Source organism: Dromiciops gliroides, chromosome 6, assembly GCF_019393635.1.
Source record: "Dromiciops gliroides isolate mDroGli1 chromosome 6, mDroGli1.pri, whole genome shotgun sequence".
Lineage (NCBI taxonomy): Eukaryota > Metazoa > Chordata > Mammalia > Microbiotheria > Microbiotheriidae > Dromiciops > Dromiciops gliroides.
The window spans coordinates 7,376,327-7,514,893 of NC_057866.1; the positions used below are offsets into that span (position 1 = coordinate 7,376,327).

Sequence of the window (138,567 nt, forward strand, 5' to 3'; positions counted from 1 at the left end):
GGTCACATGACAATGTCCTTGGTTGGTCCACTTAGTTCAACCTTTTTTATCATTAACTTGAAGGTATGATTGGCAGAGCAAGTCACATGAAAAAGACTGAGGATCTTGGTTGGCTGCAAGGTTGTCATTCCATTCCATTCCTGTGCATCTGTGAATTACCTTGCACAGGGCATTGAACTAAGCACTGGAGATGAGTCAGGAGGGGGATGAGGATGCCAAAAAGCCTAATGAGCTCATCCGCTGCAGTAGCAGAGGTATTGCCAAGAGCTAAGGAGGCTCTCCAGGGTGACCCCGGGCCCTGCAAGCAGCGGAAGAGAGCAGTGAGGGCCCCAGTCATTCACTTAGTGTCCCAGGATGATCAGAAGGAAGTGAGCAGTTGAACCCTTTGGCTTGAGTGTTTTGGAAAGCCCCTCGGGGCTTTGCTATTTAATGGTTGCCCACGTGGTCATGAAAGCACAGCCCTGGTGAATCTGCCCATAGGTATACATTTGTTAGTTTCCTTTCTCAATTTCCATCAAAGTGCAAGGGATGGGGCAGCTAGGTGGCCCAGTGGATAGAGCATCCGCCCTGGATTCAGAAGGACCCGAGTTCAAATCCGGCCTCAGACACTTAATAATTATTAGCTGTGTGACTCTGGGCAAGTCACTTAACCCCAATTACCGCACCCCCCCCCCCAAAAAAAGAGCAAGGGATGAGCTTTTCTATGAAAGACAGAGGACAGTGGGTACAGTGCAGTGTTAGGTATGGAGGGCTGCATCTTCCTGGTCCCCCAGGCTCCCAACCTGGTGTCATGCTGGACTCTTCACCCTCTCTCACCTCTGGATTTCACCTCTGCACCATCTCCCCTGATAGGGCCTGCTGGTGGGTCTGCCTCCTTCAAGTCTGTCCCTGGTCCACTCCATTCTCTATCCAGATATCCAAGTGATCTTCCTAAAGCACAGGTCTGAGTCATTTGCCTGTTCAATCAACTCCAGTGGCTCCCTATCATCTCCAGGATCTAATAGAAAATCTACTGCTTGGTTTTGAAAGCCTTTCATAACCTCCCCTTTCCTTCAACCCAATGAAGTCATCCAGCCATGACCCTTTATTTTAGGCATGAGGACAGCGAGGCCCAGAGAATCAACTGGTTTGCTCAGGGGCACAGAACTAGAAAATGATAGATCCAGTATTTGAACCTGGGTCCTGATTCACAAACCATCTCTCCTCTAACTCAGTTTCCTTCTCCATAAAATAAGGCTAACAATATTTGCACTACCTTCCTCTTAGGGCTGTGGTCATTAAGTGAAATCATAGACTCACATACACCCACACAGTGTTTTGTGAACCTTGAAGCATAATATAATTGTAAATACTTATTGTTATTGTTTTTACCAAGGTTAGTGTGCATTTCCTGCTGAATGGGGACTAGGAGGAGGAAGGAGTGGAAAAATATTAGTGGGAAGGGGTCAAGGAGAGGGGAACAGGGAACAAATTAGAACTTTGCTGGTTGCCAAATGACAGAACAAAATATGCTTTTAAAATCATATCTGGATTCAATTATCCTGGCATTTTGTGTTATAGCTGTCTTCTAGCATGAAAAAAACAAGGGTCGGAGAGGTGGTGAGTGGCCCAAGGTCACACACACAGCTTGAGCCAAGCCAGGCCTCAGAGCCAGCAGGGACAGTCACATATAAGGCCTGATTTTTTGCTACAAATTTGAATTTTTTCCTCCCCCCCACCAAAGAGAACTAAACCACATTCCCCCAGTCTCAAAGAGGATGAACTGAAAAACCCTCAATTAAGAAATCAAAGCTCAAAGCAGTGCCCAGTAACTTGGGGAAAGACCCCCAGGGAGTAAATCAATCAGTGCCCCGGCTGGGGGTGGGGGGAGGCTCCCTTGGCTGGCAGCAACATGGTCGCCCTGGGCCGATCTCCAACAGCTAGCTCTTTGCAGGGTCGGAGCTCCTGAGAATTTCTCTAATATCCTTAATGAGGCAACTTCTCTGCGTCCCAGGGGGGCAGCAGTCCCACAAAAGCTACCCTGGCTTTTCACAGCTCAGCTGGGCAGGAATCAGAAAAGAAAGGAGTTATTTCACTGTGCAGTCCGCCCCCCCCCCCCCCCACGGTTTCCCTCTTCTCCTTGGGAGATTTCCAGCATTCCTCCCAGATTAACCAGCCTCATGTCATTGGTTAGTAGGACAAAGGGGACCGTCACCTGGAAGGACATGGGCAACCAGCCCCACCTCACAACCACGGCCTTCTCAGAAATGGCCGATCTGCCCCAGAGACCTTGGGCTTCTGCCATCTCCCTCCCTAACTCCCACCCTGGGGGAAATGATCTCCCCTTGCGGGCCTGCCTCTAACCCCGCCTCCAGCTATGGAGTAGTGTGGAATGGGGGGTAGTCCTAGCCTAGGTCCATCGGGCCGCGCGGTCCAGCTTGCTGGAGGAGACCGCCAGGCATCTCTGTAACATGACACCTTTTTGGTATCCTTGGAATCTGGGGGAGGGGGAGAAGGCCCAGGTTTTCCAGGGCCTGGTTCAGCAGGCGGGAGGCCTGAGGTCTAAAAGCCGCCTTTGCTGACACAGTGTGGCAGAGGAGACCCAGATTAGGCCAGGGAGGGCACAGCCTCAACCTGGGTTCAGGGCGGGGGGGGGGGGGGGGGGGGAGAGAGCTCTGCAAACATCACCTTCGGCCTGGATCACAGATCATCTGAAAAGCAGGTCTATGGACGCAGGCCTGCCTAGGGGGAGGGCTGTGTGTGTGCGGTGGCAGTCTAGGCTTCCCCAGGCCGCTGGGTACCGACGGGGCCAACAAAGGGTCTGTGGCCACCCGCCTGGAGACTGCCCGACGCTTTGGCAGGGAGTCAGCACCCTGCGAGAGTGAACAGCGGTAGCTCCCCAAGCCTTGGCTCGTCTTCCCAGGGGTGCAGGGCCCCGCCCCACCCCGAAATCTCAGGAAAGCTCTGAGACGCAGCCCGGCTAGTGTCTTATGCTTCAAGGACCTCAGATGCCTCCCCTGGCCAGCCGAGGCCAGGCGGCTGAGGCAAAGTCTGAGCCACGCGTCCATCTCACAGACTGGTTAACGGGGCCTGGGCAGCGAGGAAAACCCAGCACCCTTTCCCAAGGTCATCCTGAACTCCTGCATGAGCAAGCCTCCTGTTCCCCCCACCCCCCACTCTAGCTGATGTCACTGGATTTTCGATGGCCCTAAAACAAGTGTTCAAATACAATCCTGTGGCCAGTGGGTCCCCTGACCTCTCCGCGGAAGTCTCCTCTGCCTGCCTTCCTGGCGGAGCCTTCTGGGAGCCCAGCGGGCCAGGAAGGGGGCAGGGAGCAAAGCCCCCACGCCCTTGCCCCCTCCCCTCCATCTTCTTCCTTTCTCCTCCATGCACCTTCTTCCCTCCCTTTGGTCTCACTCCTTTGTTCCTTTCTCCCCCTTCCAGTCCCTAGTCCAACTCTTTAACTCCTGCCCTTGCTCTCCTCTCCCCTTCGGTCTCCCTTTTTCACCTGTTTCCCCCTTCTCTTCCGGGCCCTTCCCCTCGCTCCCCTCCCCGTTCTCCTCCCCCCAGCGAAGCCTCTCCCCCTCCCGTCTCAGCCTTCTCTCCTCTAACCTTCCCTTCCGCTAACCCTTCCCCTCCCAGCCCCTCCTTTCAGTTTCCTCCTCCACCTGTTCCCCTCTTCTGGCCTAGCCCCACCCACTCCGTTTTCCCCTCCACCTGTTCCTTCCTTTCCCTTTCCCCTCTCCGCCCCACCCCCCCATTCCGTTCTGCTCTCCCCTCCCCTCTCCTCCCCCCCCCTGTCCTCCGGCTCGGCCCGGCCCCGCCCCCTGTCTTCCCCTCCCCGCCAGGCTGCGGAGCCAGAGGCGCCGGGGGACGGTGCTCGCGCTCTCCCCGCCCCCTCGTCGGCGCCGGCCGGTCGTTGGTTGCGAGGTGGGCCTCGGGGCGGGGCCTGTCTCGCGGCCACCAATGGGCGCGGGCGGGCTGTGACGCCGCGGGCGGCGGGGGCTCCTCGTGCCGCGCGCCGGGAGGTGTAGGCAGCGCCGAGCCCGCGACCGCCTCAGACGCGCCGACCGCCGCCGCCCGCGCTGCTGCTTCTGCTCTCGCTCCCGCCGCCACCCGTCGCCGCCACCCGTCCCCGCCGAGCCTGAGCCTGAGCCCGAGGCTGCGGCCGAGGCGCCCCACGCCCCTCCTGCAGGCCGGCCGGCCTCCCCGCGCTGCGCTGCGGCCCCTTTGTGCCGAGCCCCCGGCCCCGAGCCCCCGGCCCGGCCCCTCAGCCCCCGCCCCACTGTCCCCGGCCCGGCCCCGCAGCCCCCGGCCCGCCCGGCCCGGCCCGGCCCGCTCCGGCGGCATGAAGACCAAGTTCTGTAACGGCGGCGAAGCGGAGCCGTCGCCCCTGGGGCTGCTGCTGAGCTGCGGGGGGGGAGGGGGCGGCGGCGCCCCCTCGCCCGGCGGGGGGCCCGCGCAGCAGCGCGACGCGGAGGCCGTGCTGGAGGCCGAGGAGCGCGGCGGGGGCGAGGGAGGGGGAGGCCGCTGCTGCCCGCCGCCGCCCCTGCCGGCGCCCGAGCCGGACGAGGACCCCGAGGACGCGGCCGAGGACCCCGAGGACGCGGCCGAGGACGAGGCCCCCGAGCCCCGCACCCGCCGCAAGGCCTATCTCTGGTGCAAGGAGTTCCTGCCCGGAGCCTGGAGGGCGCTGCCCGAGGAGCAGTTCCAGATCAGCGTCGTCAGGTCAGGGCCGGGGCGGGGGGGGGCATCCGCCCTACGGAGGGGGAAACTGAGGCCCCGACCCTGCGGGGGCCAGGAAGAGCATCCCGCCCGCCGAAGAGGAAACGGGGCTGTCGCCCCGGGCGGGAGCGGGGAGGGACAGAGCACCCAGCCTACGGAAGGGGAAACTGAGGCTCCGCCCCGGGGGACTTTTCCCGATCCCTTCCCTTCCGAGATCCCCCCGGAGGCCGGGAGGCCCGCGGCGGGCACCGTTAGTCCAGCCTCCTCCGCCCATTCAGGAGGCCCAGGGATGGGGGGCGGGGCCCTCGATGACTTGGAGCCTCTTAGGACCAGAGAGACCCGTAGAGCAGGAAGGGGCCCGAGGCATTCTCCAGCCTGGACCCAACGTGGCCCAAACAGGAACTGGGCTGGGGGTCCCCGAAGCGGGGACTGAAGGGGCTCGAACCTTAAGCCAGTCCTTGTGTGTTTCAGGGGACGCGGGAGGGGGAGGGGCAGCAGGGCTCTCTGGTAGCTTGGGTGTGGAGGCAAACGGGGTTACGGAACCTTCCTCTTCTGGGCAGCTGGTACGCCAGGAGAGCCCCCTTGGGGGGGAACGTGTGGCAGGAATGGGGAAGATTGGTGGTGGAACCTTTTGTTTGAGAAGTCTGAGACTGCCCGCAGAAAGGGATCTTTGCCTTATCTGGTGACCTAAGTCACTTCCCAAGGCCATTGCCTCTGGGGAGGCCTGCCCCCCCCCCGCTGGGAAATTCTCAGAATTCTAACACCCCTATTTGTGATCTTTAGAACTTAGGTCCGAACCCCCCTCCCCGCTTAGATTTCAGAGCCAGAAGGTGCCCGGAATTCAACCCCTTAATTTTATGGAAAGGGAAATTGAGGCTCAACGGAGAAGGAACCGGGCCCAAAGTCACTCAGGTTATTAGAAGTAATCTCAGATCCAGCTCTTTTTCCTTATGTGGAGAGGTGTCACTAGGCGTTGGCTCTCAAAAGTACTTTTTAAAAACCTTTATGAATGTTTACCTCTTTAGAGACAAGGGCATGTTTAAAGGGAAAAGGATTTTCTTAGACTAGTCACATTTACTGTAAAATCATGAAACAAACAGAAAGCTGTTTGTTGTCTTGCGCTTGTTTATCCGTGGAAGAAGGCATGTCCTCAGTATTGGTTGTTTTGGCTTAGAATCTGTAGCTTTTATTTAAAATCTTGAGGGTGGTTTGTCTTGTTAGGGGATCCCTGAATTCTTGTATGGTTAGGCGGTGAGTGTGTACGCTTTTCCCTTAAGAACACGTCAGCCTCTCAAGCTCCCACCCAGGTAGGCAGCCCAGTGGGCAGAGTGTGGAGGGAGACAGATAGAGAAAGCATCAAACCCTCTTGAGGGTGGGGGTAGCTGACACCCACGCAGAATCCCCAGGCCCACATTTAGTCGTTTCAGTTTCTGTGCCCAGAAGACCTTTTTACAAGAAAACTGAGAATGGAACACACGCAACTATCTGGCCTTCACTTCCTCTTTGTACCCCAAGCCGCTGAGGCCTTGCAGAATCTCCTCTGACAAGTATTGGCTAGTACTGAGTTTCGTTGCCCACCAGCTGGATTTTCTTACTTGTGCTGTTAGTAAACCTCCCTGGGCTAGGAAGTACATGGGAACAGAAAATCCCGGAGGGTGTCTGATCAATGGGAATACATTTCCCACCAGCCCCTAGCTTCCATTCACAGAGCAGGCCAAAGGGGCAAAAATGGATGGTCTAAATGATGGCAGTGATGGCTATTACTCCTGAAGAGGGGGCCTCCAGATTGGGGGGGGGGGGCAGATATCAGGCGTTTTCAGATGCCTGTGAGTCTGTCCTCACCTCTGATTTGAGGCCTTGTGGTGGCTACCTTGTACCTTTACATGAGAGGAAGAATGGATGATGGTATACCATCAGTCCATCATTGTAGAGTGAGGAGTTGGAAGGTCTTGGTGTACATTTATTAATTGCTTGTCACATCCCAGGCACTGTGCTAAGTGCTAAGGATCCAAAAAGAAGCCGGGCCCTACCACAAATTCAGTCTAACCAGGGAGATAAGAAGCAAACAAGTCTATAAAAATCAAGCTATGTGCAAGATGAATAGGGAATCGTTAACTGGAAAGGCTTCTTGGAGGAGTTAAAGGAAGCCAGGAGGTGGATTTGAGGAGGGAGAACACGCAGAGCTGAGAGACAGGAGGGCTTGTCCATGGAAAAGCCTGGAGCCAGGCGTCGTTGGGTGGAAGAGGTCACATGGGGGACAGGTGGGGGGGAGGTGATGAAGGGCCTTGAATGCCAAACAGAATTTTGTGTTTGATTCTGGAGGTCGTTGGATTGGGGAGGAGGGTGTGATGTGGTTGGGCCTGAATTTTAGGAAAATCACTTGGGTGACTGAATGGAGGCTAGACTGGAGTGGAGAGAGGATTGAGGCAGGCAGAACCCCAGCAACTATTGCGATAATCCAGGCTGGAGGTGACCTTGGGAGGGTCTGAGGGGGAGAGAGAGTGAAGAGTCTGGGGGGGGGGGCATTGCACCTGTGGGTTAAGGGGAAAGACGATGAATTCCGTTGTGGACATGTTGAGTTTAAAGATGTCTGGTGGGTATTTAGAACAAGATGTCCGAAAGGCAGGTGGGAGAGGTCAGCAGACTGGGGAAGGAAAGATCGATTCAAGAATCCTCAGCACAGAGATGGTAATTAAATCAAATCTGTGGGAGCTGAGGAGATCCCCAAGTGAAAGTATGGGGGGGGGGAGAGTATACAGGGAGAAGATGGAGGAGCCTGGGGAACATAGAGGGGACTCCCCCCTCTCTGGTTAGAGGGCATGGATCAAGCAAAGAAGACAGAAAAGGGGCTGGGGGTGACCAATGTCAGCGGCTGCGGACGGGTCAAGCAGAAGGAAGGGGGAACAAAAAATCGTTAGTAACTTTGGAAAGAGCAGTACTGATGTAATGATGAGGTCAGAAGCTGGATTGTAAGGGCTTTGGAGGGAGAGGAGAGACAGCCAGAGTGGGACAATACCATGATAGTTTTTGAAGTGATACTTCACAGTCTAATCTCATTAAGAAAATAGTAGGGGCAGCTAGGTGGTGCAGTGGATAGAGCACCTGCCCGGGAGTCAGGAGGACCTGAGTTCAAATCCGACCTCAGACACTTATCACTTACTAGCGGTGTGACCCTGGGCAAGTCACTTAACCCCAACTGCCTCACTAAAAAAAAAAAAGAAAAGAAAAGAAAATAGTAAGCTCCTATTGCCTGCAAAGTCCTGGGGATATAAAGATTGACAACATTCTTGTCCTCGAGGATTTTCTAGTCTAATTTGCTTCATGTCACACCATAGACTTATTTGGAGAAGATGAGATTATTGTTGTTCTTTTTTTTTTCAACTACATGTAAAGATAGTTTTCAGCATTCTTTTTGTTTGTTTTAAGGCAATTGGGGTTAAGTGACTTGCCCAGGGTCCCACAGCTAGTAAGTGTCTGAAATGAGATTGGAACTCAGGTCTTTTTGACTCCAAGGCTAGTGCTTAATCCACTGAGCCCCACCTAGCTGCCCCGTTTGTTGTTATTCTAGCTGTTTGGCTAAGAGGACCATGACTTCAGGAGGCTATGTCACAAATTGCACTGAATTGGATTGAAGTGAGGGAGTGCTGTGCAAGGTCACCAACCTCACTGTCACTTCCAGAGCCATCAGGATGACGGGAGGTGGCCCCAGATGTTTCTTTAGGCAGTTGGGAGTTGAGTAACTTGCCCCCAGGGTTACGGAGCTAGTAAGTGTCTGAGGTGAGATTGGAACTCCGAGTCTTCTTGACTCCAAGGCCCGTGCTCTGTAGGTGATAAAGGGGAGAAAGAGACAAAATAGTAGGAAGAATGAGATTTCCCCTGTTCCCTCAGGGATGAATAAGGGTTCTTTTTGTTGATTTTTGGTTTGAGGTTTTTTGGAAGTTCAGCTAGGCTGTGGTGATTGTATTGTGGTAGTTGGCTTTCTCTTTCTCTTGAAATTACTTTTTATTTTATCTGGGTTTTGTATTTCATCTCCTTGAGGATAGAGACTTTTCTTTTTGTCACATCTCACCAGCGCCGGGCTCAGAACCAGCACTTAAATGCGTTTGGAGTTGGTTAGAAACGGCAGGTTTGTGTGAGTTGGCAGGACTTCTTCCTTCTTGGTAAAGAAGATTATTAAGATGACCCTTCTGTGATAAGGATGGGTCTTTTGTTCTGGCGGTGCTAACAAAAGGAACATGGACTTAATTAGGATGTTTGGTAGAGTGCAGAAATCCTTGCAAACCCCAGGATTTCTCCATCATCTGACATAGTTCATGCTTCCTAATTGGATTGCATATCAGGAGCACGGATCCCTAAGTGCCAACTGGGCTGGTACGATGCTACCGCCATCTGAGCTTGACAAGAGATCGGTGGCTAGCCCTGTTTCGATCCAGAGTGTGTGACCTTTTGCGGTTGGTTAATAGGAAAGTGGTCTTTATAACCTGGTGATATTCACTGATTCCAGGTGCTGTTTTGTTTACATTTTTCATAGTAATCTTGGCCAGTATTGGTTCTGTTTATGGAGAGGCTTTACTTGTAGAACGTTCATTTCTTCTCCTTGGTATCAGTCCTGAGAGGTGGCAATCTTTGTTGCGTTTGAGACTTTTCAGTTGTGTCCAGCCCTTTGGGACCCCATTGGAGGTTTTCTTGGCAAAGATACTGGAATGGTTTGCCATTGCCTTCTCCAGCTCATTTTGTTTGCAAGGGTCACACAGCTAGTGTCTGAGGCCGGATTTGAACTCAGGTTTTCCTGATTCCAGGGCCCAGCACTCTTTATCCACTGGGCCACCTAGATGTTAATTAATAATATTAACCTCGTGCTTCTGTTTTCAAATGAGGTGTGTGGCTAGTTGTCACAGTAGCCACAAATTTGGGGCCTCGTGGAGTTTTAAGTGGCCATTGTAAGGGTAGTATTGCAGCTGGGTGGTGCAGCAGACAGGGCACCAGCCCTGGATTCAGGAGGACCTGAGTTCAAATCCAGCTCAGACACTTGACATGTACTAGCTGTGTGACCCTGGGCAAGTCACTTAACCCCAATTGCCTCACCCTCCCCCCCCCCCCCCAAATGTAGGAGGAATAGGCAGGAGACTAGAACAAGAGCAAAGCTTACAAGGGCAATGGAAAGCCTTCTGAGGAGCTTGAGGGAGCCCCTCTGCTGCTCCAGTGCAGAATGTTGTTTGGTCAGGGAGGAGCACGACTCATCGGAACTCCTGGGATGCACTGGACCCCGCTTGCCCCCTCTGGGAGGAGAGACAAGGAGAAATGCAGCAGGAAAGCCTGATGGATACTCAGCAGAGATTCTGGCCAGGGCCTTGGGTCTCTTTAGGGACACTTGAGATCCCCCTGCAGTCATGAGTAAAGAGGGCTCAGGGAAGAGTTCTGATTGGAAAGCTTTGGTCCGAAGGGTCCAGCATGTAGAAACCAGCTTACAGATTAGTTAACTAGTAAATCGGATCACACTTATCATCCAGTTACTTGTAATGGAGGCAGAGAGAGACAGAGAAAAGAGAACTTTACTATCTCCATCTTAACCTTTTTCTGAAAGAATAAAAATTTTAAAGCCATTTGTGAACTCTGGGGGAAGAAGCAAGAAGGAGACTTCAGAGTCAGCCTGGTCCATCCCCGTGTTGCGCAGCCCTGGCTGGAAGCCCCCAGGGGAGGGGAGAGGAGGGGGATGGGACGCTAGGAGCGAAATACTGCTTCCTGAGACTCCTGAGACGGGCCTTTCCACATGGGCATGACTCTCATTGTTTGAAAGTTGGACCTTGCCGCAGCAAGCAGGCCTCCAGCTGCCTTTCTCCCATTTCCTGCCCTCTGGGGCCAAACCAAATAAGCTTTTACATCCTTGAAAAGGATTATGGAAGGTTTTTGTTTTATGCCCCAAAGAGAAGAGAAGACAATCTGGGAAAGCTTTGAAAGTGACTGGCTGTCTTATATGTTGTACTTTGATGCACAATCATGGGGATTTGAGCTTCCTGCTCACTCTTCTGTTTTACTTTGTTCATGGAGAACACATCTCCAGGCCATGTGGAAGGAACCTTAGAGATGTAGTTTAGTTCTTTCATTTTACAGATAAGGAGACTGAGACCCAGAGAAGTTCCTTCTCCCAAATCAAATAGGAAATAAGGGGTAGAGCTGGGATGTGATCTTCCGATTCCAAATTCAGCTCTTGACACTTTGCTGTCCTTCCTCAACAGATTGTCCATGTAAGTACCCAGAGCATTTTGGTGTCTGCCACAATGGCACGCTGAAGATCAGGGCCCCACTACCTTTCTCAGACAGACTGCCGGCCAGCTATGTTTTCTCTAGCTTCTACTTGAAAATTTGTTTTTTGGTAATAATAATATTCTCACACAAGCCTGTGTAACACAAAAGATGCTAGTCACATTAAGTGAAATAGATAGTACGATACTTGACCCAGCATTCCCAGTCTGTCACCTCCTGTGTTTGCTATCCCACCTAATTGGTCCTATCCAGGTCGTGCTGTGAGCATGAGCCTTGCTGACACTAAAAGTATGGCAAAGTCCTGTTGTAAAAACGCTGGGTTTTGATTTTCTTTATGAACATGCCTTTTAAAATTCTCAAGGTGGTGAGTGAGTACCTCATGTTTCTACAGAAGTCTCCGCAGCTGCCCCCTTTTCTTTCTCACCAAATGAAACGGCCTCAATTTCATTAAGAGCCCTTTTCATCCCGTCTGGGCTGGCTCCCTCCATAGAGTACATTTACATCCTAGGGGCCTTTCCTTTCTCTCAACTCTTGGGAACCTGCCCTCCTTAGATCCCAGAGTCCTGCTAGACTCTGGCAGCCTGGGGTTCAGATCCCGATTATTGAATCTGCCTTCATCAGTTCATCCCCCTTTCAGGCAAGCCAGAACAATTAGCTGTTCCACTTCCGGCACAGTGAGTACTCAGGTGGATGTCCCCCTCTATGATTATGCCATGCTTGCATGAGCTCCACTTATCTCTTCCTTCTGCCCAGGTGGTCTGTAGTATACTCCAGAGGCAGTAGGGCTTCTTACTTTCTTCTTATTTAAAGTTTTGAGTTCCAAATTATGTGCTTCCTTGCCTCCCTCCTTCCTCTGCTCCCTCAGGCTGTAAGCAATCAGATATGGATTATGCAGGTGCAATTTTGTGAAACATTGCCATATTAGTCATTTTGTATAAGAAAACTTGGATAAAAGAAAAAAAATGAAAGAAAATGAACAACAGCATGCTTCAGTCTGTGTTCAGTCACAATCAGTTCTTTCTTTGGAGGTGGATAGTATGTTTCATCAATAGTCCTTTGGAACCGTCTTAGATCATTGTATTGCCCAAAATAGCCAAGTCATTCACAGTTCTTCATCGAACAATATTGTTACTGTGCACGATGTTCTCCTGGTTCTGTTCACTTCACTATATATCAGTTTATACAAGTTTTTCCAGGCCTTTCTGAAATCATCCTGCTTGTCATTTCTTATAGAAAACAATATTCCATTACAATCATATACCACAGCTTGTTTAGCCATTCCCCAATTGATGGGCATCCCTTTGATTTCCAGTTCTTAGCTACCCCCAAAAAGAGCTGTTATCAATATTTTTGTACAAATAGGTCTTTTTCTCTTTTTGAGGATGTCTTTGGGATATAAACCTAGCAGTGGTATTGCTGGATCAAAGAGTATGCACAGTTCTATAGCCCTTTGGACAGAGTTCCAAATTGCTCTCCAGAATGGTTGGATCATCTCACAGCTCCACCAACAGTGGATTAGCATCCCAGTTTTCCCACATCCCCTCCAACATCCAATGTTTTCTTTTTTTATTATAGTTTACATTCTGATAGGTGTGAGGTGGCACCTCAGAGTTGGGTTGGTTTGGGTTTTTTTGTTTGTTTTTGTGGGGCAATGGGGGTTAAGTGACTTGCCCAAGGTCCCACAGCTAGTGAGTGCCAAGTGTCTGAGGCCGGATTTGAACTCAGGTCCTCCTGAATCCAGGGCCAGTGCTTTATCCACTGTGCCACCTAGCTGCCCCCTCAGAGTTGTTTTAATATTTCTCTCATCAATAGTGATCTAGAGCTTTTTTCATATGATTATAGATAGGTTTGATTTCTTATTCTGAAAACGGCCTGTTCATATCCTTTGACCATTTTTCAATTGGGCAATGACTTGTATTTTTATACATTTGACTCAGTTCTCTGTATATTTGAGAAATGAGGCCATTATCAAAGATACTTGTTTCAAAAATTCTTTCCCAGTTTTCTGCTTCCCTTATAATCTTGGTTATATTAGTTTTGTTTGTGCAAAATCCTTTCAATTTTATGTAATCAAAATGATCTATTTTATATTTTGTATTGCTCTTTCTGTCTTCTTTGGTCCTCAGTTCTCTCTGTTCATAAATCTGACAGACTGTCCCATGCTCTCTTGATTTGCTTATGGTATCACCCTTTATGCATAAATCATGTACACATTTTGACCTCATTTTAGTATACAGTGTGAGATGTTAGTCTAGACCCAGTTTCTGTCATTAGGGTTTCTACCTCTGCTGCTCTTCCCCAATCTCATTCCTGAATACCCTCACAGGTCTAAACATCTCTGACCACCTCTTTTTATTTGGGAATCAGAGATACTGATTTCAAAGCCACATTTTAGTCACAAGTTCTCCTCCTCCAAGTCTCTGTGCTATACCTAGGAGGTCAGATGTTCCTGACGTGGTAGGATCTCTCGTTTCTTCTGTAGCATTCATACTTGGTGTGTTCGATGTGAGCAGCCACAGCTGTAGAGTTTATTGCTACTCTTCTCTTGAATTTTATCCCCTGTGAATTGTTGGGATTTTCGATGGTTCTCCTTACACTGTAGCTACCCGCTTTGCTATGGTTTGTTTCTCCCTCCCTTTTTCTTTTGAATCAGGTAAAACCATTTTGATTCAGTTAGCAAGACTCCTTGCTCTGTTTACCATCCCTTGTTAGGTATGCTCCATCCCTGGCCAAGAATATGTTGTTATTATCTTAAACTATATCCCAGCAATCTAAAGTCTTTTCTCAGACACCAAATTTTTAACTAGCCCTTCCCAAATCTCCTTTCTTTCCTGAAGCCTTTGCCTTCAATGGGCAACAGTGAGAAAAACATCAGCTGTCCCCTATAAAAATGGATATAGCACTTTCCCCATCTGGATTGTTTGAGTTGAGCGGGATCGGATAAACCCTTACTATAGAAAATTTTAAAATGGGACAGCTCATTTTGGAGCTTTTTGTTATTCAGTCATGTCTGGCTCTTTGTAACCACATGAACCATACTGTCCATGGGGCTGTCCAGTATCCTTGGCAAGGATATTGGAGTGGTTTGCCATTTCCTTCTCCAGTGCATTAAAGCAAAGAGAGGTTAAGTGACTTGCCCAGGGTCACACAGCTAGTAAGTGTCAAGTGTTTGAGGCCGGATTTTGAACTCAGGTACTCCTGACTCCAGGGCCAGTGCTCTATCCACTGTGCCACCTAGCTGCTCCCTTTTCTCACTTGTATAAATATATTTGGGGGGAGTTTGCCTATTTCCAAATTACTGTGTTAACATTGTTTTCACTTGTTGGTTCTCTTAAGTGAGAGGGGCTTTCTCAACTGAAAGTAAATAGATTTATTCACAAGAGACTTTCTAAAGTAGAGCTTAATAAGAACCTCTCAGATTCACTTGATTCCTTTAGGGTTTTGTAGACTTTTGTTACCTGGTGATAGGAATTTTCCTTCTGGCTGCTGAGGAGTGCCCAGGCTTTCCCACGGAATGTATTTCTACTTCCACATTCCTGTGATGTGGAATTTGAGCCAGTTGTTGCATGATAGGAGCCCCGTGGGTAAGCACACAGCCGGATTCGGAAATGGTGACGTGCCCTTTGTTGACTAGAAGAGCCTGCTGCTTCCACTGACCAGGAGAAACGGCTTGTTCCCTCAGACTTCCTGCTGACCAGGAGGCTGACTGTGAAACTCAAAATCTTTGTTTTGATTCTGTACTTTTATCAGTTGGATATCTTAGGGGCTTTGACCTACAAGATCATGGCGTAGTTCCTAAATTCAGGGTTTAGTGCCCAAATATTAGGCCAGAGGCTGCTCCTGAACTCTCGCCCCCATCTCTGTCACGGTGCCCTCCTATTCTGTCCCCTCTTTAGTTCCCAGGCGTATCATTTGAGTGTCTTTTGGAGCTGGCTGTTCTAACCTCAGCGTCATTGGCCCTTCCTTACTATTGAGTGCTTCAGCTATCATTAAAAAGTCATTGACACTTTCCTTCCGGGAGCCAAAGCCTATTGGGCAACAGTTCCAAAGGAGTCACTGTGTTCAGGCTCATTCAGAAAAGACAGTTCCCAGGTTGTCAGGAGTCTTGGTTTAAGCCAAGTTGGCCGGCCTGCCCGCTCAGGAATACAGGGATCAACTGTGAATTCAGTAATCCAGTTGAGAAACAGTGGTTGATCTGTTTGCTCAAGCTTTTAGCTGCACTTGTAACAATGTGACAGGAAGGGGACGGAGGCTCCCTTGGATGTGGTGCCAGTCTTGTTGCTTGGTAACCAGAAGCCCATCTGGGTCATGTCTGGTGCTACAATAGAATTCGGTCTAGGTTGTACCAATGGAGCCGGGACAAAAATCTAAGAACTCTAAATGGGTTTTTAGGTGAAAATGTTACCTGCCGTCCCAAGAGCTTGGTTCCCGGGGATGTGATTCCTCCCCACTCACCCACCCAAACTCTTCCTCTGTGTGGATTAGAGGGTGAGCAGCTTAGTCCTTTCTCTCCTGGTCCCAGAAGTCCAATAGGCAGGTCCTTCTTTACCATCCTATTTGTTTGGCTTCCTCTTCGCCCCAGATGACTCTGGGACTGTGGGTGTGTCTCCCTGCCACTGCTCACTCCCCCACCTTGCCACTAGGTCCAGCAGTTATTTAGGCAGTGAAAAGTGGGCAAGGGAACTCAGCTCGGCTTCCTTCCTCTTTCACTCTGTCCTTGATTTACTAAAATCACTTAATGAGAGACAATAGTTTGCTGGCAGATAGGAGGCTGCCATTCTGTTCTTGCTATAGCCTTGGACAGAATCGCTTCTTTGGGCCTCTTCTTTATAGCCAAGCAAGTTGGATGTTCCCCCCAGCTTTGTCAGGAAACACTGTCCCAAAGTTGGAGCTTGAGTTCCGAGTAATCAGCATTACAGTCACTGTGACCGGGAGGCCGCTTGTCAAGAAGAATGGTCCTCTGAGGCCAGTTGCTTTACTTTACCATTAAAAATGGGAACTATAGGGGCAGCTAGGTGGCGCAGTGGATAGAGCACCGGCCCTGGAGTCAGGAGGACCTGAGTTCAAATCTGGCCTCAGACACTTTACACACTTACTAGCTGTGTGACCCTGGGCAAGTCACTTAACCCCAATTGCCTCACTAAAAAAAAAAAAGGGAACTATACAACTTGGTGGAATTTTCTGTTCTGTTGTTACACCTATGCAAAAAATCTTATAGCTGTTGTTTTCTGGGTCTTCACAAGATTCAATAAACTAGTGAGTATTGATTACACAAATGTTGCACCTAATTGTGACCCACAACTTAATCCAAAGACAGCAAATGGGACAGGGAATTTAGACAAAGGAAGTTCATCTTGCTAGGCTCCTCCCCTCAAATGAGAATGACTGTAATTGGGGTGGGAGGTAGATTGAAAAGCCAAGTGATGAGGGAGCCGTCCCCCTGACCCCACACAAGGAATGCTCCTGCCTGTTCCCTCTGTACTAATTCTCCTGGTGGAGTCCTGTCCTTGGCCGGCTGGCCTCCCGTGTATAAGGAAAACCAGGGAGGCCGGACAATCAGGCCTTTAAGAAACGACTCTCAGACGGTGACTGAATTCAGATGCTCTTCTACATTGTATTTATCTGTTGGCAAGTTTCTCTCCTTTTTTCATCTTTGTTTTGATTGGTTGGACCTCTGTGGGGGCAGAAGAAAGACAGGGCTCAGCTGAGGAAACACTTGCAGAGACGCTGCTGCTGTCAGCTGGAATAAACTCTGGAAGATACCAATGTGGACATGATGGTTGGGGGGGGGGGGCAGGAACACTCCTAGTGTGTATTGGCTAGCCAGCCCAGGGAGCGCCGTGTTGTGAGGCTCAGGCTTCTTCCCTTGCTTTGGGCTGCTAGACTCGGCTCCCTCGCTTCCATCCGAAGAGTCTAGGCCTTCAAGGTCATCAAAGGTGAATCTTTACAAGTAAAGGACTGAGGTCCCTAACAGGGACGCATTGTGAGCCAAGGTCACGTGAGGAGCCTCCAGCTCCTTTGCCACATGTGTGCCTCCTGCTTACCCAGAGTTAGCTCTCAATGAATTCCATAGGTATCCCCGTGGGGCTTTTTATCTTGGCTTGCTTTTGAGTACATTGGTTTCTTTGAAATAGGGTGTGCTTTCATTTTGACCAGTCCTCCTATAGGGAGCGACTGTGTCCCCAGGATTTGTGCTCCACCCACATACGGAGGGCATTGAAATGCTGACCTTACAAAAAGGCCGGAGCGCGTGCTTTTTGGCGCATTACTGGAGGTCAGCAATTTCCTTAGTCCTGAACATCCTTGCTCTGGAAGTAGGGGCGTGGGCTGACCACATTGACTTTGTGACTCCTGCCAGACAATCACATTGAGAAGCATCGAGGTCAGTGGCGGTGTCTGGTTTAGTTAGATTTATGTTGTCACATGCAGACACCTGCTCAGCCCGAAGGGGCTGTCGCACTCTCTTGGTCCTTTTGCTTTTGGTAACCTTTGTTAGGTCGTTTGAAATCTTTCAGACTTCTCTGCCTTTCTGAGTCCCCGTGTATATAATAGGGTGGTGGTGCTGCAGTGTAAAGCTGATATCTGCATCAGTGATTGGTTCCTGGAGAGAAGAAAGGCCACCTTGACCACACTTGCTGAGTTGTGAATGTCTGAGAAGTGATAGCAACAGAGGATCCCCTTGGGGGAGGCTGGCAGGGGCCTAACAGAGCTGCACAGCCACAAACCTCATGTGCCACGTGGGCACTGATGGGGAAGGCCTTGTCTGGGTTCAGTTGGTACTCGGACCTCACTGTCACGAGTATGACCTTGTTGTCCACTTTGCCCACACATCCATCTCTCCTGGCTCAGAGAAATAAACACCTTCCTATTGTTATTGCGTGGAAGGGATTTCAAAGATGGACTAACTTCATGTGCTTCATATTCACAGCCTCCCCCCCCCCCATTCTTACAACTGTACTCGTACTGATAGCATCGCTGGCTAACAGTTATGTTGTGGTTTAAAGTTGGTAAAGCCCCTTATTTTACAGATGAGCAAGGTGACAGTTAAGAGATTTTGACTTATTTTGTCATATTTGTAATAATGATCCAAGGTGGGGTTTGAACTCAAGTCTTCCGATCTTCATGTCTCATGTTCTCTCCTTTGTGAAAACACATCATCTCTTTCTTCTATGGCTTATTAGACAGCTTAGGGGCTCGGGCAGTGATGGTGAGGGCGAGAGGCTCTCCTAACAGCCAGCACTGCAAGTCACTAGAAAGTTTGCCCATGCAACCAAGATTGAGGCCGGCTCACGATTAAGAAGATTGTCATCCGTAATGGGTGAATCCTTGGAACGTCCGCAGAAGGGAAACATTGGCCTCCTTTTTTTGCACTTAGCAAGCTGTGGAGGGAAATGCTTAAAGAGTGCCCTGTGAGTAGCCGTGAGAAGTTCTGGAAATCTCTCTGAAGCTGATTGAGAGATGGGCCATGGGGATGGGAGGGAGCTTTGCAGTGTTTCCATGTTATCGTGGGTCAGCAGCCCTTGGGTACCGCTGACTCAGTATTCCAAGAGCTGTATATGGAGGGAGGAAATGAGCATCGGTCCACAGCTGGTCAAGACGACCCTGTTGTCTCTTCTCCCCAACAGAGGCGGCCTCAGCAACATGCTCTTCCTCTGCTCCCTCCCTGACTGTGTCCAGTCGATCTCCGACGAGCCGCGGAAAGTGCTTCTGCGCCTGTACGGTGCCATTCTACAGATGGTGAGTTGATTCTTTGGGAGTGGGGGAGGAGGACACTGGCCTCATCTGGCACTGTTGAGATGTAGTCATTTGGAGTCTGGTGAGAAGGTACCTGTATTTCTTGCTCTGCCCTTTCTCATTCCATTCCTATTGTGATTTGGTGTTCCCCTGGTGTGGGCCTCCCGCCAAGCCAGACCCTGCTGTCCACCAGGGCTGCAGGGCTGGGCGAGGCAGAAATCAAAGCCCAGGAGAATGTTCTCTTCAGAGCCTCCACAGCCTGAGAGGGACTCTTGCAGAAGAGTCCTTTTGCCTGGCACGGCTGGCAAATTGGAAAGCATTCCTACCATTAAAACTTGTAAGAGGAAACAGGTTCCATGCCCCCTCAGAGGTTTGAGGCAAGAGCTTTGAATTAGGGACAGTCATCATCTCTCATTTCTAGATTACCTAAAAATTCAGTCTCATTCATTGTTTGAAAGCCCACTATTTGCTGAATTAATTGCCTTCATTCTAGTGGTTTTAACTTGCAAATGTGAAATCCTAAATATGTTCTCCAGAATATTTAAGTATGTAATAAACATTTTAATGACCATCCAAAGAAATGTTTGTAACTATGAACTTTGTGTATCAGCATACTTGATGATGACATGAACTTGCTTTTGGAAGGGTCCATTCACAGCACGACCCAATTGGCATTTTAACTCAAAGAGGGAAAGCCTCTTTACCATTCCTGTCCTTCATAGTCCCTGTCCCTAGACGGGTCCAGAGCCCTTCTTGGAGAAGAGTGTGCGTATCAGGTCTGGCTGTGCTCTCCACTGGCCCCATGTTCTTTCTGTGTCTCAGGGCCACAGTCACCGCCCCTGAGCAGGCTTACTGGACACTGGTGCCCTGGCGTCTTTGCCAGAGTGAAAAATGCTCCCTGTGATCTGGAGGGAGAAACTTCTGTGTGAATAGACCCTTTCATTATGCAATTGACCCTTGATTGTGTCACGACATGAAGAAGATCATGATGTGACAATGCTGGGAGCAGTGTCCTGTGTGGGGACTTTCAGATCCTTCCCTCCCTCCAACACAGAGGCGTTTTACAAAGCCCATCTCGGGGCCTTGGTTCCTCTGGGCGCACGGCTTCACTCCTGACTCCTGAACGTCCACATTAGGAACAGAGAGAATGAAGGCATGTCCCGCCTGGGCCAGTGGCAGGGTTGAGATGGTCCTGGAAGGTTAGCGGTAGTGGAAAGAGGCCATCCAGGTCTTTGGGCACCTTGAACGAGCAGGGTTCAGGCCTCAAAGCCAACAGGGAGGAAGTGGCAGCCCGTCTGCAGCACTTGGGGCTCCTGTTTTATGAAGCCCATTTGTTTTCTTGTGCCTTTTTGAAATCATGAATGACCCCATTGGCTGCTGAGCCTTGAACAATAGCCTGGCATTCCTGGCCCAGTCCTGACTTTGTTACCAAGAGCTTGGCTCTCCTCAACTGCAGCTTAGCTTATATTCTGTTATAACCCACCCTGAATTCATTCTTGAACAAGTAAGGGCCCCAAGCCAGGGTTGGGTGAGGGGTGAGGTTGGGGTCAGGCCCCTCTCACCCCAGTGCCCCAGAACTAGCCGAAAACTGCATTTCTGCTTTGCTTGAGATGGGCATAGTGACATCCTGGACATGGGGAATGCTTTGGAGATACTAAGTAAAAAGAGCTGCTATCCCCATACACTACAGAACACCCACCCTCATTGGCTGCTTCCTTAGCCAATGGGAGATTCTGTGAGCTTCCATTATCGAGGACAGCAGCCCAGGTGAGGTAGGACAGTCTGCCTAAAGCCACAAATGTGGAGAAAGGGAGGAGCTTTGGGTGACCTCTGCCCAGGGTGATTGAGACGGACCCTCTGGGCTCCTCCTTCTTGGGGGAATGAGGTAAATGAGCATCACACAGCAGACTTTGATTTCTATTTTAAGAATATAGATAATAGTATTTTATTTTTTTCCAGTTACATGTAAAGATAGTTTTCTACTAAGATTGGGGAAAAAAAAGAACACAGCTAGTAACTTTTTAAAGCAGATCTGTTTGATAGCATCCTGAATCTATACAATTTGGATTTTTAAGACACTACTATATTTTCTAGGACCTGAAGCCTTAAATTTAAGACTTCTTCCCATGATGTATGAGAATGGCATTTGCCCTGAAAAGACCCTAGGCTGACTCTCTTAAACACTTGTAGGGAAACCCCAGGCGAAATGAGGGGCATCCTGGGCTCAGAATGTGAATTGAGAGGAAGAAATAAATTGCCCTTGGTCTGAGGCTACAGCTGCCACGGTCCTGAGTGAGGGGTTCCCCTCACGAGGTCCAAATGACCGATTCTGGGATGGAGTCACCAGTTTACAACATTTTTAATAATTACCTTCCTGAAATGGCTTTCCAGAAAGAACAGATTCTATTCAAATGTAGCTTTTGTCAACTGCTCACGGGCCTTGCTGTGTAAACACAGAGCCCTCTCAAGGAGGGTCCTCACCTGGGGAGGGGGGGCGGACCAGCATTCCCCAGCCTGTAGTCTTGCCCCATGCTGGTCGTTCAGGCCAGCCCCTTTGAAGTGGGTCAATGTTCTGACCGGGGCCACGCTCAGCAGTGTCAGTGGTTAAGTGTGTGGATGGTTGAGGGGTGGCTGGTGAGTGGGGGGCGGGACCGAGAACGGGTCTCCTCCGTGTGTTGAGATGTCTAATCTCTTTATTTCCGTAGTGGCAATGAAATGACACTCAGGGTTAAGTAGCAGAGTCAAGGCAAAACTGAGGCTGCCCTGAGGGGCGTCTGTCTCTTCAGCAGCTATTTCTACGTAAGATAAAACTGAAGTAACCTAACTGTTGTCCTGGAGACTTCTTTGGGGCTGGATCTGTGAACATTTAGGTGGCATGTGCACACAGAGGGGGTGGGGAGGGGCTAGAGCCAACTTGCTCCTTTTTTGGAACATAGCATAAACAAGATCAACAAGACATTCATGCACTGTCTTTTAGGCTTCACTTTGTTTCAAAAAGCTAAACGTTTACAGCATCCCTAGATACATTCTGGGATCCAATCAGAATACTGAACAGAAATGCAACTATTTCAAATTGACGCCTGATCATTCTTAATAGGGTCGATGCAGAAGGAAGGCCCCCATCTTAACAAACAAGACCAACTGGGAAGAGGGAGCTGGGCCAGCAAAAGCCCCTCAAGTAAAGCAGGGCAGTTTGTTTGTGTTCTAAGCAATAGAAGTGCCGAGGGCAGGGATGGTTTGCCACTCAGGAAGGGCACCCCCTGGTTGGTCAAAATCGCCTGTAAAAGGCATGGCTCCCTCTGAGTGTAGCCGCTATTGGGAAGGAAGAGGAGCAGCCCCTTTGGCCAGCTTGCAAACCATCCATCACCAGTTTTGGAAGACACAAACAGTCCGTCCTTATTGCTACTAGATGGAGCCTCTGTCGATTGGCTACATTTGCCTCAGAGGAACGAACACTTTGTCCCTTCCTCAGGCAGAGTTTTGATTCTCTGTTTCAACCAATTCCTGTGCATGAATGGGAAGACTTGGCCTTGCCGTTATGGGCAGTCCCCTTGGCATGAATGTCCGTATCCATACACATTGAGGGCCTCTCGAGTCTGGATTTGAGTTGGGCTTTTTTTTTTTTTAACAGTAGAATGCTAATATTAGTGCTTGTTTGAGTACTAACCATAATGAAGTTCAAAGGTTCAAGGCCCAAGGCAGATATGCTTTAATAATTCAAAAAACAGATACTTGGGAGACAACATGGTTTTTTCTTTTTACCTTTCCAGCTGGTTTCCCAGGAAACCGATCTCCTTCCCTTCTTCCCTCCTTTCTAATTGAATATAAATATTTACTTATAGCAGCCTATGAACCATTAACTGTAAAGCACTATACCCTTTGAAGCAAAGAGACTTCTATTATTTTCCTCCCTTTTGAAACCAGAGCCCCTTGGTTTGGGATCTCACAAGTTTAATAACTATCGGTCTCATCCCACTATTGATGGTTGTTCTACAGAATACTTTTGGCTTTGTTCATTCCCTTGAGTCCATGAAAAACTGGTTTCCTTTGCTTGATGAACACATTATAACAATATGTTGCCACAAACTAGAAATGACTTTGAACTCAATTTGTTTTCATTGCTAATAGGATCACTGACTCAGTGACATTTACTTTTGTTCAGTTGCTTTTAAAAAACCAAAACCCAACCACCCAGCCCGCACAGTGCCCTTTGGCTTGGATGAGAGCCAGGCCACAGCCACTTTGATCATCTCGGCCCAAATCGACTCTCCTCAAAATTCAGAGTTCCTAGTGCTATCTGTGCCCATTAAGGGTCAGCATCCTTGAGCTGATCCCTGAGCTGGAGTGGCAGCCAAATCACTGCCCAGAGTCCTCCCATACCTGCTTTGGTGCCTCCTTGGGGCAGCTCTAGGAGCTCCCAACCATTGTCTAATCTCGACAGTCAGAGTCTCTTTGTGTTGCTGGTCGGTCTTAAATGTGTGGGGGTTTGTCGCATGACGCAAACACAGATGCCTGGTGCCTGGCCGAGCACCTCGGATGGGGGCGTGGCAGTGCTGGGTGGCGCGAAGGGGTTTGGAGGGTAATGTACCACTTTAGCTGTATGTGCATGTGTTCTCTGCTGCAGGCTTGCCCATGCGATCGTGCCTAGAGCACTCTGGTTTCCAGGTGACAGACACGATTCACGGTATAGTATATGAGACCTCTGAAGTGGGAGCATTCTCTACAGCTCTCATTTCTTTCTTTTAGTTCTTGGTTTCAAGAAATGCTTTTTAAAAAGAAAGTCGTAATACTTGTTTAAGTAGCACCAGCTACATAAGTCTGGGCTGGGTTTGCAGAGCTCCACAGCAGCTGCCAATCCAGAAGGGGTGGGGGGGGATGCCTGGTCCTCGGGCCGAGGCAAACCAGACTCTTGGTTTCTGTTTCCTCAGTAAAGAATGATGCTTCATCTCCCATCCCCGATAGGGATCTAGGTGAAGTGTTGGACGCTTCCTTCCTCCCTCCACACCAATTCCAACATGTAGTAAACCCTGTCTGCCCACGTGCATGCGAGGTAGAGACTTGACTCACATCAGCCCTGCCCCCAAGATCTTAGCACACGCCACGTTCAATGTTGTTGGGTTTTGGAGCAAGAGAAATGAATTAGAAATGACTTTCCTTCATTGGAGACATTCTGGGACATCACAAACACTAGTCTGGTGTTTTTCCTCTGTCATTGCTCCATGTACCACATCTTCTGGCACTTTAAAACCCACTGGCATCTTATCAGATGAGCCTTAGTAGCTAGAAGCTTGGAACCCAGCGCACAGCTAATAGTCATCAGAAGAACAACACGATTCCCCTGTGCTTGGAGGGTCCGGGATTCAGTGATAGCCTAACATGGAAATGATTGGGGGTTTTGCAGATGGACGTATTAAGAAATAAGGGCTGAGTGTCACCCCCACCTGGAGCCCCACCCAGGCTTGGAGCCCTCTCCTCTCTGCTCCCTGTTGTAGCCACATGCCATTCTCCTGCTTTGGCTGTTTCCCATACTTGGGTAAAGCCAAGGAGAGAGACACGTTATTTTCCCTACTACACAAGTTCCTTTGTTCCTGGAGCTCAGGCTGCATGTGCGCGCGTGCGCACACACAAACACACACACACACACACACACACACACCTCCCTCTCTTCCCAGGTCTTTCCTGGGTTTCCTCTTCTGTGAAATGAGGAAGTTAGATGACTGCTGAGTTCCCTATAGTCCTGTCCCCAGGGGTCTGGCTGTGACAGCGTAGGTGCTGTCTGTCTCCCACAAGCTACCTTCGAAGGCAGTCCTGGCTCCTGTGCTCCTTCCCTTTTGCTCAGCATGCATACGGTATCAGTGGAAACCTCCAGCCCCTGCTCCGCTGTTAACCTTGCATCTCTGTAGCCACTATAGTACGACACAACAGCTACTTCCCCACAGATGCTCAGATGGATTCCTCTTTGAACAAGCTTGCCCTTTTTTCTGGCCCATAAGCACCTGAGATCTGATTGGGTGCTGTTATTAAAGACAGTTTTTAGCAACAAACCCAAGGTCTGTCAATCAAACATTGACCCATCTTAGAAATTCACTTGTGTCCCTTGGGTAAAGTTTCAAGGATCCTCCCAGTTCTTTACCTCTTGTGGGGGAAGAACTGGTGCCATTCACTAACTTGGGGGGTGCTTCTCCGTCCTCACCCCAGGAGAGTTCCACCTATCTTTTCTCAGCTCAGGATCTGGTTCTTGCTTGTCCTCTTGCATTTCCCTGCCATGATTCAGAGAAGCCTCATCTTCTGTACTGAGGAAACGGACCAAGGCTGGGTCACCTTCCTGGTGGTGCTGCTCTTTCAGACCATCTCCCATTTGGGGGAGGGCGGGGGGAGGGAGAGAAGGGAGGATCTAGATTCCTTTGTCAAGGAGCTAACTGTAAAAAGGGGTGACGGCCTTAACAGAGAGCAATGGTGAGGCCTTGCAGGCCTCGAGACAACGACGCAGTTTGTAACTTTGGATGGAATGACTTTCTTTCAGGAGCACCATTAGGTAAGGCAAAGGGGCTTCTTCCATTGGCAGAGTAACCTTTTAACTGTGTCACCCCCGAGAAGATACAACTCTTGTTATAACAGTGAGGTAATGACCACAGCTCTCTTTAGAATTCGTGTGCAGGTCAGATCTCTCCTTACAACACATTGGAGCTAGATAGGCAAATAGCTCTTGGTTTAGCTCTCCTCAAGGAGTTTGCTTAGCACTGGAGGTTGGAGGGGGAGGTGGTGTGGGCCAGAAAGGAGGAGGGGGGAGGGGAAGGGGGAGGTTTCCTGCATCTAGCCGGGCACACGCCTGACCCCTGTGTGCCCTTAGGGAGCATTTGAGGGTCACTGGACTCTAAAGAGTTCGGAGCAGTCGGCCGGCTCCTCGGCATTGACTCGGAAACACCCCCCACCCCTGCACCTTCCCCTGCCTCCCCTCCCCTACTGGGGTGCCCAGCACCAGGCTTCAATAGCAGGGGAAGGTTCAGTCCTTGCCCTTGAAAAACATAATCCAGTTGGGCAGGAGAGAGTTCTTCACGGGCCATTGGAGTCCAGCCTAAGGGAGCAGATGGTGGCTAACGTCTATATCTCTTTAAGGCTCTAACTTGGCCCTCACAACAGCCCCGTGAGGCAGGTGCTGTTTGTAACCTCATTTTACAGGTGAGAAAACTCATTCCAAGAGAGGTTAATTGACTTGCCCAGGGTCTAAAGTGGGATTCAAACTCGGGTCTTCCTGACGCCCAAGTCTAGCATTTTGTCCACTGCACCATGCTGCCTCCCAACGAAGGAGTTAGCGCTTTATAGGACAGAACTGGAGTATTTATCACTGAATTCACAGAGCAGAATTTCTTCAGGATGAGGTCAAGGCCTAGAAATAGGTTTTCCCAAACTTTGAGTTGTGCTGGCTCTCCTTGTAACGGGATTTGACCTATAGCACCTTTGCTCGAAGGGAGTGAGAATTTCATGAACTAGCCCCCACTTGCCCTGTTGTCCAGCCGGCCAACTGGGCTTCACTCGGTGCTTAGGAAGGGATGAGTGAGTCTGTGTAGTCAGGCCTTAGGGACACCTTCCTCATGAAGGGGAAGTGGCAGGAGCTTTCTTTTAGTTTCCTTGCATCTTGGGTCAAGTGAGCGGGCACCCTTAGCTCCGTGTGCTGTTCCCCAAGGAGCTGGAGAGGCTTCTCTGGCCTTCATTTTTCCCAGCCGCACTTCTGCCTTGTGCACAGGTGTTTTTGATAAAGCTGTGGGACCAGGAAGGATGCTGCTCACTAGAGGCTCCAAAACATGGTGCCTGCTTTGACATTTAGAAGAAAGAGGCTTCCCTTATGGGCTTCTTTCTGTTTGTTCTCCAGCAGCGTAGAACAAGCTGGATGTGGGAGGCGCTGTCTGAAGGTCAAGGCTGCTACTGTGAGGAGGACCTTGTTGGCTTCCTTCTTCCTCATCCCCTTATTAACGACAGCAGAGCCTGGGGGTGGACGGAGCAGGGGGTGGTGGGCATTTAGAAAGCTCCTCTAGGGCTTTTAATGAAGTGGCAGGCGTAGCATTTATTCCCGATTGACCAGTTTAGAGTTTCATTGAGGAAGGTGATAGAAAATGATCTCCCGATCAGGAGAGCACCTACCCAATTGGGAGATTTCACTTAAACTCTCACAACCCTGCTTGTGATGAGGAAAAAGGAGGTGATTAGGTAGGTAACTGCTTTGAAAAGTCAGTGACCAGATAGAGAAGCAAGAAGTGTTCCCACCTGTGCACGGGAGAACTCGCTTGGGCCTGGCCCGGGCAGGCGCCTGCCTTGGCAGCACATTTCAGCTCCAGCTTGGTCTGGCTTAGGGCTGACCCCAAGCACGTGTCCAGCTTAGCTGTCCTTGGAGGAGGGAAGCCTGGCCCGCAGTGTCCTGTTGAAGAGTAGACTGGACAATGGCTTTTTGATGCCTCACTCCTCTACCCCTTAGAAAGGCCGGTGGGAAGATGGAAGGGTTCCAGTTACTTTCCTCCAACAGTGAAATTGGTCATAGGTGCCAGGGTGGCTATTGAAAGGTGAAGATGCTATTTGGACTCATGGCTCAGTCTATTTTCTTAGGAAGATATTTGGAGCCGTGCTTATTTTTACTGGATTCTGGTGATGTAGTTTAGGCTGATGCTGGTCAGATCTGACCTGTACAAAGGCTAGTCTTCTAGTTCTGTGATTCGCTTTTGTCTAGTTGTGATGGCTGCAAGTTAGAGTCTACGTTCACTTTCGCCACCTCACTGGAAGTGTATTCTTTTTCTCATCCATAGAGGTCCTGTCATAAAGAAGGAGCCGGACAAGCGCAGAATGAGGAAGCGTGCCAAGTGAGTGGTCATGGGAGATGGGGGGAGTGAGGTGAGGCTTCAGATGCTGTCACCTTCTGCTCTGGGGGCAGCCTGAGTGCCCTTCCTCTCCACCTCTGTGACCTTGAGTCAGAGTCGAGTGTGGCAGATGCTGGGAGGAGCTGGGCTGCCCAACGCAGTCATGGGGAGGGTTTGACTTGACTGAAGGATGGGGCATGTCCCAGCTCAAGCCAGATGAGAAGATGAGGCACGTTCAAGTAGAGTCTTGGACTAAGTATGACAGCATGAACTTGAGTGTAGGGGTGAATTTAAAACTTTGAATTGGGTACCCCCAAATCAGCCTTACCCAGGAGGCATCAGGATGGAAAGCATTTAGCGTGACTATCTACGTCAGCTGTGGAATGGGGCAGCCAAGAGAACTCGGGGGTTGTGGGTGGGAGGAGAGGGCACAGCCTCCAGGCTGGAGGGTCTACAGGTGGGGAGCCAGCTTCAGGAAGAGCCCCGAGTGCATCATCTGAGATGGCCGGCTTCAAGTATTGTTGGACTGTTGGGGAGGAGCCCCAGCGACTGTGGGTATCCCTCCACTCCTGGCCCCTACCATCCAAGGCTGGTGTCCATTCAAGGCCAGCCCCTTACTCTTTCCCTCTGAGTACCGCCTTCTGGCTTGAGAATTCCCATTGGAAAGAAAAACAGATGTTGTTGTTCTGGGGGGGGGGGGGCAGTAGTTAGAAAGGAACTCGGAGGCACCCGTCTGGTCCAACCTCCTACAAGACCTCCAAGCAGAGGCGAAGCTTTTGTCGGAGTTCTCCAGTGGGCTGGACTAGACTGGGGAGGGCTAAGAGGGAAGGCAGCCTCCAGCACAGCTCCAAGCAGTCGGGGAAGAGTTTGGGCCTGACCCTTGAGCCGCCTTCCATCCAAAGGAGAAGTTTTGGGGGTCAGAAGTACATGATCCATAATAACCCCCCTCCCATGGAGGGGGGGCCGGCCGGCGGGTTCTGAAGCTCCAGGGGAACAGGGAGAGGTGACAGTTCTCTCCTCTTCGTTTGTGTTGTTGTAGGGCACTGAGGCCATGGTGCTGGAAAGCGTTATGTTCGCCATTCTTGCCGAGAGGTCACTTGGTCCGAAACTGTATGGAATCTTTCCACAAGGCCGCCTCGAACAGTTCATCCCCGTAAGATGCCTTCCTTTTCTGTTTGTGCTTCTGCAGGAGGAGCAGTCTCCCAGCTCCTCGTATTTTGTGTTGAGCTAGATTCAGAAAGGCCTGCTGATGAGGTCACTTTGTGAAAGATAGCTGTTGAGAAGGAATTACACAGGGGGCAGCTAGATGGCGCAGTGGATAGAGCACCAGCCCTGGAGTCAGGAGGACCTGAGTTCAAATCTGGCCTCAGACACTTAACACTTACTAGCTGTGTGACCCTGGGCAAGTCACTCAACCCTCATTGCCTTACTAAAAAAAAAAGAGAGAGAGAAGGAATTACACACATACACCTGGTTCCCTAAATCCAGTGAGGATTCTGTTTCTTAACTGGGCATTAAAGAAAGTTCTAAACTGCAGCAGCGGCGGCGGCAGCAGTCACTGGGCATTTTCTTTGTCTGAGGGAGGCTAAGGAGATGAGAGTTGGCCACGAGGGTGATCGCAGCTGCTCTGGCTGGCCCCAGAGGATGGGTGGGGACCAGTAAGACATGGTGTGGGCATAGCAGCCCCTCCAGAAGCAGAGGCTCCCCCTCAGCAGGGGCCACAGAGGGGCCTGTACTGACTTGGAGGAGAAGGGCTGGGCCATTCCCAGAGGGAGTGTCTTCTGCTTTGCAAGGGACCGGAGGGAGATGTGACCATGTTTTCTTGTTCTCTTTCCAGAGCCGCCGGCTCAACACTGAGGAGTTAAGTTTGCCAGACATCTCTGCAGAAATAGCTGAGAAAATGGCCACGTTTCATGGGATGAAGATGCCGTTCAATAAAGAACCCAAATGGCTTTTTGGAACCATGGAAAAGTAAGTGGTCAGACCGGCCTGGCCGGTGTCTCGTCGTCCACGAGTGACGCCTGAGTTTGTCTGCCTTTCCTTCAAGTGGGCAGTGGTGGCCTTGTCGTTCGATAAGTCACGCCTCTTCACACAGGAGATGTGGCCGGGCCCGGTCCTGCCCTCTCTGAGCTTCTGTCTGCTCATCTGTACAATGAAGGGCCCAACCCCTTCCACTTCTAAGTTCTCAGAGATGCTGTTGGCCAGGTTTCTGGCCGGTTCCCCAGTCATCCCTGGCTCAGGTTGGATGGTGGAGGGCACAGAGGATGGGATTTAGGAGCTTAATTAGGTTCATCAGACTGTAGAAAGACAAACACAAAGGGGTCAAGTCCATTGTCTAAGCTTCCTTTTTCTTTTTTTCACAAAGATATTTAAACCAAGTTCTGAGAATTAAATTTACCAGAGAATCCAGAGTTAAAAAACTCAACAAGCTCCTCAGTTATAATCTGCCTTGGGAAATGGGAAATCTAAGGTGAGTTTTCCTTTTGTTTTTTGACCCTATGAATTACTCCCTCTAAAAGGCTGTTTTCTCACTGTCACCTCCGACATGGCGAGACTGTAAGATCCCATTGTTTACTTTGGAGGAGGCCTTGGGCTCCGTCAGGAGAGACCCAGGCTGCCTCGGGGCCTCTTTCAGGGTCAAGAGCCCTGTTGCTTGGCCTCTGATCTTGCGGCCCCGCAGCCTCCCAAAAGCCCTTCGACCCTCGCCACACACCTGGATGGATGCTCTTGAGAGCTTGTCTGGCAGAGAGCTGGGCTCCAGACTGGTTGAACAAGGAAGATGAGGCGGGCTGGATTGTGTGACAGGAAGACGAGGAGGTGGCCCCTTGTCAAGAGGGAAGCCAGAGGGCTCCCCCCGGGTCCAGCGCCATCGCCCTGTCAGAGACAGGGAGGAGGGCGTCTGCCCCATAGCCAGCTTAGGGGAGGGCCTCGGCGGATTCTCTACACCATTGGATGGAACTCGTGCTTGAAGGAGATCCCAGATCCTCGTGGCCATGCTGGCCAGCCAGAGTCCACAGAATGTTAGGGAGCAGGGGAACACCAAGGGAGGTGTCCCCAGAGTCTTCTGGGGCTGATGCCTGTAAAGTAAGGGTGCCCGGGGACGGCTGTCAGAGTCCCATCTCCAGCCATGACGCGACGCCTTTTCTCTGAGCCGTCCGTCCATGAAGGTGTCGGTGCTTTCTAGAAGATGGCGATTTTAGGAGTCGGTCAAAGGATGGAAGAGACTTTGTGTTTGGGCAGCCTGTGGGCGGGTGAAGCCAGGGAAGCTGCTAGAGACATTGAGGCGAGCTCAAGGGCCTCCCACGGGACCTTCCCGCTTTCGTCCCTTGCCGGCCCAGGCCCAGGCCTTGGTGGGGCTTGCTGGAGGGGGAGGGGGCAGCGTCCAGAGGCCATCTTTTCCTCGCACTTCTGAGGATGGGAAGCACGTGTTGGAGGTTTATTAGCTGGGGGGGGGGGGTGATATACTGAAAACCATGTCCTTTTCTAGGTCTTTGCTGGAATCAACTGCATCTCCAGTGGTGTTTTGCCATAATGACTGCCAAGAAGGTAGGAGACTTAGGCTGTGGGCACCAGTCCCTGCCCCTCCCCCTCCACAAATGGCCCTGTTCCGTCACTGTTTCCCTCCCACCCCGTACTTAACAGAAAACCACTCAAAGTCCTGTAAAACTGAAGGAACTCGTGAATCACACCCAGATAGACAGTAAAGGCGAGTGGGGAGTGCCACAGAGCACCAGGCTTGGAGTCAGGAACACCCAGCTTCAAATCCAGCCTCAGCACTCACTAGCTCTGTGACCTTGGGCAAGTCACTTCACCTGTCTGCCTCGGTTTCCTCAACTGTGAAATGGGGATAAGATCAGCTCCTGCCTAGATCACATGAGACTATATATGTAGAGTGCTTAGCACATAGTAGGTACTTAAATGTCTGATCCTTTCTTCCCCCAATAACCCTGCTACAGAACGTGTTGGTTTCACGGTCCCATCCTCATTCCCGTGAGTGCCCTGTGTCTTACAGCCATCAATGCCAAACCATGGTCAGTAGGACCTTTAGTCGAGTAGCCTTCAGTTGGTTACTGGGCGGGGTCTGGTTTGGGACTCCCAGCCTTTTCTATCCAAGGGTCCCAGAGGGTCTCAAGAGTGAAGCCAGCTGGGGTCAAGATGTTGCAATCAAGTTAGGATAGAGGATTGCCGGTGGTTGCCCCTGGCATCCAGGGGAGTGTCCTCGGGTGAGGCGTTAGTGCCCCTGAGGAGGGGGAAGGGGGGAAGGGGAGGGAGAAGACTGCACCACCTAGAGTGTGCTGGCGAGGTTACACTTTCACCTGGGGTCAGGACTGCTCAGTAAAAAGGGGCCAACTCTCTTGTAGGTAATGTCCTTTTGCTGGAAGGCAGGGAGAACTGGGAAAAACAGAAGCTGATGCTCATCGACTTTGAATACAGTAGTTACAATTACAGGTAAGGCTGACATTCCAGGTGGGCCTTCTGGGGCCTGCTGCGGCGCTGTTCTGAATTCCTATTGGGTGAGAGCTGCCTTCTGGCTAAGTTGCCCAGGGAGCCTGGTGAAGGAGGACAGGCAGACAGAGAAGCTTGTTGGGGTTGACCATCCTCTGTTTTCATGACATTAAAAGTAGTTTGTTTGCAGTGGCTAGAGCACCGGCCCTGGATTCAGGAATACCTGAGTTCAAATCCGGCCTCAGACACTTAACACTTACTAGCTGTGTGACCCTGGGCAAGTCACTTAACCCCAATTACCTCACTTTAAAAAAAAAGTAGTTTATTGGGGGGTTTTTTGTCTTTTTTTTAATTTAGAATATTTCCCCCCCAATTACATGTAAAAACAATTTTTAACATCCATTTAAAAAATTTTATGTTCCAAATTCTCTTCCTCCCTCTCCCCCAAGAACTCAAGCAAGTCAATATAAGTTACACATGTGTAGTCATGCAAAACATGTCCATATTAGGTTGTCAAAGAAAACAGACCAAAAAAAAAAAAAAGAAGCCATCCTGGGTTAAAGCAGGAGAGCTAGAAAAAGTGACCCTGTTTCTACCCCCAAGGATGCTAATGGAGGATACGTTTACAGCTCTATTAGATGGTGGGCTGCCGAGTGTATAATTCATCACCACTATTGATCCTTGTTGTTTGTTCAGTCGTGTCCAATTCTTTGTGACTCTATTTGGGGTTATCTTGGCAAAGATACTGGAGTGACTTGTTATTTCCTTCTCCAGCTCATTTTACAGGTGAGGAAACTGAGGAAAGCAGGGTGAAGTGACTTGCCCCAGGGTCACACAGCTAGGAGCTGTCTGAGGCTGGATCTGAACTCAGGTCTGCCTGACTTCAGACCTGGCACTCTTTCCATTGCACCACCAAATAGAAAACTAGTGTCTGATAAAAGGTTTGAGGGTTTTTGTAGTCCACATTCCCCCCTAGCCCTTATCTTGGTGTCCCGTCTCACCTCTGGTTGACCTTAGGCTAGTCAGTGCTTATCCCTGGGCCTCGGTTTTCTTGTCTGGCCCTCCAGGGTCTTGTGACCCCAATGAGCTCTCTGTGAATGAACAGAATGACAGGGTTCCCAAGCGTGACGATTGATTTTCTCATTGCAGAGGTTTTGACATTGGCAATCACTTCTGTGAGTGGATGTATGACTACACTTATGAAAAGTACCCCTTTTTCAGAGCCAACATCCTGAAGTACCCTACCGCAAAACAGCAGGTGAGTGCAGACCTTCGGTAGCTGTGCGTGGTCGGAGGCCTGGCTTTGGCCGGTTGGGGTCGGTCACCTCAGCTTTAAGCCAACAGACACATTTCCCTGCAGCGTCCTGTGTGAGGCAGTTCTGGGAGGGGCCGCATCCCACTCTGGCACACTGCTAGGGGCTTTTGGAGAGAGCCTGACTTTTCTGTGGTTAGGAGAGAAATCAGATTCTTGGTCATCAGGAGAGAAGCGGCGCGTCATGCAAAGCCCCCAAGAGGGGTTTTCTCTTTATCCCATACATTCTGTGCCTGCCAGGGCTGTGGGGGCTGGCAGGATTTCTTTCCTTGGCCTCTTGATCATGGAGCAAGAATGGACTGGACAGGTCAGAGGCACAGGGATACCTAACGGGCATTGGAGGAATGTCAGATTGAGAAACTAGACCCAGGGGAGCCAGCGGGCCAGAAACTGTCACCCTTGGGTTATTTGAAGAGAAGTCAAATAAGTGACAGCAGCCCTGCACATAAAGGAGGGTGAGCTTCTCCACTCCCTTGGGGTCATCCCTCACTCCCTCCTCCTCTGCCCCAGACTCAGATGAAGTGACCCCTCTCCTCACCAAGAGCAGCCATTGGCTGTGCTCTGGACCTCACACCAGCCTGTCTTCTGCAAGTTGCCCCGAGTGCTCCTCTCCCTACAGACTCAGCTGCAGTCCCCCGATCCTGAAAGACCTGAAGGTGCCAGCCCCAGAGTGTGTGCGTGTGCGTGTGCGTGTGTGTGCGCGCGTGTGTGTGTGTGCGCGCGCGCATGCGCATGCATGCGTATCCATCTGTCCATCCATACCAGAAGCAGCGACTGCCTCCGGCCTCCGCCTGTGCTCGCCCTCCTCTCTCCTCCCCCTCTCGTCCACTGGCTTCCAGACAAGCACAGGCATCTTGGGAGCACTTTGGTCACTCTGTCATGTGCTCACCCCATCAGTCCCAGTAGCTCCATCTTCCTTTCTGTGCAGATGATACCCGGGCTCGAGCCCTGAATCTTACCCTCCTTCCTTCTCTGTCCCCCCCACCCCCAAGCCCCCTGTGGGGAGGGCGAGGGCGAGGGCTGACAGACAGCGCCAGGAGAAGGGCCTCCCACACTCTGAATGGGCGCCCCTGATGAACTGAGGGCAGAATGGGGACAAGGAGGCAGACCTTATGTGTTGGTACCCTCAGGGTTAGCGTGGAGGCTGGTGTGTGGTAGGCCCTTAAATCAGTGCTCATTGCTTGACTGATTCATCCCAAAGCACTCTCAGAGATGGGAGGGAGAAGGGTGGGTGGGGGAGGCAAATGCTCCACATGAGAGAGAGTGACTTTGGGGGTCCATCAGTCCCCCCAAACCAGCACCTGGCGTGTCAGGCATTGCCCTGCCCGGTGACCGTAGGGCGAAGGACGCACTCTGGGTGTGTGTCCCCCCCCCCCCCCAGGGCTAGGAAGGAAGAGGGTGTGTACTCAGGCCCTGAAGGCGTGGTCCAGCTGTTTCTGTGTGCCAGTCAGAGGGCAGAGGGAGGGGCAGTGAAGTTGGGGATGAAGTGCTGGTGTCAGGGTCCTGCTCCATGCTGCCCTCTCGTGGGCTGCCCCTGAAGCCGCCCCCCCCCCCCAATAGGGTGGCTAGAAAACCCTCTGGGAGGGCGTTAAGTCCCTTGTGACCCTTCTCCTGTTGGGTGTTTGGACGGGATCTTTCTGAGGGTGAGCGGCGACATTGAGCATCCAAGCTGCCTGAAGAGAGGGGAGTGGGATGGGCGAGCCCTTGGGGGACAGGAGGTGAGATGGGCGTGTCCTTGGTGGGCAGCCTGGAGGGGGGTGGGCACAGTGTTCAGGAAAGAGGAGGGGTGTGGCCAACGATGGCCCAGAAGAGCGTGAAGGCACCTGAATCCAGGGGGGCTCTTCCTTCCTACCGCCTGCTCTAGGGAGCCCTGGCGCCCACTGGGGTGTGTGCACTGGTGCGGCTTTGGAATTCATCCGCCCTATCAGGCGCTATTTCTGGGTTTGCCACCGTGCCTCGATGGCCCTGGGCCTGGTGCCCGCCTCCTGACTGGACTTGTGGAGTGGCCGAGCCCAGACATGCTGACCAGTTCTGCTGGACCTGCTCCCTTCACAAAGACTCTTTGGCCAGTTTAATTTTAGTAGTTTCTTGTTGTCGTTCAGTTGTGTCTGACTCTTTGTGACCCCATGGACCACAACACAACAGGCCCTTCTGTGCTCCACTGTCTTTCCCAGTCTGTCCCAGCTCATGCTCCTTGCCATCTTGTCTTCTGCCATCCCTTTCTCACTACGTGGCCATAGTGTTTCAGCTTCAGCCTGGTTAGCTGAACTTCCTGTGGACAGCCTGAATGACTTTCTTTAAGTATTGACCAGTGTGATGTCCTTGTTGTCCAAGGGACTCTCTGAAGTCTTCTCCAGCACCATAATTCAAAAGTGTAGATTATGGGCACCTCTACACTACTGGGAAAAACAGAGGTTTGGCTCTACGAGCCTTTGTCAGCAGGGCGATGTCCAAGCTTGCCAGGGCCTTCCTTCTGAGGAGCCAGTGTCTTCGTTTCTTGGCTGCAGTCTCCATCTGCAGCAGTCTTTGAACCCAAGAATATAAAATCTGACACTGCTTCCAGTTCTTCTCCACCTATTTACCAGGAAGTGATGGCACTTATCAGTAATATTGTGTCAGAGATATGAAAAATGGTGGGGGTTGGCTCCCTAGGTCCCTTGGAACTTGGAACGGGTAACCTGGTATGTGCTTGTGTTAGAATTGTGGTGGGAGCCAGGTCCTAATAGAGGGGCTGTGTGTGGTCATTAATCAGCTCGCTTCTGAGACATCCCTTTGGTTAACCTGCCCTGTTTGGGTTCTTGGTTTCTCTCCTAAGTTGTCCAGCCTGCCCACCGTCCTGAGGCGGCTTCAGGAGGCTGGCTCCTGGCACTCGCTGGGTTTCCAGCCGCTTGGCATTCTGGACAGTGCCGTCTCTTAGGGGGCGCTTTTGCTTTTCCCATGGTGGGAAGGCTAGCGCAGCTTGTAGTAATGAGTTTTCTAGCGTAGTCTCCTTATCAACCATTTTCTTCATTTCACATTCTTGACATTTCCAGGTTTTCCTGAATTTCTCTGAATGTGTCATTCATTTGAGGACATGTCACAGAACACCCGGTACGGTTTCTGTGTTCTGCCTCCATTGTTCTGGGTACTTTGCACTGATTGATTGTTGTATCATGTTTAATCGTATCCACACTCAGCTTTGACACCTACTATGTGCTAAGCACTAGGGAACCAGACAGGGATTGGAGGTAACAGCCTTAGAGGGCTTTCCCTAGGGGTGTTCTAGTTCTCTTTCTTGCTTTGTTTTGGGGAGTGCTTTTAAGACTTGTTTCTTCAGTCCTCTCATGCAGATTTCTTGGATCAGTCTCTCTCTCCTGATAATAATTGAAAGTTACAGTGACCTTGTCGCGGGCTGCCCTGTTAAATGAGAGAAGTCACACACACACAGTCACTTGTCCTATTTTTTTTTTCAGCTTCATTTTATTTCTAACTACTTGGCTGCCTTCCAAAATGGATTCGAAAACCTCAGCCATGAAGAGAAGGCCAAAATGGAGGAAGACATGCTGGTAGAGATCAACAGGTGACTCTTGTTTTTTGTTGTCTTCGTCGTTCTCGGTGGGTTATGGGGCTCTCTGAGGTTTGCATGAGTGCAGGGGATTGGCCGCGTTGACCCTGCAGCCGAGGCAAGGCACTAGACAGTGTTTTCTAATGACAGAGCCCAGCTGCTGGCAGACCTGAATAACGGCTTGGCTGTCTCTTAGGTCTCAGGTAAGTTTGTCTTTTTAGAAAACCTTAAGAATCCCACTGGACGTCTTCTGGCACAAGAATCTGTTCTAGAATGTTCCCTGAAGGTGGGGCCTTCAGGGAACCCTAAACAGCCCCCATCTGCTGGGAACCGGCAGTGGCAGCTCAGTTAGGAGCAGCCCTGCTAGGTTAGGTCAACAGAGAGGGACCGAATGGGGGCCTCCGATTTGATGTCTGGGACCCCCCCTCTGACCTAGCTCCAGCATTGCCGCATCTCAGCCTCTTTCCCCAAATCGAAGAACTAGCAGCTTGGTTGGAATAGGGAATAGGCATAGAATAGGAAGGGGGAGGCGGGGGCAGAAGCCAGAGGGAGGGAGGCTTAGGAGCAGAGGTACCATGGTAGGTGGCGGGGAAGAATCAATGGATCTGGGGAGGCTCTATTGTGGGCTGAAGGTATTCTTGAGAGAAATGGGTTGGGAAAATGTTCTGACCAACTTGTTTGTATTACAAATAAACTCACCCTGAATAATAACCATACAAACTGAGAGCAAAGGCTCCACCTCACTGCCCTGGGCACAGGAGGTGTTCTTGTGCCGTGAGCCCTTCCAGGCCCGCTCAGACTCCCACCAGCCTGGGTTCTGTCCCTCTTGGCTGAAGCCGACCCGTGGGCTCCTCTTCCAGTTCCAAGTTGAGAGAGGATGAGAAAACTGGTCATCTGCTCTCCTCGAGGTGTGCGGCTGCCCCCTTCACAGAGTGTGGCAGGGTCATCTCGAGCCTTGGAAGTGCTGAGCTTTTATCTTGTGTTGAAGTGGCAAAACAGAGTTAAACCCACCACCGCCATGAAGGAAGGAGCAGTGATTACTGAGCGAGGGGAGCAGATGCCCCAGGCTCTGGCTCCAGCCCTAGCCCTTAGAGACAAGACCCTTGGTCCCGAGGTCACTGACCTGCCTGGTTGGCTGGCCGGCTGGTTTTCCTGACCTTCTGTCCTTGATGGGAGGCTTTGGTTAGACTGGTTTCACCTGGCACGCTGACCCCAGAGTCTTATGCCCACAAACAGATGTGGCTCCCCAAGACTGGGCAGAAGCGAACCTTCTCTGGGCATTGCCCCTAGCTAGGGTAAGGAGACAGCTTGCCTTGTTTACTTCTCTGTGTGTCCCTTTGTCCCAGCGCCTGCCCCACCCCTTTCTGTGGACCTGCAGGTAGCCTTCGGGAAACCCTGCAGGGCTGGGGGCGGGGTGGGGATTGGGAGGGCGAATGCCCCACCAGCTGCTTTAGTCTTCTGGGGTCCAAATCACAGTTCTGCAAACATGGGCGTGTTTCTGGTGGGGATTTGCCATTCTGGAAAGGAGATATATGGAAAACCCAAGCTGACCTTTGGATGTGGATGGTGGCTGACCCCCTGTTCTAGAAGGTGCCACTCACAATATTTTCTTGCTTCTGCTCTACGGTTCTAGGTTTGCCTTGGCGTCCCATTTCTTCTGGGGACTCTGGTCAATCATACAAGCCAAGATTTCATCTATTGAGTTTGGGTACATGGTACGTTTTGTAGCTTTTTCTCCTCGACTCTCACCTTCCCTTCACCCCCAGAGAAGTTGTGAAGGGAGTGGTGGGGCTTTGGATGGCAGTGCCTGGCAAGGTGGCCCAGAGGAGGCTGCCCCGTGCCAAGGCCACTTTGACTCTGGGCCTGACAGCACAGGCCGCATCCCTTGGCCCCTTCCTCATGGGGAAGCTGTAGGGGCCTCTTCCTTGGGGGTGACGAGGTCATGGCTGCGTGCTCTGGCGGCCGCCTCTCACAAAGCCTTCTCTCGCCCTCAGGACTACGCGCTCGCCAGGTTTGACGCCTATTTCGACCAGAAGAGGAAACTGGGCGTGTGAACCTTGTAGCCGCTTGAAGCAGGGGGTCCCTGCACTGTTTGTGTGAAGAGAGCAGCTGGGCAGGGCTTCCCCTCGGCTTGACTCCTGCACCTGCAGCCCAGGAGGCTTGGCCCGTCTCCCTGGGGGGCACCCATGTGTGTGAGACTACAGAGACTATATTAAAGCTGAGTGACGTTGACTTCCCATCTCGTTGACGACTTCCCTAGGAGTCTTTGACATGAGATCGGGAAGCAAACTAGATTGCGTGAGTTGAGTGTCTCATCATCCTCTACTCCCCCTTCTGGCAGGTGGGGAGCTTATCCCACACACACCAAGAGCAGCCCTCCGGGGTGGGGGCTGGTTCTTATTGTTTCATGGTTATGTATTTTTTTAAACGTGCCGGTAAAGGTTGTGGCCAGGACGGCTGGCACTGGCCATGCATTGTAGACACTACTAGCTTGCAGAAGGAAACGGGAGTTGCCCAGAGCATCACCGCTTGCAGGGCGTGCCGTCTGCCCCTGTGGCTCCAGGACACTACTGTGCCAACCAACCCTTGGGTCCAAATGGCCAATGCTCAAGAAAGCATATCCACAGAGCTCACAAGGTAGCTTCTTGTGACTGGTGTACATGCTTTATTCTCCAGAGGTGTCTCACTGTAACTGGAAAGAACCCTTCCCCCGGCCGCCCGGCTGCCAGTGGAGGGGGCCGCTATGGCTCTCCTGCAGTGCCTCTGCCCTGGGCCTCCCCCTAGCCTAGGCCCTCCTGTGGGGTGGGAAGGGAATCCTTGTGAAGGTGGAGGAGCCCCAGTCGAAACGTCTTGGGCAACTGCTTCCACAGCTCCCCCCTGTCCCTCATGTTTCCCCACCCCTGCACTAGTACCATGGTTGGGGTGGCCAGTGGACTGCTGGGAAATGGGGGAGAAAGACGAATGGCTGTGAAACGTCCATAGGTATTAAGTGACCCCTTGGGGGTAAACCTTGAGCTCTTTTGTACTCAGAACTTTGATTTGGGTTGTTCGTGCAAACATTTCTGAACCTCACAGACTGTACTCTACTCAAAATAAAAGTTGTCAAATCAGACCTAGCTTGGTGGTGGTGATGTTGAGTTTTCACTGGGCTGGACAGTGGCATTAACCAGGGTCGGGGGAGTTTGTTGGTGTGGATTTTGATTGTCATTTTATTGTGAGAGAGAGCTCTCAGGGAAGGGGAGGGAGAAGACTGGGAAAATACAGGTGATGCAGAGAACAAAAGACTCACACCCCTTTTTAAAAGAAGGGTCCTAGGGGCAGCTAAATGGCTCAGTGGATAAAGCACCGGCCCTGGATTCAGGAGGATCTGAGTTCAAATCCGGATTCAGACACTTAACATTTACTAGCTGTGTGACCCTGGGCAAGTCACTTAACCCCAATTGCCTCACCAAAAAAAAAAAAAAAAAAGATAAAAGAAGGGTCCTGAACTAGAGCCTGCCTCTCTTCTCTGGAGGGTGGTCTGCCTTCTGGGCTACAAATGCTCAAGTCTTATATCACCTATGTGGCCCACCACATGGCCAGTCCCTTGGGATGCATGAGTCTGCCTTTGGCCACCCTTGGCCATTTCCTGCTGGTGGTGGTCCCGGAATCTGTTGGGGCCTTGGTCCCTCGGTGAGCTAAGTCATCAAAGGCTAGAAATAAGCAGTTTTCAAAAGAGGAAATGCAAACTAGACTACTATATGAAAAACACTTCAACTCCCTTATAATAAAAAAGAGAATCAGATTGGCCACAGTGTCACTATTGAGGGGGAAGAGGCAGCGGGTGGAGCACAGGTGGTCACACTAATGGCCTGTGGGAGATCTACATTCACCTAGCCATGCTGAAAAACAATTTGGAATTATCCAAGAAAAGTGGGTGGTGTTTGTAGGCAGCATATACTGCAGGGAAAGGTCCCGGAGCTAAGATGTGTCTAGCAGAGCTTGGGGGTTGGGGGTTACAAAAACCACATGCCCATTGGGGGATAGCTGGACAGATTGTGCCACATGAAGGAATGGAATGAAATATTATAGCCCTAAGAGCCTCCTGAAGGGAGGAAGATGAAGACCCCTGAGGGCGTCACATAGACCAATAAAATCTGCTGGGGAGCCGGAACAATTCGCACAAGGAAATAGACACCCACCCATCCACCCATCCATCCATCCATCCATCCACACTGACCAGTGCAGGGACCAATCCCCGCCCCTGAGAGAAGAATGAGGGTGAGCATGGTCATCGGGCTGGGGCTTTTGCTGTTTGCTGTAGGGGCACAGCCTACGTGACCTGCACCCCCAGCCCGGGCTGGCATGGAGAAAGGCTGATTCAGAGGGCATGATTTCAGCATTTGGTTTTGTCACATGATAGCTGTGTGATCTTGGACTGGTTCCTTCTGCTTTCAGGGACTGTTTCCCCATCCATAAAATAAAGGATTCACAGAATTAGACCATTTTAAAGTTTGAAAGGGAACTTTGTGGGCCGCTAACCCAGCCCTTCCCTGCAAGTGAGCCCCTTTAACAATCTGGGCAGACCCCCCCCCCAGCCTGGGTGCTTTCCTTTGGACCATCTCCAAACTCCCATCCTTATTCTTGGAAGCTCCTTCCCTCCCAAGATCTCATTTGCTTTCTTGGCCGGCACATCAGATTCCTGATGCACATTCTGCCTGCGGCCCACCGAAACCCCGGGATTTCTTCCAAACGGCTGCTTGCTTGCCCACCTTCTTTCATCTCAAATTCATGAAGTTGACTGTGCCCAAGTGCGGGGTGGCACTGTTCTCTAGTGAATTTAATCTTAGATTGGGCCGAGTCACATTCAAACTGCTGAGCTCTCTTTTAGATTCTGACTCATGCAAGGCCCCCAGCGTGGGGTCGCCAATGCACCCAAAGGTTTGCGCAGGGCGGAGCTCCAGAAGCTCCATGGAGAGCTCTGTGGGCGGGGAGCCTTGGGTAGTGACAATGAGATTCTTTAAGGAGCATCAATAAAGCATTCAGACCAGAGGTTTCTCAGGCTGCAGCTTGGCCAGAGAGCTCATCTGCTTCAGGCAAAAATCCTCTTGTGTGCTCTTTGCCCAAGCGTAGAACACTGGGCCAGCCCAGCAGGCTGAAGGCCTGCCAGAGCCAGGACCAAGGCCAAGTCTGCACTGCAGCCCAGAGGCCGGGCCACAAAAGGGGCTTTGTCCCCACCCCCAGTCAAGTCAAGAAGGATCCTTTGCAGCTTGGACACTGGGTGAGAAAGTGCCTCCTCCCCCCACCCACGAAGGATGATATACACAGGGGAGGAGCCAGCCAGAAAGCTGCTGGATTCTCTGTTGTCCCGACTGAATCCAATGCCCCCCTCCCCACTCTGGGGTATCCAAGAACTCCCATTTCTACGATGCTTTTCCCTAGTAAAAGGCTTCCTCTCAAAACCCTGTAAGGCATATTCTACAAGCATCATTAAGCCCATTTTTACAAAGCAGGAAACAGGCTTGGAGGGAAGGTTAGACTTGTTCAAGGGCTCATAGCTCATAAAGTATCAGGCAGGGTTGGCATCCCATCTCAGGATCAGGGATAATGCCTTTAGTAACCGAGCCCCTTGCAAATATTTTCTTTTCTTTTTTTTGTTTTGGTTGTGTGTGTGTGTGTGTGTGTGTGGTAATGGGGGGTTAAGTGACTTGCCCAGAGTCACACAGCTAGTAAGTGTCAAGTGTCTGAAGCCAGATTTGAACTCAGGTTCTCCTGACTCCACAGCCGGTGCTTTATCCACTGAGCCACCTAGCTGCCCCCCACCCCTTGCAAATATTAAAAGTTCTGGCTCAATGTTGGTCCTCTCTCCTGGCCAAGGTGTAAGAGGGGAATTAATACACACTCAGCGTTTTTCCCTTATGCTCTGATCCTTCTTTCACAAGATGACTAATGTAGAAGTGTTTGACGTGATTGTGCATATACAACCTATATCAGACTGCTTTCCGTCTTGGGGAGGAGGGGGCGGGGGAGAAAAGAAAAATTTGGAACTAAAAATCCAGTGAAAACAAATGTTGAAAACTATCCTTATATGTAAAATGTAACTGGAAAACAATTAAATTAAATAAAAAAAAAAGACATTCAGCAACAACTTTGGTGAGCACTGAGGGTCAAGGGGAGTGTTGTGACTGCCAGCAGAAGGCATCCAAGAATGGGGGAGAGGGGCTATTCGACTGGCCACACCCTCCCCTCCTGGCAGGGGGACCAGTGGGTGAGTCCTGGCCATGGCACATTCCAAGGGCCCAAAGCCACTCATTGGCAGCAGCTCCCCACATTAGACTGCGAGCTGCTTGAGGGCAGGGACCATCTGGGCTCTTTGTTTCTCTAGCACTTGGCACATAGTAGGTGCCTAATTGATGTCTATGGTGAACTTTCACACCCCAGCCCTCTGCAGAGGGGTGCAAGCACAACCCTTTTATAGGGGAGCAAATTGCTCAGAGAGGGCACCTCCTGCTGTGGGCCACATAGCTAGGGTTCAGCATCCTCATGTTCCATGAGACATCTGATGGCAGACACGCGGGACCCCTCCTGCCCCCCCACCAACTGAGCAAAACAAGGCGGGCTGCTTCTTTCCATTCTTTTATTCCTGTTTGGTAACCCTGGGGGCAGGGGGAAGGGAGAGCAGCATGGGCTGAGAGTCTACAGGATGCTGTCCTCTACCACAAAGGTAAACGGGCTCAGCTTGTAGCCGGTGCCAGCATAAAACTTGTTCTGGAACTCGACCCTGTGGGCCAAGCCGGGACGTTAGAGGATCTGTGGGCTTCTCCCCACCCCACCCGTGCCACCATTAGCAACCCCTCCTGCCCCCCACTTACCAGTGCAGACGCAGGGCATGCAGGAAGGCAGACAGCCCCTCCATCACCAGCAGGATGGCCACAGTGAGTACGGCAAAGGCAGCAAAAATGGGGACCAGCGCCAAGCTGGCTATGCCTATCTCCTGGTCTATGGCCAGGCCACTGTGCATCACCATGGTCCACAGCACTTCTGAGAGCTCTGCGGGGAACACAGGGGCCCGGGGGCGTTTGGGGGCCCACTTTGCAGAGGAGGAAAGTGAGCACCTACACACACATCCCCACCCCCATCCTAACTCAGTCCTCCCACTGGTAAAATGAGGGGGTGGGCCCAAGGGATCCCCCTGTCTTCCACAAAGCCTCCTCTGCCCAGCCCCGCCCAGCCCAGGTGGGGACCCAGGCCTGCACTTCCCCTCCCAGCCTCTCCTGGCTTGGAAGCCAGACATGCACAGGGCTTGTCTCTCTCCCAATCACCCTGAACAGCCCGGAAACTCCAGCATCTGCTGACCCGCGGCCTTGCCCCAGAGCACACAGAGCGGAGCAGCCTGTGGCAGGGCCAGGGGCCAGCCAGTGATCCCCAGATGCTGGGGGAGGGGAGGGGAGGAGAAGAGGGGCATCCCCTTCTGCTGCTGAGCCCCCTCCCTTGGGCACTCACGGGCGTGGGCCAGGCTCAGGGCCCAGAGGCGAAGGTAGGAGGCAGTGTTGGAGATGCAGCCCAGACAGTACTCGATGGTGTGAATGGCCTGGTGCATGAAGATGTCCGAGAATTCAAACTACAAGGGGAGGGAACGGTGAGGAGGGGGTGAGGCTCGAGGAGCCAAGAGGAAGAGGGAAAATGGCAGGGCGCCCGTTGGGGCATCACCTCAAGGCCGGCCAAGCCAATCCTCACAAACCCAGGAGGTGAGCGTCCATTTGACAGATGGGAAAACGGAGGCTCAGGAAAATGAAGTGACTCGCCAAGGATTACGCCCAATGAATTTTCCCTGGCTCCATCCCCAGCTCTGTGAAGCCCAGAATCAGGCTGGCTGGAAAGCTAGTGAGGCCCCTCCCAACAGGGCGCTGAACTGGGCTCTCATGAGAAGAGGAGACCAAGGTTCAGAATGGAGATCATTCTGGCCACACCCCATCAGCCCTGGGAGCCCAAGAGGGAGGGGAATAGGCGGGGCTGGAGAGGAATGCCGGAAGCCTGGCTCACTTTGTGCTCCTCCTCCTCCACCAGTCTCGCTTTCTCCTCATCATCCTCGTCCCTCAGGCCATTCAGGGAGGATTCACCTGCCTCCCCCAGGAGGTGGGTTTTCTCTGAGCTCTGGTGTCAGGGAGGAAGGTTAGGCTATGTCAGGTGGGCAGGAGGCCACTTCCCCCACCCATCTATCCCCCAGCCCAGTGCCCGCTCCCAGCTCCATACCTGCAGCTGGCGGCCCTGCCGTCTCCTCCGACGGTGCTGGGAGCACAGATATAGGGGTGTCCCCAGCAGGAGGACAGGCACTGAGGCCACAGCCAGGATCACCAGAAACATCTGCACGGGCTCCTGTGGACCAGAGTGTGAGAAGAGAGTCAGGCCCCCAGCCACACCCCCCCAAGTCATCCGTGAGGTCGCTCCAGCCAATGACCAGAGGAACTGCCCAAGCTCCCTGCCTAGCCTGGGGATCTGTCTGAGGCCCCTGCCAACTCGCAGTGGTCCGAGATTCTTGTGCCAACAAAAATTGGGATTAAAAAGGGAAACGTGCCTGGGATCATGGGGTCAGAGCTGGAGGGAGCCTTCGAGAGGTGCCCGCCCAAGCTGAGGTAAAGTGACTTGTGCCCAGAGGGAAACTCGAACCTGGCTCTCCTAACTCCCCACCCCGTGCTCCCCCCATTGCCTTCTGCTGCTGCCAGTGGAGGGGAAGCTTCCTGGGGGCAGGGGCTGCTCAGCTTTTGTCTCTGTATCTCCAGCACCTGGAACACCATGCCCCTGAAGAGCAGGAGAGGCCAGGTGTGGGATGGAGGGGAGGCCAGGCGTGGGATGGAGGGGAGGCCAGGCGTGGGATGGAGGGGAGGCCAGGCGTGGGATGGAGGGGAGGCCGGGCGTGGGATGGAGGGGAGGCCAGGCGTGGGATGGGGGGGAGGCCAAGTGTGGGATGGAGGGGAGGCCAGGTGTGGGATGGGGGAGCAGCCAGGTGTAGGCCCCCTCCATGCTCACCTGGTGGAGGTAAAGGGGCTTCTTGTTGGGACTCTGAGAAAAGAGGAACATGTTGATGAAGTAGATAAGGATGCTGGGTGCCTGGGATGAGTTGGCAGCTGAGAAGCACAGCCACTTGTAGGCGATCATGAACACCAGGTAGCCAAAGAGGCCCAGGAGGAAGAGCATCTCTGGCAGGAACTCGAGCACCAGCCGGTGGGGCTCCCGGAAGTGTCTGCAGGTGGGTGAAGGCAAGAAGCTGCTGCAGGGGCCTGGCCCCCGCTCCTGCTCCTGCCCCTCCCTGCCTGAGCCCCCAGGCTGCCCCTCCCTGCCCCAGCCCCCAGGCTGCCCCTGCCCCAGTCCTCACAGGTGGTTAAAGACGCCCAGGACGACCCCAAAGGTCATGTGCAGGACGCCCAGGATCACAGACATCTTCATCTTGAAAGAGTTGAGAAAGCTCAGATGGTTGATGGCCAAGCTCCAGATCTAACCAGGATGGGAAGGGACAGTCAGAGGCTCCAGGTCCCATCCCAATACACCCAACTCTCAGCAACCCTGACTCCTTTCAACAAGCACCAATTAACCCCCAACTGTATGCCAAACTCCCTGCTCTCATGGAGGTCACAGTGTAGGAGATAATTAGCAACAGAGCAGCCCACGATTAGCATGGGAGTGAGGCTGGGCAGGTCTGTGGGGCGCAGAGGTCCCCCCACATGCCCCCCAAACTATGGCCCCCCGAGAGGCCCAGCTTAACTGCCATCGTAGCCAGGAGGCCTGCCCGATCATCCTAGTTGAAGTGAGGTTCCCTCTTCAACTCCCGTTTCTCCTTCCTTCCCCTCTCTGGCCTCAGTTTCTCCACCTTAAAAAATAAGTTGGTGGGGCAGCTAGGTGGCACAGTGGATAGAGCACTGGCCCTGGATTCAGGAAGACCTGAGTTCAAATGTGACCTCAGACTCTTAACACTTACTAGCTGTATGACCCTGGGCAAGTCACTTAACCCCAATTGCCTCACCAAAAAAAAAAAAAAGAAGTTGGTGAGTCCCCTCCCACTCTGCAGCTGATACTCTGTGTTCTAGGACACATTCCAGCTCTGACGGTCCCCTTTGAAGCCCCCCAGGTCCCAGGGCAGTCTGATCTCTCATGTCCTTCCAGGCCCTGAGGTTCCCAGCACCTCCATCAGTCTGGGACTCACCGGATCGATCCCGAAGGGGTAGGGTCCCAGGAAGACACCAGTGACATTGGGATCCAAGGTGAGGGTCGGGTGACTGGCTAGAAAGGTTGAGCTGTAAGACGCAAGCGTGTCAGGGGGTGTCAGGAGGTGGGGACGGAGAGGCGGGGTGGGGGAGAGATGGGGGGCAGCATCACCTCCAATTGGACTGGTTCGCCATGGCCCTGATGCTCCAGCCAGAGGGGAAGATTGTCGTGGCTCGGCTGAAGCATTCATTGTAGATGAAGCCGGTGTAGACAGAGAAGGCTCCCATAAGGAGAAGCAGGTACCGACCTCCGAAGAAAGTCCTCCAGATCTGGGGGGAAGGGGGCTGTTGGGGGGGGGCAGGAAACCCACTGCCCCATCCCCCGGACTTGAGCAGGGCCACAGCATCACAATTTCAGGGGCTGTATGGCCGGGAAGTGACAGAGCTCGGCATCCAACCCGTGTCTCCCGACTCTCAGAGCAGGACTCCGCCCCCAGGACCCTGCGCCCCTCACCTCATTCTGCGAGGCCTTCATGCTGGGCCGATTCTCTCCAAGCACCATGGCCAGGGCAAAGAGGAACATGAGCAGCCCGTGCCCCACGTCCCCAAACATGACGGCAAAGAGGAAGGGGAACGTGATGATGGTGTAGGGGGCTGTAGGAGGCGGGAGGCGGGGGGGACACGTCAGCCCGAGGCTGCTGCCCCTCCCAGACCCACATAAGGAAGAGTGACCACCTCGTTCAACCCTAGCATGTGACAGATAAGGAAACTGAGGCAGAGTCGTGGCGAGCCAGTGGCAGAGCCAGGACACAAAGCCAGGGTTCCAGCCCCTCACCCAAAGCTCCTTCCCTCTAATGCTAGGCTGGGTAGAGAGAGAGAGACCACCCCCTGGCACCCCCCCAGGGCACCCCCACTTCTTAGCGCTTCACTCTGCCCTAACTGCACACAGCTGGTCCCAAGGGGGGTGAAGGGAAGTGCTCCCCAGGGTAAGCCAGAATGGTGCTCCCCAGGTCTCTGGCCCGAGTCCCCCAGAACTGAAAGCTGAGAATAAAGGGGATTCTGGGAAGCCACAAAGGACCTTGGAGGTCATCTAGGGCACCCCCACATTTTACAGAGGACACCAAGGGCCAGGGAACATGGGCGACTTGCTGCAAGTCCCACAGTTGGTGAGGTTGGTTAGGAGTGAGTGTGTGTGTGTGTGTGTGTGTGTGTGTGTGTGTGTGTGTGTGTGTGTGTGTGTGTGTGTGTGTGTGTGTATCTAGGCTGGAGACTCGAGGAGGCTTAAGGAGACTGAGAATGGCCCTGGCTGGCCCCTCAGAGAGAGACAGAGAGAGGGAGGGAGACAAACAGAGAAGCGTCAGTAGGTCCTGCAGCTGGAGGAGAGCAGGCTGGAGTAGCCATGATTGGTGGCTCCCTTGGCTGCCGGGGGGGGCTGTGCCCTGGAGGAGGGCTTAGCCTCAGCCCACTTGGCCCCAGGGAGGGAAGTGGAAGAAATGGAGGTGCAGCATGGGGTGGTCGGGGAAGCAGGGATGCCCTTCCTCATAAAGCCTCCGGCATAGGCTGGACTGAGCTGGGCTGATTTTTTTCTTTTTTCTTTTTTTTTTTTTTTTTGCGGGGCAATGAGGGTTAAGTGACTTGCCCAGGGTCACACAGCTAGTAAGTGTCAAGTGTCTGAGGCTGGATTTGAACTCAGGTCCTCCTGAATCCAGGGCCAGTGCTTTATCCACTGCGCCACCTGGCTGCCCCTAAGCTGGGCTGATTTTAACCTTCAAGACTGAATCACTGCCCTGGGCCCACTTAGGCCTGGCTGGCCCAACACTAGAGGCTAGGAAGGAGACTCCTTTGCAGGTCCGAGGGCCTACCTAATCCCCAATGCAAACCCAATCAGTGAGCACAAGACACAGGACGCTGGGATCAGAGGGCCAGAGATCTTCCGAGGTCATGGAGTCCAACCCCCTCATCTTATAGATAAGGAAACTGAGGCACCGCCTGCCTGGGGTCGCACAGATAATAAAGGTGGAGCCCAGGTGCTCCTGCCAGTGCCCATCATGCCATCACTACGATAGCCGGCCACCTGGACATCACCACCCAGCACTAGAAGGAGCATCTGGCTTCTCCCAAACTCTCCCTCTTCCCCCATCAGTCAACCTCCCGGCCTGAGCTTGACCTCGCCTGAACACTCCCCCTGACCTGGGCTGAGTGCTCACCTGGGTTCACCTCCTGGTAGCGCCCCACGCCGTAGGCATCCACGATGCCTTGGAAGCTGGCGGTAAAGCGGTTGGTCCGGACGAGTGTTGGGGGCGAGTCTCTGGAGGGGATTCGATGTACCACAGTCCCTACGCCTGCCCCGCTTCGAAGCTGGCAGGAGAGGAGAGAACAGGGCAACGGACGATTTGATGACGTCACAATGCTAAGTGTTTGTGGCCACTGTGCTAGGCACCAGGGGCTGAAGACAAAAATATCCCTCCCCGCAAGGAGCTTACATCCTGTTGGGGGATATAACAAAGGGTATCCAAACAAAAAAATACAAACTGGCACCACGGTGCTGGGCCTGGAGTCAGGAGGAACTTACTAGCCACTCACTCCCCCTATTCCTGCCTCCTGGGAGGCACAAGAAGTATGGCACCAGCCCTGGTGGCACATGCTGGGCCAGCCCAGGCTGCACTTCAGTGGGGGTGGGTGTTAGAGACCATGCCCCAACATGCTGGGCACATTTTCCTGAACTTCCGACTTGAAGATTGTGCTTAGAGGGGACTAGTGTTGTAATCGACTTCAGAGCTGCTGTTTTTGTTGTTGTTGTTGTTGTTTTTGCAGGGCAATGAGGGTTAGTTAAGTGACTTGCCCAGGGTCACACAGCTAGTGTTAAGGGTCAAGTGTCTGAGGCCGGATTTGAACTCATGTACTTCTGAATCCAGGGCCGGTGCTTTATCCACTGCGCCACCTAGCTGCCCCAGAGCTGCTGTTTTGATGCTGATTTCTTTTAATATTTTAATTAGCCAAGTGGTTTGACTTGTGTTTTGTGGTCCACAGCATTTTAACCTTCAAGCTTGAATCACTGCACTGGCCTAACTTAGGCCTGGCTGGTCTACAACATCTAGGAGTGAGTTACAAGGGAAGGTGGTCTTTTCTTTTCTTTTTTTCTCTTTCTTCCTTTCTTTCTTTCCTCCCTCTCTCTCTCTCTCTCTCCCCAAATGACCTCCTATTTCCATTCATTTTTTGTTTTCGTTTTTGCGGGGCAATGGGGGTTAAGTGACTTGCCCAGGGTCACACAGCTAGTAAGTGTCAAGTGTCTGAGGTCAGATTTGAACTCAGGTACTCCTGAATCCAGGGCCAGTGCTTTACCCACTGTGCCACCTAGCTGCCCCCTATTTCCATTCATTTTTAAGTGAGGGAAGGGTATTGTGAAAGAAAGGGAGCTGTGTCTGATGGGAAGGCCAAAGCCCTTTTCATGAGATAAGGCAAAAATGCTGCTCACCCCAAGGGTGTGGCCCTCTCAAGTCTGAAGAAAGAGAGTAAAAACATGCCCTGACTGTTCCAGACATCTCTTAGAAAAGCTGGATGGCCAAAGCAAGGACAATGGAGCACAAAACCAAATAGCCCTTGCTTATTAAACAATGTAGGGCCACTAGGTGTCACCACAGTGGATAAAACACCAGGTCTGAAGGCAAGAAGATTCATCTTCATGAGTTCAAATCCAGCCGCAGACACTTACTGTGTCTCAGCTGTGTGACCCTGGGCAAGTCATTTAAATGTGTCTACCTCAGTTTCCTCATCTGTAAATAGGAAATGGCAAACCACGCCAATATCTTTGCCAAGAAAGCTCCACATGCGTTCCCGAGTAGGGACAAGGCTAAAACGGATTGAGCAACATTAAACAATTTGTGGCAAAAGGAAGCTTTTGATCTTTCAAAATCATGAAGGCAACAGATCTGTTAATTACCCAGATGAACAGAGGTTACCGACTCTAGGAAGAATGATCTCTGACCCAGTTTTCCCTGGAGACTGTGTTGAGCCCTGACAAAATTAGGGTCATAAGGGAGGAGACTAGAAGCAGGAGTGGAGATGGCTGAGCATCTGTGCAGGTGATAAGGAAGCCTTGGGCTCAGCCTGTTACTACTCACTGCCAGGACCTGACTTTCTTCACGGGGAAGGGGAGGTTGGCTGGCTTTTGCTGCCAAGATACAACTACAAGGAACTAGAGGCTGCTTAGAGCATGTGTGGGGGGGGGGGGCGGGGAGGGTACAGAGGATCTGCCCCTGAATCCAGAAGGGATTATCCTTCATTCCTTTTTTTTTGTGGCAGTCGGGGTTAAGTGACTTGCCTAGGGTCACACAGCTAGTAAGTGTTAAGTGTTTGAGGTCGGATTTGAACTCAGGTCCTCCTGACTCCAGGGCTGGTGCTCTATCCACTGCGCCACCTAACTGTACCCTTCATTCCTTTTCAAGCGGATAAAATGGGGAGTTCTGCCCATTTGGCTTCATAGAGAAGAATTTCCACCACTGCTAGTTCTCCAGAGGACAGGAGAGGGGGTGAAATTTGGGTAAGAGATGGGTTTGGCAGATCAGATTTGGGCACAGCCAAACACAGCTGCTACCACATTGGGCAAAGGTACGGAAATGTCTATAAGGACATTTATCAGGCCAGTTCGATCGGAAAGGTGAGTGAGTGAGTGATGGGCTATGGAGCTGAGAGGAGGGAGAGATCGATCCCCCTGGTCTGGGCAGAATCTTCGTCCTGCAGAACAATCAGACTCATTCAGGGAGAGATGAAAGGACAGAGGGCACTGACTGTGTATGTGGACAAAGCACATACAAAGCTCAGAGGAAGGAGAGTATGGGATGTGTTTGATGGATTGTGAAGATACCAGTCTTCCTGGAGCACGGGACCATGAGAAAATCATGTGAGGTGCAATAGTAATACCAGGAAATAAGGGGTTAGAACAATGGGACTCAGATCAGAAAGGCCCGAGTTCAAATTTTGCCTCAGACTCTTACTTAGCCTGTGTGACTTTGGCAAGTCACTGAAATCCTCTGAGCCTCAATTTCCTCACCTGTGAAATGGGAATAATAATGCCCACAGGGCGGACTTCACAGGGTTGTTGGGAGGTTTGAATGAGATAATATCTATAAAGTTCTTTTGAAACCTTAAATCTTTATAATTGTCATTATTAGCATTAAACTCATAGTCGTAATTATTCATTTATAGTAATAAACAGTATTATTACTGTTGGCAAGAAGGAGCCAAGGGGAGTGTCACCTAGAGAGGAGAGTATATGAAAATGTTAACAGCTATAGTGGTACAAGCATTGTGGTGGGGGGAGGCTTTGGCCCTTAGTAGCCTTCTGGCTTTCCCCTTCTCTGAGCCTCAGTTTCCTCCCCTGTAAAATGGGATTCTAATCCCTGCATTCCTACCCATTGTTGTGAGTCAGCCCTTTGTCAGCCTCAAGAAATGGAAAGTGATGTTCTCTTTTCCAGACTCCATGCCCAGGCGCTTTCATTTAATCCTCACAACTCAGACCGCTGTAGGCAGAACAAGGGTAAGGGCTATGCTGCCCATTGGAAGGACGAAGAAACTGAGGCCCAGCAATGTTACGTGGAAGTTGGGGGGAGAATGGGGCCGTAGGTGGGGGACCTGCCCAGGCCGGGCACTCACCGAACTCTCGTTCAGGGTCTGCTGCAGGGTGAAGAGGTCGCGTGTGGGGCACCAGACCTCCGCAATAAGGCACTTGTCGGTGACGCTGAGGCTACACTGATTGAGCATGAGGTAGACGGCCTTCATCTTGCGGATCTGCACTTGCCATGGGGGCAGCAGGCCTTGTACCTTGTGGAGCACCTGCCCCAGGAACTGCTCTGTCTCCTGGAGCACCTGGAGAGGGGCAGAGCCAAGGGACGGTTACGGGTGAGTCAGGGCAGCTTCCCCCTCCCAGGTCCGCTTCTTTGTAAAGTGAGGAGGGTCGACTAGGGGCTCTCTTAGATCCTTCTTTTAGCCCTGCATCCCATTCCTATAACCTCGCCCAGGAGAAGGTAAGCTGGGGGAGGCAGGAGCTCTCGCTTCTGCCTCTGGATACGGCAGGAGTTGTCCGGGTTGGGTCCCGGGGCAGGACATGGGGCAATGGGGGGAGGGGCAGGCGGATGGAGGCTCGAAAATGTCCCCCGTGGAAGACGCTGCCCCCTTCCCGGCAGGTTTCAGGCAGAGGCTGCCAGGCAGGGTCGAGGATGCTGGAGAGAGGAGCCCTGCCTGGATGCAGGCTGGCTTCCCCAGGCCTTGCCCTTCAGCTGGGATTGGCACCTCCGATTTACCCAGGGTCGGGCCCTGCTCTCACCAAGCCCAGGTCCTGCTTCTGCTCCTGCAGGTGCTGCACGCTGGCCAGACGCTCCTCCTCACGATCCGGATACGGGAACACATTGCAGTGAAAACTGAAGGGACAAAGAGCTGGGGATGGGTGACACGGAAGGGACCCAGGGCAGGGGGGCCACAGTGGGGAGCAAGGGCAAGAGAGAAGAGCAGAGCCTGGGGAGGGAGTCACTCACCAGTCTGTGATCTTGTGAATTTTCTGTCCAATCTGCTCTCCCCAGTAAGAGATGAGGAAGATGACCCAGGACACGCTCTCGCCCTGCAGAAGCCACCATCAGACCCAGCCCATCCTCTCCCCTTCCCTCTCCTGGTCCTGCCCACTCCCGGGGCTCCCCCAGCCCCAGCGGGGGGCCTCAGGTGGTACTGGACCAAGCACACTTCCCCAACGGAGGGAAGCTACTAGAGGAAAGATTATTCCTGTGTTTTGGCCTTTCTTTGCGTAACCAACAGAGAGAAAGGCTTGCGGATGGACAGACTGTCAGATGTCGGTGTTTGTGAACCAGTTGTCCTGGTCAAATAGTTCATCTGGGTCTGGGGCCAGGGGGTCACTAAGTTAGTCAAGGACACAAGGCCAGAGTCAAGGTCAGTCAGTGGTTAGGGCCAGCGGCCAACAAGGGTCAAGGGGTCCTGGAGCTCGGCCTCATTGGCACCAGCCTGTGACCATTGGACTCTACAGCCTCAGGCAACTCCCTAAGGAGAAGGGCTGGTTCCTTGTGTGACTGACTGGAGGGTCAGCGAATGTGACTGGTCTAGGAGGGCATCCAAACAAGGGCAAATGTCTGGGCTCCCTGGGGCCTGTGCCAAGACCACGACCTCTCAGGCCGGGACAGTAGAAAGGGGAGGGCAACCCCTTACCGTGAGGGGGTCTTCAAGGGGCTCTTCCATGTCCATGAAGCTGGCAATTAGGTAGCCACGGCATGCCCGCCACAAGAGACGCTCCAGGGCACCGGCTCGCCACGGCTGGATGGCCCCTGCCACAAAACTAACAGATGACCCCATGAGAGTGGGAGGGTCCCCAGCAAGACAGCCTCGTCCTGTGTCCCTGCTCACTTGGGTGACAACTAGCCAAGTAGAGCTACAGATTCGTGCCCCCCCCCCACCCCCAAACCTGCTGTACTTTGGTGCCTTGTCCTGCAGTGGGAACTGCATGGGAGACTCCAGCTCCCCAGAAGCCAGGCTGGAGGTGGGAGGGCTTCCGGACATGGAACATGCAGAGACCATCAATGGCAAGGAGCAAGAGCCCTGACCTAGATCCTCATCCTGGCTCTGCCACTGACATGCCAGGGTCCGTGGGCATCGGCTGTTGGCTCTTCAGTCTCCTCTGCTCTCAGGGGAGGGGGGTGCACTAGATGATCTCTAAAGGCCCCCCCAGCCCTGACATCCCCTGTCCTAAGGCCCCCCCAGCCCTGACATCCCCTGTCCTAAGGCCCCCCCAGCCCTGACATCCCCTGTCCTAAGGCCCCCCCAGCCCTGACATCCCCTGTCCTAAGGCCCCCCCAGCCCTGACATCCCCTGTCCTAAGGGCCCCCAGCCCTGACATCCCCTGTCCTAAGGCCCCCCCAGCCCTGACATCCCCTGTCCTAAGGCCCCCCCAGCCCTGACATCTCCCATATCCCAGGTTCCCTTCAGGCCCACACCTGCCCTCCCAAGTACCTAATCCTGAGATCTCCTCGTGGCCCAGCCGGGGGGTCGAGTAAAGGAGTCTCTTCCAAGGGCTGGTTGGGTGGGGCATCTGGAAGCTATGGGACCCCAAGGAAGCCGGATTCAGATGTTGGGAGATCCCAACCCCTGAGCCCTGGGAACCCCGCCCCAATGGGTTGAGTTCACCCCCACCCTTCCTTCCCACCACGGAGCCCGGGGAGGCAGGGGGAGCGCTCACATGCTGGCCTCGGGTGTAGGGCCCCTGCTGCAGGACCGCAATGTGTTGCTGGAGCAGGTGCATCCGAGTGCGCATGGCCTGGTGGTTACCCCGCACTTCCCGCAGCTCCTGGGCCAGCCGCTGGGTCTCCTCCTGGATGCGCAGCAGGTCCTTGGGGGGCGGTGCCTCCGGGTTCCCCTGGGGCTCCGGGAGAGTGAGGCCGGCTCTTCTCACCTCCTCCTGCAGGAAGGCTGGGGACAAGAGCAGCTCTGGCCAGTTCATCTCGGCCCTGAGCCTCACTGCCCTTCAGGCTGAGAATCCAGTCACTCCCCTGCGCCCCTCGGCTAAGCTCCGGCATGCTCTGAGGCTGACAACTCTACCCAAAAGTAGCCAGGCCCTAGGCTGGGCTCTGCAGATACAGAGACTGGAAGACCCCCTAAAGGAGGTTTGATTCCCCAGAGGCAGAGGAGACTCACAGCCCTAGGCTGTCCCAGTGGCCCTGCCTCCCTGCCTCCAGCTGCCCACTCTCTGCCGGATGCTGCTGTTTCCCCTAACAAGCCCCTGCTCGCATTAGCTCGCAGAGCTAATTACAAAAAAGCTTCACAGCCCTTTTAAGGTCTGAGCAGTTCACATCACTAGACTGGTTCTGGACGATGCCACCCTGAGATCAGACCTCAGTTGAGCCTTTCTAAGTGCTGTGGATAATGGGAGATGAGAGCCCCAACAGACACATGCCCAGATAGCCCAAGTGCCTGCCTGCCTTTCTCCCCTCCCCCTCTCCCTCCCCAGCCCTGACGGACCATCAAAAACTGACAAAAGAGAACAGGGAATTGTGGGGGTTGAGCCTCAGCTCCCAGACGATGCTCAGGTGTTCTGTGCTACCTTCCTCCTTTCTTTTCCCTTCTACTCAGCCCCGGCTTCCATTCTCACAAACTTACAGAAGGTCTTTTCCAGGTCCTCGCAGCGTCGCACCTCCCCAACATAGCGCCGCTGAAAGCTGCTCACGGAGGCATTTAGCTACAGGAAAAAGGCAGGGTCAGTGATGGGGGCCAGAGAGGCGCCTGCAGGCTGTCCTTCCCCACCCCAGTGCCCGCCTGCCAGCCCCCAAAGCCCTTCACATGATCAGAATTCATCTGGGTGTCTATCAGCACTTCATAGACTTAATTAAGAGCTAGAAGAAACTCCTGGGGACGATTGAGTCCCAGCTCCTTATGTTACAAATGAGGAAACAACGCTGAAGAGGGAAAGTGATTTGTTCAAGGTCACACAGGCATTAAGCATCAGAGGCAGGATTTTAATCCAGATCCTCTGCCTTCCACAGCACTCTAATGACTCTTCTGAAGCTTGGGGTCAGTGATGCCGGCCAGGGCTGCAGCTGCTGACTCCCTTTTGGCCCATTTCTCTGTCCCCAACCCCCAGTGAGCCCAACCAAAAATCGGAGTAGTGAAGGAGCAAAGGGGAGGACTTCCTGGGAGCCAGAGGCCTCGATTCTAGTCCCGGCTCTGACCTAGCACAAGTCATTTCCCCTCCATGGGCCTTAGTTCTTTCCTCTGTGAACTGGGCATCACATAAATTATATAAATACTATTTATATAAATATAAACGTGTGTGAATATGTGTTAGCTATGACTCTAGCTGTGCTTTAAAAAAAAATAGGTGAGGGGGGCAGCTAGGTGGCACAGTGGATAAAGCACTGACCCTGCATTCGGGAGGACCTGAGTTCAAATCCGGCCTCAGACACTTGACATTTACTAGCCATGTGACCTTGGGCAAGTCACTTAACCTTCATTGCCTCACAAAAAACCAAAAACAAACAAAAAAAATAGATGCGACATGCTACCCCCTCCCATTCAGAGGTGATGGACTCAACATGAAGGGTAAGACGCATTTTTAGACATGACCGATGTGGGAATTTGTTTGGCTTGACTGTGTTTGTTATCAAAAAACAGCGCAAAGTAAAATAAAATAGACATCACAGAAACAAAGAACTTCGGAGCTGGAAGGGGCCTGGGGACCTAGCTCCAGGGGTTTGCAGAGGAGGAAATGGAAGCTCAGAGATGACCAAGGCCACACAGTTGATAAGTGGTGGATTCCTGAGTTGGAGTGCTGAGTTCTGCTCAGTAGTCACCATGAGACCTTGGGAAAGTCATTTCCCCCATGGCCCGGATGGAGCACATTTGGTCCAGATCTTTATAGACAGAGGTACCAAGGGTGTGCCTACCATTGGCTCCCCTGGCACCCGAGGAACTTCATGAGGCCCTCTCCCTCCTGGGGTCTGGAGAGCCCCTCCAGGGGCAGCCTCCCGCCTCCCAGCCCTGTCCAGGCTGCCTCACTCACATCTCGGAACTCCACCAGGCCCCGCTCTCCCAGGTCGCTCACACAGGTGTAGGCAGCGGCTGTGGGCAAGAAGAGCTGGGCCAAGGCCACCTCCTCACTCCTGAACATGGAGCCCATGATTCTGCGGGCACAGGGAAGTCGGGAATTAGCGGCGGCTCGCCAAAGGCCGTGCAGGCTCAAGTCAATTCTCCCTCCTGGAGGAGCCTCCCTTGAGTGTCCAGCCCAGAGTGACCCCCTAGGATCCCAGCCCGAGAGCCAGGAGGGGTCTCCAAGGCCATCAAGTCCAAGACGGTCATTTTACAGAAAAAGAAACTGAGGCAGGGGCAGCTAGGTGGTGCAGTGGATAGAGCACCGGCCCTGGAGTCAGGAGGACCTGAGTTCAAATCCAGCCTCAGACATTTAACACTTACTAGCTGGGCAAGTCACTTAACCCCAATTGCCTCACTTAAAAAAAAAAAAAAGAAACTGAGGCCCAGGGAGGAAAAGCCACTGCCAAGGTCACACAGGTGGTAAAGGTCAGAGGGGGGGATCTGAACACAGGTCCTTGAATTGCAGGGTACCAGCCAGAGCAATGGGCACGCAGAGGCCCATCCCCCAGGGCTTTGTTCTATACCATTTCATGATAGTCTCCAAATCTCTGCACTGGGAAGGGGCCGTGGGGCCCTCTCACCCACAAGAATCTCTACAGGAGGTCACTGCCACAGGGGGTGTCCTCTGGTGATTCCCCGCCCCCCCCCACCAGGCAGTTTGCAGCTTAGTGCATTCATCTATAGAAATGAAGAGGGGACCTCTGGGGTCTATTTCAGCTCTGATCCAAGGCCGTGCCTCCTTCTCTCCAGGCTGGACACACTGGAGCCGTCCCCTCTATTCGATGGTCCCCGGGGCCCTCATCATTGCAACCTCCCCACCCCCACGACAGCTTCTCAGAGTCCTCTCTGCCCTGTGTGTGACGCCCAGAACAGAGCACGAGAGCCCGGATGGGGCCTGACGGGGCAGAGACAGGACTGTGTGTGACCTCGGCCTCTGCCCATTGCTGCTCAAGGGGTGGGTCTCTGCTTCTTTGCCAGCTGACGGATCATTTGGAAACAGAAACCGCTCTTTCCCGCTCGCTGTCCCATGGGCTGGGCCTTCTTGCCAAACAGGTCAGTCAGAAGGTGGTGGACCTCAAGCAGTTTGTGGTGGAGCCGGTGACCAAGCCATGTGCCCAGCCCAGGGCTCGGGGGAGGGACTAGGGGAGGAGCAGGCCTGGTCCCAGGCTTCAGAGGACTCAGTAAGCTACTAAGGAGACCCTCCCACAGGCTGGGTCTCGTGCTAGGTGCTGGAGACTCGTGGACAAGATCCAAACAGCCCCTGACCTCAAGGAGCGGACATTTCACTGACAGGAGCCACTGGGCTCAGAGACAAGCCAACAACGAACAACACCAACAATACTAAGTAGCTGGTATATGCCCGGCACTTGCTACGAGCTAAGTCCCTCCCTGCCCCGCCACCCCCTCCCCCCCCCCCCCGCCCGCAGCTGGGAGTGGGGGAGTAGATCAGGAAGGGCTGGGGGCTCTAAGAGAGGCATCGTGTGTTGGCTTCAGGATCCGAGGACCTGGGTTCAAATTCAGACTGCCATTCCCTAGCTGTGTGATCCCGGGCAATCTCTCTGGTCTCAGGTCCAGTAAATTCAAGGAGGAGGTTGGCTGAGGCAGCCTTTTGGCTCTAGCGCCAAGGTCCTACCAAGAGGCAGAGGGGTGGAGGGAGCGCATTTCTGTCATGGGGCCCAGTCTGCGAAAGGCAGAGAGGATGGGGCTGGAGAAGCTCTCCTGAACTGGCGAAGAAGGCTTGCGGGGGCCCAACCTAGAGAGCGTCACACTGGGAGGGCCAGGCAAGGCTGCCCCGCCCCGCGCCCCTCAGCTAGAGGGGGGGCCTGAAAGCAGGACAGGAGGGGCAGGGGGTTGTTCTCCACAGGAACAGAAGCTGGAAGTCTGGGCGGGGGCGGGGGGGGGGGGGAGGGGGCAGCCCTAGCTTTCCCTCGAAGCAGCTACTTGGCTCCTACCCCAACCTCCCCCTCCCTCCAGAACACTCAGCCTTCCTAGTCTACGGGTCTCGAGCAGGTGGGGGTAACTAGAGAGACCCTGAAAAAAGACCCCCCCATCCTGGGCAGTGCCCTGCAGCCACCCTGCTGGTCAGCCACGTTCACCTCAGAATCCCCCCCCATCCCTCCCTCTCCCGTGGGCACTCACTCTCTCATCCGCCTCTCCACTCACAGGAATCCTGCTCCAGCTCAGGCCCTCGGCCGACTCTGCTGGACTGCGCTGTCCAGCAGCCTCCTCCCTACTCTCCCTGTCTCCAGGCTCGCTCCTCTGCACAGCTGCCCGGTCTGACCTTCCCCAAACTCCCAAAATCTGCACTGGCTCCCTATCGCCTCTAGGATAAGATACAAAATCCTTAGCCGCCATCAGTCTTAGGTCTGTGCAGTCTTATTTCATGCGCCTTCCCCGGTGAGCCCTCTGTGCTACACACAGACTGGCTACCGCTCTTATTTTACAGGACATTCCTTCTTCCACTCCGTGCCCTTGCCCAGGCTGTGCCTCCCTCCTCTCCTCCCCCCACCAAGGCTCTCATACCTGCTCTTGGCCCTCAGAATCCGCAAGATCTCTCCCAAGCACAGTTGAGGTGCGTCCTGCCTGCTCCCCACATCCCGCACCCTGCAACTTGGTATCTATTTGGCGTGTACTTTGTATCTATTTGTTGTTCCCCATCATAAATCTGCAAATTCTTTGAGGCTTGTCTCTGTAATCCCAGCATCTAGAACAGTGTCCGCCAAAAGGAGAGGCTGCCTTGTGGGCTTGAATCAACGTTCTACGGACTGAGATCCCTTCTCTTGTCTGACTTCCCGAGTTCTAAGGTCTCCTACATTCCATATCCTAAGGTGTTCCCCAGCTCTGACATTCTGCATTCCTGTTCTAAAGCAATGGAGCGAAGCCCACCCCACCTTTCCCCACAGTGAACCTCCAGCCTCTAGGTGGAGAAGTATTTGTAAGGGATCAGACAATGGTGCAATGCATGAAATAAACAAACACACCTTCTGCCTGGGATCAAAAGCCAGGAAAGATGATTGGAATAAAAAACCATCTCATTGAAAAGTGTTCCTGACTCCGAGGGGACTTTTTGCCATCCGGTCTTTTCTTACGTAAAGGCTACCAGTAAAGACACAACTACAGGCGTGGGGGGTGGGGAGGATTGCTCCCCAGGGCATCCCACCCTATTCAGTGAGGCCCCCCCCCCGCCCGGGGGAACTGATAGAAAGTGGGAAGAAGGGATGATACAGCCTGGGGCACTATTTAGAAGGGTGGGCACAGGAGGGAAGCTCAGTTTCCTTTCTCCCCTTCCTCCCCCACCAACCCCACCTGCCCCAGACTTTGGTCTCTTTTGAAAAGCAAACAGCAAACACACTCAGAGGTTTGTTTTCCCAGCCCCTGCCTTGCCTGGGCCTGCCCACAGCGACAGAGACTATGGAAGAAACCTACTGGGGTGAGGGATGAGCCCAGGGCAGCTGGGATGTGGGTGGCTGCCCCCCTCTCCCTTCCCAAACCACAGCAAGTGTGCTGTGCCTTCCAACGTGACAACCATCCAATCTGATGGACTCAGGTGGACTCAAGTAACCCCAAGCTTCCCCCTCCTCCCTAGCAACAAGGCCCACAGTGAATCAGACATTTTGGAGCTACTGCCCAATCTGCATGAACGACCCCCTCCGAAGAGGAGAAGGGGACTGCAGAAGGTGGGTGGAGAGATCTGGGCAGTCGGTGGGCTCTCCTAAAGGCTCCACTGATCCCCCTGGGCCCTGAGACTGGCCCATGCATCCGCAGACTTTCCTGACCCTCTTTTTCTTTAGGGCATCACCAAAGATGAACAAAGTTGATATGTTGCCTTCAGGGAGCTTACAATTGAGCAGGCTGCTGCTGGCCGAAGGCTGCTCTTCAAACGCACCCTAGCCCTGGGAAAACAGAAGTGGGGGGCTCTCCATGTGACTTGGGACAAATCACTTCCCCTGGGGGGAGGGTCACCTAGTGGGCCCATCTCTGAATGGGAGATGAATGGCCACCCAAAAGAGGATAGGAGAAACAGCATCACCAAAGCCCCAAGAAAGGGAGGAGCATGACTGGAAGTGGAAAACAGTGAACAGTAAGAGTCAAGACCACAATAACAGGTTCGTGAAGGGCTGGGGAAAGAGGAAGCTAAGGAGGAGTGAAGAAGTCAGTCTCGTCTCCCCCCAGAGCCCAGGGGGCTGGAGGGCTTGGGGGGCAGCCATAACCCAACCCCTCCCCCATGGCCAGGGGCCCCATCTGCCTCTGTGGAGCTTGTGGGCTCGTGGCCCCCCTTTCACTTTCAGTTCATCAAGGACTTCTTGCACACAATAAGCTGCGCTTGGAACTGGGCCCTGTGAGACAGAGATGCTCTAGACCTCACAGTCTAGAGGAGGTTCTCGTCTGAACAGCCTAGGCTGTCCCGAAGGCGGCTCCGACCTTCTGTCTTCTACAGTCTAAGATCCCTCCCAGTTCTGACAATCTACATTCCTTTTTTTTTTTCATCCTGATGTTTTTTTAAAAATTTATTAATTTAAGTTTTCAACCTTTGTTTAGATAAGATTTCCAATTTCAAATTTTTTCTCCCTGCCCCCCTCCCCTAGACAGCAGGTAATCTGATATATAACATTAAACATATTTCTGCATTAGTCATGTTATACAAGAAGAATCAGAGCAAGAAGGAAAAACCTCAAAAAAAAAAACAGCACCAACAACAAAAGAGATAGTATGGTCCAATCAGCGTCCATATTCCACAGTTTCAGACAGTCTGCATTCTAAGACCCTTCATTAGCTCTGATTTCCTATTAGCTGCCCCTCCAATTGCCAGCTCCCACCCCAAAATGGCCTGCAGCCAGGTGGCCCTCACTGTCCCCTCAATTCCCCAGGGCCCTTTCCCGTCTTCAGGCTTTGTCCTGGGAGGCCCCTTGCCTATCGCCCCCCCCCCACTCCAGCCACAGGGGACTGCCGGCTCTCCTCCCCTCCTCCCCTGCTCCCTCCCCAATTCCCTTTTTCTGTCTCCTCAACTCTCCCAGGTCAGCAGCCCTAAACCCTAACAGCAGCAGCAGACTAATCTGTGAGCCCCCTGAGGCCAAGCTTGGGAGCCATTCGTCACCTACATTTTTCTGCTAGTTTTTGCTTTGATGTCACCTACATTTTCCCTCACGTCCCTGAGTCATCCTCTACAGCAAAGAAGCAAAGAGGCAAAACCCCCAACAGCTCAGCCTAGGTACCCCCCACATCCCCCCAGGTTCACCTCCCCAGGAGGAGGCTCGGGGCCAAGCTCGCTCATAGTAATTAAACCGCCTTCAGTTTTGAAGGGTTTGCCCTTCTAGTTCTTTGTACAGTGCAGAGCCGAAGGGTGAGTCTCATGGTCTCAGGGTACAGTGGGAGGGACCGCAGGGGCCAGAAGCTCAGAGAGGGGACTAGCCCAAGGGGACCATAGTGGGGGAGGGGGAGAGGAGCCAAGTCTCCTGCCCCCCAGCCCGGCGCTGCCGTCTCTGTTCTGTCCCAATGGGGGAAGGCTGGAAAGTAACAATAAGGACACTTGCCTCGTCTGGGAAGGCTGGCCACGAAAAAGTCTTTGGGCAGCGGCTGACCTCCAGCAGCAGCAGCAGGTCAGCCTGTGACTCACCTGCCTTGGGTCTGCTTGAGTCCTAGGAGGAAAGAATGATTCTGAGAGAATCCAGGACCTTCCTCTGAGCTCAGGTGACTCTAATGGGCAGTGGCGGGGGAGGTGGGGGGAGAAGAGGAAGAACTTGTAACTTAGCGGGGCAGTGTGGGGCAGTGAGCGCCGACTGCACTGGGAGCCGGGGCCCCGGGTTCTAGGCCTGGGACACCCCTGAGAGCTGTAAGTTGGGAAAGTCCCATTTCCTCTACGCGCTTGGAGCAACTTCTGCAAAATGCCGAGAGCTAGCTATGTCATCTCCTGGCCAAGTGAGCAGCGGCTGGGAGATCTCCCAGGGCAGGAAGGGGCAGACGCACCTCGGAGGCCATCTGGTCCTCTGACATCCCCGGCAGAGACCATGGCGACCCCCCCCCCCCCCCCCGCCTGCTCTCTTCTCTCCCCGCCTCGCTCCCTTAACTCTAGCTCCGAGTCCCCCGGAGCTCCAGAGCCTCCAAAGCCCTGCGATTATTCTCCCCATTTTCGAACGAGGAAACTGAGGTTTGGTGGGGGCAGGAGGGGAAGACTTTGCCAGGGGCATCGAGGAGCTGAGCTTGGAATTGGACCCTGGTCTCCGAACTCTCACTCATCCCAGGGTCTTGGGGTGGGTCTGGGGAGGAGGAGGGGGAGGGCGGGAGGGGTGGGATGCGCATCCTGATCCCGTCCCGGCCCCACTTACCCAGCCCGCTCGCTGCTCCCACCGGCTCCGGCCCCGGCCCCGGCCCCAACCCCAACCTCGGCCCGTTCCGGCTTCTCCACTCCTCGGTGCGATCCGTGGCCACGGGAGGGAGGATCCAACTTCTGCCTGGCTGCGCGGCCAGTCTGCGGGTGGGGCAGGTCCCAGGGAGGGGAGCGAATGGGGAGGGACCGCCCCCAACACCGCTTCCTTCGGGGAAGCTCGGCCCCTCCCCCGGCTCCTCCTCCGGCTCCTGCCCCGCGCATTCGGTCAGGCCCAGAGGCCCTGAGTGCCGCAGCCACCAGCCTGAGAACGGGCTCCCTGGCCCGCCGGGACCCATGACTTAGGGCAGAGCTGGGAGGGCCCTTACGGACCATCCAGTCCAGAAGAGGAAACTGAGGCCCGGGGGTGGGAGGTGGGGAAATAGATGGCAGAGTCAGGGAGGGCTGTGGGGCCCTGAAGGACAGACACATCCTGAGCTGAGGGAGCTCAGAGAACATCTGGTTAACCGCACTCTCACCCAGCCCTATTCAAACCACCAAGGAGTATTTATTAGGCACCTACTGTGTGCCAGGCCTGGGGATACAGGGACCGAGCATGAAGGGGATAGGGAACTGCCCTTGTAATGGAGGAGTCAATGGAGGATATACATATCTCAGACACACACACACACACACACACACACACACACACACACACACACACACACACACACACACGATAGAACACCTGCCCAGAGTCAGGAAGACCTGAATTCAAATTCAGACACTACTAGCTGTGTGACCCTGAGCAAGTTGCTTATTGTTCACCTCAGTTTCCTCATCTGTAAAATGAGCTGAAGAAGGAGATGGCAAACCACTGCAGTATTTCTGCCAAGAAAACCCCAAACGGGGTCACAAAGAGTCGGACACAACTGAAGAATATATACATTATATAAAATGTGGAAGCATGAATATGAAGTGAATGGATACAAAAATATACAAAGCAGTTAAATAAGGGGGGGAGAGGCTTCAGGCAGAAGGTGGTACTCAGGCTTGAGGAGGCCCCCCGGGGATGGGGGTGGGGCAGTAGGCTGGGATTTCATCCGTAGAAGGGACTTGGGAGAAGACATTCCTACTCAGGCCATAGAATCAGCCTGGTTTTGTAGTGAGCTCCCAGACCCATCCACCCACCAGAAGGCCAGACCAGATTAGGGCTTGGGGTTGACATCTATCTGCCCTGAGGGTGCAGCTTCTTAATGCTCCTGTCAGTGAGACTGCTGGGAAAACTGGATGATAGTATGACAGAAACTAGGCATAGACCAACATCTTACACCATATACCAAAATAAGGTAAAAAATGAGTCCATGATTTAGTCACAAAGGGTGATACTATAGGTAAATTAGGAGAGGAAGGAATAGCTTACCTCTCAAATCTATGGAGAAGAATTTATGACCAAACAAGAGATAGAGAATATTGTGAAATGCAGGATGGATGATTTTGATAACATTAAATTAAAAAGGTTTTGTACAAACAGAAGCAATGCAGCCAAAATTAGAAGGGGAGCAGAAAGCTGGGAAACAATTTTTACAGCCAGTATTTCTGATAAAGGCCTCATTTCTGAAATATATAGGGAACTAAATCAAATTCATAAGAATGCAAGTCATTCCCCAGTTGAGAAATGGTCAAAAAATATGAACAGGAAGTTTTCAGATGAAGAAATCAGAGCTATCTACAGTCATATGAAAAAATGCTCTAAATCACTAATTTTTTTTGGGGGGGGGGCTGGGCCAATGAGGGTTAAGTGACTTGCCCAGGGTCACACAGCTAGTAAGTGTCAAGTGTCTGAGGTCGGATTTGAACTCAGGTCCTCCTGAATCCAGGGCCGGTGCTCTATCCATGGTGCCAACTAGCTGCCCTCTAAATCACTATTGATTAGAGAAATACAAATTAAAACAACTCTGAGGTACCACCTCACACCTATCAGATTGGCTAATATGATAAAAAAAAGAAAATAATAAATGTTGGAAAATCTGTGGAAAAATTGGAACACTGACGCATTGTTGGTGGAATTGTGAACTGATCCAACCATTCTGGAGAGCAATTTGGAACTATGCCCAAAGCGTTATGGAGCTGTGCATACCCTTTGGCCCAGTAATACCACTACTAAGTCTGTATCCCAAAGAGATCATAAAGAGAGGGGAAAGACCCATGTGTACAAAAATATTTATAGTTGCTCACTTTGTGGTGGCGAAGAATTAGAAATCAATTGGGGAATGGCTGAACAAGTTGTGGTATATGAATGTCATGAAATACTATTGTGCTGTAAGAAACGAGCAGGCAAATTGCAGAAAAACCTGGAAAGACATTTAATGGACTGATGCTGAGTGAAGTGAGCAGAACCAGAAGGCCATTGTACACAGTAACAGCAACATTGTATGATGATCAACTGGGATAGACTAAGCTCTTCTCAGCAATACAATAATCCAAGACAATTTCAAAGGACTCGTGATGGAAAATGCTCTCGACTTCCAGAAAAAAGAACTGTGGAATCTGAATGCAGATTGAACCAGACTCTTTCTACTTTTTTCTTTTCTTTTTTGAGGTTCTCTTTTGTTCCGATTCTTCTTTCACGACATGACTAATTGTACATATATGACCTATATCAGATTGCTTTCTGTCTTGGAGAAGGGAGAGGAAAGGAGAAAAATTTGGAACTAAAAATCTTATAAAAACACAAATGTTGGGGCAGCTAGGTGGTGCAGTGGATAGAGCACCGGTCCTGAAGTCAGGAGTACCTGAGTTCGAATGTGGCCTCAGACACTTAACACTTACTAGCTGTGTGACCTTGGGCAAGTCACTTAACCCCAATTGCCTCACTAAAAAAATAATAATAAAAAAACCAAAAACCAAAAAAACCCCCACAAATGTTGAAAACTATCTTTACATGTAACTGGGAAATAATAAAATACTTTTATGATTAAAAGAAAAGAACCCCTGGCCCAGGTCAACCTTCTAATGTTACAGATGGGGAAAATGAGGCCCATCGAGGTCAGGTGACTAACCCCCAGTTAAGTGGCAAGCTGGGTCTCCAAACCAGCTGCTCCATCTCCCAGTGCAATGGGCTGGTGATTACCCTCCCTCCTCTATGGCTGCAGAGCCTCTAGAGCTGCAGGCCCGTTGTCCTTGGAGTGCAAGGATCCGCCAGGAGGGCTCCTCACCTTCTTTTCCGTTTCTCCTCTCCTAATAGCTGTTCCCGGGATCTTCACAATGTCGTTGGTGCTGTATCAGTTATTCTCATGGTTCTGCTCCCTTCCCTCTGACACCATCCCCATTCATCATTTCCTACAGCACAATAGAGTTCCCCCACCCTCCTATACCATAACGTTCAGCCATTCCCTAGTTGATGGGCATCCCCAGGCTGTAAATGTGTTTGTACTGGTGGGTTCTTTTCCTCCTTCTTTGATCATTTTGGGTTTAGACCTAATAGAGGATGCTGCTGGGTCAAAGGGTATGCAGTTTAATAGCTTTTTGGGCATAGCTGCAGAAAGACCCTAATGCCCCCCAAGGGTGCATTAAAAACTTGGTGACTTCTCTGTGATCTTCACTACCACCCAGAGGTGTGTGTGTGTAGGGGGGTGAGAGTGTGTGTGTATGTTCCCTTACTTCAGAGAGGACATTTGGGGCTCAGAAAAGGGAAATGAACTGGGAAGGAGGAGACCTGGGGCCCCACTTGGGCTGCCTTTGCCAAGCCATGGACTCACTCTGCTACCCTGGGCAAGTCCCTTCAATGTTTCAAGCCCCAGTTTCATCTTTAAAAGCCAACTTTTCGGAGTTGTTACCAAGGAGCAAATCAATGGCCTTTGTAATTTCACAAGTGATTTAAACTGGGGCAGCATCTTTGAGATCTTCCAGTCTCCAAGTCCCTCATTTTACAGTTTGGGAAAGTGAAGCACAGAGAGTGACTCCCCCAGGGTCACACAGCTTGTAACCAGCAGGTCCTCAGTTCTTGGGTGAAGGACCATCCACTGTACAAGACCAAGTCAAGCTTCTCCAGTACCAAGTCTGGGCAAGATGCTTGGGGAAGAGGGCCCTGTGTAGAGTGACTCCAGGAGCAGAGAGAAAACCTAAGCTAACCTTTACACAGCACCCACTATGTGCCAGGCATTGTGTTAAGCTCTTTAGGATGATCACTCCTGGGTTCTCACAACCCCGTGAGGTGGGTGCTATTATGAGCCTCGTTTTACAATTGGGGAAACTGAGGCAAATAGAGGTGAAGTGATTTGCCCAAGATCACGCAGCTAAGAAGTGCCTGAGGTCAGATGTGAACTCAGGTCTTCCTGAATCCAGACCCAGCCTTTCTCCCCTGCTCTAAAGTTACCCATTCTAGTCCTACCACATGAAAGTGGAGTGACCTTGCACAAGTCCCTTAAATTTGCTGGGCCTCCACTTTTCTGTCAAACAAGCGGGTGACCTCAATAGCTCCTCAGGGGCTTTTGAATGAGCCCAAGTCATTCTATAACCTCTGGTCATTCTGGGAACAGGGGGGAGAAGGGGGATGTGAGGTCAGCCATGATCTTGCCCCCTCCAGGATCCTCCTGCACGTGTAGATCTCCTACCCCCTTTCTCTGCCTTCTGAGTAATTCCCAGGTTCAGGGGCTCTGACGGTGTTTCCTTGGGGTCCCAGCTGACACAGCAGAGCCTCCTCTCTGCTTACGTACGAGGCTGTAGCACTTGGGCTCTCCCCTCATCCTCCTGGCCCTAACTCCCTTCTCCACAGCTCAGTGACTTGTGTATAGGGCCGGATCCCCTCCCTCCTTTGTAAGAGCCCTGAAGGCAGGCCGGTGTTTCCTCACCAGCACAGCGGGGGCTTTGATAATGGCCATCAAGAGCATCCTGAGCTTTGAAGTACGATAGAAATGCCAGTGATGATGGCAACGATGACTCATGATTATTGCCCAAGACATGGGGAAACTGGGGCTCTGCTTCCCTTGCAGGTATCTCTGCTGCTGTCCTTTGTCCGGGCTGGGATCAGCAGCCCCTCCACTCGTGGCAGCTTGAACAGGGGGGGGCCCAGGTGACCTTTGAATTGGGCTTGGGGACAAGGAGACAGGAACATGCAACGACAATGCACAGAACCCAACCTTTACTCCTAGTCAGCTGACACAAGCTCCGAGGTCTGGTTACTGGATGTGCCCTATTTGGGTTTTCCGACTTGCCTCTGGGGTGAGGGGAGCACCCACAGGACTCCCCCCCCACCCTGTGGCATAGGGTGTTGATGCCCTGAGGCTTTCTTCCTCCAAGTCCCCCAAGCTGTGTCATCTTCGATGCCCATAGGCAGCCCCTGCATTGTTTCTCCTCCCCCCCACATTGTTAGCCCCCTGGTGTAATGCTCTTCCCTTGTCTGCCTCCAGCCTCCCCTGAAGCCCCAGCTGAAGCCCCACCTCCCCCAGGAAGCCTTTCCACATCCTGCTGAATTCTAGGGCCTTCCCTCGGTTGCCCATCTTCTGTTCATCCTGGGCACAGCTTGCTTGTGTGAGCTGTTTGCATTGGACCAGAAACTCCCTGAGGGCAGGGGCTGATTCTTGTCTCTTGGATCAGTGCCAGGCGCATAGTAGGTACTTAGTAAAGAAGTGCTTGTTGGCCGATGGGTTTCCCCTCAGGACCAGGCTCTCGTCCAGGACCCCTTTATTCCCCACTGATCCCATGTCACCTCTGGCTGTATTCATCACACCTGTGCCTGTCACACCCAGAATCTTAGAGTGGAGGTGGCAGAGGCCTCAGCAGCCCCCATGATGATAACTAGCACTTCCAAAGCAGCAAAGCACTTTATGAATATCATCTTATTTTATGACCCCGCCCAGGTGCTGTTATTCTCACTTTACAGCTGAGGAAAGAGGCCAAGGTCAAATGACTTGCTCAGGATCACACAGTCAGTATCTATCTGAAGCTACATTTGAACTTGAGTCTTCCTGAGCCCAGGACCAGTGCTCTATCACCCACTAGGCCCCCTAGTTAGCTGCCTACCATGCAGAGAGAATTAATTCCTATTAGAATATAGCCACAGTGGTCCAGCCTTTACTGAAAACCCTACAAAGAGGGAGCCCCTGTCCACTTTGGGCCAGCTCCAACCAGCAGAGCGTTCTTCCTGACCCCCAGCCCAAACTGCCCTGTTTGCACCTGCCCCCAATTCTGCCACCCCTCCTTCACCCAACAGCTCCTCAGTCACCTAAGGGCCCCCCGAGTGCCCCCAACCCCATCTTCTCCAGGCCCAACATCCTCCTTTCCCTGTCCTTAAGGTGGATGGACCTAGGGCCCTTCCCACTCTCCGAATCAGACAGGAGGCTAGTACAGGGCAGGTCTGTTCCCAGGGCCCAGGACCACAGAGTTGAGGCTTAACAAAGGTTTCTGGACAGGCTCTTTCCTTTCCCTGCAGCCGGCGCACCCTCCCTTTCTCCTCTACCCACAGACACTGTGGCCACCCTTCAAGGCCTCGCGGAAGCTCCTCACCCTCAGCGGCTCCCTCGCTCCTTCCTATTCACAAGGCACTCAGCCAGGGCTCCCTGACCTGGCTGACCATTTCCTCCTGGTTCTGGTCCCGGCTGGACCATGCCAGGAGGTTCTGGATAAGAAGGCCCGCCTGTGGGCCCCCATGCCCACAGCTCCTCCCCATCCTGCCCGAGCGCACCTGCTCTTCCTTCAGCCTGTTCCTCTGGAAGGAATGCCCCGATCTTGCTCTTCAATGAGATTTCATGGGGGTGGGGAACCCTCTCCTACCAACGTAGAGGGGCCGACCCGCCCCAAATCACCGGGGCCTTCCTGACACCAAGGCTGCCCTCCTTGCAGACCTGAGAGCACGTGCTAAGGGCGACCTTTAGGGATGGATTGGACTCTATGGGCCCAGTGAAGCCCCGGCCCCCCGGAGAGTCATGTCCCCAGCTCTGCCCAGTGAGACGCCGGCACACATTTCTAGGCTTTATTCCAAGGGGCCCAGACCGAGGGCAGCTGCTGCCCTTGGACCAGATGGGGCGTGAGGGAAGTGTTGGGGCATGAGGGGAGTGTCACAGGAGCTGGGGCTTCACCGGTACAGGAAGTCCGCCTGGATGTTGGCAGCGATCTCGGCTTCCCACTTGTCCCCGTTATTGAGAAGTTTCTCCTTGTTGTACAGCAGCTCCTCGTGGGTCTCGGTGGAGAATTCAAAGTTGGGACCCTAGGGAGGGGATGAGGAGTGAAGCCCTGAGCACGGCCCCGCCTTTCCATGCCAGCAGACACCCTGTATCCGCGTCCCCAGCCCTGGCCTGCTGACCTCCACAATGGCGTCCACGGGGCAGGCTTCCTGGCAGAAGCCGCAGTAGATGCACTTGGTCATGTCGATGTCATAGCGGGTCGTCCTCCGGCTGCCGTCCACCCTGGGCTCAGCCTCAATGGTGATGGCCTGCGGAAGGGACGAGTTAGCAGCAGAGCCTCCTCCTCCCTCTGTGACCATCTGGACGCTGCTCGTCTCTTGCCCACGGGTGACTCACCTGGGCTGGGCAGACGGCCTCACAGAGTTTGCAGGCAATACACCGCTCCTCCCCTGAAGGGTAGCGCCTCAAGGCGTGCTCCCCGCGAAAACGGGGGCTCAGAGGGCCTTTCTCAAAGGGATAGTTGATGGTGGCGGGCTCCCGGAACAAGTAACTCAGAGTCATCCCCAAACCTGCAGAAAAGGGAGAGTCCCTGGGTAGACCATCTCCCCACCCCCTCAGGAGGGCCTCCCCGGTGCCCAGCACACACCTCGGAAGAGCTCCGTCCATAGCAGGGTCTGGGCAGCTCGGTCAGTCACAGATTTCAAGTCCATGGTGGGCTCCTTCACATTCACATACTCTGGAAATGAAGTGTGTCAGTTCATCAGGGAAAGGAGGAGAGGGAGAATGGATGGAGGGAGGACTCATCCCTGAGCTCCCTCAGATACAAAAATGCTCTCCCCAAAATGAGGTCCCTCGACCCCAATGTGAAGGACTGCAGCATCCCTGGCCATCTACAAAAACCACTAGTTCAGTCTCCTCTACTTACTAAGGCAGGAAAGTGACCAAAGACATTTTGGTAAATTTTTTATCAAAACCTCAGTTCACCAGAAAAACAAATCAGCAAACAGGGTTTCTGGCTAAGTTAGGCTTTTTACCCTAAGTTGCCCCTGCCTTACTACAGTTTCAACTGTGTGAGGATGTATTGGAGGTACCTCAAAAGGGCCAGGATGGGGTCACCTGCTAAGACCTTAGTGAATAATGGGACTGATGATTCAATTAAAGGTTCAGGCTAGAATGTTCTGCCCTGCTGAGGGAAGGAGACTCAGACGTGCAGGCAGGGACCGGCCTGGCCCGGGGAGCACCGGCACCATGGGATTACTGGTCTGGCATCTTTTGGTGGGTCCCAGAAATGAATCGAGTGCTTTCTGGAGTGTCTGATGTGCACACTCAGGTTAGTCTCCCTTTCTGGGGTGTCTAATATGGGGGAAGCCTCCTTCAGGTTCCAGGGTGTGTGACACCCTCAGGCCTCTTTTGGTCTCTGAGGTGTCTGACGTGTGTCGTCTCCATCTGGTTCCCCTTCTTTTCCTCAAGGCTGAGCCAGCATAAGGCTAGGTACCCCCTCTCTGCCAAGAAGCCAGGAGACATCTGACTGCTGTGAGAGAGAGGAAGAGGGGGCACGGAATGTCCCTCCTCAAGTCACAGGCTTTGTGGGTCTGTGGACCCGAGTCTGCTGGAACGACAATGTAGCTGCTTGTTGAACTGACGGCAAGCTGCCTGAGGTCAGGGACCCGTCCTCTTCCTGTGCACAGCTGTCAATCACAACAGGCAAAGACCCTTCCAGTGCCTGGCCCAGGGCTTGAGTCTTCAAAGAGGCTAATACCCCCCACCTTCTCCCCAGCCCAGGATGCCTCCAACAGGCCCTGAGGCCTGGGGGAAACCCTTGTTGCTGTTGCTACAAGGGAGAATGGAGGGTTTGGAATCTAGTGAAGAGGGAGAGGAAGGTACATAGGGACATTATTATGATATAAAGACAGTAGCGACCATTTTTAAAGTGAAAGAAGAGCAGGTGGGCCCTCTCCTTTCCCCTCTTTGCTGGCTCTTGGGGGAACTCTCTAGTTATCGTCTTCTTTTTTTTTTTTGGTGAGGCAATGGGGGTTAAGTGACTTGCCCAGGGTCACACAGCCAGTAAGTGTCAAGTGTCTGAGGCCGGATTTGAACTCGGGTCCTCCTGAATCCAGGGCCGGTGCTTTATCCACTGTGCCACCTAGCTGCCCCTCTAGCTATCTTCTTTAGACAGCCTCTTAAAGGTATGATCTGTAAGTCTTATGTCCCAGATTTCCTTGGGATTAAAACAGTGGGGAAACAAAAGAAGTAGAGAATGGGGATCTGTCCTTGACAAGCTGACAATTTTGTTAGGAAGATAAAACTGATGTGTGAAGAAACTAGGCAACAAAAAGGTAGTGATTAATCAAGCGCTGATGTGTAGCAGAATGTCTAAGTGCTAGAGGAATTCAGAGACCACAAAAATTAATGTTGTGGTGGCTGGGCACTGAAGAAAGGAAGAAAAATCTACAGGGTAGGGGGTGGGGGGTGTCAGAGGTCAAAGGTCCCCTGGGCAGACTGTGGGAGAAGGACCCAATGCTGGGATACTCACTGTAGGAGGAAGAGGAGGGACTACTGTGCAGACCTCGGGCCAGGCTTCGGCAGCTGGCTGGTCCTGGAAGAAGAGGCAGAGGCATTACCTGGGCTCCAGGTGGGAAGAGCCTCCCATTGCCCACCCTCAGCCCTCTGCTGGGCTCCGCCTACCTGCACCGGAGACCCGGGAAAGGACACGCAGCAGAGCCATGTTTGGGCAGCTCATCTGGGAAGAGGAGGGGGAGCCACGGTCAATAAAAGGTCCTGCAGGAGCCCTGAGCCCCAGCTTCTATGGGGTCCTCGTGAGTCTGCTCTACTGACTGAGCCCGCCTTTGGCAGCCTGGGTGCCACTACTCATTCATTCATTCATTCATTCGCTCACTTGTTCATTCACCTGTTCATTAATTCCTTTACTCATCCATTCATCCATCCATCCATTCCTTCCTTCCCTCCTCCCCTGGCTCGCTCAGGTGCGCAGGCCGTGAGCCAGGTGAGGAGCTGCCTGTCAGAACTGGAGGGCATCGAGGAGGACCCTGGACCCCTGGAAGCCCCGAGGGGCGGGGGGGGCTTCTGCCCTGTCCGGACCCCCTGCTGGGAAGGGAGGGAAGATGCCCTTGGAGAGTGTCCACTGTGTGCCCGGCACAGCCAAGCGGGGAAGGGGCCGCGAGAGCAGGGGAGGGGGTCGCCCCATTAGGGGTCGGGGGCCCGGCTCCGCTCGTGACCTTGGACGGGTCCCCTTCCGGTCCCTTGGAACCGAGCCTTGTCTCCCGAGCTGAGAAGCAGGGGAGGGGTGAGAAAGACCCGGGGTGACTGGGGAGGCAGAGGAGATACGTCGTGACCCTCGCCCCCTGACCCCAGCCGGGCTCCTGCCCCCAGTCCGGCCGCGCGCATGGCGCATGCGCAATGTCAGGGTGACCCTCATGCTTGCATCCCGAAAGACGGCTAGAGCGGCCTCCTGTGCGGCCCAGCCGGAGCAAGGACGCCCGGCCCTAGGTCGGCCCCAGCCCCGCGCTGCTCCCTTCCCTTCCTTACCCTCCCGGGCCAGCTGAGCACCCACCTTGAGCAAGAGCCGCCGGCGATGCCGCCGCCACCACTACCTCTGCCACCACCACAGTTGAGCCTCAGACTTGGGTCGGTCAGCTGGAGGCGGGGCCACTGTCGCCGCCTGGCAGTTCCCATTGGAAGACTGCCCTGTCACTCGGAGGCGCCGGGCCCAAACGAAGAATTTCGATTGGCCGAGAGGTAAGGAGGCGGACCACAAACTTGAATACGCGAGTGATTGGCCGAATTCGGAGCGGAGCAGGAAGCCAAGCAGGGAGGCGCCATGTTTATCTGGAAGATCCAATGAGCAAAGGCGCTTCTGTCACGTGAGGTGTGGACGACGCCGGGAGTCTGTTTAACCTCAGGGGGCGGGGCAAAGGTGCGCGTGGGAGGGGCATGAGAGCGCAGTGACGTGGATAGCTTCAGTTTCCTAGTCCAGGAAGTTAGCACGCGTACCGCACTGCCGCGTGACCAAGTGCAAGCGTCCAGCCCCTTTCCAGCCTCAGTTTCCTTAACTGAAAAGGGAAGGAGGGGTTTCCGTACTGACCTCGTGGGGAGCCTTTGGGGTCTCCGAGGGTCGGGTTGGGGGAAGGGGTCTAGGTCCCCACGTAGGGCTTTAGAGCAGGCCACGCTCCCGGTGCCCGAAGGTTCCACCCCACGCCCCTGGTCACCTTCCTCCCTCCTCCCCCCAAGGGGCTCCCCTGCCCTTTTGGGGCACTTGGAAACCGTTTCCGGGGGAAGGCTCGGAGCTGGTCCCCGTGAATTCCTTTGGCCTCCTCCGGGACTTAGGGAGGGCCGGGGCCCGGGGGCACACGCCCGGCCAGACTGCTCGAATTAAGCGTTCAGTGCTACGACTATTACACTTATTGCTCAGTTGTTTTCACTCTCATGGCCGGCCCTTTTCTCAGCGAAGATACTGGGGTAGTTGCCCTTTCCTTTTCCAGCTCCCACTTTACAGATGAGGAAATTGAGGCAGACAGTGAAGTGACCCAAGGTCACACAGCTAGGAAGTGTCTGAGGCCAGATTTGAACTCAGGAAGATGAGTCTAACTGCTTCCGGGGCTGGCCCCCTGTGTACTTTGTGCCCAGCTGTCCTAGTTATTAAATATGCAGTAAGCGTCTTTACAAGGACAGACTGTAGAAGAATCCTGCTCCTGGGGAGTCAACATGGGGAGGGGGGGCGGCAAGGTGTCCTAAATAGCAAGTCATGGGACGGTGGGAGCAGAGAACAGGGAGGAGGGCCCCTGCCAGGACCAGGAGATGAGCTGGTGCCTGAGGAGCAAGGGCAGCCCCCCAAGGGGGTGGCACCACTTTCATGCCAAGGCTTAGAGGGATGGACTGGAGAGATGGCAGGTGCAGGAGGCTGTGGCAGGAGGGAGGAGGGGTGTCTGCATGGGTGGGGGGAATGGGATAAGAGTCAAGAATGACAGTGAAATTGGCAACCTGGGGATCTGGTGGATGGGTTTGAAACAGCTCCATTGGGGCAGCTAGGTGGTGCAGTGGATAGAGCACCGGCCCTGGATTCAGGAGGACCTGAGTTCAAATTCCACCTCAGACACTTAACCCTTACTAGCTGTGTGACCCTGGGCAAGTCACTTAACCCCCATTGCCTCACAAAAAAGAAACAGCTCCACTGCAGGTGCAGAATCAAAAGGGAGCTCTATTCAGACCGACCATGCAGAAGTGGTCAGCTGACCCTTTCTTAGAGGACAGTTCCTTCCTCTCTGGGGCTGCTCCAACACCAAGCCTGAGTCAGCTTCCCTCTGGCCCTCGGCAGAAGAGAAATCTGGTGCAGGAAGATGTGTAGCAGTCACGCAGTCCAGGTCCTCAGGGTACAGATGAAAACCCAAAGGGAAACCTCTCACAAGCCCGGCTTCCCCGTCCCTCCCCAGTTCCTCCAGCCAGCCCTACTCAAGGGCACGGTCTTTGTCCCTCTTAATGTGTGGTGCCTAAAACTGAGCCGGGGCCCCAGCCTGGCTTGGGGCTCAGCTCAATAATCAGAGAGCTGCATTTGGGTTCCCCACAAAGCCTTTACTTAGAACTGGGCAGCACCAGGGAGCCCACAGGCCCCTCGGCCCCAGGTACAGGAAGACCGACAGCCAGTGGGGCTGGAAGACCCAGTCCAAGGGGTCTCCTGCCCCTGCCCAGCCCCCACGACAAGTTCATCTCCGCCCTGCCACGGAGACCCAAGGGAAGGCTGCCCAGGCAGGAGGACAGAAGGGGCGGCCCCCAGCTCACAGGAGCGTGCACTGGCCCTTGCGGCTGATCTCCACGGTGGAGAGCAGTAGCCCCAGGCTGCGCTGGGCATAGGGTGGGTACCGAAGGGAGTTCAGCTTCTCCAGGCCCGAGCTCCGAAGGAGGCAGCTGCGCTGATGCGAGAACGTATCAAAGCTGAACTTGCCATGATACATGCCCATCCCGCTGTTTCCTACGAGACACAAAGGTAGACAGTCTGTGAGGTCAGGATGTCTGGCCGTGTGGAGGGAGGGGAAGATTCAGCACAACCCTGGATAAAGTGTGGGGTCAGACCTGTATGAACTGAGGCAAAGGGAAGTGCCCTAATGGGCTGAAAGCTCTGGCTACACTGAGTGAGGCAAGGGTCCTAGACGGTCCCAAAGGAGCCGTGATGGAAAGCGCTCTCCAGCTCCAGAGAGAGGGATGAACTGAATGCAGATGGAAGTGGGATTTTCTTGCTGTCTATTTTTTTGGTGATGTGGCTAATATGGAAATAAGTTTTGTACTGGCCTTATGGGGGGGGGGGGAGAGAAGAAGCGAGTAAGAGAATTTGGGGTCAAAATTTAAAAAGAATCTTAAAAAATATATTTTTTTGTCTTTTTATTATGAACTTGGGGGGGGGCAGGGCAATGAGTTAAGTGACTTGCCTAGGGTCACACAGCTAGCAAATGTCAAGTATCTGGGGCCAGATTTGAATTCCTGAATCCAAGGCCAGTACTCTACCCAGTGCGCCACCTAGCTGCCCCCAAAATAATACATTTTTTAAGTCTTGCATCTTTTCCTGTTGAACTGTGAGTTCATGAGGGCAGAGTTGGGTCTTTTCTAACCTTTGTGTGTCTCCAAGGGCCCATTAAAGTTTGTGTCAACAGTGTGTAAGGAGGTGGGAATCAGGAAGACATAAGTTCAGGTCCTACCTCGGGCCCATTGCCAATAATGTGGAGGGGACAGGAAAGGACAGAGAACAGGGCCCCAGGGATTGGATGAGAGTCATGAGGTGGGGCACAAGACCTACCAACGCCTCCAAAGGGCAGCGTGGTCAGGGTCAGGTGCATGAAGCCATCGTTCCCACAGAAGCCCCCGCTGCTGGTCCGCTCCAACATCTGGCGCACCACCTAGAAGGAATACAGGAGGGCTCAGGGGGTGCCTGAGGAAGGCCCTCTCTCCAGGGCCTTAGTGGTCCTGTGCCCTGTGAGGCTGCACACACCTGACCGGTCCCTGTGACCTCTGACCGGGAGAGAGGCCCCCAAGGTCTCATTTTCTGTTACACCGGCCTTCAGTCCTCTGCGAGGCAACAATACCGAGGCAACAATACCGAGGCAAGGGGCCTAAAGGCAGATTCCGGAGCAGGGTCCCCCCAGTCCCCCCAATTCTGCCCTCTCCCCTGCCCTTATCCTACCAGCTGCCGGGTCTCACTGCCTCCGGCCATACCACCCCACCGTACTTTTCCTTCTTTCTAGTTCCAGGCCCATCACTTCCAGCCTAGACTATGGCAAAGGCCTCCTGGGCTTCCAATTTCTACCCAGTTACCAAAGGAGCCTCCCCGCAGCAGTTCTAAGTATGCCACTGCCCTGCTTGCTCAAGAACCTTCTGTGTCTTCCTCTCACCTTTAGGATAAAATAGTATCATAGATCTGGAGATGGGAGGGGCCGTCAGAATTACCTAGTCCAGTCCCCCCACTTTACAGAAGAGACTGACCAGTGACTCCTAGAGCTGGAGCAGGGTTCTGAGGCAATGAAGTCCCCCCATCAATACTAGGGGAGCTGGGTGGCGCAGTGGATAAAGGGCGGGCCTGGAGACAGGAAGACCTCAGCTCAGACACTCACTAGCCATTCGACCATGAGAATGGAAACCACTGCAGCCTCTCTTTGCCAAGAAAACCCTAAATGGGGTCTCAGAGAGTTGGAAACAACCACCACAGCTGCTGATGAGGGAGCGGCTGGTCCAAGACCTCTCCTGACGGTGTCTCCACTCTTCTGGACAGCTCGTTTTGGCTTGGGGCAGCTCTCATTGTTAGGATGATGGCCAACTTCTGCAATTTCTCCTCATCTCCTCATTCCCCCCCCAACACACACACACTGGAGGCTAATTCAGATCCCTCTGCTGCAGGGCAGCCTGGCTACACTGCTCTCTGCTCTTGGTCAGTCGTGGCTGACTCACAAAATTCCCCCAATCTTTTTTATAGAATATGGTGCTTCTCCACGTGCTAATGAAGTTGGTTATTTTCCCATATTAAGATTCATCTGATTAGAGGCCACCTGTCATTCCAATTTGTCAAGGTCATTTTTGGAAGCTGACTCTGGTCTAATCCTTCCATTTTTTCATCCAAGTCACTGATACAAATGTTGACAGCTGAGGCTGAGAACAGATAGCTCCTTGTGGTCCTCTGTTGGAGACCTTGTCTGTGTACACTGACCCATCAATGATCACATTGAGTCTGGACATTCGGGAGCTCCAAATTGACTGGGCAGTCATCTGGCCTTGGCCCTTTTGTATACAGGAGGAGGACTTCGCTAAAATCTAGGTAAAGTCCGGCCCTCGCCTTCCCCTGATGTGTCAGTCCAGCCCTACCCAGTCAGAAGAGGAAATGAGCTTAGTGTGGCATGAGCTGCTGCCACTGCTGAGGCCCAGGCTAGCCCCTAATCACCACTTCCCTTGGTAAATGCCCACAAGCGATCCCTCCAGTGAGACAATCTGGAATTGAGCCAGGAAGCAGTCAAGGTCACCGGGCTCTAGTTTCCAGACTTTGCTGCCTCAGAAAACCCGTGGGGAGCATGTTGGTGCTCCCTGTCCTCCTGTCTGTGACTCATGCTTTGTGCGTCTGTGCAGAACCCGCTGGGACCTCCAGCTTTATTTCTTTTCTTTTCTTTTTTTTTTTTTTTTTTGCGGGGCAATGGGAGTTAAGTGACTTGCCCAGGGTCACACAGCTAGTTAAGTGTCAAGTGTCTGAGGCCAGATTTGAACTCAGGTCCTCCTGACTCCAGGGCCGGTGCTTTACCCCTGCGCCACCAAGCCACCCCTCTCCAGCTTTATTTCTGCCCCCTTCTTGCCTTGCTCTTCTTCCTCTATTGATCCTGCAGCTCTCTGTGGTGTCAGACTTGGCAAATCCCCAGGGGCAATTTGTCCTTCACACTCTCGTTCTAGCTAAAGCTTTCTGATCAGGTTCACAAGACTTCCTGAACACGTGTCCATTTGCCCTCACTAGGGTACTCCACCCCTGAGCACCTGGTCATTAAGTGTGGGTGCCTCACTCATGTAATAAACCAACGACAACATCCAGTGGCGCTCCACTCAAAACCATAGCAAGGGTTGAAACTTGTTCAGCCGAATCCATCCATCCATCCACCATTCGATCTGAACAGCTGTAGGGGCATCGCGCCTAATACAGAGGCTGGAGAGTGAGAGGTGTGGGAGCTGAGCAAAGATACGAATCTAGGTGGAGATGGGGGAGGGGCTGTCGGAAGAGGAAAGCCGGGAAGCTTTCTTTGACAAAGAAACCTGGTTCCTTGGCCTTCTGGTGAAAACTTAAGACAATTCACTGAAGATGGTTCTCGCCTGTCAATGCCCCACTTTGATTTCATCCTGTTCCCTCTGCCCCCTCCTCCAGGCTCCCTCCCTTTAGGCCCCACTGTCCCTTCTTTCCCTGGGCCCCTCCCTCTGTCCCCACTGCCTTCTCCACCCCTCCACCCTCCACTCAGACCTCTCTTTCCTCTATCTTCCTGCCACCACCATCCCCTTCCCTTACCTCGGAGTTGTTGGAGAAGGTGTACAGGGCCAGGGGCTTCTCTCTCTTCCTGATGAAAGCAATGGCCTCATCCATGCTCTGCACATTCAGGATGGGTAAGATCGGCCCAAAGATCTCCTCCTGCATCACGGGGTCCGACTCCTTCACGTCCACCAGCACTGTGGGGGCTGCCTCAGACCACAGAGGAGACCTTAGGCTGGGGCTTTCAGAGGGCCCCAGGGCAGGGGGGGAATGAAGAGGTCCCCAGAGGGCAGACTCGGGGGTAAAGCAACGCATGCCGTGCCATGGACTCGCCAGGAGCGGGAGGTCAGTGGGGACAGGCCCAGCTGCCCACGGCTCCTCCATCAGCCTTGGGTCCCCTAGGCTCTTGTGGGGCCACCAGCACCAAGGACCCTGGGCGGGGGAGGGGACCACTCACCAATGTAGCGTTCCTGCTCGTCTGACTGGCCGCCGATGGCTACTTGGCCACTGCCCAGCAGGCCTCGGAGCCTCTGGAAATGCTTGTCATTGATGATGCGGCCCAGGTCTGGGGAACTCTGGGGATCCTTCCCATAGAACTGGGTGACCGCCCGTTGCAGGGCGGGCAGCAGCTTCTCCTGCGTCTGCCGGCTGCACAGGACGTAATCTGGGGCCACACATGTCTGTCCCGCGTTGAAGAAGCGGAACCAGGCCACTCGGTTGGCCACGTTCTGGGGGTCACAGTTGTCGTCCACGTAACATGGGTTCTTACCTCCCAGCTCCAGCGTGATGGGGGTCAGGTACTGGGAGGCAGCCGCCATGACGAGCCGGCCCACCGAGGGATTCCCTAAGGAAGTAGAAGTGTAGAGCCCCCTCAGCACCTCTCCACCTCCCTGCAGGCCAAGGGGCCCTGGTTTTTTCACAGGTTATAGGCTTTAGATTGGGAGGGGATGGGGGGGGGGGCGGGGAAGACAGAGACAGAGAGTGTGCACGCGCGCACACACACACATATCTATGTTCAGTTTAACCCTTTTTAACCCATCTTCCACAGATGCTGTATTGGTAACCCTACAATCCAGATCTGACTGTCTCCTCCCCTGAAACTTCAGGGGCTCCCTATTACCTAGGATGGAACACAAGAACCTTAGCCAGATCTGTAAAACCCTGGTCTGCCTCCCGCCTGCCTTTCTATTCATTCCGAATTCCCCTGCATGCCCTGTCCCAGTCAAAGCAGCTGACTTTCTCTTTTCTATAAATGGCATCCCATCTCCAGCATCCAAACGCGGGCTTGTCAGAAGGCTCTCCTTCCCCGAAGCGCTGCCCAGGTGCCCCCTCCCACACGAAGTCTCTCCTGAGCACCCAAAGACTAGCCCTGCTGCCCCCCCAAGATTATTTGGCATCCTTTGTATTTACGTGTGTGCCCATGATATTGCACCTTCACCTCCACTGTAAGTCCTCTGAGCGCAGGGATCCCAATGGAGCCCAGAGCCGGATTTGAACAGCCATGGGAATCCACACCCAAGCCCTACCCACTCTAATCCCCACTGGTTTTCTGCCCAGGAGTCATGATCTTGCTCTTCTCCCAGGAGCAACTTCTCCTGGAATAACTTTGGGGAGGGGGTGGGTCAAACTGAACTCACTCCACAGCTCCCAGACCCCTCCCTTGGCCCCAGGGCTGTGCTGGGTCAGCTCCCCATCTGTCTCCACTAGTCCTGACTCTGAGACTGAACAATCTCTCCTCCTCAGCCCTCTATTTCCCCATCTATAAGATGAAGGGGTCGGACCAGAGGATCTCGAGGGCCCTTCCCTGCCCCAGAGTTCTCTGTTCTTCTAGTCTGGTTGTGCCCATTATCTGCTTCCCTCTCTCCATCCCACTGACCCCACCCGGATCCAAGATCATCTCACCTCCAGCCTGGGTCATAGCTGGGCCTCTATTCTCCTGGCTTCTGACTCTGGCCCAAACATGCCTGCCAGGCTCATCTCCCCCGTCCACCCCACCTCTCCCCTGGCCCCATGAATTGTTCTGCCCCGATATCTCCCAAAGGAGTAACTCAGAGCCAGCGACGGATGTGCCCGGCATCCCACTGTCTGTCTACACATGCAAGTCCTGTGACATACAGGGACTTCATTAAGGACCCATTTTTTTTCTCATTGTTTTTGTTTTTGTGGGGCAATGGGGGTTAAGTGACTTGCCCAGGGTCACACAGCTGGTAACTGTCAAGTGTCTGAGGCCAGATTTGAACTTAGGTCCTCCTGAATCCAGGGCCGGTGCTCTATCCACTGCGCCACCTAGCTGCCCCCCTAAGAACCCATTTTAACTGGTCCCCCAAACCACGACCCCCTTGGCTCCTCATCTAACGGGACCTTCACTGCTGAGCTGGACTCACCTGTGAAGAAGATGTAGTCAAATTTGTTCTCCAGGAGGGCGGAGGTCTCCTGGGGTCCTCCCAGCACTACCGCAAAGCAATTCTAGAACACGGGACAGGGGTGTTCACTTGGGGAGGCCCGTCAAAAGCCCTGCTCTGGCCTGGAAGGCCCCTCATCCCCTTCACCACTTAGAACCCCAAACATCCTAGAGCGCTCGACTCAAATACTACCCCTTCCCCAGTGACAACTAGATTTTCTCCCCATCCTGGCATGGCCAGGGTTCTCAACACCATCGTACAGGGCTGAGTGACATAATTTTCCTCAGAGCCTGAAGATGGAGAGGGTTAAGGGGTGTGTGTTGTGGATGGATGGGGTTGTGACACAAAAGGTTTAGGGTATGTATGTGTGTGCGTGTGTGTGTATATATATACACATATATATATGATGGAAAAGGGCTGTGTGTGTGAGTGTGAGAGACAGAGAGATGGAAGGAGATGGAGAGAAAGAGAGAGAGAAAGATGGAAAGAAAGAGAGAGATGGAGAGAGAGAGAGAGAGGTTACGGGTGTGTGTGTGTGTGTGTGTGTGTGTGTGTGTGTGTGTGTGTGTGATACCCAAGACTGACCCACAGCCTTGGAAGGCAGGATCTGGGCTAGGGGGGCAGGCAGACTATGGAAATGATGCTGCAAGGTCTTGACTAGAAGGAAGAGTTAAGGGCCCTCCTAGCCTGGAGGGCAGGGGAACTTGGGACTTCCTGGTAAATGGATCCTGGGCCAGATCCCTCACCTTGTCCAGGTAGCTGGGCAGCACCTCGCTAATGACCTTCTCCACACTCTTGCTCATTTCTGAGGGCTTTAACATCACACAGTTGCCTGCAGGGAGGGGAAGGAGAGGCAGCTTCAGCCAGGGGGGCCCCATCCAGAGGTCAGCCTGTCAGAGAGATCGCAGGGGCCAGGGAGATGGGGGCAGAGGATTTCTGAGCCCCTGGCAAGTCTATGTAGCCCAGGGTCAGGGGGCACGCTACCCCTTCCCTGTCCCAGGGGCAGCATCACAGAAAATGGCTCAACCGGCAATCTGGCCTGCTCATTCTCACCACTGAAGTGGGGGCAGCCTTTTCTCCAGGTTCCATGGTCCTGCCCTTGCCCACTGCCTGAGACTGGCCCAGCTCTAGCCTCAGTATATAGATCCCCTCCCCCCCAAACCAGGAAAGGAAGGGTGGAGCAACAGGGGTGGGGGAGGGCCTAGCCTGGGAAGGCTGGAAAAGGGAGGAGGGGGAGTGAGGTGGGCAAAGGGAGATGGAGCCAGGGCATAAGGAGCCTTGGTCACTCAAGGATTCTCAGATTCGAAGGCCTGGGGGGGAACCTTAGAGCACAGAATGGTCAAACTGAGCCTTGGAAGGGAGACTGTTGGAGGGGGCAACCCCAGGGGTCATTGGGTCCAGCCACGTGCTGCCTCAGATGAGTGTGGAGGGAACTGATCTCCTCTTGACCACTATTCCTGGGCCTCTGGTCTCTGCTGGGTTTGGGGGGCGTGGGGTGTCGCTTATACCTAGTTGTGTCACAACCTCGGTTTAGACTGTTTTCTGTTGTTTTTGTTTTGGGACAATGAAGGTCAAGTGACTTGCCCAGGGTCACAGAGGCTGGATTTGAACTCAGGTCCTCCTGGATCCAGGGCCAGTGCTTTATCCACTGTGCCACCCTAGCTGCCCCTGGTTTAGACTTCTTCTAATCAAACCCCAGCATTCCTAGGATAAGACACCTTCCCCCCAGACCCTACTTCTCCACTGCCACCCCACTTCCCCCTGAGGAGCTTTGAAAGGGAAGAGACCCTAAGGGGCAGACCCTCGTTCAAGTCCTCGTTTGGCAGCAGGAGGAAAAAGCAGGCCAGAGAAGAGCCTTGCCCAAGGTCCCTGGGGATAGCAGGGCTCTCTTAGGACAAGAATTCTGGGTCCTCTCACTCACACTGGCTGCTCACCTAGGGTCCCCGCTTCTGCCCCCGCCTGCCCCTCCTCTGCCCCCATCCCATCTCCCTCCCTGCCTTTTTGGCCAGGAACAGAGGGGAGGATTCTGGGTTAGCAGCAGGGAGGGGGAAGTGGAGGCCCTCATTCCTTACCTGCTGCGATGGCCCCGATCAGAGGAACAAGCACGAGGTTCAGAGGGTAGTTCCAGGGGGCAATGATGAGGACCACACCGTAGGGCTCCCTCCGGATAAAGGCTGTGTCCAGTTGGGTGGCCTGGAGACAAAGGGGTGAGACCCTGGGGCCTGGGAATCTCAGCTTGGGAAGCAGAGGGAAGAGAAGCCCTGGGGCAGGTGGGGGGGGGAGGAAAGAAACACCTGCAGAGAAGCGGGCCCCCCCCCCCGCCCCCCAACAGGGCTCACCAGGTTTTTAGGCACATGCTCATCCTTCATCCAGCTGTGCAGACTGTTCAGGGCCAGGTTAATTTCACTCTGACAGATGCTGATTTCAGATATCTCTGATTCAAAGGGAGGCTGGAAGAAGAGGCGGTCTATGGGTCAGGCCAGGGCCCTCCCCAGGGGAGTTATGGCCACCTAACCTCCATGTCAAAGGAGATGAGATACAACACGTCCTTAAACATCCTAGTCTGATACTGCAAACTACGTGTGAGAAGGAGCGGCAGCAGCTAGCGTCCTTGGAGCCTCTGCCAGCCTGACTTGGAGCCCTGAGTCGGGTCCTCTCCTATGGCTGAGCCTATGGCTCAGGCACCAGCCAGGCCCGGCCCCAAGCTGGCCTCCGCAGGAGGAATTTTTAGCCACACTCCTCTCAGAAACCACTTGCTAAGTCATACATGGGACGCCCTTCAGCAGCAGGATTACAGAGCGTTGAAGCCTTGGATCAGTCAGTCACTAAGCAGTTATTAAGTGTATCATGTACCTGGCCCTGTACCCTGGAGATAGAAGACAGGCAAAGACAGAGCACGTCCCAGGGATCTCGATTTACTGCGGCAGAGCTATGTAAGTAACTGGCAATACAAGATGTATAGAGAATAAAGGGAAGGCTCTCCAAAGGATTTACCCTTGTAAAGGTAGAGATGAGTGGAGTCTAGAAGAAAGTCAGGAAGACCAGGAGGCTTGCTGCTGGCCTGGCCAAAGGGGCAGTCGGGGGACGGCTCGCTACAGTCTGCGAGGAGCACAGTGTGTGAAGAAGAGATGCCCCAATGCGGTTTAAGGTGAGCCTGAACCTGAAAAGCTGCATTTTCTCCCAGAGGAATAGGGAGGTGCCGATGGCTTTTGAGTAGGGCAGTGGCGCAGTCAGATCTGTCCCTCACAAAAATGATTTTAACAGATGAGAGGAGGAAGGGTTAGAGACAGAGTCTGGGGGCCCAGGGGCCGGTCAGGAAGCTGTTGAAATCATCTGAATGAGTGCTGCACAGGACCTGGATCAGGGTGGGGGCCATGGGGATGGGAAGAAGGGGATGATGAGGAGAGATGCTCTAAAGGTTGGACCAGCAAGTCTTGGTGACTGATTGGATATGATTGTGAGGGAGGGAGAGTGCATGGTCAAGGACAATTCCAAGGTCATGGCACTGGGTGTGTGGAAGGATGGTGATGTCCTTCAGAGAATTAGGGGATTTGGAAAGGTGGGTTCAGAGGAAAAGAGGAGGATATTTTTGTGATGTAACATTTGGGATGCTCATGGGATTTCCAGGTGGAGAGAGCCAGCAGGCTTCTGGTGGCAAAGGAACAGAGTTCAGGGGAGAGACCAGCACTGAGTGTGTAGATTTGAGACCCATGTGTAGAGATGAGAAGGGATCCCATGGAACTCTAGGTCACCAGAGGAGCAGGAGTATATAAGAGGGGGACTGAGCCTCAGGGAACACCCACAGTGAGAGGGAAGGAGATGAATGATGAATGAGCAAAGGAGACTGAGGTGGAGTCATCAGACAGGCAGGAGAAAAATCAGCAATGGACAGTGCCATGGGAAGCCAAAGAAGTTGGGAATAGTCAGGAAGAAGGTCAACAGTGTCACCAAGAAAGACAGAGACTGAGGAAAGGCCATCAGATGTAGCGGCCAAGAAATTACTGATGATCTTGGAGGGAGCAATTTTAGCTGAGTTTAGGGTTAGGCAGCTAATTTATTTTAAAATCAATGTTTATTGATATCTGTTGGCTTTATATTACCTACATTCCCCAATGTGTCCCTCCCAGAGAGCTATCCTTTATAGCAAAGAATAAAAATAAGTGGAAAAAACTCAACAGAACTTACCAACACAACACATCAAAAAAACAAAAAAAACAAAACCTGACAGATGCAATGTTCCATCCCCACAGTCTCCCGCCTCTGTAAGAATGGAAGGAAGAAGGAAGCAAGGAAGGAAGGAAGGATGGATGGATGGATGTCTTTAAAAGCCTAATTGTAAGGGGTTTATGCAAAGTGGGTGGGTGGTGAGGAAATGAAGGCAGTGATTGTTCACAACTTGAAAGAGAGCAGGGGGTGGCTAGGTGGCTGCAGTGGATAAAGCACCGGCCCTGAAGTCAGGAGTACCTGAGTTCAAATCCGGCCTCAGACACTTAACACTTACTAGCTGTGTGACCTTGGGCAAGTCACTTAACCCCAATTGCCTCACTAAAAAAAAAAAAAAGAAAGAGAAGCAAGACAGAAGATGAGGAGGTTATAATGTCAAGTGAGTATGGGAAGACCTGGGCATGTTTGTGAGCACCACAGGAGCCATGGAAGATGAGAGAGAAGGTGAGTGGATGACAGATGGGACAAGCTCCTGGAGAAGACAAGAAAGGACAGGAACAAATGCTCTAGTAGTGAGACTTGGTAGGGAAGGATTCATTACCAGGGCACTGAAGGGAAGGGTAGCCTTGTTTAAAGATTTTATTTTTTTTATTTTTTGCAGGGCAATGAGGGTTAAGTGATTTGCCCAAGGTCACACTGCTAGTAAGTGTCAAATGTCTGAGGCTGTATTCGAACTCGGGTCCTCCTGAATCCAGGGCCAGTGCTTTATCCACTGTGCCACCTAGCTGCCCCCATAGCCTTGTTTAAAATAACAGATGGATGAATGGAGTTGAAGAGAAGCTGCATACTGAGAAAGCATGATGGAAGGCATGCATTTGAGTGGGAATGAAAAAGAGAAAAGCAAAGGTGATATTCATCAGTGACTCTACTATATTTTTGCCAGCCAGCCAGAGACTTCCTTCCTAATACAAACCAGAGACCTACCAGAGAGGCAAAGATCTGGTAGGGGGAGGTCTTCACTCTATTAAAGAAAGGAAGGCTGGGTACATGATTTACACATAAAGGATGATACCAGGGGCAGCTAGGTGGCGCAGCGGATAGAGCACCAGCCCTGGAGTCAGGAGGACCTGAGTTCAAATCTGACCTCAGACACTTAACACTTACTAGCTGTGTGACCCTGGGCAAGTCACTTTAAATCCAGTTGCCTCACACACACAAAAAAGGATGATACCATAAGCAAATTAAGGGAGTATGGAATCATTTATCTGTCAGATTTATGGGTAGAGGAAGAAGTTATGACCAAAGAAGATATTGAGAATAAAATTAAATATAAAGTAGATCATTTTGATTATATAAAATTAAAAAGCTTTTGCACAAACAAAGTTAAAGTGACCAAGATTACAAGGGAAGTAGAAAACTGGGAAAGAATTTTTGAAACAAATCTCTCTGATAAGGCCTCATTTTTCTTTCTTTTTCTTTTTTTTTGGTAAGGCAATTGGGGTTAAGTGACTTGCCCAGGGTCACACAGCTAGTAAGTGTCAAGGGTCTGAAGCCAGATTTGAACTCAGGTCCTCCTGAATCCAAGGCCGGTGCTCTATCTACTGTGCCACCTAGCTGCCCCCCTCATTTTTCAAATATATAGAGAACTGAGTCAAATGTATAAAAATACAAGTCATTCCCCAATTGATAAATGGCCAAAGGATATGAACAGGCAGTTTTCAGATAAATAAATCAAAGCTATCTATAATTATATGAAAAAATTCTCTAGATCATTATTGATCAGAGAAATGCAAATTTGAGGCATCACCTCACACCTATCGGAGCGGCAAATAGAACAAAAACGGAAAATATTGGATGTTGGAGGGGATGTGGGAAAGCTGGGACACTGATCCACTGTTGGTGGAGTTGTGAAAGTATCCACCTGTTCTGGAGAGAACTCTGCCCAAAGGGCTATAGAACCGTGCATACTGTTTGATCCAGCAATACCACGGCTAGGTTCATATCCCAAAGCCATCTCCCAAAATAGAAAATGACCTATTTGTACAAAAATATTGATAGCAGCTCTTTTTGGGGTGGCTTAGAATTGGTAATCAAAAGAATGCCCATCCATTGGGGAATGGCTAAACTGTAATATACGATGGGGATGGAATATTATTGTGCTCTAAGAAATGACAAGCAGGATGACTTCAAAAAGGCCTGGAAAGACTTGTATGAACTGATGTAGAGTGAAGTGAGCAGAACCAAGAGAACCTTGTACACAGAGACAACGATATTGTTTAATGAAGAACTGTGAATGACTTGACTATTCTCAACAATACAAGGATCCAAAAAAACCCCCAACCAAACCAAAATCCAACACAATGATCCAAGACAACCCCAAAGGACTATTGATGAAGCCCACTGTCCACCTCCAGAGAAAGAACTGGTATGGATGGAACAGGCTGAAGCGGGCGATTTGTCACTTTCATTTTTGTTCCTTTCACTTAACTTTTCTTGTACAAAATGACAAAAATGGTAGTGTTTTACATAATCATACATGTATAACCCCACATCTGATTGTTTGCCAACTCAGGGAGAGGGGAGGGGAGGGAGAGAAAGAGGGATAAAAACTGGAACCCCAAACTATAAATTGTTTATAGTTATTGTTTATAAATGTTTATTACAAAAAAAAGAAAGGAAGGAAGGGAATAAACTTATTAAGTCCCTACTATGTGCCAGGCACTGTGCTATGTAGTCAGGGTGTTGGGCCTAGAGTCAGGAAGATCTGAAAATTAGCTCTGATTATGAAACAAGTAGTTTTGATCCCATAGTCTGGAGATCAGGGCTCCACAGCATGTTCATTAAGAACATGGAGTACTGGGGCAGCTAGGAGGCACAGTGGATAGAGCACTGGCCCTAGATTCAGGAAAACCTGAGTTCGAATCCAACCTTGGACACTTGACACTTACTAGCGGTGTGACCCTGGGCAAGTCACTTAACCTTCATTGCCCCACCCTAACCCCCCCCAACACCCCCCCCCAAAACCATGGCACACCAAATGAATCTTATTTTCTTTTACTTTATAGGATTATGACACTGGTAAGTCAGGAAAATTCTTAGACACAGAACCTCAGGATTTCATTGAGGCAAGGATGCTTATGGACAAGATTGAGAACTACAGACTGGATGCTAGTAGAGCAGGGGCGATTGATAGGTGAATGAATTGTGCTGAGTAATGGGTGAATGGCATGCTGGATGAAAGTCTTTGGTGCTGGACCACAAGGCTCTACCCTATGATCTGACCTGTTCCAGATTTTTATTAGCGATTTAGATGAAGTCCTAAGTAGCATGCTGATCAGATATATGGATGACACAAATCTGGGGGAGGTGAAACTGATCCTGGATGGCAGAACCAAGACCCCAAAGGTGCCGATGGCTGGGATGACGGGTATACATGAACAGGCATGAACCTAAGATCTTGAAGCTGGGCTGAAGAACTCAGCTGAATACAGGACGGGGAAAGTATAGCTAGAAAATAGTTCAGGTGGAAATGACCTGGGAACTTTGGGGGCCCACTCCTCAGCACGCATGTGATGCAGACACCAATGCCATGAAAGCTGTCCTTGGCCATGTCAAAAGGGGTGGAGTTCCCAGAGTGAGGCAGTGAAGGGGGGAGCGGGGCAGAGTCCTACTGTCTCCAGCCCTGGGCAGGCTACGGTAAGGGACACTGATATTGGGGTATGTCCACAGGTATGTCCAGGGGTATGACCAGAGGATGGGAAGAAGACTAGAAAATATGTTACATGAGGGTCAAAGTGAAAAAGGGGGAGACAAGACTTGGCATCATGTGATGGCTGTGCTCAACTTCTGGAAGGTTTGTCTCAATTTATTCTAGGTTGGTCTAGAGTATACAAACTAGATATCTAATGGCTAGAAAGCACAATGGGGCAGGGTTACCATGATTAAGGGGCCTGTTCTGCCTTGTGAGGTGATGAGCTGTCCATCCCAGCAAGTAGTCAAGAAGAGGTTGGATGGCCCCCTGGCAAGGAAGGCTGTTGAAAGGGTTCATGCATGGGAGGGAAGTTGGGTGAGATTCTCTCTCTCTCTCTCTCTCTCTCTCTTTTGTCATTAAAATATTTAAAAGAAAATGCTCAGAATAGGCCAGTAGGAAGTTCAGAAAGAAAACACATGCAAGCCAGATAACTTTGCAATTAAAAGGTTGAGGCTCATGAGGGGAGTTAGGTAACCATGATGGCCAGTTGTTCAATGCTTTTTGTCAATACATGCCTCCTTGAAAGCCCTGGGAGCACTGTCAGAATTGCTGACAGCCATTGGCCTTGTTTGCTTGATTTGTTTTTTGTTTTTGTTTTTAATTTTAAAAAATCTTTTTTTTTTTTCTTTTTGGATGAGATTCTCTTAAGGAGCCTCTCCAAGCCTGAGGTTCTGTGATTTCTGAATTCGTCTCCAGAGAAACTTTAGGCCCTCACTCACCTTGTGTAGATCCTGGGCCAGGGCAGCCAGGAGGGCATCTCGGTTCTCTTTCAGAAAGCGGCTCAGCCCCTCTAGCTGGGCAACTCGGAACTCTGCCGGGCGGGTTCTCCCGGAGCTGAAGGCGTCTCGGAGGCTCTGCAGGGTGTCCGTGAAGGGATTCATCCTGATTCAGAGAAAAGCAGGGATTGGGGTTGCAGCTCCCTCTGCACCTGGCGTCCGCAGGTACAACTCTCTGCCACACAAAGGCAGAGAATGAGTGCCCTTCCATGAGGCCTTCCTTGGTCTCCTCCGTCAAAAGCCAGCTTTCCTTCCTCAGATGCCTCTTAGCACACTTGCACTCAAGTCACAGAATTAGGTTGTACACCCTTGGGTCTAGAACTGGAAGGGAACCCGAGACCCCTGAGTCCCCTCCCTCGTCTTATAGAGGAGCATGCTGAGGTCCAGGGACAACTGTGATCTGCCCATCCAGCTGGCCAGTGGGCAAGCTGGTACTTAGACCCAGACCTTCTGCTAGGCGGCTTTGGAGGCTGGGAATGAGGACCCTTGAATCACCCAGGATGCAGCCATGGGCGTCACTGACATCTCTTGGTGAAGGCGAGAAAGAAAACCAAGCACTGGGGCAGCTAGGTGGTGTAGTGGAGAGAGCACCAGCCCTGGATTCAGGAGGACCTGAGTTCAAATCCGGCCTCAGACACTTAACAATTACTAGCTGTGTGACCCTGGGCAAGTCACTTAACCCCAAATGCCTCACCAAAAAGATTTTTTTTTTTAAAAGAAAGAAAGAAGAAAACCAAGCACTTTAGAAAGGTTTTCATTGCCTAATGAAACTATGCCCTCCCACTGGGCCTCAGCCATCTTATCTGTAAAGTGGAGGAAATAATTTGTGATTCACAGCCAGGAAGGGCTGTAATGAGGATGCTGTTTAGATGTAAGCTATTTCTAGGAGAGATGCCGGACAGGGCTTCAGGTTAACAAAATCCTCACCCTTCACCATCCCAAAGCAATTTAGAAGAACAAAATACACATGGAAGAATAAAAACAATGACATTCAAATTGGCTTAAAACACAATCTCAAAAGAATGAAAATCTCTATGAAAATAAACTCATACTATTGATTTCAAAATGTAGATACAATGGCACAAAAGGAAACCCTTATGTAACATTTGAACTGACACTATTTCTCTGAATGAATTTAGAGCATTTTTGATTTCAATATCTAAAATCTCCAATTCTCATTTTAATATCCTGCTGTCTACTTCTGCATTTCTACAAAATATGTCCCTGTCTATGGCAATAGAAGCAGATTCTTGAAATATGAGGATGGTAAAGTTTCTCTTGTTTTTCTTCAACTCCTTTATTTTCTCTGTTGGTCCTTTCATAAGACCAATGCTTTATATTTATTTATTATTTTTTTGCAGGGCAATGAGGGTTAAGTGACTTGCCCAAGGTCACACAGCTAGTGTCAAGTGTCTGAGGCTGGATTTGAAGGCCAATGCTTTATAAAGTTATTAGTTAAAAGGCAAAGCAGGTAAAGAAAAATCAAAGTAGAAAGTCCACAAAATGAAGCATTAACATGATCTTATCCCCTGTTTGTCTGATTAACCAGACTAAAGTTAGAGAAAAGCAGGTATTTAGGTACTTAGCAAGTAGAAGAAATCCAATGGAAAATTTAAAGGGACAGGCACATAAGATCAATGAAAATAGGAGAAATGTACAAACATAAAATTTCTTACCCAACGTGAAGATCAGAAGGTTTAGGGGTTCAGCAATCCCTTCGTGGTTGTCAAACTGTGTTGTTTAAAATCTAAATGTGGGTTCTAATCTGCCCTCCCAGTCTGGGGTGGGGTGGGGAGAAAGCTGGCTAAAATCACTGATAAATTCAGCAAGAGTTTAGGTTTTTAAAGATTCATTAAAGCTTGGATCTATTTGGTATCGCCAGAGAGACAGAAACCTTTCACCTTCCTTTCCTAGCAGCCCAGGTGAAATTCTGCCACCAAGCCGATGTCCCGAATGATAAGGGGGACTCCTGTTCTCCTTCTGCCACTATGAGCCTCTTCCTTACCAAAAAGAGAGTGTTCTTCTCTCAGCAAGCGTCCACTTCCTCGTTCCTCTCTCCCTCCCCCAAGGGGGAGGTCCTTCAAGCTGGTTGATTGAGAGTGGTCTCTTGCTGATGTCAGTAGTACACCAACACCACTCAGGGCCAGACAGGTGTGGCCTCCATCCAATCATCCTTAAGTAGGTACTTAGTTTCTCATTCTCACCCAATTCAAACAATACTAAATCGATCCCCTGGGTGCCTGCCAAATTCCATTATTTTATCACAGGCAGTAAATGTTTGCTGAATTGAACCTTCAGTTTTCCAAAGAATTGGGTTCAAAGGAACTCTTCCTACCCATTTACTGAGACTGAGATCCAAGTTAGTCTGAGCTTCCCTGTGACTGACTTAATGAGTCACGACTGAACTATACAAATGGCAGACCCTTAACCATGGAAATAAGAATACCCAAAATAGAGAGACTGCCAAGGCCAGGCCAGAGAGCCCAGGGTGTACACAAAGACACACTCCTGCCTCCTTCCCTCTCTTCCTCTCCCACCTGCCGCCCATGGAGTGTGGCAGAAGGAACAGTGACCCAAGGGCTCTAAAACGGTGTACTCTGACCCAGCAATACCACTACTGAGTCTATATCTGAAAAAGATAAAAAGAAAAGGTACCTGTGTGTACAAAAAATATTTAAAGCGGGTCTTTTTGGTGGCAAAGATTGGAAATCGAGGGGATATTCATATAGTTGTGGCATGCTGATAGTGATGGATTACTATTGTGCTATATAAGAAATGATGAAGGGCAGCTAGGATAAAGCACCAGCCCTGGATTCGGGAGGACCTGAGTTCAAATTTTGGCCTCAGAACACTTGACACTTACTAGCTGTGTGACCTTGGGCAAGTCACTTACCCTCATTGCCCTGCAAAAAAACAAGAAACAAACAAATACAAAAGAAATGATGAGCAAGATGGTTCAGAAGACTATGAATTGATGCAAAGTGAAGTGAGCAGAACCAGAAGAACACTGTCGTAGTGTAAGGATGATCACCTGTGAATGACCTCGGCTACTCTGATCAATACAAATGATCCACATCAATTCCAAAGACTCATTTGAAAACTGCTACCCCCTAAAGAAAGAACTGATGAACTCTGAGTGCAGATTGTAAGCATTTTCCCCCATTTTATTTTCCTTGCTTCCCCACCTCCCTCACAACTTAGCGATTGTGGAAATGTTTTGCATATGTATCATAAGTATTGTATTTCTTCCCTTCTCAAAGGGTGGGAGAAGGGTTAGAGGCAGAAAGAGAATTTGGAACTGAAAATAAAAAAATTTTAAATGAACCAAAAAATAAAGGGGCAATGGCCCGCCTCAGGAGGGAGGGGGCTCCCCATCACTGGGGGGCTACCAGCAGAACCTGGTTGGGGATCCAACCAGAAAGGGGTGGGATTCTGAGGTCCCCTTCCAGTCTGAGATAACTTCTGTGATGCAGAAGACAGCTATGAGTGTTTGGGGAAGAGAGGGTGGACAGAGAGGGAGGTCCTGAGCCTTGCTTAGGGAGGGGTCTGGGAGAAGCCCAGAGGGGCACACTTCCCAATTTTGCCCCTGACAGTTTGAGATGAATCACTTGATTGCTACAGAGAGGTCAGCCAGCATTTGGGGTTCTCAATGCAACAGTGCAGCAGCTTTGAGGCCAGGTGCGTCCTGTCCACCGCATTTTGTGGTGACTCCTGGTCACTCTGTTCCCTCTTAGCCCTTGGCTGACATGACCCTAGTTCTGCTAGCCCTTGATCCCAGTGGGAAGTGGACAGGAAGGAGATCCGTAGTGAAGTCTGGAGTCAGAGGCCCTCAATCTGAATCCTGGCCTGGGTCCCTAGGCTGAGAGCAGGGCCCTGCACTGGCTGGGTCTCTGAGGGTTGGGATAATGACTTTGAAAGCCCCAACCACCTCTAAATCTCCCACCCTCCTTTTAAACCCAAACACCGGGGCAGCTAGGTGGCCCAGTGGATAGATTACCTGGATTCAGTAGTACCTGAGTTCAAATCTGGCCTCAGACACTTAACACTAGCTGTGTGACCCTGGGCAAGTCACTTAACCCCAATTGCCTCACTAAAAAAAAAAAAATAATAATAAACCCAAACACCCGGTGACCTCCTCCAGCCAAATGAATTTGGAGGCAGAAGGCAACTCTGCTCAGGCTGATGCTTGGTATCCAATGGAGAGCTCCAGCTACCCATAACTGTGGTGAAGAAGAGAGCAGGGAGCCTGCATGAGGGTGTCAGCTGGGTCCCTCTAAACTTTCCCACTGCTATGAAATGAGACCCATTTCCTTGGGACCCCAGGAGAAGGTGCCTCCGGAAGGTTTGCAATTGGATCAGATAAGGCACTTGGTGGCATTCTCTACATTCCAGAGGAATAAGGATGCATTCAGGTGGGAGGGAGAGCCATGCCGCCCCAAGTTCTGTTAGCAAAAGGAGGGGCTGATGGCATCTGGAGAGGCTGGGAGGGGACCGGCTAGGATGTAGTGGGTAAGGCAAGGGGTCCGGGGTTTCTCTCCCCTAGAGAGCGCGGGGGCAGGCTCTCCTCAACGTCTGGGAATCCATTCTGAGACTATCAAGACTGAACAACCACTTCTCAGTACGAACGGGGAAGGCAAAGCCCAGCACGAAGTGGCTTACGTAGGGTCACCCCCAAGTTAAGACTAGACTCCTAGTCCCAGCCCTTCAGCCTAGAAGTGCCTGCGGGGCATTTTTCTGAGTCCTTGTGGTCTAAGAGATTGAGCTCTGGACTGGGATTTAGGTTTGACCCCCGCTCTGTGCCCAGGGCAAGCTAGTCAACTCCTGCCTCAGTTTCCTCATGAGTACAATTGGGATAGTAACCCTCCGAGGGTTGTTCGGGAGTTTCCAATCAGGTCGCCGTCAAACACTTGCCACGCCTTACGGCACTCTACAAGTGATTATTCCTATGGTGCTGTTTTATTTTTGTTTTTTAATCTTTGTACGCCCAGCACCTGATGTAGTACCAAGTAGGGGTTCAATAAATGTTCTTGGGATGCTAGCTTCCCGTCTCCTAGCCCATCCCCGCTCCCTCCTGCCTCTGAGAAACCGAACAAGAATCCTCCTGAAGTCTCTCCCCCTTGCCTGTAGACTGTAAGCTCGCAGAGGGCAGGGATGGGTCTCAGTCATCTCGCTAGCTGTGCTCAGGCCAGGCTTCACATCTTGAGTTCCTAGAACCGGACTGGCTCTTGGAGTTATCTCGTCAAACGCTCACCCCACCTCCTCTATTTTGTACAGAAGGAGAAACTGAGGCGGACGGGCCAAAGGGACTTATCCGAGATCACACGGTCCTAAGACACAAAGCTGAATTTGACCCAGGACCTCAAACGCCAAAAACTGCTTCTTGCTGCGGTTGGTCGGAGGACTTAAAGCAGGATCCACCCGTATTTCTCCTCGCTGAACTCCCCTCTCCCTCGTCCCTCCTCCTCAGGGTTCTCGTCTTTTGGTGGGAGGCAGGGGCGCTGGCCTCTAGCTGGGAGGGCACCATGGAACATGGGCCACAAGTTACTTTTCTCAATTCAGGGTGTCCCTCACATCTGGTTGGGGCCGAGCCACGTGAGAAAAGGCAGGCGGCCGGGGATGGCCATGGGAGAGTGGCTGCCTCCGCGTCCCGGCTCAGCTGGGACCGGGTGGCACCGCCCCCCACCCTCACACCCCACCCTACAGCAGAGCCCCTCCCCAGCACCTCTGGGTCTGAGCGAAGCCCACTTCCTGCTGCTTCTGTCTCAGCGCCAGCTGTGGATGAAGGGGCGCAGGGGCCAGCCCAAGGATACCATACCTGCAGGTGTGGTCTGCTCGGCTGCAGCCCAGCCGTCTTCCCGGCTTATTCCTCCCTTCCCCTCTCCCTCTCTGAGGCTAGTCCCTCCACAAACCTTCAGAGTCTGGTTATGAAATTCTGCTAGTAGGAGGCCCGGCCCCTGGGAGGCGGGACATGACTCTCCCCCCCAGGCCAGAGAAGAAGACTCTGGGCTGGGCCCACTGTGAGTGTCCCAGCGGGGAGGCCCTAGACCCGGGGGTGGCTAAAGGCTTCCTGCTTGTAACCTTGGCTCCAGCTCCAGCTGGTTCCTGAGGCAGCGCCTCCCCCACCCACCCAGAGGCCATGGCTGAAGGAAGAACACTGTCCTTCTGCGCTGGCCTGGTGTGGGGTGAGTGGCCCCGGCTTGGCTGGGCTCCAGGCTCCCCGCAGCCCTGGCCCCCAGTGAGGCCTGTGCTGGCTGGGGTCCAGGCTCCAGGCAACAACTTGGATCTGTCTTGTCTCCCCCAGGCCTGGGAGCCTGGGTATCCGAACCTGGGCCTTGTGCCAGGCCGTTACCCTGGTCACAGTAACGCCCCAGGTCAGGGCCAGACTGGGCTCTCTTACATCACAGGCAGGCTCCCTGGGGAGCTCGCAGTCAGGTCCCTCGTGGGCCACTTCTAGAGAGAGCTGGGATAATTCTCCCTCTCCCCCTCCCCAACCCATGGCCAGGGGCCTGAATGGCTGGCAGGCCCCTGCAAATTGAACGGGCAGAGCGAGCAGAGAGCCAGATGTCTGGGGAAGCCGCCCACCCTTCATCGGTTCTCCTTTCCCTGTCTGGCTCCAACCAAGGGAGAATAATGCTCTCATCCCTGAAGCCCACGGAGCGGGGGAGGGGGATTTCCTGGACACATATAATGAGCTTAGCACTGACCTCGTCACTTCCCTCTCAACAACCTTCTCAAGCTCCTCCCTCTAACCACTCAGCTCCCCTCCTGCCTTTCCAAATTAACCAGTTAAGCCCCTAAAATGGAGGTTCCCGGTCCAGCCCCCAGCCTAAGCTGGGGTGTCTCCTATGGCATTCCAGTCAGCCCTCAGCCCCATCACCTTGTGGTCTGTCTGCCTGCCCTGAGGGAGCTTCTCCCCTAAGGAGGAGAGAGATGCCTCTCGGACACAGAATAGAGACGCTGCCTCAGGAAGGACGGACCAGAATTCTCGGAGTCTGAGTCGAAGAGGAGGCCCGTCCCCAAACGTGGGGCACAGCCCGACAGACGTGCACAGGCTGGGGTGGCCAGGGCGCAGTTTAGTCAGAACAAGGAGCATTTAGGGGAACGTTACTGTGAAGTGAGCCGGTCCAACAGTCATTTACTGAGCTTCACCAAGGTGGAAAAGTGGGTTATAAATGGGCCGGGGAAGGCCTTGAGTGCCGAGCCGAGGAGTCCCTGTTGTCTGTGAGAGGTGCCCTGGAGGCCTTTAGACATTATTCTGGAGGGGAGACAAGGCTCTCCGGGGCCTCCTTCTAGTTCCAAGTAACATTTTACCTCCGGGAGGAGGCCTTCCCTAGTGTGTTAGTACACAGCTGGTACTTAATAATGTTGACTGACTGAAGCCGGAGGCGGGAGATCAGTCAGGAGCCTGTAATGACAGTGTAGGCTAGAAAGGATGAACACCTGAAGTGGTCGGCACCTCCCCCACTTCCACCCCATCCCTGCCCCTGAAGCTGCCACCTCCTCAAAAAGCCTGCCCTGACTGCTCGCCAGAGACCACAGACGTCTCCCAGGCTTCCCTGGCACTCACGGTTGGCACCCACAAGAGGGTGGGTGGGGGAAGGTGCTTAGCATCCCGGCTCTTTAGCTTTGCCTGGGGCCCTGTATTATCACCCCCTCCCCTTTCCCCCCAACCACATACAAACACTTAGCCCCCTGAGGGCAAGAACTACCTCCAGTTCATCCTGGTCTCCCAGAAGGCACTTGGCGCCTGCCCAGGCTCCAGATTAAACCTTGGGAGACCTGGAGTGAAAAAGCATCCTATAACTCATCCCAGCCCACGCCTTTCCCAGGTCTGCCCCTCCTGTCTAGGGGCCCATGAGGGACCTGGGCTCAGGCTCTGGGAGCGGATCAGGGTATTGAAAACTGGAAGGTACAAACCCCATTTTACAGAGTGGGTAACTGAGCCCAGGGCCGAGTATCTTGTTAGTGGCAAGGGGCAGGAATCCCGGCACCCTGAGCCCCAAATAGCCGGCTCTTTCCACTATAATTTACTACATGTAGAGCAAGTGATGGGCCTCAGTTTGCTTGTCTATGACAGGAAGGCGTTAATAACAACTGACATTTTTTTTTTTTAGTGAGGCAATTGGGGTTAAGTGACTTGCCCAGGGTCACACAGCTAGTAAGTATTAAGTGTCTGAGGCCGCATTTGAACTCAGGTACTCCTGACTCCAGGGCCGGTGCTCTATTCACTGCACTACCTAGCTGCCCCAACAACTGACATTTACAAAGCGCCACTTTACCTCTGCTGTGCCTAGGTTCCAGCTATAACCCTCAGGGTCGTGAATACCCTAGCCCCATTTTGCAGGTGAGGGAATTGAGGTTTATTCCCTTAAAAGGCCACACAGCTGGTAAGGCTCAGAAGCAGGATTTGAACTCTGGTCTTCTGTCCTGATCCCAAGTCCAGCCTGCTGTCCCCGCTGCCTCTAAAAAGGCCCCAAAAAGTCAGTGGTTGCTCTCCGACGTCCCTGGTCCATGCATGGTCCTTCTCTTTGGGGTCCCAGGGAGGGGCTAGGGATATAGAAGGGCTCATGCCTGACATCATCAGGCCACCCGGGAAGGTTTTCTAAACCGGAGCTGGCCTCCCGATGGTCCGTGCAGGCCCGGCAGAGCCCTAAGCCCAGGGGCCCCTTCCCTTGATGCGGGTCCGAAGAGACTCTAGAGTGACCTCCGGAAATCCTGATTACACCCTGCCTGTGGGGGGCCATGGAAAGTGGGCTTAGTCCTGGCTGGGGGCCGGGGGACCTGGGTCCGAAGCAGTCCTGCCCTAGGCTTTCTCCTTCCTCCCCTGGCTCTCTCTGCTCTCACCTCCCTGCCCAGCCTGACCCCTCCTTCCCAGGCTCTTTATCATCTCTGCCCTTCTAAGCAGGGGGCCCGCAGCTCTGTCCCGGCCCTCTCCCCTTTCCTCTCAGGCCCTCTCTTAGTGACCTCATGGGTTCCCAGGACGCTCATTATCCCCTCCATGCAAATGACTTCTGATTTCTCTCCTGAGCCATCAACCCGCCACACACCATCTTCTACCCATCAGCCATCTATCTCTACCTGGACATCCCTGGGCAGCTCCAACTCAACCCTTCCCTCTTCTAAACTTCCCAGCTCGGGTTCCTCCTCATCCCCTTACTGGCCTCCATCTCCGGTCAGCTGCCCAATCTCGTTGATTCTCCTCTTACACCAGAGCCCCTCTGCCCACTCACCTGGACTATTGCAATGGCCTTCTCACGGATGTCCCAGCCTCCTGCAGCTGCCCTGCCCGGGATCTCTCTACATCCCGGGTCTGACAGTAACATTCCTTTCCTCAGAAATCTTTAATGAATTCTGGTCACATACAAAAGCCCGGAGGTTGTTTAAAGCCCTCTGGGGTGGGTTGGGAGAGGGGGCACTTAACTTTCTTGGTTTATTTATTTGTTTGTTTGTTTTTGTTTTTTTGCAGGCAATGGGGGTTAAGTGACTTGCCCAGGATCACACAGCTAGTAAGTGTCAAGTGTCTGGCCGGTGCTTTAACCACTGTGCCATCTAGCTGCCCCCTTTCTTGATTTATTTAATGGCTCCCCTTGCTCCACTCAGCCAGGTTTGCTGACTGTTCCCTACACGATGCCCACTTCTGTCTTCATCCCTGACTCTCGGGACTCTGTGATTCAAACCCCAGCTTTCCTTGGCCCACAGTCGCTAGGCTTTCCCTCCTTGAGGTTCCTGTTTGAATTAGTTATCTGCACACACACCCTTTCCCTAGTAGACCTTAGGTCCTTGAAGGCGGGGATGGCTTCATTTTTTTGACTTTGTACCCTTAGCATCAATGCACACAGTAGGTCTTTAAGCCGTTTTGTTCAGTCGAATTGAGCTCTGTCATTTCTCAGCTGCGTGACTTTGGGGAAGTCTCTTACCTTTTGTGTCAGTTTCCTCCTATGTCGGACTGAGCTTTCGACCCTTGCGCCACCTGCCTCCCAGGACTGTGATGAGGAAAGCTTTCTGTAAAATCGTCTGGAAAGGGGAGAACTGTTATTCTGCAGCGGAAGGTCGGGTTCCGGTGGTCGGTCCCTGTCAGATTCGTTCTATCTGCAGAGGTTGGTGCTTCTGGATGGTATCCTGAGGCTGCAGGGATCAGAAAGGGAGAGGCAGGTGCTGGTGCCCTCCCAGGAGGCTGCACCCCACCCCTCAGCATCCCCCCCACCTGCTGGAAGCCAAAACAAAGAAGGAAGATTTCTCTGTGTGGCTGCTGAGGATAGACAGGAGGGATATTGAGTTACCAGTGGGTGGGGCAGAAGAGCGCATCTTTCCTTCTCTCCGCCCTCCATGCCCAGCTGGTACCCACCACTACCTGCTTTGTCCCTATGCCACCTGTTGCCCCCATGCCACCTGCTCTGGCCTGAGGTTCCTTGGATGACCCTCATCCCCCAGGACTGAAGCCTCCTTCTACTTACCTGGCCTGCTCCTCCCAGGCAGCATCTCCTGATGAGGTGCCCATCCCTGCACCCGGGAAAGGTCCTGGGGGAAGGCTGGAGGTGGCTCACCCACCTTGTGTGCAATGAGGAGGGCGGGTGAATCTCCTTGTCTTCTCTGGGAGACCCACAGCTCTCAGGCTGCCAACCCTGTCACGTGCGACCAGCATGTACAGAACTCCATCCTTGCCACCTGGAGAGGCAGCAGGCAGAGATGGAAGGAGGGGTTGAGCCAGGGGAGAAAGGTGCCCGGACAGCTCCCTGGCCTGGTGGCTCCTTCTTCCTCCCTCAAGGGTGCAGTTTTCCTGCTCGTGCCAGGGGCTGCAGGGACACATGATGGAGGCCAGGGGCCAGAAGAAGCATTGGGGCTGGTCAAAACCTGGCTGGCAGGGGTGGGGGGGACACGGGGGGGGGAGCTTGTTGGCAGCCTCTCTGAGAGCCTGACTGGTCTACCCTCTTCCCAGAGTGGGGGGGATGGGGGATAGAAGGGGGTGATGGGTTCAAGTCTGGCCTGAGACAAGATCCTAGCACTACAGATTAAGAGCTGGGAAGTCACTTAGAGGTCATCTAATTGAACTCCCTTATTTTACAGTGAAAAAGTAGAAGCCTCTTAGATTCCAGGTAAGTGACTGGCCTAAGGTCACACAGGTCACCAATGGCAGAGCCAAGCTCCAACCCCAGGAATCCTGACCCCAGACAATGCACACTGGCTCCTCAGCCAGAGGCACACTCAGCCAGGACCGTTGGTTGGAGCCATTCATCACAGAAAGGGCTTTGACAGCTGCCAACATGGATGGCCAGACATGGGAGGAGGAGATGGGGAGTCGTGCTGGACTCTCAGAGCCGGCTCTGAAGTTCTCTCGGGCCTCTAGAAACTCATCTTCCTGCATGGCCACATCTACTCTGACCCGACCACATCCTTGATGCCCCCCCCCCGCCCCCCCCCACCCCCGTAGGTCCCCCTTCCTGTCCCACCCCCACCCCACCCCACCCGCTCCCTCTGATGGAAGAGGGCAGCACTCCTCCTGGATCTTGTCCTAGAGAATTCACCTCTTCTGGGCTTGACCCTGCCTCATCAGACTGAAAGCTCCCTGAGTGCAAGGACCAACTTTGGCATTTTTCTTTGTAACCTCAGAGGACTTGGCACATAGAAGGCGCTTAAACATGTTTGTTGACTGAATCATAGCTCAGCTACCTATTAGCTATGTGACCAGGACCATGTGTCATTAAATCTCTGTGTTCCTCGGTTTCTTTATCTGTAAAGTGAGTCAGTCTGACTCTATGTTTTTCTAAGGTCTCTCCCTGGCTTGCATTGGCAAGTGATTTACCTAAGGTCACACAGCAAGTGTGATGCCAGCAGAGCTAGAGGAGAAGTGCCTCCCAGCCCAGGGCAGGGACCACAGTGCCTCTGGCAGGTGGGGTCCCAAGTTCTGGGCAAGACTGCTCTGTTCTCTTTGGGGGCTTCAAGGGACCTGGATCCAGGACCATCCTAAAACTGTCACATGGCAGGAGAGCCTGGGAGCTGACCTGGTGGAATCTCAACTGTTCTATATGGTCTCCCAGAGTGTGTGGTAAGAGGGCAGCTAGGTGGCGCAATGGATAAAGCACTGGCCCTGGAGTCAGGAGGACCTGAGTTCAAATCCGACCTTAGACACTTGACACTTACTAGCTGTGTGACCCTGGGCAAGTCACTTAACCCTCATTGCCCTGCAAAACAAACAAACAAACAGAGTGTCTGCCCAAGGATTCTGTTTTATTCTTCTCCCCACACACCTTGTCTGGCTGGCTGGACCACTGCTGCTTGGCTCTTCATCAAAGACATCTGAGTATGGGAGCCCCTCCCCTAATCCCAAAGACTGGGGGGGTGGGGCTGACTAGCGCCTTTCCTGCCAGGACCTTCCCTTCCCTACATAGCTCAGACCTGGGCGGGAGTTGACACAGCCCTTTCAAATGGTAAAGCCCTTTACAAACAAACATTCATTCATTGTGAGCCTCACCAGAGCCCAGAGAAAGTCAGGTGTTCAGATGACCATTGTATGGACGAGGAAGCTGAAACCCAGCTCCAGTCCCCTCTTTGCAAGAAGCCTCCTCCAATCCTTTCTAATCTCTGCCTTCCCTCCATGGATTCTCTCCAATTCAGGTTCTCTGGATCTTGTTTGTCCGCAGTCCTTCCCACGTTGTTCCCCTCCTTAGACTGACCTAGAAAACAGGTGCTGTTTTTGGCCCTTTTGGGGGTATCTTTAGCACTTACCACAGTGCCTGGCCCATAGTAGGTGCTTGTTTGATAAATGTTTATGGACGAATTGAGACTCAGAGTAACCATTCTTCCTGTGCTCACACAGCTAGTCAGTGTCAGGAAATTTCGGACCCAGTTCTTCCTGTGCCCAAAGCCAGCACTCGACCACACCAGGCAATCCATCAGCTAGGCTTGAGGGGGGCAGCTAGGTGTCAGCTAGACTCCAGTTGGATGTCCCAGAGACTTCTCCGTCCACCTGGCCAGCCGAAACAGACTCTGGTATCTTTCCCCCAAAACCGTCCTCTCTTCGAAACTCCCCTATTTCAGCCCTCGTTCTGACGTCAGGCTCCCGACCTTGGTTTCATCCTCGATTCCTCACTTTCACTCACCCCACATGTGTAGTCAGTTGCCAAATCTTGTCATTTCTACCTCCCAACATCTCTCACATCCAATCCCTTGGCTTCACTCACGTAGCCACCACCCTCATTCAGGTCTTCAACTATTGAAATAACTTTCCTGGTCAGTCAGTAAGATCACTACTAGGGGTCGTTGCTGCTGCCCAGAAACCAACAACCCCCTGTCTGTCTACTGCTATCACCAACTCACTCTGGCTCCGGAAGACTCAGTCGTGGATAAAAATGAACTGGTGCAAAGACCAAAGCAGCTGAGCCAGCCAAGACATAGGATGGCATGGCAGCCTGCATGAAATCTGTAACTGAGGAAGGGGCTGAATTATCCAGTGAAGCGAGGGATCTTCTCTCTGTTGTTTTAAGAAATGTAGTAGGAACCCAGAAGTCATCTTGGAAGGTCGCTTCAAGTATTGAGCAAAAGACAAGTTACTGAGCAAATGACCTGAGGCTGCAGAGAGAAAATTGAAACCAAACTAAGATATTTGCCTTTACACCTCTCTTTCCTGCTCTCACTTCTTCCCCCCCCTCCCTCCCCTCTCTCTGTCTCTCTTTGAATCCGTCTCTGTCGCCTCTCTGTCTCTGGTCTCTTTCTGTCTCTGTCTCTCTGTCTCTGTCTCTCTCCCCCTCTCAACCTTTATGATGCCTAGGGCTTCCAAGCAGAAAGCAAAGTTTTCTATTGAAAAAGAAAGGAGCCCACTGCTTTTATATGGGCTGTGATTGCTGCTGGTGATAGGCTATGCAATGAATGAATCCCAACCAGCATATCAAGAAGCATTTGAAATCAGCCACTGATGCTTCCTATAAGATTGGGGTCTGACCCTGGATGTCAGGGCTCTAATAGGAGACCCTGGAACTCTCTCCCTTAATATTAACATAAAACCACATGGGGAAAATCCAAAAGCGAAGTAACATAACCTGTCCTAAATCATAATAACAAAAACACTTTGTAGGAAGCATGGATGGCAAATGGTCTACCACGCCCATTTTAGAACGAGGCTGACCAAAGTTGGAAAGCTAGCTGATGGCTCCCTTCCTTCTACCACTGTGGCCATTCTCTTTGGGGGTGTTCAATGCCCACCCTTGCCAGCTTGTCTCTCAGTAGTCATCATTAGTGTGTGCTGGCTTTCTAAGATTCATCACTTAAGTGTCCAGTTCCACAGTAGCTTCATCCCTGCTCCCTGCTGGGAGCAGGGTTCCTTCTGGAGAGTCCATGTGGTTTTATGTTTAATATAAGGGAGGAAAAAGCTAGTTAACATTTTGCAGAGTGTTTCAGTTTTCATCTGAAATGGACAATATGGGAGATATGTGATGGAATAGACTGTGCTATAATAAGAAATGATGAGCTGGTTGATTTTAGAGAAAACATGGAAAGACTTGCATAAAATAATGAAGAGTGAAATGAACAGAACCCAGAGAGTGTTATGTACAGTAACCAGCTATATTGTTTGAAGAATAGCTGTGAACGACAAGGTATTTTGAGTATTATAAAATACTCAAATCAACTACAAGGGATACTATGAAGGAAAGTGCTAACCCTCCCAGAAAAAGAACTGATAGAAATATGTATAGTATGGTTTTTATGCACCACATATATGTACTATATCGTGTATCAATACGTATATTGTAATATGTGCATTATATTAATTTCAATGCCCTGCTTTAATGGAACAGTGGGGAATAGACTGCTATTGATATTTTGTTTTTGAAAACATGGGGAGTATTTATTGAAAAAAAAATGCTGTGTTAAGTGCCGGCAATTAAAGTGGACTGACAACATTTGTATTTCTAAATCATTGTGTAGCTAAAATGCATAGGTTGGTAATAAACATGAAATGGGAAAATGCTCATGTCTCGCCATCCTTCGGGAAAAACACCCCTCATAGATCCTTCCATTCCACTAACTGTACATCTCTCCTCCCTTCCCTTTGTGCTAAATTCAGTGAGAAGGCTTGTCCCCCCAGGTGTCTCTCCCTTTAGTTTTTCATGCTCTTCTGAACTCAGACAATCTGGCTTTTACTGCATGATTCAAATAAAACTGCTTTCTAAAGTGATTAATGATTTCTGATTTGCCCAATACAATGGCTGGTTCTCAATCCTCATCCTTAATCTCTCTGCAGCCTTTGGTGTGCTTGGTCGCCTTCTCCTCGGGGATATTTTCTCCTCTCTCAGTTTTCACAGTTGGTGAAAACTGGCACTTAGCACAGTGCCCAGCACATAGCAAGTGCTTAATTAACGCTTCTTGGATCAGAAAGAAGGAGATGGAGCTCCTGTGGCAGGGTCAGCAGGGAGGGAAGTATTACTTGATTGTAGAGTGTGTGGAGGGAGGAAAGTGTGAGAAAACGTGGGAAAGGACCACTTTGTGGGGAGGCTTCTCTAATTGATCCTGGAGGCTGTAGGGAGCCTCTGCTCTCCTCCGCTGCTACATATGCTCCCCTGGTCTCTGCTGGCCCCTTTCACCAATCCTCCTTTCTGGATCTTTGTACAGGATATGCTTGCTCATCACTGGTGTCCTCCCAGGTCTTCTCCTCCTCTCCCTCTATTGCTGTTTCTCTGGTGAGCTCATCGGTTCTCACAGATTCAGTGATCATCTCTGTGCTGATAATTCTCAAATCTCCCTATCCAGCCTTAACCTCTATCTCCGGTCTAGCACTCCATCCACAACATCTGGATGGGCAACATTTTTTTTGTTTGTTGTTTGATTTTGTTGAGGCATGGCCATCTTCCCAGTCACCTAGGCTCACTAAGCCAGGTGCAGCTGTGATTCCTCACTCTCCTTCATCTTCATATTCATCATTTGCTCAATCCCTATCTTCATATCATATTTCACACACACACACACACACACCACACGCCCTTCTCTCTCCAACACTGCACCATCCTAGTACAAGTCCTTATGTCCTCATACTTAGGGACTCTCCTTCCTCCCCTCCAATTGACTGACCTCCTAGCTTCCTTTATATGTCCCAAATAAAATCCCACTTCCTACAGGGAGCCTTCCTTATCCCTTCTTAATTCTAGTGCCTTCCTCTGTTAATTATTTCCTATTTATCCTTGTATATATCTTTGTGTGGTGGCAATGAGGGGTTTATGTGACTTGCCCAGGGTCACACAGCTAGTAAGTGTCAAGTGTCTGAGGTCAGATTTGAATCCTCTCAGGTCCTCCTGAATCCAGGGCTGGTGCTTTATCTACTGCGCCACCTAGCTGCCCCCATCCTGTATATATCTTGCTCTGTAACATATTTGTTTTGCATTCGTCTTCCCCTTTAAAATTCTAAGCTCCTTGAGGGACAGGCACTGTGTTTTGGGTTTTTCTTTTTGCCCTCTTTTATATTCCAGCACACAGTAGGCCTTCATAAGTGTTTATGGGTTTGATTTGCTTTGACTTAGACTATTGCATTAGCCTGCCACCCCTCTCCGTGGGTCCCACTTTCTTCGTGGATTTTGGTGTGATCCCCATCACCCTCCCTCTTTCCAGCCCTTTCAACCGTCCTAGTTTTTAATCTGCCATCTCTATAAATTCCGTTCCCTTTGATATTCCTAGACTTATTGCTTATTCATTTGCCTCAGGCAGCATCTGTTCTAATCAGACTGTACATCTTGCTGTTCCTCCCTCCATCCTGGGCACACACAGAATTTTAAAAATTTTTAACAAGAAAAAGCAGAAGAGAAAAAAAAAATCAGAAAAACTGATCAATACATTTAAAAAATATCTGATACTAGGGGCAGCTAGGTGGCGCAGTGGGTAAAGCACTGGCCCTGGATTCAGGAGTACCTGAGTTCAAATCTGGCCTCAGACACTTGATACTTACTAGCTGTGTGACCCTAGGCAAGTCACTTAACCCCAATTGCCTCACTAAAAAAAAAAAAAAATATCTGACACTATAGGCAATGATACGCCCCTTGGGAGCCCAATCTCTACAAAGGAGTGGGATGGAAGGCCCGGTACTCTCCTTTCTCTTCTTTGGACCAGCCCTGTTTTTTGTGATTCAGATGCAGTCCTTTGGGTTAACGTGAGATGATCATTGTTTAACTGCCTCAGTTTCTTGGCTCTGCTGACTTCACTTTGCACCAGTTCATGGAAGTCTTTCTGTGCTTCTCTGTATTTATCAGATATATAGCACAGTCATATTCTGGTCCATTCATTTACAACTTGTTCAGACATTCCCCCATCGATGGGCATCGGCTTTGTTTCCAGTCCTTTGCTGCCACTGAAAAAGGGCTGCCATAAATACTTTTGTGTCTCTGGAGTCTTTTTTTGTGTCAGTGATTTTCTTGGGTATGTGCCTAGCAGTAAGATCTCTGACTCAAGGGGTATGGCCATTTTAGTGAGTGGTTAAGTGACTTGCTCAGGGTCACACAGTTAATAAGTGTGTGAGGCTGAATTTGAACTCAGGTCTTCCTGACTCCAGGCCCAGCATTCTCTCCACTGTGCCATCTGGCTGCCACCCCATTTGGGGACTTTTGGCAGAAGTATTAGAGCCATTTGCCACTTCCTTCTCCAGTTCATTCTCCAGTACAGATAAGGAAACTGAGGCAAATAGGGTGAGATGACTTGCCCAGGGTCACAGAGCTAGCAAGTGTCTGAGGCCAGATTTGAGCTCAGGAAGATGAGTTTTCCTGACCCTGGGCCTGGCGCTCTATGCACCATGCCACTTCCCTGTCCCTATTTATTAACCACTTTTGGTTGTTCAGTCATTTTCAGTAGTTTCCAGCTAAGTCTGTGATAAAAGATAAGAAATCCAGGCACAGTCAGACTGGCCTTTAGCAGAATCAAGTTCTCTTGGTCAACTATCCCCAAGTGTCCCGCAGGGCTCCCGGTGACCACAGGGAGGCAGGCCTTTTACCTGACTGAGCTTCCCTTCTTCCAGGCTACCCATTGCATACACTGCAGCCAGTACGTGCATTGATGGTTGCTGTTTGGCCTTCATTCTGGAAGAAGATCATGACATCAGGGCAATGTCACGACTTGCCGTGAATTGGATTTAATGAGGGAGGGCTGTGCAGTCACCAGCCTCACTCTCCTCTGGAGCCATATGGGTCTGCTGGCAAGATAGATGTCAGGATGACTGAGATGGCCCAGGATGTTTTGAGTTAATTAGGGTTTAAGTGACTTGCCCAGGGTCACACAGTTACTGAGGATGATTTGAACTCAAATCGTCCTGACTTCATGGGCCAGAGTGTTCTATCTACTGTTTACCTAGCTGCCCTTCCCTTGATAGTACTCTTTCTGTGGAGGCCCTAAAACTCTCTTTTCTTTTCTTTCTTTCTTTTTTTTTTTTTTGCAGGGCAATGAGGGTTAAGTGACTTGCCCAGGGGTCACACAGCTAGTGTCAAGTGTCTGAGGCTGGATTTGAATCTCAGGTCCTCCTGAATCCAGGGCCAGTGCTTTATCCACTGCGCCACCTTAGCTGCCCCCTATTTTTCTTTTCTTTTCTTTTCATTTTTTTTGGCCCTTAAACTCTAAATGCCCCCTTTTATGCTTGGTAGCTCTCCAAGTTATCTAAATGACTCCCCTGAGAATAGCCTTAATTGACCACAGGGTGTGTCTCCCCACCATACCCATCCAGAGCGATGGGCATCTTATTCTCCAACCATCCCCACACATCTTTGGCAGCTCATTCTTCCTTTTCTATGCTGGACCTTTGCTTGTTTAGCATATTGCGGCCAGAAGTCAAGGGTCCAGTAGCTTTTGTGCAAGGACCCCTTTTTCCAAGGGCCTCTCTGGGTTGCTGGGGAAGCCCATTTTCAAGTAACTCACACAGTGCAACAGTTGCATTGTCTTCCTGTACACCTTGTTCAAAACCTTCCATTCCCCCAGATCCGACAGCATGGCAGGAAGTCAGTCAATAGTGGCCTCTGGGCAGCTGGGAGGTACAGTGGAGTCAGGAACACCTGACCTCACTCACTAACTGTGTGATCTTGGGAAAGTCACTTAATTTCTGTCTGCCTCAGTTTCCTCAACTAAAACAGGGATAATAACAGTCCCTCCCTCCCAGGGCTGTTGTGAGGATCAAATGAGATGATAATTGTAAAACCCTTAGCTCAGTGCCCAGCACATAGTAGGTGCTTTATAAATGTTAGCTATTATTAGCTATTCTCATCCCATGCAGTGGGTATCCTTCAAAGCAGCCACTCTGATTGAAGAACCAACACTCTAAATACTATCTGGGAAGCTGTGCTGACTCACCACTTCAACACAATTACACAATGACATTTCAACACATACTTATGCAATGCCACTTGGGCTCACAATGACACAATATCACCTCAAAACAATTATACAACATTACCTGCACACAGTTACACAGCGGTTCCTTGAATCCAGTTTTCCAGGTCTGTTAACTAAGCATGTACAACTGCTTGTATTGATGTTCAATATTGTTTTTAATAAAATATTTCATTTTGGGGGAGTGTTTGTCCAGAAAAAACCAAACTTTTGGGGGTGGGGGTGGGACAATGAGGGTAAAGTGACTTGCCCAGGGTCATATAGCTGATAAGTGTCAAGTGTCTGAGGCCAGATTCAAACTCAGGTCCTCCTGAATCCAGCACCACCTAGATGCCCTCAAAAACAAACTTTGAATGAACTGCAACCCCAACTAATGAGATCCATTAATACAATTAGTCTCAACTTGACTCTCCCCTCCCAGATTCATTAAGATCCAAGACAAGTCCCCTTGGATGTAACCCATCTTCCACTCAGCAATGCATTTATGGTTTAGGGTCCAATGTGGGGAAGGTCAACCAATCACTGTCAGCATTTATTAATCACCTACTGTGTGCCAAACACTGTATTAAGCCCTGGGATAGGTATTTTGAATTATTATAATGTACCTAATATGTTAAGCAGTTTAAGGTGGGGGAGGAGACACAATGTCTTCATTTGTTTTATCTTATGACAAAGGTTTATTTGTTTTCTTGAAGTGGGGGTGGGGAGGATGTAGAAGAGAGAAGGGAATAGTGAGCACAGTGAAGAAGAAAACCATCAAAAACAGAAAGAAAAGAGAGTTGTCGTGGCATTTAGAGAAATGAACAGAAGAGAGACAGACAAGTGGGACAGCTTGGAAAAGAAACGTGGAGTTTGTTCTAGAATTGAAAACCAATGGAAAGCTGTATAATTGGAGATGTGGGATTTCATAAACTATCCTCTTTTTCTGTGTTTTGCATGAGGAAATGCTAGTGTTTGTCAATGTCAGCCAAGTTAAGAATAACAGAAAGATAGTATTCTCAAAATACGAATCCGCCAAGGAAGAATCAGGGGCTCTTCCGAAGCTGAGGCTCAAAGGAATGGCCAAAAATCTTGATTTTCTTTAGTGTATCTCTTGCTTAAACATATCTGGTCTTTTGGCGGAAAAATCAGAGCCGATAAAAGTAATACTAGATCAGTGAATTCTCTCCAAATAATGATGACTGAAGCAGGCTAATTATTGAATATAATAGGCACCAATGAGGTCAAATTTGAATTGTTGAATGGGGGATCTCCACAGGAGTACAATATGCCACCCTCACCATCACTTTGTAGATTATTTTATGAAAGAAGAGAAGGTGACACATGACTTTTTGTTATTGTTTTAAAAAATATGGATGTGGCTACATGAAAAGCAGAAAAGACTGTTGAAAGCTCAGTTCTCACTCAGAGACCCAGGCACTTCCCAAGTTATCTGACATCAACTTGTACCTTGCTAATAGACCAGGAAGGAAATACACATTAAAAAAGCGAAACTTTCAAAAAAAAATAAAGCAAACTTGTCTAATTGGATCAGAAAGCAAAGTAAAAGAAAAAAACATCTGAGCATCTATTCCTAAATAAATGTAACCTTCTTCTCCTCCAAGGTAGACTGAGAGACAAGCTTTCAGGGACTACCATTTCCTAACAAAGGGGGAGAAGTCTTTTATGTCTCAGAAATGTCTTGGGCTCCCTAGCTAGATGGATGCTCCCATTGCTGCCTTAGATGACGCTGACTCCAACCCCACTGGCTGGCTTCTCCTCTTTTTCCCAAGGTGCTACTCAGTTTGTCTTCCCACAACACAACCTCCCTGCACTGTAAGCACACAGTCTCATGGGAAATGGAGTTTTAGAAACTTTCCCATAGAATTGTTATGGGCACAGAGCACCCCAGAAGTTCTCTGGGTTACGTCAAAGAAACTTCTCCTGAGAAACTAATCCAAAGGACAGGACACACTAAAGAGATAAGTGGAATCGCAATCCCAGGACTCCCACCCTTCACTTCTACGTCTCCCTCACCCCTGGGGAGATAGGATAGGTGTGGCTGATGACTTTTGTGGCCTTGAGAAGCAAAGGAGATGGCTTGAGACGATCCTCAGCCACCCCGCACCCAACTCCTCCCAGCCACCACCAGTGGGGGAGGGTCCTCGTTCACTAAGGGAACTTTCTACATGTAAGATGATCCTCCCCCATCCAGATACTCTATAAAAGATCTACCTGGCTCCCTGCTTGGAGGAGATTGGTATCTCTGAGCCACGCTTCCTGCTGCTATGCCTGTCCTCCCCATGAGAAGAAGTCCAAGGATTTCTCTCTTCGTTCCTCATTCCCAGCCCCCACCTAAATAAACTCCAGTGGTTTTGTGTGCAAAAGGGTGCAATTCTTTTTTTTTTTTCAGGGCAATGGGGGTTAAGTGACTTGCCCAGGGTCACACAGCTAGTCAGTGTCAAGTGTCTGAGGCTGGATTTGAACTCAGGTACTCCTGAATCCAGGGCCAGTGCTTTATCCATTGCACCACCTAACTGCCCCAAGGGTGTAATTCTTTAAAGAGGAATTCCTAAGGACCCCAAACCCCTACCCTATTTTCCCATGTCAGAACCATCATTCTCTGGATCCCCCTATTCTGGGAAATGCACTGAATACTTTGGTTTCATTATTACAGACTTTCATTATTCTATCAGTGTGCCTCACACAGGGAGGATTATTAAAATAATCACTCCATTTGGCAACATGGTTCCATTGTTAGGAATAGACCCCGATGGTGTTATCAAAAGCAAAAGAACGAAAAAACTCAACTCCTGACCCCAAATTGTAAAAGTAGCATTATATGTAATTGCAGAACCCCCCCCCCCAATTTGGAAGCACCCCCCCCAAAAAAAAACCAAAACCAAACCAAAACCAACCAAACAAACAAAAAACCCTAACCGCAAACCAAGCTTGGAAGCAACCGAAATGTCCGACAATAAGTGAGCGGTTGGATCCATTTGGGCGTATTGTTGTAAGGAAGTACTATAATGCAATTAAGACCAGCTGATCTGAGGAATAGCAAGACGTCTGGAAAGACCTTTATGAAAGAAATATTTGTATTCTTCGGATGGAACGTACACTGATTATATCCATATGAGAGAAAATAAATGGGGAGGGAGAAAATCAGCATAGTACCTACTATGTGCCAGGCACTGTGCTAACTGCTTTACAAATATTCTCTCATTTGATTCTCAGCACAACCTTGGGATGTCGGGACTGTCATGATCCCCACTTCACAGAGCGAGCAAACCTGAGGTTCGACAAACATCATGAACTGATCTGAGCTGGCCCCAGAGGGGCGCGCTGCAGGCATGGTGATCCCACAGTAGGTATCGAAAGAGAAGATTTGAACCTGAGCTCTTTTCTAGGTGAGCGCCTCGCCCAGCCCGCCTCTCCAGGGCACCTTTTTGTCTATGCAGCTTCTAAGCCTGCCATTAGTGCTGTTGAATGAAGCCACTGGCTCGGAGGACCGGGGTTGGAATCCCACAGGTGCCTGCGTGGCTTGGGGGCAATCGATTAACCCTCTCTGCTGCCTCAGTTTTCCCCATCTGTCAAACGAGGGTGGCTGGATGGTCCTAAGCGGACTTCCGCGAGGGTGATGACGCGGCAGCTCCTCCGGGACAGGCGGTTGCCCCCTTCTCCCCAGTTTTGGGGATCCAGGCCGGAGTCAGGGTGGAGACAAGGACCCCGCGTTGGTTCCTGGTTCCTGGTTCCCGGACCCGCCCCGGCCTTGCCCCCGCCTCCTGCCCAGGGCTGTCTGGGCTGGAGGGCGGAGTCCCCGGGCAGCCCCCTGAGAGAGCGCGGGCCGGGCCGTGGGCACATCGCCCTCTGGTGAAGCCACTTACTGTGTGCGGACAGCGGCAGTCCCCAGCCCTCTCTTCTCAGCCATGGAGGCCGAGCCCGCGCTGTACCCCGTGGCTGGAGCCTCCGGCTTCTCCGCGGACGAGCCCGGAGCTGCGCTTCCCGACGGGGTCCTTCCGGACGGGCCGAGGTACTGGGGGCAGCCTGTGCCCAAGCGGGGGTCCCAGCCGTGGGAGGAGAGGAGAAGTGCCGGGGGCTGGGAATAGAGCGCTGCCTTGCGGGGCTCGGGGCCGCTCCATCTCTCCTGCTGACCGCTTGGGTCACTTGGGGCGAGCCCCGTCCCCTGGCTGGGCTTCAGCTTCCCCGTCTGTAAATGGAAGGGTGGGCTTCAGTTCTCTTCCTGATCTATAGCTTTTGCTCGGGGCACCTGGCGGCCGTGATGGAGAGGGGCACTGGGCAGGAGGAAGGGGAAGCCTCCCTCGACCATCTTGGGGAGCCCCAACTAAGGTCCTGGAGTCTGTCCTGGGCTAGGTGGAGGCAGGGAGCTGGGAGGATGCTCCCTGTAGGGTGGCCTCAGCTTTGGGTACCGCATTCCCAAGAGACTCCTAGGGACTCGCCCCTCCTCTCCAGGGCTGGGGCCAGGGGAGGTGGAGGGAGTCTTCGTCCCTGATCAGGTCCTTTGCGTTGGTGCCCTCCAGCTGGACGAGTTTGTGGGGGCCTATCCGGACTACAATGAAGAGGAAGAGGAGCGCAGATACTATCGGAGAATGAGGACTGGGCGTTGATCAAGAACGTGGTGATCGCTAGCATTGGGGGGATGCTCACCTACAGTGTGTACTTGGGTAAGAGGGGACCCTTGTCCTCCCTCACACTTCTCCACCCCTTCTTTCTTCAGCCAAGGCCCAGAGGCTAGCTCTGGAGTCAGCGCACCTACTCCCCTACTCAATACTTGAGTGATTTTGGACCCGTCCTGGGCCCTGTTTCCTCATTGTCTCTCTAACTGAACGGGAGAGCTGGGGAAGATTTGGCAGTAAAGGTTTGATTTGTATACCTATTTTATGTACCTACATACCCAGGGCCATGAAAAAATGTCTCTGTCAAAATGGGGTCCCCAGTGGAAGAAGTTTAAGAAGTCCTGGACTATATGACCCCTCAGGTTCCTTCTGCCTCTAACAGTGGGTCTGTAAGAGTGGGGCCCACTCTCCCTGACTCACCTCCTTTTCTCCCTATGACCTGGGCCCCAGAGGTGTGTCCTTGATAAAGAGGGGTCCAGCCTTCCTTATTCCCTTCTTCTCCTTTTCTTAGTCTGGGTCTGACTCCAGAAATCTACCAGGTCAATCTCTCTGTCAGAGATCCAGCCCCACCGGCTGCAGCCAGAGTGGAGACTGAGTGGGGGCAGAACTCATCCCTCAAGCTCCTGAAGGAATCATTTGTCTCCCTGCTCCTCCACCTGGCAGAAGGCTCTGCACTCATTCATTCATCATTCATTCATTCATTCATTCATTCATTCAATCATTCATTCATTCATTCATCCATCCATTCATCCATCCATCCATGAATCCATGAATCCATCCATCCATCCATCCATCCATGAATCCATCCATCCATCCATCCATCCATGAATCCATCCATCCATCCATCCATCCATCCATCCATCCATCCATCATTCCATCCATCCATCATCCAATCCATCCACTCCATCCATCTAGTTCATTCATTCATTTATTCATTCTCTCATGAATATTTAAGTGTTTACACTGCTCACTTTGAGGTGCTGGAGATGCTTAATAAGTGCTGGTTGAGTGACTGGCTAACAGACTTGTCTCCTGGACTGGCCTCACTCCAAGCCTGGGGTGCCAGTAAGTCACCCCCTTGTCCCAGTGGGTCCCAGTGGAAAGTGATGGCATTGTGAGGGGAGGAGGGCAGGGCTTGGTCAGTGAGGATGTCCAGTCTCTGGGTCACACACAACTCAGACAAGAGGAAGGTCAGGGCAGTAAGCTCCCTGGATCCCCTCGGCTCTTTCCATTGCCTTCACCCTGTCTGCTAAGGCAGCAGCTTTGAAAAACTCCCCTTCCCCAGGTTCTGGGTCCAAGGACTGGGACCACATGGAGGGTTTGGGACTTTGGTGCCATCGCCTGCCGCCTTGTGCAAGCTGCCCTCCTCAGCTCTGGAGCTGCTCCAATAGGTAGTCTGGGGGTGTCCTTTGGGGAAGAAGTCCATGTCTTGGAAGTCAGGAGATCTGGATTTCAGCCCAGCCCCAACATTTACTACCTGGGTGACCTTGGACAAGTCAATTAACCTTTTCTAAGTTTCTGTTTCTTCCACTGGCCAATGGGATTGGCTACACCTACTCAGCCTCCCTCATGGCGGGTTCTGGCAAGTGCCCAATGAGGGCAGACTTTGCAATCCGTAAAAAGCACGATATTATTAGAATTGAGACTGCAGCTGGTCAGACTGGGCAGACTCTAGAGGTGGGAAAAAAAGGCGTGGGTGAGTCTTCTACTGCAGCTGGGGCAGAGCAAGCTATTTCTCCTGGACTTCTCCTAAGCAGATTGAGGAAGCAGGTACTGGGTAGTCAGTGGTTGACCCTGACCTAGATAGGTCTGGAATGCAGCTCAGAGTCCCAGTTCCTCTTCCACTTCCTCTCCCCTAACAGCTGCAGGAGGTGGGGCTGCTGTGGGCAGGGTGCTAGAGGCCTCCTCTCCCCCTTCCCCTGGCCCCTGGGGTTGATTATGGCCATCTTGGGTGTGGGTCTGCCTGGACCAACGCCCCTTGGCTGGGAGCCCAGGATCCCAGAAGTATTCACTCAGACACTTAGATCAGAGTTGGGAGGGGCCTCTGAATCTAGAATGTCTGAGAAGAGAAGAACCTTGGGACAGAGAACAATGTCAGAGCTGGAAGAGATCTCAGAACCTAGAAGGCCTTAGAACATAGAACAGAATGTCAGTGCTGGGAGAGACCTTAGAGCATAGAATATCAGAGCTGGGAGAGACTTTAGAACATAGAAATATAAGACTAGTGAGGGAGCTTAGAAACTAGAACATGGAATATCAAGGCTGAGAGGAACCTTAGAACATGGAATGTGAGAGGTGAGAGGGACCTTAGAACATTGAATGTCAGATCTGGGAAGGATTTAAGAGAAAATAGGGTTTAGTCTCCTCATTTTTGCTGGATGAGAAAAGGGAAAGGACCTGTCCAAGGTTCTAGAGTGACCTGGGCATGGTCCCCGGGCCTGAGCTCTTTTGGCCCCCACTGCCTCCCTCTTTCTGTGGCCTATAGTAATTTTTGTATGTTATTGTGGCCAGGGCCCAGCGTGTGGTAGGGGAGTGATCTAGTCTTTCTCCAGAACACTTCTTGCCCCCCCAGGGGGCAGTGGGCCCCCCAATGGCAAAGAGGTGCTGTGTTCTGCCCCCTAGCCCATAGACCACTTCTAGCACCTGGGTCCTGGCTCTGAGGGCAAGGTCCCCCACCTTCCTCCCCACCCAGCCCTTTTCCCATTCTGGTCTCCTTGGGGTTGACCAGGCGTGGGGTGACCGACTGAGCCCAGGCCTGACCCCAGCCCCCTAATCACCCAGGCCTCCTACAGATGCAAATGATCCTCCACTATGACGAGTACCTACCGAGAGGTGAAATACGGCAGCCATGGGCCTCCCCAACATCGACAGCAAGACTGCTGATGGGCATCAACGTGACCCCTGTGGTGGCCCTGCTCTACACACCGGTGCTCATCAGGTGGGTGGCCTCTGACCTGTGCTGGCCCCAGAGGCCTGCCTGTTGGAGCCCCCCTCCACATGAAGCCTTTCTGGGCCTCCTTCCCAACCCCTCCTGTCGGTAACACTCCTTTTGTCACCCCTCGGGGTGAGTAGAATGCACCTCAGGGCTGGCATCGCCTCATTCCCTGCCTTGTCTCCTAGCATGGTTGGTGCTTCAAAATGCTTATGGAAGTTGAACCAAATATACCACCGGAGGCACAACATGAACCTTCAGGGACAACCTCCTTACTTACCTTTTGGGGAAAATGAGGCCCAGAGAAGGGAACGGACTTGCTTAAGGTCACACAGTGAGTTAGAAGCGCAGGACTAGAATCCAGACCCAGTGCTAAAGCAGAGGCTGGCTTTTGGCTGCCCTCCCTCCTCCCTACTGTCTCTCCTGGAGCTGAAGGTCTTGAGGTTCACAGACCCATAGGACCCCAGACCGAGAGCTAGAGGCACCTCTCCGTTTCACAGATGAGCAAACTGAGGTGAAAAAAAGGTTTAAGCGGGTCTCAACCAAGGTCACACAGACCATAAGAGTCAGAGGCAGGATTTTGAATCCAGGTCCACAGCCCCAGAGGCAATGGCAGACAAGGCTAGTGATTCAGAGATTTGGGGGTTGAAGGCAGGGCTGCTGGCAAGTCGGGGACCAACTCAGGAGGTGTCCCAGGCTGGAGGGGCTGCCTTAGCACCAGAGGTGTTAGGGCAGATAGGCTGGACGGCCACTGCCAGATCTGGGTTGGACTTGGTGCCAGCCCCGAGGGTCTGGGCTTCTACCAGGGCTGTAAGACAATTGACTCAGCAAGCTTCTGCCCCCTGCAGGTTTTTTGGTACCAAGTGGATGATGTTCTTGGCTGTGGGCATCTATGCCCTCTTTGTTTCCACCAACTACTGGGAGCGCTATTACACATTGGTGCCCTCCTCGGTTGCCTTGGGCGTGGCCATCGTGCCCCTGTGGGCCTCCATGGGCAACTACATCACCCGGTTGAGCAGGGCCAGCTGGGCAGGGGTGCTTGAGGGGGAAGGGGAGGCATGTGTATATTAGTGGCCATGTGGTCCCCTTTGCCTCACCTGGCCAGGGCAGGGTGTGTCGTGTGTGAGGGTCAGAGTGGGCACTGCTCAGAGAGCCTGGAGGACTGGGCTCTTGTCCCCTGGCTCAAAAGGACAACATAGGCAAGTTCCAGTTTTTTCTCACCTGATAATAGGCATCTAACTTGGTTCAGTTCAGCCTCGTTCTGGGGACTGGCAGGGGCAGAGTTTACAGGCTAGAAGGGAGATCAGATAACAGCACAGATAATGCTGATATTTTGCCATTACATGGCAAGTGTACTAGAGACATGCCCCACCCAGTGCTGCTGATGTGAGCTGAGGGACGAGGCTTTGTGGATCTGCAGGTCAGGAGAGGCTTCCTGGAAGAGCTGACATTTGAAGTAGGTTTGCAGGCATGGCTGGGGCCTTTGCAAAGGCTGCCTCCTGTGGGTGCAATGCCTCCCCTCCTTCCCTCTGCCCTGTCAGTCCTTAACAGTGTAGTGCACAGCCAGCGTACCTCCTGTCACAGGAGACCTTTTTTGACGCCCCCCCCTTTCCCCAAGTTGGTAATGTATTAGTTTGCAAGAAATAGTAAATACAATAATAATCAACTTCTCTGTTCATGCTTGTGTCCCACATAAGAAAATGTGAGAGTGGAGATGGGTGGGGTGGATTGGTTTCCCCCTATGTGTTGAATTAAAACTGAATGAAATCACATGGGCAGCTAGGTGGCGCAGTGGATAGAGAACTGGCCCAGGAGTCAGGAGGACCCTGAGTTCAAATCCGGCCTCGGACACTTAACACTTACTAGCTGTGTGACCCTGGGCAAGTCCACTTAAACCCAATTGCCCTCACTAAAAAAAAAAAAAAATCAACAGGAAGGGGGCATCTGAGCATAGAAGTCAGCATGGGCATGGGTACAGAGTGAGGGAATGTCTGGATGTGTCAGAAATGAGATGCCCAGTTTGGTGGGGATTTTGAGCATGCTTGCAGGAAGTGGCAGGAGATGGAGGGGAAGCCCCAGGGTGGCTGGGGACCAGCTAGCTGGACAGCTCCCAGAACAGATCGCCTCAGTGCTGATGCTCCATGTGCTCTGGCAGGATGTCGCAGAAATACTACGAGTCTGTAAACTACAAGGAGGAGCATGTGCAGGAGCAGAGGCGGCCCCCACGGGGGGCCCACACCCCCTATCTTGTTGTCTTCCACCACCATCTTCTATAGCTTCTTCCATGTGAGCAATCGGAAAAAGACCCGGGGAATTTCTAGCCTGGGGCAGGTGCTTGGCTGGGGAGGGATCCCTGCTGTCCAGCGTCCCCATCTGGCCTAGCTCTGGGGGTGAGGGTTCTGTGTTTGGAGTCAGGAGAGACCAAGGCTCTGAGCCTGCTTCTGACGCAGCAGTGTGACTGAGCAAATCATCCCACCGCCTGAAGCCTCAGTTTCCTCCTCTGTAACACGGGAATAACACCTGAAACCCAACCCCCCAGATCGCAAGGAAAGCAGCACCTTTCCCCCTCTCCCCCTCCCCCTTGTGACATGAAGCAGCTTGAGGTGGGGGGGGGGCAGGGGCAGGATGGCCCAGTCTCACCCTATTGTGAGGAGCTACCACAGTGTGGTAGAGAGAGGCCTGGACTTGGAGTGAGAGGACCAGGTCTAGGATCCCAGCTCTACCTCTGTGACCTTGGGCAAGTGCCCTGACCTCTTTGGACCTCAGTTTTCTCCTCTGTAAAATGGGAAATTGTACTTGCTGACATCCAAGGTCCTTTCTAGCTCTCCGCTGAGGATGCTGTGATTTGCAGATGCCTCCAGCAGGCTGGTTGTGGGGCTCGGCCCCTTTGTGGGGGGTGGGCACGGCTCGGGATCAGGCAGCTGCCACCTCCAGCCCCTTCTCCCCCACATCTCCTCTCCTGCAGCTCAGTTTTGCCTGTGCCCAGGGGCCGATGATCTTCTTCCTCAACAGGTACTTGTATGATCGGAATCATACCCTCTATTCACGTGCAAAAACTGCGGTGAGTCTGAGAGAGACTCTGGGGCTTGGGGGGAAGGCGGCAGTGAGGGGGTGCCCAGCCTCGATCCAATTTCAACAGGTACCTATTAAGCACCTGCTAGATGCAAGCCTCTGAGGTTCTTCTGTTTCCCCTCAGTTTCCTCATCGCTAAAATGGGGATAATATAGCACTTTCCCTCTCAGGGTTGTCGTGAGGATCCAATGAGATAATGTTTGAAAAAAGCTTAGCACAGGGCCTGGCAACACAGGGCTTGGCACACAGAGCTGGCACACAGTAGGTGCTATAGATATGGAGCTACCATGATGCCGAAAGTATGCCAGGCACTGTGCCTGGTGCCGGGGAGGAGACAAAGACAGAGACAAGTGCTCGCCCCCAGAGTGCGTGTTGAGCCTGGGCAGAAGCACATGAGGACAGAAACGTAACAGTTTAAGAAAAAAACATGACCGTGATCATCTGCTACCAGATGTTCCATGGGCCAAGAAGAAAAGCGGGTTGTGGGGGAGGGGTTCAGTTACAGTTTCTGTTAAAAGTGAATGTAATTTTAACACCTAGCAACAAAATTGCCCCCTGGGGAGGGCCCTTCCAGCTTGTTCTTTTGTTTGCTTCTGTATTCTTCAGTGTTGTACTGATGCTCTTTTCTTTCTAGGTTCTGCTTTCTTTCCTTCTTTCTTTCTTTCTTTCTTTCCATCTATGACTTCCTAGTAACTTGCACTCCGCCACACTCCCTTACCACACACACACACACACACACACACACACACACACACACACACAGAAAGCCCCTCCTTTTAACAAATAAGTCCAGTCATACCAGAAACAAATCAACACACTGGCCAAATACATGGCAGTTTGAAGAGGGACAGCAGGCTGATAACTGGGCGGGATCTGGAAAAGGTCTCATGTGAGAAGCAGCCCCTGAGCTGCCCCTTAAAGGACACTAGAGAGTCTGGGAGGGGGAGGGGAGGACAGGGGCATTCTGGAGAACAGTCAAGTAGGTGGGTTTGGCTGGCATCTACTTTGGGACTTTGCAGATGGGGTCAGGCTGGCAATGGGTGATGTGGGATAGAACTCAGGAGAGAGGTTAGGGCTGGATATATGGCTCCGGCAGTCATTTGCATAGAGGTGATAATTGAATCCACGGCAGCTGATGAGATCACCAAGATAGTGTCATGTAGTGGGAGGAAGAGGAAGAGGGCCTGGGAAACTCTGGGGGAAACATGAGCAGAGGAGATGGAAATGGGAGGTGACCAGACAGAAAGACACTGACAAGGCCAGTTACCTAATTGCCTGAGGCTGGTTGTGAAATATGTGCCATGACACAGTCAGTGGACTGATGAATGGAGAGTCATGGGACCTGAGTTTGAATCTCAGCTCATACTTATGTGACCCAGGCAAGGACCTTCTTTCACCTCTGAGGTCCTTCCCTCTGACGCTTGTGCTTCTAAGCGAACACACTGGGGAAGACTGGGGTGGCCAGGGAAGAATTCCTGGATAAAGTGGGCCTTGAAGGACAGCTTGGGTTTGGGGGGGAGGGAATGATTATCCCCCAGCGTTGCTCTCTTTAGGGAGATTCGGGACCAGCCCCAAAGCCTCTGTTTGTCCTGGTCCATGAAGGGCAGAGCCTTAGTGGAATCGAGGTTGGGGCTCCGTGGGTGTCTCAGCAGCACTTTCTACGGGGGTCCCAATTGCTGAGCCCCGAGGGCCGTGTGCTCCAGGCTGGGATCTCGGACTGGGTAGGGTCCTCCCACTGTCCTTAAGAACAACATCACCTGTCTGTGAGATGGCTCACAGAGGTTAAAGGTTCAACAATTGGGACCAGGGCCAGGTGCTTGGCCCTAGGATCAGCATGGGCTTGAGTTAGGGTGAGAAGCTCAGCCTCCAGCCTAGGTCCTTTGGTCAATCTTTGGATGAGAATTAAGCTAAGCGATGTCCAGTGGGAGACAGAGCCGGTGGCCTGGCCTCTGAACACTCAGATCCTAACAGCAGCCGTGGACCGTGAACGTGACCGTGGTAGAGCTGGGGTGGCTTCATTTCTGCCACTGCTTCTGTCCCATCTCACGGTGACCTTGTGTCCTCTTCTGTCCCCCAGGCACCAACAGCCAAGGGATCCTTGTTGGCTTCACAAGACTGTGCTCCAGAAACTGCCCCCACAGCCAAAACCTCATTGTGGTTGAGAGCGTGCTCATGGCGGTGGCTTTATGGCATGCTTCTGGTAGGGATTCCTTTGGCCCTGGCAAAGCATCTGTCCTCCCTGTGAAAGCTGGAGAAGAAGGGGGGACTGTGGCAGGATACAGGGCAGGAAGGACTATGGGGGATGGAGGACAGGGAGACTTGTGGGAGGGGGATCCCTGGTCCATACAGAAAGGTGGCCCCCATGGACAGCACAAGCTGACCTACTTGGAAGCCCCAAAGGAGCATGGAGCAAATCCCTGAGTGCCTTCTGTGTGCAGTGCTGTGCTGTTCTGTGGGAACTCCAAATCAGACATGGGACACTCCCCTTGGGGAGCTCATAGGGTGGGGACATAAGTCTCCTTTGGAAGTTACTTACGAGGACAAGCTTGGGAGAAGTGCCTGTGGGTGGCACAGATCATCAGGGCTCTGGGCCCCTGAAGTGCCAGGTTTACCTTGGTGCTAAGAAAGATCTCCAGGTGGGTCTGGTTAGCCTATAGGCCTGGTGGGCTGTAGGAATGGGTAGCGATTAGGACTAAATAGGTATCTGAACATCCCTAGATTTCAACCTAGATCCTGAGATTTGAACTCAGAGCCTCAGCATTAGAGGACTCCCTGGATCTGCACCTGGCCTTCCTCCCTATGATTCTTGTGACCTATGGGCCAAGTCCTTAACCAGAGCACAATAACAATAATATGAGCTGACATTTAAAATATACTTATTCTCTTCACGACCATGTTATCTCTCCCTCCTTTCCTGAACATTAGAAAGAAAGGAAACCCTCACAACAAATATCGCCCGAACCAGTAAGAACCCATTCCACATTGGCCATGTACCCAAATGCATGGCTCAAGTCTTTGTTTTCAGTCCCACTGGGCAGTAGGTGGGTGGCACCATTTCATCTTCAGCCCCACTAGAATCATAACTTATCATTGCATTGAACAGAGATTCAGAGCCTATCACAGTCGTTTTTTTTTTTTTCTGTATAATGTTGTTGCTGTATAAATTGTTCTCCAAGCTATGCTCAATTCACTCCCACATCATTTCACAGAGGTCTGTTGCCCAGTTCCCTCTAAAACTATCCATTTCATCATTTTCTTATGGACACAAAAATATTCCATTGCATTCAGGGGCTGTCATTTGTTTGGCTACTCACCAATAGAAGGCCATCCCCTCTAGAGTCCAATTTTTGACTATAAATAATTTTGTACATTTTGTACATCTGGATCCTTTTCCTCTTTCTTGTTTCTTTCAGATATTGCTGTTATAGCTAGCCAACATTTCTATAATGCTTTTGTTTATTTTTGAAAGTTTTGAGTTCCAAATTCTAGTCCTCTCTCATTCCCTCCTCCCTCCCCTCCCCCCTCCCTGAGGTGCGTGAGCAATCAGATATAGGGTTATACAGGTGTCTAATTATGTTTTCAGGTTAGCAAAGCACATTGTCCAGGGAACCCTGACAACAGCTCTATAAAGTAGTGTACTTATTCCCGTTTTTACATAGGGAGGTAAAAGAGGTTGAGATAACTTACATGGGCATGAGACAAGATAGAAACCAGGGCCTCCTGAACCAATCCAGTGTTCTATCCACTCTGTCATTCTGAGCCCTTAGTTTTCACTGCTATACCTTGAAAGAATTGAGCTAGAAAACCTTTTATGGTCTATTCTAGTTCTAAATTTATAATGTGTGCTCCATACAAGGCAGACAGTGTGGCATATGTAGAGTAGGTATTAGAGAGGCAGATGACATAGTGATTGAGGCAGGAAGGTCAGGGTTTGTGGAATGTCCATTTTTTCTTGATGACTGCACTTGGGTTTACAAGAGAAGTTATTTTGAGGTTGTAGCTTGAGCATCTTTGCTTTTTGGAATATGTGATTTCATTCTCTTCTGTGCTTTTCATGAATGTCAAATAATCCCTGTGTTGTTTGTTTTCAAAAGTCTTTCTCTTGACGGCTTTGCAGAATTTATTGTTTGTTATAAAATCGTTTCCAACTTAACCATTACTTGCAGTGACATTTAAAGTGCATTTTTTTTTCTGGTACTCATTTGTGGATTCTCTTGATCTGTGTTTTGTATCCTTTATTCAGAAGTTCTGGATAGTTGTCTTGTGCTATTTCCTGAAGGATGGTGTTTAAGTCCTTAGTTTGTTGCGCCATTCAAGAAGACCCCTGGTCCTTATGTTAACTCTTTGTTTACCCCTTAAATTAACTCTTTACATTCTGTCAGCATATTTCAATTATAGAAAATTAATATATTCTTTTAACTTTTATTTCCTTCTGCCAAATTTTCTTCTGCTAAAGTATTTTTGTGTTCCAAATATATTATTTCCTTCTCCAAAACTTCTACTTCTTTGTAGAACTCCTCTATTACACATTCAATTTTTGGTATTCTGCTATTTTTTGTTTTTTAAATTCTACATTGAGAGCACTGATTTCTTCTGTTAAGAGTTCTCACTCTTTCTCTGTCTCTTTGTATCTCTCTCCATCATTCTATTTCTCTTTCTGTCTCTGTCTGTCTGTCTGTCTTGATCATTTCGGAGTTTCTTGCTGTTGCTATTCCATAACTCTGAGAGTGCTCAAGATTCTCTATTTTCAAGAAGTATATTGGCTTATTTTCCTTCATAGTATAATATTTGTTCAAAGTGCTTTTGTTTCTCTTTGAAGTTTGACTCATTCTTTCTTTATTTTATTTTTTTTATGATTCCAGCTGTTGGTTTCTCTTCTTGTGAGCTAGGTTTTCTCCCCTTTTGAGCTTTTGGATTTTCTGGCCACTTACCTTTGAGAATCCTCCTCATTCTTTGGCTCTTCTTGCTTCACAGGCCCCCAGGCTCCCCAGGCTGGATTGCTAGGCATCCTGAGCATAAAAGTCCACCAGGATGAGGTCCCTGACATGAGCCCCCTCTCCAGGCAGGCCTTCCCTTCCTTTCTAGGCTGTGGTTCTGAGACTTCCTTCCTGCCAGGACTCTCCTGCCCTCCCCCTCCTGCTCACTGTGCCAAAGCGAATCAGGGGCTCCTGTCTCTAGTGGGATCAGAGACTGGCCCTGAAAGTCACTGACAGTCACGGATATGTCCAGAACTGAGTCAGCCTTTGAGCTTCCATAAGCTAACATTAGTGCGCTGGTGGGGGCAGGGATGCTGAGTAGAAGCTCTAACTAGCAAAGGTCTCTGGGCTCTGCTCATGTGTTGTTTCTGTCTTCTTAACTTGTGGCTTCGGCTGCAGTTGCTCTACATCGGGCAGGTCTTCAGAAAACCACTATTCCATCATATTAGTTCTTATGTGATCAGGAATCTAGGAAAATCTCCCTCTGGATCTGCCTCAGATCTTGGCTAGCTGTGTGATCATTAAACAGATCAACTGAACTCTCTATGCATCAGTTTCCTTATCTGTAAAACAGGGCTAATTAAGCATCTTGTCCTGACCTTGTAGAGCTGTTGTGAGGATCAAATGACATCATGTATGTAAAGTATTTTGGAAACCTTAGAACACAAAAATGTTACCTGTTGTTGTTATTTGGCCTCTAACACTGACCAGCTGTGTGGCCTAGGGCAAGTCACTCACTACCACTGAGATCCACCAAGTGGGGGTGAGTGCACTGGCCCAACCTCCCCTACAGGCTTGTCCCCCTAAAAGTCCTTTGCAGACTTCCAAGGGAAACAGAGCCAGGAGCTGTGATTACACCCCTAGATCCTGACCCTGTGTGGCTCTGCCTACCGGCCCATGGAGGAGATCGATCTTCGCAGCGTGGGCTGGGGAAAATCCTTCCAGCTCCCTTTCAAGCACATGCGTGACTACAGACTGCGCCACCTCTTCCCCCCTTCTTCATCTATAGCGGGTTTCGAGGTGCTCTTTGTCTGCACTGGCTTCACTCTGGTATGCTCTGGGCTTCCGGGATGCAGGGACCCCGTCTCCCTGGGTCAGGGGCCCCAGGGGCTCTGTCCCATATCATTCCAATATTCCAGCATGTTTGCAGCTGTATGTCTTGTGCTGAAAGAAGCCGGAGGCTCTGGGCCTGGTTCCTGGGAGGGAGGAATGGCTCTCGAGTTGAGGCCTCCATCCTTTCTCTCCCAGCCAGGGCATACGGTGTGTGCTCCATGGGGCTGGAGTATCTGGCTCCCATCCTTATGGCCTACGGCTTTGGTGCTGCCATCTTCTCCAGCCTCGGGCTCCTTCAGCTGTGGCTACCCCGACAGGTGCCCCTGGTGGCTGGGGCTACCGTGCACCTGATGCTCATCCTTGTCTTCTTTTTCTGGGCCCCCTCACCCGCAAGGCTCAGCCACAGCTGGGGTCTTCTATGTGGGTGGCCTTCGCTCTGGGGGACGGGCAGTGCCCTCAACAAGATTGCAATAAGTAGTAAGTACTGAGGGGACGGGGAATGGGGCGGGGGGGCACATCCCACCCTCCTGATCATTGTTGTTGTGAGTCATTTTTCAGTCGTGTCTGACTCTCTATGACCCCCATTTGGGATTCTGGGGCAAAGATACTGGAGCAATTCGCCATCTCCCTTCTCCAGCTCATTTTACAGATGAGGGAACTGAGGCAAGCAGAGTGAAGTGACTTGCCCAGGGTCACCCAGGTAGGAAGCTGAACTCTAGAAGATGAGTCTTCCAGGCCTGCCCCCCCCACCCCCAGGTGCCATCCTCTTAATAGCTCACCTTGAGATTGCAAAGCACTCTGTGTCTGTTATCCCATTTGATCCTCACAACAACTCCGTGAGGTAGGGGCTACCATTAGCACCCCTATTTGACAGATAGGGAAACTGAGGCTAAGAGAGGGTAAATCACTTCCTCAGGGTCACAAGCAGTTAGGAAATATTGGAGGCAGGATTTGGTACTCGGGTCTTCCTGACTCCAAGGCCAGTGTTTTATTATTATGCTCCCTAGGTGCCTAGAACATGTTTAGAGACCATGAAGAATTAAGCTACAGAACCAGACTTACGATGGGGCAGGGACCCTGCCTATGGATTGTGGGTGATCAGGTTCAATGTGGGACTGTATGGGGTTGGACCCCAGATCTAGGGTTTGAAGATGGGGTGTTTTAGGCCAGATCGGGGACCCCCACTTACCAACCCAGAAAGTCAGGGTCAGAGGTGGGACCCTGGGAGGCCTCATCAGGCCATGCCCTCTGCCCTCCACAGCCCTCTTGGGATTCTGTATGAAGATAAGGAACGGCAGGATTACATTTTTACCATTATCACTGGTTCCAGGCCCTTGCCATCTTTGCAGTCTACTAGGCTCCAAACCTGCCCATGAAGGTGAGACAGGGTGGTGTGTGTGTGCATGGAGCGGGGAGGTCAAGTGGGGCCCCCTGGTAATCACGGCGTTAATAGAACTACTCAGCTTTCTTACGCACCTTGTCTTTTTACAATTTTCATCATTTATTACAATCTTTTGTTCTATATCATTTTCACTTCCAAAGGCATCTGTATCCCCTTTTCTTCCCTATCCCCTTGTAACTTTTTTTTTTTTTTTTTTTGTGGGGCAATGAGGGTTAAGTGACTTGCTGAGGCTGGATTTGAACTTGGGTCCTCTGAATCCAGGGCTGGTGCTCTATCACTGCACCACCTAGGCCGCCCCCATTATTAAGCATTTTAAAGAAGGGGGATCATGGAGTCAGAGGACCTGGGTTTCAAATTCCAGCTCGGATGCTTCCCACCTGTGTAGCCTTGGTCAAGTCACTTCCCTTTCTCTGGGCCTCAGTTTCCTCATCTGTAAAATGAGGGGGTTGGACGCGACAGCCCTTTGCGGGCCCTAAAGTTCAGAGGGGGCAGGGATTGGCCACCCCATCCCCCCTTAAGTGTCAGAGGAAGCCCTTTGAACCCAGCACCCCTCTGGAGCCCAATAATGAGGAGAGGGAAGGAGAGAACAGGCTTATGCCGCTTGGTCGGCTGCCACTTGCTGAGCGCCGGCTTGTGAGGGATGTGGGGTCGTCTCCAGGTGTCCCTGGGAAGGCAGAACATACCACAGAAGAGCCTTCTGGGACAGCTGAGTGCTTGGTGAGGGTCGTGGACAGGAAGCGAAGGGAGAGGCTGAGAATGCCCCGCTGGGCAGCCTGTCCCTGACGTGTCAGTGTGCCTGACTTCTTGGAGGGGATGGCGTGGGAGCTGGTTCTGAGGGACAGGCAGCCAGGACCCTCCTAGCTAGGGAGACGGCTCTGAGGGAGGTAGGACTATATGAAGTACATGTGCATATGGGGATGAGGTGAGGACACTGAGGCCAACAGGGCTGGAGTCAGGGGCACAGCCAGTGCTGGGGGGGTGGGGTGGGAAGGGCAGCCCCTGAGCCACCCCCTCTTTCTCCCCCAGGCCAAGCTGGCCATCTTGCTGCTGACTATCTGTTGTCCGTGGTCTCCTACCTGTGGATGGAGTCCAAAGCTCAAGCAACGTGTAGTCTACCGCCTGCCCCGCATTCCTCGGGCCCCAGCACAAGGTGTGCGGCTACCGTTACCTGGAGATGACAACTCCGACGAGCCGGGCTCAGAAAATGAGCAGACTCAGCCCATAGCCGAGACGGCTCAGACAATGAGGATGGTGACAGGGAGCCTCCAAGAGCAGGGGCGCTGGGCCCCTGCCAGAAGGCGCTACCCTTATGAGCAGGCCCTGGATGGGGAAGACAGGGCCCTGGGCAGGAGTAGGTGTCAGCAGACTCTTCCTAAGCCTATGCTCCCTCTGCCCCCAGGCCCCTTGATGCCCCTTCCCCCCAGCCCCACCTCAGGCACCCAGAGCAGCATCACATTCCAGTGATTTAACCATTTTAGTTCTTGGCACACCTGAAGTAAGCCCTCTCCTCTCTGGACTCACTTGGCCCCATCTCTGAAATGGGCAGCCTCTCAGAGGAACCTGATAACCTGTCCAAGTTGTCAGCATCTCAGTGTGGTTTGGCAAAACCACACTAACCAGATCCCCAATTAACCAACAACCCAATTAACTGGAATTCATTTGGGGAAAGGGGGTCAGCACAAGGATGAAGAGACAAGCAGCCAGCTAGGAACTTCCAGGTCGTGGCCTGAGCTTGGTCCAAACTTGGGTCCAGCCTCATCCCTGGCGCATGATTGCTGATGTTCACGGCAACAGCCCTGAATGGAGCCCATTCTGACTTAGGCAGGAAAGGGCACCTGAGGCTCCTTGCATTGACATTGGGCTCATGGGGAGCTGGGGAAGCGGCCCCTCGTGACCCCAGAGCTTGGACTCCCCACAGCCTTCTCATCCTCGAGGTTAGTGTGAGTTCTCCCTCCCGTCCTGCTGCCTTTGGGATTCCCCTGGTGGAAAATGGGTCTCACCCATAGGGTCCGGTTATCTGCTTTTTAAGAATTGCTAATTTTTAAATCAGTGGCCTCCGTCTGAGGCCTCTATCTCCGGCTACCCGTGTGAGGCTAGGGGGGACCTGGAGGGGGAAGGGATATGGTCACTTGGTGTGAGCAGGGACACAGATCTGGGTGAAGATGGAGGGGCACTCGGGGGGCGTGCAGTCTGGGCAGTTCAGTGCCAAGAGGCAGTGTGGCCTAGGGACGAGGATGCAGGACAGAGCATCAAAAGTCCCCGCTCTGCCGGCTCTATGACCTTGGACAACCAACCGATCCATCCCATTTGTTAAGCCCCTACCACCTGCAAAAGACAGCCCCGGTCCTCGAGGAGCCACAATCTAAGGCAAAACCTCTCCCTTCCTGGCACCTGGATTCCCCGTCTGAACAACTGAGGGGGTTTGACTAGATGGCTAAAGGTCCCTTCAGGTCCCCAAATCTGGTGGTCCTTGGTGGGTGCAGAAATCAACAAATTGATTGCTGCCCCCTTGTGGCAGCCAGTAAGCATTGCGCTGCCGGGCCTTTTAGAAAAATCACAGCCCTCTCAGAGCTGGGGGCGGGGGGGGGGGGCGAAGGCGGGGTCAGGCCAATTTTTTCCGGAGCAGTTATCTCTTCCCCGGAGGTCCGCACCTTACCCACACCCCCATTCTCTCTCTCACCCCCCCAATCTGCTGGCAGAAGCTGGCAGAGCTGGCAGAAACTAATCGACTCTTGAGGAAGCCCAACCCCACTTTTCCGTGACATTTAACAAACATTTATTAAGTTTCTACAATGTGCAAAACACTCCCTAGGTGATCACGGGGAGACATAGATGAAAAGCAGCCCCTGACCTCAGGGAGCTTACCCTTCTAATGGAGAATACATGATGTAAATAGATTAAGGAAGTATAGAGTGAGACCACTAGAGAACAGGGCAGAAATGAAACATGCATGGCCCAAGGGAGGGTGGGCTTCTATTTGGGGGAAATGGGGGGAATCAGCGGATAGTGACTGAGACCATAAAAAAAGAGAAGAGCATGAATAAAACATTAAAATTACACAGAAGGAAACAGGGTCAGAAGAGGTGCAAAATCAGTGCAATTTGATTACTCTCTTGTTAAATTGAATATGTACTTAAAAACTCTAAAAACCAGAAACTGAAAATTTCATATATAATTCTCTTTTATGTTCTTTGTCTAGTCAAATGATTGTGTTTTCAATGATTGTAAATTTCAAAATAAAAACAGTTTCTTTAAAAAAGAGAGAGAGAATCAAGTTCAAGATGGGGTGAGGAGATAGTCAGAGGGCCAGTTTAAATGAGTCCCATGAATTATGTACTAAGGAACTGAAAGAGCTTTATGGATGTGGTTGTGAAACCGGACCCCAGTGGTCTTTGATGAGTCATGGAGAATTGTGAAAGGCGCCATAGGACTGGAGATGGGTTAGTTTTGAAAAGCTACAGCCTGGTAAGCTTGTAGTTTATCCTTGGCAAATTGCTGAAGCAGATACCAAGCGAGAGTATGGCTATGGGCCAAGTCTTGTATGAATCTAAGCTACCTTTTAATGACCACTAGCTCCATTCTTCTTCTTTCTTTCTTTCTTTCTTTTTTTTTTGGTGGGGCAATGAGGGTTAAGTGACTTGCCCAGGGTCACACAGCTAGTAAGTGTAATAGTGTCTGAGAGCAGATTTGAACTCAGGTCCTCCCTGAATCCAGGGCCAGTGCTCTATCCACTGTGCCACCTAGCTGCCCCCTGTATTTTCACTTTTTAACAAATTGTAATATTATTTCTAAGATATCTATCATCCTTCAGCTACATCTGCACATCTTATCTTCAAGGTCATTCTCTTTGACTTGTATAAAAATCATGTGTACTTTAAAAAAACAGCATTTGCTTCTTTCCTTCCAGATTTTCTTCACTTCATTATTTTTGGTTTCTAGGTCGGTTGTTCTCTCTGAGACTCTCCTTCTGTTCGAGGGATTCTCCATATATATTCATTTCTGCTTGTTCCGTTTTAGTTTCTGCATGGAGAGCTCTGATTTCTAGCTACATTCATCAACTAGTTTCTTCTTGTAGAATTTTTTTTCTCCTTTTGAAACTATTCTAGAATGTCTTAGTATTGTTTTATGACCATGAACCTGCAGATCCCTTATTTTCATTGGTAGTTTTGATGAATTTTCTTCATACTTGTTTCATAGCATTCTGGGTTCTCTCTGAGATTTATTCGTTCTTCTTTCTGTTTTATAAATCCTCTTCTTGGTTTATCTGTCATAAGGTAGGGTTTTTCTTCAGAATTTACTCTTTTGAACTTTGGACTTGAGCCATTTAATTCCGTACTCTTATCTCCAGCTTTCCCTTCTCAGTATTGACCATCTCTCCCTCCACTATTGCTGCATTAATATTCAAGGGTAAGCATTGCCACATATCTTTCAGCCTTCTTACACTGGAGGAAGTGGAACCCTGCCCTGATTAAAAGGAGCAGAAAAGACTGACATCCTGTTTCTTTTCCTTTATGTGCACAGCTTCATCTTCCTTTTAGCCTATGGACCTGCACTGCTTTCCCTTTCTGTTCCTCTTCTGAAGTCACTGCTTCTTTCTGTGTGTCTGGCACAATCCACACCTGTGGCCCCTTGTAGGGTAAGGTAGGGTTCAGGCTGAATCACAGCCGTGGGGACTCCAGGCAGGGACCCTCTCAGCCCAAACCCTGAATTACAGGCTTGTAAGGATGTCACAGGACCAAGGTTGGGAGGGAAGGACAGTGAGTGGTTTTTACCTCGGGTGGGTTTTTTTGTCTTTTGTCTTGTGGACTCCATTTTACTTGCTCTGTCTCAACATGTTTCCTTTTTTTGAGCTTTTTGATTGGCAGAGGGCTGCAGAAAACAACTCATCTGCCTCTTGCCTTCCACTTGCCACAGCCTTTCAAAGATCACTAAACGTGGCTTAGCAATCACATCTGTTCAGTTCTGTGAGAACATGAGGAGACAGTTCATCAGGCCTGATGACCTGAACTCTTATAGGGTAGCAAGGTTCTCTCTTACTATGTCCTCAATTCCTGTTAACCATGTTTGGTATGCCTTGACTGGTCCAAATATCATTCTCCTTGGCTGAGAAGAAAATAGTGAGAGTTGAAAAATTCATATTTCTCTCTATTATCCTTTTAGTAACATCCCATTGACCCTAAGCAGCATTCTTTCTCTCTCTTTGTTCCTTCTCTTAATATAGCTTTTGAAAAAGGACAATTTTGGTACCTAGATATTCATTGCTAGACTCAGCTGATTCTGAACATTAGCCTTCTCAACAATTCTCTTATAGAATCAGTCCACTCCTTTGTCTTCATCTTTTACCTGTCTTTGCTTTTCCTCTTCTGGATGGCTGTCTTTTTGGGGGTTTTTTTTGTTTTGTTTTTTGTTTGTTTTGTTTTGTTTTTGTTTTTGTTTTTGTTTGTTTGTTTGGGTTTTTTTTTTTTTGACAGGGCTATGGGGGTTAAGTGACTTGCCCCGGGTCGCCCACAGCTAGTAAGTATCAAGTGTCTGAGGCCGGATTTGAACTCAGGTCCTCCTGACTCCAGGGCCGGTGCTCTATCCATGCACCACCTAGCTGCTCCCCTATATAGTATTTTTGACAAGTGGCACCAAGCCTTTCCCTGAAGCCCCCTCAGTGAGGTTTCAGAGAAGACTTTAGTGAACTGAAGCAGAGTTAAAGTGAGCAGAATCAGCAGAATGCGTTTTTATATAAAACCTCAACATTCCCTTCCAAACAACTCTAAAATAATTCATCAATTAAATTTTGAGAAGTAGAAACCAATAAAAGGTCAGGGTGAAGGGAAATAATGAAAAAAAATTCACAGGAAGGTGGGTTAGCGGTTACCAAACATGGAGCTTTACTATAAAAGAGTCAGTCATTCAAAACTATCTGGTACTGGCTAAAAAATTAGAGTGGTAGATCAGTGGAATAGCTAGGCTCAGGAAATGCAGTAGTAGTAATTGACACTAGTAATGTAGTGTTTGATAAACCCAAAGACTCCAGCTTCTGGATAGGAACTCAGTATTTGACAAAACTGCTGGGAAAAACTGGCAGATAGTATGGCAGAAATTTAGGCATAGACCAACATCTTACACCCTTATACTAAAATAAAGTCAAAATGGATCAATGATTTAGACATAAGAGGCGATACCATAGGTAAATTAGGAGAGAAAGGAATAGTCTACCTATCAGATCTTTGGAAAGGAAAACAGTTTTTGACCAAACAAGAGATAGAGTATATTATAAAATGCAAATGGATGATTTTGATTATATTAAATTAAAAAAATTTTTGTACAAACAGAAGCAATGCATCCAAACTTAGAAGGGAGCAGAAAGCTGGGAAACAATTTTTGAGGCCAGAGTAACTTCCTGATAAAGGCCTCATCTCTAAACTATATAGGGAATTAATCAAATTTATAAGAATCCAAGTCATTCCCCAATTGAGAAATGGTCAAAGGATATGAACAGGCAGTTTTCTGTTGAAGAAACCAAAGCTATCTATTCCCCATATGAAAAAATGCTCTAAATCTCTAATGATTAGAGAGATGCAATTTAAAACAACTCTGAGGTACCACCTGACACCTATCAGATTGGCTCTAAAATGACAAAAAAGGAAGATAATAAATGTTGGAGAAACTGTGGGGAAAATTGGAACACTAATGCATTGTTGGTGGAGCTGTGAACTGATCCAACATTCTGGAGAGCAATTTGGAATTATGCCCAAAGGGCGATAAAAACTGTGCAGACCCTTTGACCAGCAATTCCACCTTTTAGGTCTTTTTCCCAAAGAAATCATGGAAGGGGGAAAGGGACCCACATGTACAAAAATATTTATAGCTGTTCTTTATGTGGTAGCAAGGAATTGGAAGTTGAGGGGGTGCCCATCAATTGGGGAATGGCTGGACAAGTTGTGGTATATGAATACAATGGAATACTATTGTGCTGTAAGAAATGATGAGCAGGAGGAGTTCAGAGAAACCTGGAGGGTCTTGGGTGGGCTGATGATGAGTGAGATGAGCAGAACCAGAAGAACATTGTACACAGTATCATCAACATTGTGTGTTGACCTACTGTAATGGACTATATTCTTCTCACCAATGCAATGGTACAGAAGAGTTCCAGGGAACTCATGATAGAAGAGGATCTCCAAATCCAAGAAAAAAAAAAAAGAACTGCGGAGTATAGATGCTGATTGAACCATACTATTTCTTTTGTTTTGGGTGCTGTTTTTTTTTTTTTTCTATTTTGAGGTTTTGCATCACTGCTCTGATTTTTTTCTCTGTAACAGGATTAATGCAGAAATGGGATTAATGTTATTATGTGTATATATATATGTGTGTATATAGATATATGTATATAGATATATAGATATAACCTATATCAGATTCCCTGCTGTCTAGGGGAGGGGGGAGGGAGGGGAGGGAGGGAGAAAAATCTGAAACTGTAAAGCATGTATAAACAAAAGTTGAGAACTATCTTTACATGTAACGGAAAAAATAAAATACCTTATATGTAAAAAACAAAATAAAATAAAATAAATTTAAAAAATTTAAAAAAAGGTCAGGGTGAAACATTTTTCTAGCTTCAGACAACTAAGGAGGTAAGTAGGAAAGGTCTGTGATACTTGGGTGGAGGCCAGCCTAAAGTATACAATGTGGGAATTCTAGTGGTGGGCCTTGGAGGTGTTTGTGACAATGGTGGCAGCATTTTCAGGAGTTCTCAGCCCAGAGATAGTAAGAAGAGTTGACAACTGGTCAGAAGATCACAGAGGACCCTTTGCTGGCACTGGGTGCAGGACCTGGCACTGTTTGGCAACTCTGCTGCCCATATGCAGTTTTGGGTCATGGTTCCAGGGTGGAGAAGAGTGCTTGTGATTGGTCACAAGGGAGCAAAGGCCCTGTTTGCAGTTCCAGGGCCAAGAGGAGTCCTAGCAGAAGAAGGAGTCCTAGGACTTGTGGCTGCAAGAGAGCAACAGTTCTTCCTGTGTTAAGACCAGAGTGAAGACAAGGTTAGCAGTAACCACACCTTTCCCCAGATCACATCACCTTGAAAGCACAAAAAACTCGTAGACCCCCAGAATTAGCTCTGAAAACAGCAGCACGTAAGAGCCTGAAACTTGGGACAGTGCCTCCCCACCCCAAGGTGAGGAGAATGCAGCTTTAACATAAAATTCAAAACCAAGAAATGGTTAGAAAAAATGAGCAAATGCCACCACCAACAAAAGAACCTGATCATAAAAAGCTACTATGGTGACAAGGAGGCTCAAGACACAAATTCAGAAGAAGATGACATCGTGAAAACAGCTACAAACAAAACTTCAAAGAAAAATGCCAATGGACAAGTCTAATAAGAATTTCTGGAAGAGCTAAAGAAAAAGAAAAGAGTGGTAGAGGAAAAATTGAAAAAATAAATGAGAATGATGCAAGAAAGTTATGAAATGAGAATTACCAGTTTGGTAAAAAGAGGCACAAAAATATTGAAGAAAAAAAACACCTTAAAAAACAAAATTGGTCAAATAGTAAAAAGGGCACAAAATTTCACTGAAGAAAAGAACTGCTTAAAAAGCAGAATTGAGGGGCAGCTAGGTGGCACAGTAGATAAAGCACTGGCCCTGGATTCAGGAGGACCTGAGTTCAAATCTGGCCTCAGACACTTGACACTTACTAACTGTGTGACCCTGGGCAAGTCACTTAACCCTCATTGCCCTGCCAAAAAAAAAAAAGCAGAATTGACCAAATAGAAAAAAAAAAGGTATAAAACCTAACTGAAGAAAATAATTCTTTAAAAATTAGAATTGGGCAAGTGAAAGCTAATGACTTCATGAGACATGAAGAAACAATAAAATAAAGTCAAAAGAATAAAAAATAGAAGAAAATATTAAATATCTCCTCAGAAAAACAACTGACCTGGAAAATCGATCAAGGAGAGATATTTTTTTTTTTGGTGAGGCAATTAGGGTTAAGTGACTTGCCCAGGGTCACACAGCTAGTAAGTGTTAAGTGTCTGAGGCTGGATTTGAACTCAGGTCCTCCTGAATCCAGGGCCAGTGCTCTATCCACTGCACCACCTAGCTGCCCCAAGGAGAGATAATTTAAGAATTAATTAACTACTTAAAAACAATGAAAAAAAAGAAAAAGAGCATAGATATCATATTTCAAGAAATCATAAAGGAAAACTTCCCCAATATCCTAGAACCAGATGGTAAAATAGAAATCTAAAGAATCCATCTATCACCCCCTGAAAGAGATACCACATAGAAAACTCCTAGGAATATTATAGCTAAATTCCAGACCTCCCAGATCAAAGAGAAGCAAACAGAAAGAGGCCATTCAAATACCATGGAGCTGCAGTCAAGATCACACAAGATTTAGCAGCTTCCATGTTAAAGGAATGGAGAGCTTGAAATATGATATTCTGGGAGGCAAAGGAGCTAGGATTATGACCAAGAAAAACCTACCCTACAAAACTGTATA

At 51.3% G+C, this 138,567-nt stretch overlaps 5 protein-coding genes across 10 annotated transcripts; 2 read left to right on the forward strand and 3 right to left on the reverse strand.

The window, feature by feature from the left end:
- The first annotated feature begins 4,055 nt into the window (after positions 1 to 4,055).
- CHKA (choline kinase alpha) lies at positions 4,056 to 39,966 on the forward strand. Of its 2 annotated transcripts, XM_043970079.1 has the most exons (12): positions 4,056 to 4,707; positions 18,594 to 18,705; positions 27,498 to 27,551; positions 28,588 to 28,701; positions 29,386 to 29,519; positions 29,914 to 30,018; positions 31,036 to 31,094; positions 31,910 to 31,997; positions 33,144 to 33,252; positions 36,759 to 36,865; positions 38,484 to 38,565; positions 38,845 to 39,966. In XM_043970079.1, exons 1-12 carry the CDS (start codon positions 4,328 to 4,330, stop codon positions 38,902 to 38,904), a joined length of 1,404 nt encoding a protein of 467 aa, XP_043826014.1. In that variant the 5' UTR covers positions 4,056 to 4,327; the 3' UTR covers positions 38,905 to 39,966. The 2 variants fall into 2 exon arrangements, with proteins under 2 accessions (XP_043826014.1, XP_043826015.1); XM_043970080.1 differs by lacking the exon at positions 29,914 to 30,018.
- Positions 39,967 to 43,452: 3,486 nt separating this feature from the next.
- TCIRG1 (T cell immune regulator 1, ATPase H+ transporting V0 subunit a3) lies at positions 43,453 to 64,276 on the reverse strand. 2 transcript variants are annotated; one of them, XM_043972029.1, is made up of 21 exons: positions 63,990 to 64,276; positions 63,281 to 63,302; positions 57,578 to 57,698; positions 56,179 to 56,257; positions 55,262 to 55,491; positions 55,036 to 55,121; positions 54,238 to 54,364; positions 53,559 to 53,641; positions 53,351 to 53,444; positions 52,681 to 52,893; positions 49,236 to 49,386; positions 47,543 to 47,682; positions 47,201 to 47,358; positions 47,028 to 47,118; positions 46,203 to 46,321; positions 45,857 to 46,070; positions 45,083 to 45,205; positions 44,873 to 44,983; positions 44,333 to 44,450; positions 43,702 to 43,879; positions 43,453 to 43,610 (listed from the first exon to the last, which is right to left on the reverse strand). In XM_043972029.1, exons 3-21 carry the CDS (start codon positions 57,692 to 57,694, stop codon positions 43,526 to 43,528), a joined length of 2,517 nt encoding a protein of 838 aa, XP_043827964.1. In that variant the 5' UTR covers positions 57,695 to 57,698; positions 63,281 to 63,302; positions 63,990 to 64,276; the 3' UTR covers positions 43,453 to 43,525. The 2 variants fall into 2 exon arrangements, with proteins under 2 accessions (XP_043827964.1, XP_043827963.1); XM_043972028.1 differs by having other exon boundaries at positions 63,198 to 63,302; positions 63,990 to 64,274.
- A 6,650-nt stretch (positions 64,277 to 70,926) lies between these two features.
- NDUFS8 (NADH:ubiquinone oxidoreductase core subunit S8) lies at positions 70,927 to 74,769 on the reverse strand. Of its 2 annotated transcripts, none has more exons than XM_043973450.1 (7): positions 74,663 to 74,769; positions 73,777 to 73,831; positions 73,625 to 73,687; positions 71,738 to 71,827; positions 71,488 to 71,660; positions 71,271 to 71,399; positions 70,927 to 71,174 (listed from the first exon to the last, which is right to left on the reverse strand). In XM_043973450.1, the coding sequence occupies exons 2-7, from the start codon at positions 73,829 to 73,831 to the stop codon at positions 71,043 to 71,045; spliced, it is 642 nt and encodes a 213-aa protein (XP_043829385.1). In that variant the 5' UTR covers positions 74,663 to 74,769; the 3' UTR covers positions 70,927 to 71,042. The 2 variants fall into 2 exon arrangements, with proteins under 2 accessions (XP_043829385.1, XP_043829386.1); XM_043973451.1 differs by lacking the exon at positions 74,663 to 74,769 and adding an exon at positions 74,328 to 74,444.
- Positions 74,770 to 76,191: 1,422 nt separating this feature from the next.
- ALDH3B1 (aldehyde dehydrogenase 3 family member B1) lies at positions 76,192 to 102,284 on the reverse strand. Of its 3 annotated transcripts, XM_043971254.1 has the most exons (11): positions 102,132 to 102,284; positions 101,595 to 101,802; positions 91,621 to 91,783; positions 85,326 to 85,436; positions 85,059 to 85,179; positions 83,733 to 83,818; positions 82,969 to 83,050; positions 81,042 to 81,428; positions 80,624 to 80,790; positions 77,894 to 77,993; positions 76,192 to 77,074 (listed from the first exon to the last, which is right to left on the reverse strand). In XM_043971254.1, the coding sequence occupies exons 3-11, from the start codon at positions 91,780 to 91,782 to the stop codon at positions 76,881 to 76,883; spliced, it is 1,410 nt and encodes a 469-aa protein (XP_043827189.1). In that variant the 5' UTR covers position 91,783; positions 101,595 to 101,802; positions 102,132 to 102,284; the 3' UTR covers positions 76,192 to 76,880. The 3 variants fall into 3 exon arrangements, with proteins under 3 accessions (XP_043827189.1, XP_043827192.1, XP_043827190.1); XM_043971257.1 differs by lacking the exon at positions 85,326 to 85,436; XM_043971255.1 differs by lacking the exons at positions 101,595 to 101,802; positions 102,132 to 102,284 and adding an exon at positions 97,493 to 97,768.
- Positions 102,285 to 114,878: 12,594 nt separating this feature from the next.
- Positions 114,879 to 131,632, forward strand: UNC93B1 (unc-93 homolog B1, TLR signaling regulator). The gene is given in 22 exon segments (XM_043972054.1): positions 114,879 to 115,049; positions 115,542 to 115,622; positions 115,625 to 115,685; positions 118,419 to 118,456; positions 118,458 to 118,484; positions 118,486 to 118,512; positions 118,514 to 118,575; positions 119,418 to 119,579; positions 120,725 to 120,830; positions 120,832 to 120,855; positions 121,535 to 121,630; positions 123,195 to 123,362; positions 123,603 to 123,630; positions 123,719 to 123,841; positions 126,616 to 126,818; positions 127,482 to 127,671; positions 127,866 to 128,151; positions 128,932 to 128,981; positions 128,984 to 129,048; positions 130,099 to 130,209; positions 130,211 to 130,244; positions 130,247 to 131,632. Coding segments are annotated over 22 exon segments (2,352 nt in total). The 5' UTR covers positions 114,879 to 114,929; the 3' UTR covers positions 130,537 to 131,632.
- Positions 131,633 to 138,567: the final 6,935 nt, after the last annotated feature.

Coding starts and splice junctions, on each gene's coding strand:
- NDUFS8 (XM_043973450.1), bottom strand. CDS start 73,831: ATGAGCTGCCCAAACATGGCTCTGCTGCGTGTCCTTTCCCGGGTCTCC. Junction 73,688..73,776: donor TTCCCGGGTCTCCGGTGCAG/GTAGGCGGAGCC, acceptor CTCTTCTTCCAG/GACCAGCCAGCTGCCGAAGC. Junction 71,175..71,270: donor CCGTGGACGCCATTGTGGAG/GTCAGCAGGCCA, acceptor TCCCCTCCCTAG/GGTCCCAACTTTGAATTCTC.
- ALDH3B1 (XM_043971254.1), bottom strand. CDS start 91,782: ATGAATCCCTTCACGGACACCCTGCAGAGCCTCCGAGACGCCTTCAGC. Junction 85,437..91,620: donor TGGCCCAGGATCTACACAAG/GTGAGTGAGGGC, acceptor CTCTTCTTCCAG/CCTCCCTTTGAATCAGAGAT. Junction 80,791..81,041: donor CGAGCAGGAACGCTACATTG/GTGAGTGGTCCC, acceptor GGTCTGAGGCAG/CCCCCACAGTGCTGGTGGAC.
- TCIRG1 (XM_043972028.1), bottom strand. CDS start 64,252: ATGCGCGGGGCAGGAGCCGGAGGAGGAGCCGGGGGAGGGGCCGAGCTT. Junction 57,699..63,197: donor GGCCAGCCTTCCCAGACGAG/GCAAGTGTCCTT, acceptor CTGTGCCCGCAG/AATCATGGGCTCCATGTTCA. Junction 55,492..56,178: donor GGACCTGGAAAAGACCTTCT/GTAAGTTTGTGA, acceptor TCTTGTCCCCAG/CCTTCCTGCAGGAGGAGGTG.
- CHKA (XM_043970079.1), top strand. CDS start 4,328: ATGAAGACCAAGTTCTGTAACGGCGGCGAAGCGGAGCCGTCGCCCCTG. Junction 33,253..36,758: donor ACCCTACCGCAAAACAGCAG/GTGAGTGCAGAC, acceptor TTTTTTTTTCAG/CTTCATTTTATTTCTAACTA. Junction 38,566..38,844: donor CTATTGAGTTTGGGTACATG/GTACGTTTTGTA, acceptor TCTCGCCCTCAG/GACTACGCGCTCGCCAGGTT.